The sequence below is a fragment of the Acinonyx jubatus genome, chromosome E4 (genome assembly GCF_027475565.1).
Source record: "Acinonyx jubatus isolate Ajub_Pintada_27869175 chromosome E4, VMU_Ajub_asm_v1.0, whole genome shotgun sequence".
NCBI lineage: Eukaryota > Metazoa > Chordata > Mammalia > Carnivora > Felidae > Acinonyx > Acinonyx jubatus.
This window is the reverse complement of record NC_069395.1, coordinates 28,990,156-29,128,777: the sequence shown is the minus strand read 5'-3', so window position 1 is coordinate 29,128,777 and position 138,622 is coordinate 28,990,156. Positions and strand designations below refer to the sequence as shown.

Sequence of the window (138,622 nt, the reverse complement as noted above, 5' to 3'; positions counted from 1 at the left end):
TGCTGGACGGCCTTGGGAACTCAGGGCAACTCTGCCCACCTGGGTCCCCCTCTGTGGTTCGGGGTCCCCTTTTGCTTGCCAAGACCCTTCTGAGGACCAGGAGCCTCTTGGGTGGATCTCCACCCCCCCTGCCCCCCCTCAGGGAGCCTCCCACCTCCAATCCACGATAACTTCTGCCTCCCACGGACCCACAGAACTCACCGGCTGGATCACCTGTCAACAGCCATAGGTCTAGATAAGCAGCACGGACTGTGTAGGTTGACAGGACAGACTCGGTTTTGTATTCGGAAAACACAGCAGAGAGAGACCCTATTGTCTTCACAATGCAAGACTCAGAAAGTAAAGCTTTCAGAATAGTCTTGGCTGGTGACGAAGATGCAGATCGTCCCCCAGAGGCCACCATGCCCAGGGGATGGGCCAGAATCTCCAGGAGTTGGTGGCATGATCTGTGGTTATCGAAAGGGAAGGTGACCGTTAAGCAAAGGAAAACTTCGGGGAAGGTATTTCATGACACTCCATAACTCAGCGCTCCCAAATATGCCACTTCTGCCCTTCCTTCGTTCACTGGCTCACCCACTCGTTCAAGGCCTGTTTGGCATCTGTCGCCGCGAGGCACTGACAGGGAATATGGAAGTAACCAGAATAAAATCATTAGCCTCAAACAGAAAAGAGGGTGAGTTTTATGGTGTGGGAATTATATCTCAATAAAACTTGCATTAAAAATATTTTCTTGAGAACTGAGCCTGGCAAACTGGATAATTGCACACAGAGCGAACATAGGGCCACCAGTGCCATATAATTTTAGCGAGTGAAGCACAACCTAAAATTATATGGGGGCCCTGGGCTCCTGAAAATCAGTGGTAACGGGCGAATATATGGAGTTATAAGCACGCGAGTATCTCGGGTGCACAGCAGTGACCCTGCATCTCCCGGGGGAAGAGCCCATCACAGGTTTGCTTGGCATCTTCTCACACTTCTTTTTATGTTGAAAATAATGAGGCTAATAGGCAGAGGCAGGATTTTAGGGCCTTAGGAAAAAAAGGGAATATTAGTTTTTAAAAATTGAAAAGCACTGATCTAGAAACAAAAATCAAGACCACTGTGGAGCTATTTTCTTATACGAGCTTTGAATATTTGTCTTCCCTTCGTAAGTGGCAAGGGAAGGAAAGATGTCTTGTAGGTGTCACGCACGGCAGCCTCCAGGCTCTCGGAAAGGCACTCGATGCGTGCGTGAAAGGAAAACGGGTGCTGTGGTCGGGAAGGTCTGGGTTCCAATCCTGGCGCTGTCTTTGCTAGCTCAGATCCTGGACAAGTCACTTCCTCTCGGAGACTTTCCCATTTCGGAAAATGAGAACACTACCTGTCACCCAGGGGAGCGAAGATCTAAGGAAAAATGCCCGAAATAGTGCCTGGAGTACAGCGGGTGCTCATTAAATGCTGGTGCCCCCTTTGCAGCTAATGTACCCATCCCAGGAGACAACATACGGAGTCTGCAGGCAATGCAACACTCTCAACACCATTTTTAAATTAAGCCCCACACTCACAGCCCAGGAATTCTCACCCAGAGGCCTGCCCCACCTGCCTAGCACCGACCTCCCACCCCAGAGAAGGGCCGCCAGCTAAAAGCAGGCAGTTCTCGGGGGCCACATCACGACAGATGATGGTCATTTGGGTTTTATTGAGGACAACTTCTTTGAACACACACATCCAGTCTGGGAACAGAAATGTACAGCATGAGGCTTAAATAACTTTCATACACTATGTACAGTCGTCGGCAGAGGTACAAAACATATATACATCTTGTGCTAGCCACATAACAAGGAGGGCCGGAGCCAAATGAAACCCTGCAGCCTGGGCAGGGGGTGATCACTAGAAAAGAGCTGGTGGGCAGGGCAGGGCCCTGATTCACTTCAGGGGTCTTCTCTGACCCTTGGCTCTTCTTGGAGTCGTTCCCACTTCCCTGCAAAGCTCTCGGGACAAGGGTTCAAAAAATTGGACTGGGGTACGGTAAGGGTTGGGAGCTCATCTGAGTGCCGGGGATGGGTAGGGGGTGGGGGATAGAACAAAGATGCCACAGAAAACAGAACTTTCCTTGTAGACTCTGTCCTCGCACATAAGAGGGCAGTGAGGGATCTGGGAGCCAGGAGAGGAAGGCCAGGCCCAGGGAGGCCTGTGGGGCCAGTGGCCAAGCCCTGGCTCCTGAGGCCAGGCCAGGAGGCTGTGCTAAGCTAAGAGAGCAGTAAGCAGTTTCCTGTTTGGGATGGCAAGCGGACAGATGCCACAGATTTGGGCCACTTGGCGGGAAGAGACTCACCGCTCTTGCAGGGCAGGCCCTGTCCAGACAAACACGATGGTGAACACATCGGGCACAGGCAGGCGCTGAAGAGGCCAGGGGCTGTGCCTGCACCCCGCCCAGGCTGCGTCCGAGGATGCCCCCAAGAGTCAGCATTGTCCGCGTGATGGAAGAGAGCAGGGCGTTTCTGACTTCACAGCAGCGGCCTGCCTGCGTCTCCACCACACTGGGTGGCGTGAGAAAGTCCCAGCAACAGTCTTCCCTACGGTGGTTTTGTGCTTTAAAGCTGCCCTCTGCCCAAGCGACACCGCCCCAGGCGGGCAGCAGGGCCAGACAACCAAGGGTTGTCCTCGGTTGATGCTGTCGTGATGGTGGGTGGGCACGGAGACCACTCCCAGATCCACACGTGTCCCCTCCCAAGGGGCTGAAGGTGGCGCCGTGACCACGTCAAAGGCTTGGGTGCGCCTTTCCTCTTCCTTGGCAATCTCCAAGGGCAGCTGCAGGGGCTCCCCTGGGGAATTCTGGCTGTCGTGGACGAATTGGCCACTCAGATGAAAGCAAACACCGAACTGGTTAATACTGAGAACAGAGCCCGGCGCAGGACTGTGCGGAGAAGGCCCACAGGTGGTCAGCTTTAAAAGCATTCGAGGGGGCTCGGCCTACATGACAGGCACTGTGGCTCTGGGCTCCTTAGGCTCAATAGGGCTGGCACCCAGTCCGGGCTCAGACGTTTAAAGATCTGGGGCGTGGGGTCGAGTGAGGGAGCTACGCATTCTGATGTGGCTGGGCTGGCGTTGGCCCAGACTCAGGGCTGCAGATGGGCAAAGAAAAGTAAGAAGCAGTATGATGAGCCCAGAGTCAGGACAAGCCATGGGCCGAGGTCTGGTCTGAGTGAGGGCAGGCCCCTCCAGACACAGACATACCCAGTCTACCTTTGGACAGAACCAAGCTGGAGTGAGCCTCCCGGACTCGGGTCTGCCCAGGCCACTTGCCACAAGCCTTGCTATTGTGCTCAAATCACAACCATTTTGTGCTTCCAACCTTTAGGATGTTGGGGGCCTGCCCCCTAACTATGTACCTTGGACATCCCTGAAGGAGTAGGCAGAGACTCCAATGCTCTTGGAGCACAGCTTTTGGAAGGGCTCAGGGCTCCCGGGGGACTTCTTCAAGTTTCGAATCAGTGATACTCGCCAGGACAGCAGAGCCAGCCCGCCATGAGGTAGCTGAGCCATCAGAAACAGCCGGAAACGGGCAACGACGCTGAGCACCTCTCGCAGGCTGTAAGGTTGTATCTGGCGCAAGAACGGGCCTTGCAGCTACAGTACAGTCGCCCCAGGCTGGGGCCTCCCTGGCCCATGGGGACAGTGCAGTCTTTTGTGTTTCTACAGTTTGTAAACAGTCATGCAGACAGATTCTTTCTTACAGGTTGCAAGGTTGAAGCTTTCAGATCGGGTGGAGAGAGGGTTGGGGAGGGGGAGAGGTGCTTACTTCCAAGTGGCTGAGGGAGCTGCCGGGCACCCCTGTGACGACTGGAGGAGGAGGGATTTCCGGCCATTGAAGACAGACTGTCCCCGGCTCCTCCGGGAGGCCAGTACTCAAGGGTATGTGCTTCAGCTGACCCAGACTCCACCAGTGTGTCCAGCAGGGGCCACTAACAGCAGGACAGCCTTCTTAGTCCTGGGGGCAGCTCTGAACAGGGCAGAGGCTGGGCTGGGGACTCAGGCCCCCGCAGGTGCTTTTCCCTTTCACAGCTAAGACCGCCTCCTCTGCCCAGTGCGCCGGCACACTCACATGCCGGGGACCACACAGAGAGGGCTCCGATCCCCTGGGCAAATAGGGAGAGGCACAGAGGACAAACACAGAGCTACCTCTGGAAAGTCTAAAAGTCACTGCATATCTCAGAACAGAGTTGGGGCTCCTGGCCCCCTCACTGAGGACAGGAAGCACAAGACCAGTTAAGCATTGGAAAAACACTGTGGACGGGTTGGGGCCCAGGAATGGAGGGATGTCCTGCGACTCCTTCCAAGGCCCAATCCTGTAAATTCAGAACTGCCCCAACAGGGGGCACGGGAACACGGATTTAACCACATCCTTGGAGCCTTGACTCCACAGCCCCAAGGCAAAAAGAAACTAGGAATTCCCCTCTTCGCTGCTAATCTAAAGGGGAGGACCTCTTGCCCCATGCCAGCTTTAAGGCTTGAAAATGTCTCTCTTGAATAACCAGAGAGAAAGAGGCTGGAAGGACTTCCTGCCCAGTCGGGGTGAAAATACAGGTGAGCTGGGGAAGGGGCTGGGCCATCCTCACCATCCAAGCCACTTCCTGGTAGACACAATCCTCTGAGCTGCTTCCTACGTGGCCCACAAGGGACATTGGGAACGGGGGACCCCTATGTACAGCCCTGGGCTGTAGGGTGGAGCTCCCCCGCCTTTGGGGGGCAGCGGGCATGAGACCCCGCGAGTCAAAAGACACATGTGGTGCCGCGGGCATGGCTGGTGTAAGGCTGCCCAGCATGGGTGCCAGGCCCCGGGGTGGAGGAAGGCACTGAAGCATCAGGCGGCCTAGAGGTCAGGGGTGCACTAGAATGGTCCCTGGGGGCAATGTTGGGGACAGGCCCGAGCTGCAACGCAAACAGAGGAGGTGGTCCTGGAGGGGCTGGTAGGGCGGATTCCCTTTGGGAGTCCCGACCCCCAAGAGCAGAGGGAAAGAACATGTGGGGAGAAACTTCAAGTCAGTTTCCAGGAGGCAACAGCAAAAAATAAAAATAAAAATAAAATAAATTAAATAGCTGAAGTATTTCTGACTATCTCCCCAAAGGAATTTTTTCTAGCAGCTCTAACCTTGGCCCCGTCGGAAAGGGACCCCAAGGAATTGCTGGGGTCATCTGGGAATGGCTGTTGGTGGCCAAGGGGCTAAGGGTCAGCCGCAGGGCCCAGCTGCCTCCACCTGGTTTCCATGGTTACCTGAGGACTATCATTTTGGGCTCAGAGGCAGGTGCGGTGGCTCCAGAGGCTGCATTAGGGGAGGTAGGGGGAGGCCTGTTCATCGGAGGGGGCGCAGCAGGGGCTGGAGACGCTTCACCTCCCCTACGGGGCCCCACCACTGGGCCAGAGGCTTGAGGAAGGGCATGGCCAGCTCAGCAGGAGAAAATGTGGCCAGAGGGAGGGCAAGGGGAGCCTGAGGGGCTTCAGGGAGAGAAATGAGAGGGAAAATGCCCTTTGGCTTCACAGCTTAAATTTCCCCCCCAACCTCCCTCTCTCCCCAAGAGGCAGGGGCTGGGGGAATAGTATCCCATAGGAAGGTCAAGGGAGGGGAAGGATAACAGGAGAGGGGCAACACCCGATGCCCACACCCTCTGTCCCTAGGGCAGTTGGCCCCGTCAGGCCACAGCTTCCCTTCTGTGCTGTCCAGGCTGCCGGGGGCCGAGGGTCTGGGGGCCATCCTCTGAAAGACAGCCAGGGTGAGGACTGTTGTGTGCTCCTAGGGTGGGCCACCGGGTAACCGCCGAACACTCCAGAACTTCACCGTCAGGTCACTGGGGTGGAGGACAGAGAGGGACTGGTCAGCGATCGAAGGGGGCCTGGCTGGCTACCCCCAAAGCAAAGGATGAGCCAGATTCCCCAAACTCCCCAAATGTGGCTGGGGCCAAAGGGCAAGCATTGCTTAGGATGAGGGCGGACTGCAGGGGTGGAGGGGTGGCTGCAGGGCAGAGGGAGAGGGCCTGTGCTCTCAACGTCCCCAACAGAATTCTCATCATGGGTTTTCGTTGGTGTTGTGTTGTTTTGTTTTGTCCAGGCCTGGCTGCTCCCCCCTCTGCCTGCTGCCACCTGGCACCCCTCTCCTGGGGGTCTGTCCCACTGGTCATGCTCGGAAGAGGAGGGTGGGAGGAAGAGGGGCAGGCAGGGCATTCACTCCAGGCCAGGCAGGGCGTGAAGGGAGAGTAGGGAGGAGGAGTAAAATAATCTCATACCGTTGAGAAGCAGCTCAGACCGAAGTGGAGAAAGAGAGGGAAAAGGAAAGAGGGGGGAATGAGAGAGGAGACGGGAGGGGAGTGTCAAGGCAGGGTGGTGGCTCGGCCCTTTATGGCCAGGACCCGGCGAGGAAGGCAGGGGGTGAGTCCGGGGACGTAATTCCACACCTTTACCCGGCAGTCACTGTTGGGGGAGAGAGGCAGAGAGGCAGAGAGGAGAGGCAAGAGGACATGGGGAGGGAAAGAGGGGAGAGAAGGGACATGGTCGGACGAGAAGGAAAAAGAAGAGACCCCTCTGAGGAGCTCCCCTGTGGGACAGAGGGCCTGGCCATCCCCTGGATGGGGACCAGAGCTGGGGCGGGAGAGAGGCGAGTCCAGGGGGTGGCAGGCCTGCTCTGTGGTCTGAGATTCGTGGATGGGGGAGGGGGGTGTAAAGACAGCAGGGTGGGGGCTGCTCTGTGAGGGGCAGGAAAGGCTTGCAGATAAGGGGGTGAGTCCTGACCTGGGGCCCAGCACCTTCCTGCTCCCCTGCCCCCGCTGGGCACTCTTTGAAGGCCAGCACAGGCTAGCAGGCGCTGTGGGGTCTGCTCCAAGAACCGAGCCTGTTAGGATAGCTGCAGGGGGGCCCGAGGCTCCCCAGCCTGCCCTGCCCACACCGGGGACCGGGGTGGGGAACAAAAGCAGACCTCTCTGCCCAGCACCCACCTGGAAGCAGTGAAGATGTGCTTGGCATTGGTACAGATGGCGTTGATGGGGCTGTCGTGACCCCTGATCTCTCCGATGGGCGTGAAGTTATCCACGTTCCAGACCTTGATGACGCCCGCGCGACAGGCGCTCAGCAGCATGGGGCGGCCCGGGACAAAGGCCAGGGCACACACCCAGTCCTTGTGTGCATTGGGGATTTGCTGCGGAAGGAACAGCACCAGTGAGGGCTGGGGCCAGTGCTGAGTGGGCAGAAGCCAGCAGAGGACCCTGTGCCACGAAGGACAGCTACCAGGATCCCCTCTGCCTCTGAGGTCCCCAGGTAGGCATCACTGGTCCAGGAGGCAGGCCAGGCGGGCCCATAGTAGGGATTGCAGGGGCCCAGAGATGGGTCCTTTGGTGCTTCCCCATCCCGGGACAAACCCAAGATCCTGCACTGGTGGAGAACTCTTCAGCCCTCCCAGGGTTAAATGCTCAGGAAAGGGAACATGGTGACTCAGCTTTAGAGTCAAACCTAGCGGCTGAGAGCAGCCCCCTTTCCTGAAAGCCGCTGCGTAATGGGGAAAATGGGGGGGGGGGGGGGCGGTGCTGCAGGGAGGCAGGGGAGTGGACATAAAGGGGAAGAGGGTGGACAACAGGAAAGCTGAGGAGGCTCTGGCCCAAGACCCTGGGTCCCCAAGGCCCTGCCTGGACTGGGGAACAGCCCCACCCTAGCGCCCCCCCCCCCCTTCCCTTCCACCCTCCATACCTGGATGAGCTCCTGCTGTTCCAGGTCCCATTTCTTGATGCCATTATCCCGGGAGCCACTGAAGAGGATGTCTCCCTGGATGGCAAGACATTCGATGCCATCATAGTGCGGGGGCTCAAAGTTGTGGGTGGGGCCAATGGTGCCAGTCACACACTCGCCCAACTCGAACATCTGCAGGAGGAGAGGCTGGTAGGGAGGGCCCGAGGCAGTAGAGACCGAGGGAGGAGGGCCAGGGCCAGGGCCACCCCCCTGCTATCACACAGCACTGTGGTCCCCAGGAGCCCACAGACCCAGTTTGCCCGGCCCAGGGCAGTAGCCACTGTCCTGGGGGAGAGAGGTGTCCCCAGCAGGAAAGGGGTCCCGGAGGAACACTGCTTCTTCCAAGGACAGAGGCCTCTGAAGGCTTGGGTCTTGACCCTTCCTAAGGGGACTGGGGCAAGGGGTAGGGGGAGACTGGCTGAAATTAACACAGCTCAACATGCAGCCGATCTGGAGAAAGGTGGGTTTGGAGTGTGAACCTCCTTTTAAATTCCTTTTATTTTGTAATAAATATTACTTGTACTTTAAATAGAAACATTCATCATAGCACCGACCACCCTCTGCTTCTCTACCGCTTTCCAGTTTCTGACTGTGTACATGTAGCTTTCAATGATGTAATCGGGGAGCAAACGGAATTAGTGTTGTTTTGTATCCTTTGTGTTTTGTTCTCATTTTATCATTTTAGTAGGTGCGCTGCAGCCCATTCAGCAGGTTTTCCCTAATTTATGTGACTGCTATTCGACCCTTGGACATTTAGTGGTTTTAAATTCTTCACCATTTACAAAATATCGCTGCCATCTACTTTCTGCACACACCTGCTTGCTTCTTTGGGGTGATTTCTTCAGCATAAATCCCCAGAAGTCTCATTATATTTCATGAGTATTCCCAAGGCGACGGGGTGGGGGGAGCAGGCAGAAGAAACGCAGAGAATGCCCCCCACCCCCTGCCCCAGGCCGCAGAGGGAGGTCTTCTTAGGTACCTTAACGTAGTGGTCCTTGGAGCCCGTCACCACCAGGTCGTGCTGGCTGGCGGTCTGGGTGACCGTCAGGCACATCACAGGGCCAATGTGGCCAGTCAGCTTGCCAACGGGCTGGAACCTGAGGGTGGGGAGAGGCCCGCCGGTGGGGGGAGATAGATCAGAGGGAACCCTGGGTTGTGGTGGCCGGGTCCATCCTGGAATGAATAGATCTGGCCAGGGCACTCTCCCTCCCTCAAAACAAGATGAACAATCTAGACATAAGCTGTCCTGGGTCCCAGGGATCTTGGGGAACACGGGACCTGCATCTCAGAGCAGGGACACAAGGCCGACAGCACGGGGAAGCAGAGGACCCCCGGGTCCTGCCAGCCCTGGAGTGTGGCACCCAGAGCCGCGATCAGCGTACCCACCTCCGCCATGCCAAGCCCCCTGCTGCCCCCCACGCATCTCCCTGACCTGCTGAGCTCCCAGATGCGGACGGCATTGCCCGAGGCAGCATACAGCATGGTGCCTGAAGGGCTGAGGGCGATCTGGTTGATCTGATGCTCCCCCTGAGCGCTGGTGATAGCGCGGGTGGATGTGGCAGCACAGGCGTCGCCTGAGGTCACCTGACCCGAGGACCTGCCACAAGCAAGGAAAGCAAGGTCAGAGATCAAAGCGGTCCATCCACACAGGCAGGAAACCGAGCAAACCTCACTCAGACCAGACCTGATAACCCAGTTCTTCCAAGAAGTCTTCCCTGACTGACGGAGAGGAGCCAAGCTCCTCTTAGAAGTTTCTAGTCTGACGTGGGGGAGATCAATGGTGATAGTGCCACTCCCACCCAGCAGAAAAAGACGGTAAGACTCAGTCAGGGAACTGGGTTTGAACCAGGGTCTGGTGGAAAACGCTTAATCTTTCTGAGTCTCAGTTTCCTCCTCTTTAAAAAGAGGTGATAATATGCATTCTATTTCCTGCGCTTCTTTGGTTTTTTAAAAAGACTACTCTTAGAGAAATTACAGGATCACAGCAAAATTGAGGGGAAGGTTTCTCATATCCCCTGCCCCCACGCATGCACAGCCCTCCCCCCCTTACCAACATCCCCACCAGAAGGGTGTGTTTGCTACAACTGACGGACCCAAATGGACACATCATAATCCCCCGCCGTCCACAGCTGACCTGAGGGCTCACTCATGGTGTGAGGTTTGGACAAATGTGTAATGACCCGTATCCCCCATTATAGTCTCACACAGCAGAGTTTCACTGCCCTAAAAATCCTCTGTGTTTACTCTTTTGAAAGGATCAAGTTAAATCACAGATGATAGCTTATAACGTAAACACAAGGGTGAGCAAGACTTCTGTTAGGAAACAATTTCACTTTGCTGGAGCTCTTGTCTCACTTCTGTCTCCCGCACGTCTGTCCACCTGAGACCGTCAGGGTCGGGGATCAGGACCAGCTCTGGCGGCTCATTTAGGCAGCTAGGTGGCCAGCGCGGCTTTGGAGTCTGCTGCCGTCTGCTGGGGCCACCCTGATTCCCGGCTCCCCTTTCAGACTCACAGGGGGCCGCCCAGCACACCCCAGGGCCAGGGCCCGGGAGGCTGAGATGAAGCGAGGGGGCCAAACAGTGCAAAGGCTCATTCAAGTTGCTGCCCTGGACGCTGTCCCCTAGCCCAGGGATCTCACTTTGTCCCCCAGATTCAGGTCAAATCCATGTGACTACAAGGGCCTCCGTGTCCAAGTAGCTGGACTCGGCTATACTGAGTAGGTCACCAGGGCTGAGTGCTGGCACCCAGCCCACCACCACAAGCCAACTGGGGGAGTACCTACGTGAGGGTCCGAATGCACTTGGCGGAGTCCCGGATGTCCCACACCTTGATGTAGGAGGTAGACACGGAGAACACAAGCCCAGAATGGCTGCAGTACTTGATAGACACCACGTTGTTGGGGTGGCCCTTTAGCGCCGCGATCTCCTGGCCCGTGACCAAGTTCCACATCTTACAGCTGCGGTCTGGAAGGGACAGGGAGAGAGGCGGGGGGGAGGGCAGGTGTCCGTTAGCAGGGGCCAGGTCACGCACGCTCCCCCTGCACGGGGGTTGTAGAGGATGGGGGAGACCGTCCACAGACATCCAGAGGGAGGAGCCCTAGGTCTAAGGGAGAGAAAGATGGGCTCGTGCATGCTCACGTGGTGTGTGTGCGCCCAGAAAAACCCCGGCGAGAAGTCCGTTAGAACTTTAGGCCAGGGTTTCTCAAGCAAACTCTATACAAAGACCAGAGTTCTGTGTGTGTGGCCAAGGTGCCCTGGGCTAAAATAAAATTCTTAAGCTTTTGGTGTCTATTCCTACAATGGCTAATAGCTGACACGATCAATGAACAAACGGCGAGCAAATCTTATGGAGAAAACTTGGAATCAACAGATCACACCTAGATTGACAACTCGGCCCCTTCTCGCCGTGCAAATATATATATATATATATATATGACTGTCTTTCTACTGGTAAGACTTTTCTGATTTTGTTGCTGTGATTAAGTAATCGTGACTGTGTGAGGTCCCACTGCCAAGATCATAGGGATTTCTTAGATGAAAGTGCTGGGGTAGATGTCAGGGGGTAGTAGTGTTGGGGGACTGGGATGAGGAGACAGGGTGGGGCACCTGAGAAGCTTCCTGGAATTTCTGAGGAAGCTTCAGAAGGAAATGCTGAATGGAGCCACTAGGATGAGCTATGAGGGGAGACTTGGTCAGGGGCACCCAGGCCAGGGATCCTTGAGCCAAGGCAAGAGCCATGAGACAAGGTAGCGAGCAAGCCGACCCCACATCCTCAACTCCTGGGGGCTCTGTGTTTTCATCCTTACAGCCCACTCTGGCAAAGGAAGCAGGGATGGGTGTGAGACCTAACCCCACCAGGCCAGTCTGGGTTCTACTCACCTTTGGATCCTGTGAACAGCAGCTCATCCGTGGCGTCCAGGCAGAGGATGGGCTTGGTGTGGCCCTCGGCCATGGAGACGCACTGCAGTGGGGCTGTCCTCGCACCCTTGGCTCCTCCAACGGGGGTGATGATGCCCCTTCCCAGGAGAGAGGGAGAAAAGGGGCACCTGTCAGCCGGGAAGACTGAGGCCGGGTTGAGTGAGGTACACAGATAAGAGGGGGCAGAACGGAGAGAGGACTAAGGCCTAATGAAGGAGACCCCAGAGACTCCGGCCAAATGCCCTCAGTGCCTGAGAGCTGGGAATAGGCTGTGCAGGTGGGGAGGGCCTGTCTGCACAACAGCCTGTCAGTCACCATCTTGAGCACTTCTGGGAGCAAACCGTGTGCTAGGCACAGCAGGAAGGAGACGTGGGCCCTGCCCATGGGGAGTTGCCATCTGATGCCTGCCCGACCAGATCCTGAGACGTAAATGCATGGATGCCCCAGCGAGGCAGGGCAGAGGCCCAAGGGCTGCACTGGCTCCTGCAGCAACTATGACTCCTCCCTGCTGCTGCAGTTAACCCAGGGTGAGGTGAGGGGTGCAGAGAGGGAGGATGCTCAGGCTGTCACCCCCCCAAGCACCTCGGTGTCATCTGTCAGCGACTTCTGGGGCTGATAAATGCACACGTGTGTGCAAGTGTGCACACATACACTCCCGCCCACCCATGAGCCCCTTTTGGACCTGCATGGTCAGACCTGTGACTGTCATTTACAAAGGCCTAATTTAATCCCTTTAGGGGCCCTCAGCTCAGCTCTGGGTTAGGGATGTCGAGGCCCCCTGGGGAATGAGGCCACATACACCTGGAGAAGCACCTCCTCATTTCCCACGAACATTCTGGGAAGGAGAATAAGGCTTGTCCTCAGTGAGCAAGAGGATTTTGCTACGCCGGCCTGCTGGAGGTTCTGGGGATGTTTTTTTTTTTCTCAATGAGGGTCTTTTGGAATGAGACCCTGGCCAAGTTATGTGCAAGTCTAAAAATATGTTCTAGTTCTTTTCCAAAGAGAACAATGATCCTGACAGTGATGCCGTGGCCTGTGGGCTACTGAAGTGACCAGTGTTCTTCCCACAGTTCTGGTCAGAGCCCCCATGGACTCAGCCAGGCCCCCCTGCAAGGATGGCAATCAGACAGGGCCAGGTGCCAGCTGGATGTCACACACTTGAGCCCCCAAAGATACCTGCTTCGGACACTGCTTTGGGCCCAGCTGTGTGGCTGGGAAAAAAAGCCCAAGACTGCTGTGGAAAGTGCATCACAAGGATAACCCTCTTTAAGGTTATGAGAGAGGCTGGTAGTCTGGCTAGCTTCTCGCGGTGGTAAAGCCTTGCTCCCTACAGGCAGGTTTGCAAAGACATCAATAGCCTGGGCAGCAGGTGCAGTGAGCAGTGGGCACTGGGAGAGCCGGAGGGAGCTCTCTGCCCAGCAGGAGCTCAGGCCCACCAGGTCCTAGGACATGCTCCTCGTAGTAGGGTGCTATGCTGGGGTAGCTGGAAAAACTGGCCACTGGTCATCCCAAAGCTGGGAAAGGAGGTCTCCTAGCACCCGAGGTCCACGTACCAGGAGATGTGGGCAGCAGGCACTGCCCCCCTTGCTGCTCTTCTCAGAGCCAAGGTCTGAAATGTGCACCTCACTGGCACAAGCTGAGCAAGTCACAAGGATGCTGGGGACGGCCACCAACCCCTGCCCAGCTGGGCCCTACAGGCCCCCAGGCTTTCCACAGCCTTGCCCCCTCACCCTAGCCCCTCAGCAGAGCTCGGTCCCAGCCCCAGACAACCCCGGGCTCCCATGCTCTCCCCCTCCCTGCCCAGGTGATAAGAAGAGAACAGTGCCTGTGGCAAGCAACTGTGCACCCCTCCCCAAGCCCCCAGCTCCAGCCGGGCCTGGCCAGTCTGAGGCCACGCAGCAACCCTGAGAGGGAGGAACCACGGGGGAGGGAGAGGCAGGCCAGTGGGGAGGGCGGCATGCTGAGGACTCAGGTGTGCAGGCGGGAGGGGAGGTGGAGCAAGAGGCAGAGAGGGGACAGTAGAGAGTGAGAGCTGGGAAGCCAACACGGGAGACATTCTGTGTGTACCTCAGGACCTCCGACAAAGAGGAGTCGCTGTCATCAGACCTGGGGAGGGCAGAAAATTAGCTGGATTAGGGGAGAGAGGAAAACACACGAAGGGATGGCAGAGGCAGCAGCAGCGTGGAAGGTCAGAGGGCAGGTTATTCTCTTCAAGGGCAGCGGGGAGAGGCAGAGGGCAAGGGCGCTAAGGGAAGCAGGAGAGGAGGTGGGGAGGGGCCGGCCGCCAGGGGTCCCTCAGCTAACAGGGTAGGAGTGAGGAGAGGGCCACGCTCCAGGGCGATGTTCAGCTCGTGGGTCATTTGCCGGTTCCAAGCCCCTGGCTGCCCCATCGTACAAGCTGGGAACACCCTGCCCTGCCCCAGCAACGTTCCTACATGCCTGAGGCCAAAAGCCATGCCTGATCCTATCTACCCCCCCCACCCCCCACCCCCGGGAGCTGGCTTCTTCCAGCGATTCCTCAGGGACTTATTTACAAAGCCCACTGTCCCCAGCAAGCCCGCTGGGATGGGCCTAGGAGCTGAGTCTATACCATGCCTGGGCTCCAAGATCTGGTCCACTGGACAGGGCCAAGGTCTGCAAGACAACCAGGCTGGAATGGCCAGAGTCCCACCTCCATGCTTCTGGAAAAGGGACCTGCTGACTGTAAAGGTATGGTGGGGGTGGGGGCACCCTGGTGGGTCTGGTCCAGGCTCCATATGCTCCTTCCAAAACGAAAACTGAGCCAAGGTGGGTTTGGGGAGGGAGCAGTATTTTGACCGGGCAAGAGACAGTTCTGTGGAGAAGGGCTGATGTCAGGTACCAGGTGCAAGAGCTAGCACTTTCTAGCCTGGGCTGCCCTGAACAACAGCGCTGCCGCCTTCCTCCCTGTCAGGGTAGAGATGCTTTTAGGGAGCCAAGAGAAGAGCCCTCTCAGAGGCTGCAGAGAGTTGCAGAGGGCTGGGGCAAGGTCCAGAGTGTAGGGAGCACAGAGAGGAGTACGGGGAGGACAGGGTCCCCCCTCTCCCAAGGCAGAGTCCCACTGGGAGGAACATATGCTGGAGCACGTCAGAGGCCCCAGGTTCTGGGCCCAAGTCTGTCACCTTCTAGGTAAATGTCCTTGGGCCTCTTTAAACCTCATTTCCTCTTCTGTAAAATAGGGAAGAGAGTTCTCATGGTTGATTATAGTCCACGTGAATTACATATATGAAAGCAGGGTGCACAGTGAAGGCACCTTCTGAACGCACAGGATTGCTGTTAACACCCACTCGACTATCCGTTGTCACAGCAGCCCAGTGGGAGCTGAACACATCAGTCGGGCTGATCCTGCCATGTGAAGGCAATTAGGGAGTCCCTTCCTGCTGGGACAGTGCACAAGGGCCACTGGGACCTCGCCTGAGCATGTGTGGCAGGGAGGGAGTGGCTAAAGTGCCAGGAAGGGGCTTCAGAGAAGAATCCAAGAGTCAAAGAATCAGCAGAGGATTCAAGGCACAGTTCTGGTGAGGCCCTATGGTGGGGGGGGGGGTCTGACCTGTGTGAACATCCCCACCTGACTGCCCCCTGTCCCTGTGGCTTCCTTCTTGCCCTCTCCTGAGGTCCCAGCATGCTGGGGGGTGGGGGGGGGGGTTGGGGAGGAAGGGTCCACAGTTAGAATAGAAAGAACAGAGACACCAGCAGAAGAGCTTCAGAGCCTCGTCTCTCAGAGGGGCTGGAGCAGCGTGGTCAGGGTCTGCCGGCTGCCCCAACCCTGCCTGTGTCAAGGATCAGCCCACCTCTGCAGCGCCCTCCCTGACCCGCCCTGGCTCTTACTTGTCCAGTGCTGACCCTTGGCTCTGATTACTGGTGAGACGAGAGAAGACGTTACGGTCGTTGCGGGGCCGAGTAGGAGGGGACGAAGGGGGCGTGAATCCCACATCTGTGGACCTGGCGAGTGGGGACACAGCAGCATCTGTCAGTGACCACATCCCCAGCCCACAGCCTCACACGCGCACTGTTTCCCGCACCACCTTCTGTCTTGGTTCTAAGGCCTGCAGGGCGGGGCCTGCTGTGCAATGATCCCGGCTCCGGGTTAAGCTCCTGGATGCCGTTCTGAAACAGTCCATCCTCATTATTCATGGCTTCTGTATCTGGGAGTTTACTTGCGCATTAAAACGGATTTGTGATCCCAAATTAACTCTCACAGTGCTTTGGGGTCATTCCCAGACATGGAGCAGAGCAGCCAAAAATTCAAGTCCCCAGATGCACACCTCAGCAGAGGTCAAATGAGGCGTCCCCCTGCCTTCTTGCTCTCCTACCGTAAACAAGTGGCCTTCTTGTGGTCTATTTAGGGCCATGTTTTTTGCATTTTTGTGCTTTTCATTGGTGATTTCACTGCTTAAAATACCCCCAAAGCATAGTCCTGAAGGGCTGTCTGGCACACGTCTAAGCACATGAAGGCTGAAATGTGTCTTATGGAGAAAATACATGTGTTAGAAAAGCTTCATTCAGGTGTGAGTTACAGTGCTGTTGGCTGCAAGTTCAATGTTAATGAATTGACAATATATATTAAATGGGATGTCTTTAAACAGAAACACACATAAAACAAGGTTCTATATCGACTGGCTGACAAAAATGTCATGACCGGAAGCTCTCCGGAACCTACCCCTGAATTTCCCCACAAGCAGTGGTTCAGTATTAGTTCAGTGAACTAATTCCATGTTCACAGTGACTAGATAGAACGTTAAGTACCATGAATACTGAAGATTGACTGTATCGTCAGGGAAGGGTCCAAGACTTCACTGTACCACCCCATTGCAATAGCCCAACATTTCCTCTCCTTGGAAAGCTGTCATCGGGTTTGACCTACACCCTCCCTTCCTTTGAAGGGTCTTCATGAGTTCAGCCTAAAGCCCTCAGACCGCAGCTCAAGTGTGTTCTCTCAGTTCCCGGGTGAAGTGATGATGGTCTGTGAGGCCCCTAGTATACAGATATCCATGCCACTCCTCCCCACTGAAGGCCCCCACCACAAGCCACTGGTATGGGCATCTGCCCCGGCTTTGGACTGGAGGGAGGGCTGGGAGCTTGAGCAAATCCTCCTGTCTCCCATCAGGTCGCGTGGTGGCAAGAGGTCATCTTGAGCCCCTGCTCTTCTAGTACAAAGCTGTATGACTTGGAGAAAGCATCAAAGCTCTCTGAAAACTAAGTGCATGCCAGATGACCCCAGGAGGCATCTGGTGACCAGCAGAAGTTCTGTGGGTCATAGTGCTATGAATGGCTAACCAATTAGAGACTTGGCCACCATTCTGCAATCATCTCCTGGTTTTTCTTTAAACTTCTACGCTCCTCACATGACAAGACTTTAGAAAGGGCTGAGACCTCCCAAGTACCCGTGGTTATGAAAAGGAGCTGAAGCATATCAATACAATGACTAGTTGAAGCCACGACAAAGCCACCAATGTTGAGCTCATATCAGCCAACAGTTTTGGGCAGCAGGCTTAGCCATCCAGTTCAAGGTGCTTATGGAGATGATATTTCCTGAGCCCATGCCTGACAGGATGGGGAAGGGGCCACTGGGGGAAGCTGAATGACTTAGTCAGACCAGCCCAGATTAAAGTATGCCTGATTATCTACAGAGTAGAACATCACAGCGATTCATGCATCCAAGGACGGCAGTGACTCTGGTGCAGGTTCTGGAACATGCTCTCACCTAATGGGCTGCCCTCGGTCATACGACTTCCTTCGGGTCAGCGGTGATGTCTCCGTGGCTCGAGACTGCCGGGGGCTAGAACAGAAGAGTCCAGTGAGGCCCAGACCTAACTCCCTGCCCACACTGACCCACATGGCTGGCCCTCCTCCTTACAAAGTACTGCCTCTGGTGGGCAGGCTGATGGTGCGTGAGACCTTGTCCCGGTAGTAGGGGTCTCGGATGGAGAAGCCCACTCCATCCTCTTTGATCTCGACAAGGGAGGCCAGGGACTTGGTGATGTTCTTGGTGGAGATATCCAGTGGGGGACCCAGGCACTCGGCTGACACAGCCTTCATTTGGGCAGACAGCTTGGGCTCACCCTGGGAACAGAAGGACTGGGGTGAACCAACTTGCCCAAACATAACAGGAGAGCTGGGAGAATTCTAATGAAGGAAATAGTGCCACTTGGCCGATGGTGAAACCACTAATGGAAGATCCAGGTGAACACCACCCAGAGACCATCTCTCAAGACTTGTAGAGAATCCAAAGCAACTGAAAGGGTTTTACTGCCCTTATTTAGACTCTGCACACACAGAATGCCCAGACTGACCTCTTTCCTGGTCACCAGCTAATCAGTTTATCCAAAAACTATGCACAACTCACTGTTCCCAGTCTGCAGTCCCTACCCTTCTCTCTTTAATAAATTCTTTTTCTTGGTTCAGATTAATAACTGACCCCTCACTGGTAGGTGAACTCCCCCATTGTTGACTCCCATATTATTGAATCAATAATCTGCATGCAGAATAGCTAGAGGTCTCAAGTTAGTCTTTGACTCAGAGCATGAGGCAGAGTCTGGTGGGGAACAGGGCAATTTTTGAAAGCAGGGCCTCTGGCTCTGGTGACATCATTAGGCTGTGACTCCAGCCATTTCTCCCACCTTCCACCTATCTCAAAAAGGGTTGGGTTGTAACCGGGGTTACATATCCGAGCACCTCCCAATTCCAACCCAGGGCATCTCCATCCCAGCTGGAGGCAATATTGTTGGGTCAGGGCTGGGGGGTGGGGGCAGAGCTACAGAAAGATGGGAGACCAGGCTACAGGGAGACTGGCCCTGCTGCAGCCTGTCTGCCTTCCTATAGGGCTCACCTTGAACTTGAAATCATCATGGCTGGTGGAACCCTTCATGGTGAATGACTGGGAGAAGCTAAGGAAGAAGCAGAGGGAGTTCAGGATACTGAGAGCCTGTCCTCTGGCTCTCTGAGCCTTAGACTCGTGGATTCCAAAGAGCCCCCAAATCTAGGCTTAGCCCTGGGATCCTATGGCAACCCCCACCCCCAGCCCCAGGTTCATGCTATGAGCTGTCCTCTCACTCATGACTTGGAAACTCACCTCCCCTCAGAGAACTCTGAGATCTCCTCATCTGTGCTGGCATAACCATTCTCTGTGGAAGGGAGGAGGGATGAGTAATGAGAGGCCCCAACAGAGTGAGGGGAGAAGGGATGGCTTCCCTCCCACACCTCACCCACTGGGATCAGACTGGGACTTCTGGGGGAGTTCTGGGGAGGTGAAGGTCCCCCCACCCCAGGGGTTGGAGCTAGGGAGCACTAGAAGAATCTAGGAGCTTCGAGGCCTCTGCCCACACCCACCATACCCTGCTGCACATTGTAGATGAGGGCCTGCAGTTCAGGGTGTGTCTCAGCCTTCTCTCGCAGGGCATCCAGGAGCAGGTGGTTCTGGGAGGAACCCGCTATGTCTGTCTGCCTCAGCCGTCCCTCTAGCAGCCGGATCTGGGCCTCCTTCTGTGCCACTTGTAGCCCCTGTGGGCAAGGAACCAGGCCAGGGGTTACCATTCCCAGCCTGGCTTTGTGGGCACCTTCATCACCACCCTCAGACAACCTGCTCCCAAGGCACCTTGGAGGGTGGCCCTCCCAGACATCACCCGTGTACCTGCTGTCCCAGACCTGGGCTAACTCCTAGACATCACCCTCGTACCTGCCCCAGACCAGAGATGCAACCCCACCCTTCTAACTTTCCCCGTGTACACATGTCAGGAGAGGTCGCCTTAGATACGTTCCCCTGTTATGTGCTGAGTTGTGCCCCCACCCTCCCAAATTCACATGCTGACAGTCCAACCCCCAGGACTTCAGAATGTGACGGTATTTGGAGATAGGGTCTCTAAACAGGTAATTAGGTTAAAATGGGGTTCTTAGGGTGGGCCCTAATCCAGTATCACTGGAGGCCTTCTAATAAGAAGACATTAAGACACAGGCACACACAGAGGCAAAACTGCACGAGGCGAGAAGGCACTTGCTAACAAACCAAAGAGAAAGGCCTCAGAAGCAACCAATCCTGCCGACATCTTAATCTTGGACTTTTAGCCTCCAGAACTGAGAAAATCAATCTGTGTTGTTTAGGCCACCCAGTCTGCGGCCCTTTGTCATGGCAGCACTAGGAGACTAACACAGTCCCCTAAAACACAGAGTAGAGCTAAGAGCTTAGTGCGAGCACAGCGGGTCTCCCCACCACCTTGCCAGACACTCTACATGGTGTCTGTCCCCAAAGACCACAGGCCCTAGGGGGAAGGAGGCCCATCCCCTGGCCAGCTGTCAGGGAGAGAGGACAGGAGCACAGGACAGGTTGATCTGATGTCCGAGTGTAAATCTTCCTGAGTGGAATGTGGTCTCTCTGTTTCCCGCTGCCCCTGTCCTGACATACAGATACATGCTTCTCCCAGCAGACTCGAGCCCTGCTGTGGATGGGCCTGGACCAGACACGTAGGGTCACTTCTAATGGAGGCCCTGCTATGTGCCAGGCATCATGCCAAGCCCTTTGCATGCATCATCTTGTTAAAGCCACGCAGCAAGCTAAGAGCTTGCTATTGTCATCACCCCAGCTTTACAGCTTCGGAATCAGAGGCTCGGGGGTGAGGCGGCTTGCCCTAGCCTGTAAGTGACGCAGCTCAGGAGCCAGGTCTGTGTGCTTCACTATGAGGGTAGATCACGGAGGCGCCCGTGACTGCTGGGCCCCCCGCCCGGGAGGTGAGCTGCTGGCCCACCTTGTCAATGGACGCCTTGAGGAAATTGTCCAGCAAGAGACGGGCTTCGGCCAGGGAGCAGGAACTGATGACCACCGATGTGTCCGTGGAGTCCAGCTCCTCCTACGATGGGGAGGTAGAGATCCCTTGTCACTGAGACTGTCCCCCACCCCCCTCATCCCTTCTGCCTCCGCCCAGGCCAGGCCAGGCCCTGTGGGCACCTTGGTCTCCTCCAGCTGCACGATGGTGGCCTGGCAGTCGGTGATGCTGTCGTTGATGTAGTCAATGTTGGCTGCCAGCACCTCGATCTCCTCCGCCAGCTCCTGCAGCCCCTTCTCCTCCTCCGGGCTCTCAGCCTGCAGCCGCTCCCGCTTCCTCCGCAGCGCCTCCTGCAGGAGGAACAGCTCCTCCCTTTTCTGCAGGGAGGGTGATGGAGGACAAGCCTCAGGTTGCTGCCCAGCCCTGCCCACAGCTCCCCCCAGGTGGGGTCCCTGGGTCCCCCTGCACCTCTGGATTCCAGAGCAGGCGCAAGGAGCGAGCGGAATGGGGATGAGAAGGTCTGATGAGCTGGAGGAGTCAGAAGTGGCAGAGGACAGGCGGAGGAGTGCAGACGGGAAGGAAGGGGAGACGGGAGCCCCAGGCTCCTTGTGGTCAGGCCCACCTTGATGAGCCGCTCCATGTCAGCCTCCAGGTTGACAATGGTCATCCTCTGCATGACGATGTCAATGATCCTCCGCTCCAGGGACTGCCACTTGAGCCTGGCAGCCTTACTAAAGCTCTGGCTGGCCCCCTTCTTCTGGAACTTCTTTCTGGGAGACAGAGGCAAAGGGAATTGGTTGGGAACACTCCCTTTCTACATTTCCCTCCCCCACCCCCAGGTTCTCTATAGTATTTTGTAATTAAACAATGTTAATAATATGTTCTTTTGGGGGCAAATGCATGTTTTTTATCATTTTATTTCATCATGAAAAGTGTACTCTTTAATCCCCATCCCCCCACCACCTGGAAGGGAGCACTCTCAGCCTTTGTAGCTCCGTGGTCCCCCTCAGCCCTGAGTGACGGCCAAGGGGACCCGTCACAGGACCACACTTCCCCTGAGCTTGCCTCTCTCTGCTCCTGCCCCCATATTTCTGCCCGCTCTGCCCACGGAAGCCAGGGTACTGCCCGCCCGGCTCACCTGGCAGGGCGGGTGCCATTGACGGCAGGCGCAGGGTGGTCCCCCAAGAAGTGATTGATTTTGCGGTTCCACTGGCGCACGATGCTGGAGACAGAGCGGGCCCCTGATTCGGCCTCAGATGAGGTGGTACTGGCTGACACCTCAGCCCCCGAGTCCAGCATGGGTGGCTTCGGTCCTGCACGCCCCGCCACCCTCTCAGACATGGGCTTGGCCAGGCGCCTCAGTGCAGAAACCTGTGGCCAAGAAAAGAGGAACCCAGTGAGCAGGGCACCCGGGGACCTGTGAAAAGGCCCAAATTGGGGGGGAGGGGCCGGAAGGGGAGACTACAGGAGCTGCTCCATCCAGGGTGAGCTTGGGACTGAGAAAGAGCCAAGGGCTCTCTGTTTGATATGAAATGAATACAAGAGACTTCCACCTTTTGAATTAAGGTCTCAGGCCTTTGGGACCAGAGCCTGCAGCCTGTCTTCAGGCCTCGGCCCTCTTGTTGAGCAAGGCCCTACAGCAGGCCTCGCGCAGGCTCTGCTCCATCGTGTTTGCTGAGAGAAAAGGGAGAGCCAGGGCCACTGCCAGCAGGCACTTGTTCCCTCCCGGCTCTGGAGGAACTCAGGAGAAGGGGAACTGTGTCTCGCTCACCTCCTGGGTTTTCCTCCTCAGGACCATTTCCTGCTGCCGCTTCTGGGACTCCAGAGCTCGGATCTGAAACTGTGGGTGAGAGAAGGGGGTTAGGATCCACACTTTGGCCCCGCAGCCTGGTCTGCCCACCTCTGTAGGTGACGGCCTGGCTTTCGGGCTGATTCCTGTGTAGCCAAAACTTATTGATAAAAGGGGACGCGGAGTCTGGTTCCCCTTCCCGGAGGTCATAGTGCAGACCCTTCTCTCTGTGCAGGCAATTCCCTGAGCCTCTTCTCCACCGCACAGCAAGGGATCCGGGACTAGGGGGCTCGGGGCTGGATGCTGCACAGTTCCGGCTCTGGATTGCTGGTGACCCTGGGCAGGGTCCTGCCATCTGGGGCTCGGGTCCCCCATGCCCTGCGCCCCCCACCCCCAGACACTAGAGGGGCTGGACCAGAAGCCTGCCGTGCCCTGGTCCTTCCATGCCCTGCTGTGGGAACCGAGGGGCAGCCAGGCACACAGGGAGGCTGGGGGTCCCCAAGGGCTGCCCCGCACCTCTTGTCGCCGCTGTTCCTTCTTGAGCTGAGCAATCTCCCGGTTCCTCTTAGTCTCCACCAGCCGCCGCCGCTGCTGCTCTTCACGCATCTGCTTCATCAGGGCCACCTGGGATGGGCAGGCATGGCAAGGGTGAGGGGGTCTGGGCAGTGGGGGGCCCATACCCTCCGGGGAGCAGCTGGCTCTGGGGATGCTGGGCAGGGTGGTGGCCCGGGGCTCAGGGGTCTGCCCCTCCTCTTCCATGGTAGTTGAAGCTGCCCCATGCCCAGGCAAGCTGCCAGCCCAGATGTGCAGGTGCAATGACTCTGCCAGGTCTAATCCTGGCCCCCCACTTCCAAATGTCACAGCTCTTGGTGGCTTTTACCCAAACCTGGGTCCTGGGTCTGGCCCCTGGAGACCCAGCCCAGGTTGCTGGAGGCAGGTAATCCTACCTGGGTGGGGCACATTCCTCTCTCCCACTGACAACTGAGCTGCAGACAGGGCTGAGGTGGGGGTCAAGGCCACATATCAGGGCCAGGCTCCCAGTGACAACAATAAAAGCCACCACCATTTATCGAGAACATGCAATACGCCAGGCACTGTTCTTGTGACAGTCACATGAGAGAGGCATTACCGTTCTCGTTTTATAAATAAGGAAGTGAGCCCCAGAGAGACCAATGACTGAGTCATAAAACTGGTAATAAACGGTCAGAGTTTTGGCCCCGGTCATTTTGTCCCCAAACTCCAGCTGTTACTCTAGCCCCAGGGAGGACCGCATGCCAGTTCAGAGCAAAGCCAGTGATCAAAGCTTGGAAAGCCTAGAACCTGGGGTTGTCAGAGCTGTGACAAAGGCACAGAGAGCATCATCATAGTGGCCAGAGATGGCCCAACATGATAGAGAGCTTGTGCCTGGGACCTCACAGCATCCGCCCCCTCCTGCCAAGTGCTGGTGGCCAAAGAAGGACAGGGCAATGTACACGGGGTTTTAGACACTTTCCAAGTGACAGGGTAATGAAAGTCACACAGAGCTTGATCCTTCTCTGCCACTGAGGCCTCAGACATCTCCAGGAATGTCACCAGCCTGCAGTGCCCTGAAGACAGTCTCGAGTAGAAATGGCATGGGAGGGAAGGAGGCTCCAAGGGGGCTGGGGGCTGGGAAGGTTGGCTTCTCCCACAGAGGGCAGGCCCTGCAGGGGTGAATCTGTAGAGGAGGGCTGGCAGCTGCTGGGTCTTCAAGGTCAAGAATGAGTTTTTTCCCAAAGAACTGGCATTGAGCAGACAGCCCCGGGCTGACCTGAGAACATGTTAGAAGCTGTGTGCAAACCTGAGATGGCACCTGCTGGGGTCAGGGGTCAGAGGCTTCCTGGGGAAGAACTGTGTACCCCTAGACAGAAGCCCACCCACCCAACTTCACATGTGTGGCCAAGTTGCACAGAGGGGAAGGTCTCAGAAGGGGCAGGCATATCCCAGGCACACAGCAGTGCGGACATGGGTCACAGTGCCTGAGACCAGCATTGCTCTGTACATCTGAAGTAGGAGGCATTGTCTCATCTCCCAGGAGACCCTGGGGACCGTGGACCCCACATGGGTTCAATTCTGTGAATCACACTGCAGCTGAACCGAGGCGGGAGGGTTCTTAGACACTGGCTCTCATGGCATCAGGTTAGAACCCGAGGTTGCTGCACCATCTGTCCTTCTAACAGAACCCTGGGCCCTGCTGGGGCACCCCTGGAAGGTTCTTTTCTACCTCTAGCCAGGGCTCATGAGAACACAGTTAGATGGGCAGCTGGCTGAAGGGCCCTGGCAATCCTGAGACTGAAATGCAGGAAGACTGGTGGGTCCTCGGTCCTTTGGATATCCTGGACATCATATTATTTCGCCAGACTTCCCTTACGAGGCTCTATTTAGGGTCACCCCAGCTAGGATGTGCACTGGCCAGCTCAGGCTGCAGGGGCGTTAGCCAGTGAGCCTCCAGGGAGACACAGAGTGAGGACACAGATACACCGCCCAGGAGCGCCTACACAACACAAACCTTGATGGGTGCGCTGCTTCCCCCAGGGAAAAACCAAGGCCCCCTGGTCACTCCCTTCTACACCACCAGAGGGCACTCCTTGGGACCAGGTCAGGCCAGCCAACCTGAGTAAAGCAACAGCCTGGCCAGGCTGATGGAGCCCCTGGATCTGTGGCCCAGCTGAGGCTGGAGACAGAGCGTGCCCGGGAGAGGTGGCCAGGACTACCCGATGGCTCAGAGCCCACCTCCTCTCAGAATGCATCACTAGCGCATGGCCTCCTTCCTCTGCACGCAGGTCAACACATGAGTCAGCGGTGAGGCCACAGTTACTAACAGCTCCCCAAGTCCATACTGCTGTCCCATCAGCCTGAAGCACCTTTGGTGCTCCCATTTCTGAGGCCAGCCCTCCACAGCTTGCTGGGACGGCTGCCAATGCCAGGTTTTGCGAGGGGGTCTAGCTTCAGGGCCTGGCCCAGGGCTGGGAAGAGCTGGAATGCATGAGGGGCTAAGGGCCAGGGTAGGACAGCAGGGCCAGGAAGGCCAGGGGGAGGGAGGACACGAAGGGAGTGTGGAGGTGCCGGGCCGCAGGCCAGAACAAGAACATACTCAGACATCGGAGGCAGAAGACCTGAGCCAAGAAACCAGAGCTTCAGGGGCAGACTCCAGGCCCCAGAGACTAAGTACTCTGGGTGACGGCAAAGTGGAAAAGGCACCATGCCACACAGGACTCAAGCTGGCTTAGGAGGCAGAGAAGTGAGTTTGAATCCCAGCGCTAACTTTGGGTAGCTGGAAGGGACCTCTCTGAGCCTCACTTTCCCATGCACGAAATGGGAATAATAATAGGGCCTCCTTCATGAGGTTCTCCTGAGTACTTAGTATGCTCATGCATGTGAGACCACTAGCCTAGAGCCTGACCACAGTAAGCATTCAGACAACAGTAATGATTATTATCACTGTAGGCCAAGGCCTTGGGAGGACTGGGGGCAACTGTGGCGCAGTTTCCTACCACAGGGGGCAGTGTTGAGCAGCGTCCCGCGAGTTCCTCCCCTGCCCCTCTACTGGGAGAGGTGGCTTCACCCTGGACCGTGAACCCGGCTCAGATGACAGTGTCCAGGGCCAGGACGGGCTTGAATTACGCAATGCTGTGCGTCGGGAAGATTTCCACGCTGATAGCGATGGTTATTTTTAACACAGTAAGTGGATTCTAAAAGGACGTCCCACCGCAACCCCTCAGCCCTGCTGCGCACCCCCTCGGCCCTACCTTGGCCTTCTTCATCTCAGCCACCTCGGCCTGCAGCTTCTTCAGCTCCCTCTCATAGCGGGACTGGTTTTTGAGCAGCCGCGCGTGCTCCTTCTGTGCGGCCTGCAGCTTCTGCAAGTCTCGGTTCATCTCCCGCAGCCTCTTCTCATAGTCCGCCTTGATCTTGTTGGCCTTCTCCTCCGTGTAGCACTCCATGGTGCCTGAGAGCAGCAAGAGGCGGCTGTCAGTGCTGTGTCAGCTTCGGGCTCAGATGGTGGGGGGTGGGGGGCGGGAGCCTGGGTTCTAGTCTCACTGCGGGACCCTGAGCAAGTCACACGCCTCTGTGTGCCTGTTTCTTATTTAAACACTGAAGGGATCAGACTGGAAGATGCCAAGTCCCCTTCCTGCTCTGACTTTCTACTGGACCTGGAGGGGGTGTCTGCATCTCGAGACCTCTGAGCCTCCTGGGAGGGTCCTGTGGGCCACTCCTGCTGGCTTAGCTCTGACCCATAACTAGAGGAAAGAACCAGGCCAGTGGGAAGGAAAGAGCTAGTACGAAGACAGTGATGCGGGCCAGAGCAGAAGGAATAAACTGATTTCTCTACCCTTGACCTTTGGTGCCCAGAATGCGCACAGGCGTCCCCTTGGGGATGTGCAGCAGATACTTCAAACTTAACAGGCACAAGACCAGACTCCCAATCTCTGTCCCCCTCACCCCAGCAGGCTTCCCCTTCTCAGTAGATGCCATCACCATCCTTCCAGAAGCTTGAACCCTGGAGACACTTTTGGCTCACCTTATGTCTTCTACCCAGTCAACAAAAGCTTTTTTCTCTACCTAAAAAATGGATCCAGAACTGGACCACTCCTCAAGCCCATGTTGTCTAAATCCTCTTTCACCACGGTTATTTATTTCTTCTTTGCTGTCTTTATTTATTTCTTCTTTGCTGTCTTTTTTTGCCCCAATGATTCACCAGAATCTTTTGTAACAGTTTCTAATTAATCTTAAGCTACCACTTTCATTCCCCTCCACATCAGCCAGAGTGTTCTTCTCAAAATGCTTTTAAAATCTACATCACATCGCTCTCTCCAAACTCCACACCCTCCCATCTCCCTCAGAGAATAAAGCAAGGTCCTTCCAGTGACGGACACGACCTGGTCCCGTCTTTCTTGTCTCATCTCTTGCCACTTGCCCCCTTTCACCGTGTTCCAGCTGTCTGTCCCTTGTCGTTCCACCAACACGCCAGGCACACTCCCACTTCAGGGCCTTGGCATCTTCTGTTCTCTGCCTGGAATGCTCAGCCCTGTGCTCATTCTGCGCTGGCACTCCCTCACCTCCTTCAAGTCTGCTCAGATGTCACCTCCTCCGTGAAGTCTTCCATGACCATCCTTTATAAAACTCTAACCCGCTCCCCAACACTCCCTGACCTCCTTCCCTGCTGTATATTTTTTTCTTGGTACTTATCAGCATCGGACATGTCACCCACTCTGTTTACTTATCGTATTTACGTCTGTCTCTGCCCATCAGAATGTACACTTCGTGATGCAGGGATTTTGCTCACCCCAATATCTCTAGGACCTAGAACAATGTCAGCTCTATAAGACAGAGTCAACAAATGTTTGCTGAATCAGTGGATGAATGAGTGAAACAGTAATTGAATGAATTACTGCTAAAAAGCAGTATAAAGAAGACAGAATGTGACAAGTAGATTTGTAAATAGGCTCGAAGGAAAATGCTCCAGGAACTGAATGCAGAAAAAAAGCTGAGGAGCATCAGGTCCATGTGCCTAGGGAAATAAAGGATTCTAATACCAAAGATGCCAATAAAAGAATAATAAATGTAAAATGTAGCACGAAACTAGGGTTAGACCTAAGACATTGATGACAGTGGGTCAAAGGGCCACAGTCCATGGGTCAGAAGCCCTTGCCCAGGAGACCAGGTAAATCCCACAGGTGCCAGCTGCTGGGCGGGGCTTGTGACAGTGGAGGGAGGGGCCTCAGGGGAAATCGAGGGCGGGGTGGTGGCCTCACTGAGGTTCTGCAGCACGCGGTCTCGCTCCAGCTGCGTGTCTCGGATCTTGTTCTGCAGGAGAATCAGCTTCTCCTCATACTGGTGCTTGAGAGTCTGCAGCCGCCGCTGGCTGTTCTCCAGCTCGTCGATCAGTTTCTGCTTGATCTCGATCTCACATGTCAGGTCGGCCAGGTCTGCCTGGAAGTTCACCTCTGTGGGGGCAGAGACAGGCTCAATCCAGTTCCAGGGGCTTAGGGCCAGATGGGGGCGCTGGGGCTTTCCTTTGGTCAGCCGCGCCCAGTTAGCGAGCAGAGGCTGGAGGGAGTGATAAGTCCCATGGTGGGTAGGGGCTGCCGGATGGGGTGACATATTTGAAGACCAGCCTCAGAAATTTGAGGCTGGCCCAGGAGCTGGGGGGGGGGGGTGGTCTAGGCATCCCACCACCCCTGTTGTGCCCCAGAGGCCAACGTCTACCTGTCATAGACGGCATGGGACCCAGCCGGGGTGGAGGAGGAAGGCTGTGGGTCAGGAAATGGCAGCAGGGCAGAGCTGATAGGGTGGGTGCCCCCACTTAGAGGAGTGGGTTTTAGCACCGGCCAGACCTACATTCAAGGCCTGGTTCTGCATCTGCCGCGCGGGGGGGGTGGGGGGGAACTCCTAACATCTATGCACGGGGTTGTAGTGAGAACTGAACGACCCAGGCCAAAGGTCAGCAGTTCCCGGCATATAATGAGCATTGCCATCCTTAATCACTACTATTGCCTTTGTTGATGGTGGTGGTGGTGATGGCGATATCACATCTGGGAGTTCCAGGCCCTGGACATCCACACTCTTTGAGAACTCAGTTAAGGCCTGACCCCCTTAAGAGGGGCCTGACCTCCCCTCCCCGCCACCCCCCCACCCTCCTCGGGGCATCTGGCTCAGAGACTTGAGTCTGGAAGGTCCGCGCAGTTTCTCTGGGCCCAGGGCTGATGGGCAGCCCACCCCGCGCACCTACTACTCCACGTGTCGCTTCCCCCTGCCCCAGCCCAGGCACACGCACCCTTCTCGTCAGGGTCTGAGTCCGAGTCCACCAGGCTCTCCTCACTGCCCGAGTCCTCGTCTTCATCCTCACGCCCCTCCTCCTCCTCACAGCCACTCTCGTCTCGCTCTTCCTCCTCCTGGGCACCAAGCACCATTAGGGGAGGCCCGCGGACCCTCCTCACTCAGGCTGGGCCTGGCCTCGGGGAGGGGAGTCCAGAAGCAGAGGGAGTCTGGACAATGCCCCAGGCGTGTCAAGACGGTGGGGAACGGGGCAGACCAGGCTCAGGGCCCCTTGTGCCGACCCCTAGTCCTGAAAGAGTACCACCCGACTCCCCCAGCAGCCTGAGCAGAGCCCCCCGGGGACAGCCTCCCCACCCGGCCTCACCCGTTTGGAATGAGGTGGGGGACTGAGGGATGGAGAATGCCAGGGCAACCAGTTAGCCATACAAGGAAGCTCCGGGATCAACTCAACTGGGGGCAGACCTAAGCCCCTCTCCCATCCTGCCAAGGTAGCCATGGGGACCCCTCTGCTCAGTATGGATGCAGGAGTGAGCACGTAGAGGGGAGGGGACAGGGACGGTCCCTCACCTCCTCAGCTTCATTCTCGTCGGTCTCCTCACTGTTTTCCTGTTGGAGTTTTGCCCTCTTTTTGAAGGCCTCCTTCTCTGGACTGCCCAGGAGTGAAGGGTGGGCCAGGTTAGCTTTGAGCGTGTGGTAGGGGGTGGTAGGGGTAGGATAGGGCAGGAGGATGGGGCTGGGTTCCTGTTCTGCAGAGAATGTGGCTACTCTTCTCTGCCCCCAATCTAGAATTAACCCTGCGTAATCTCCACCCTCCCTCTCCCCGGGGGAAGGTGCAGCATTAGAGAAAGGAGAGTGGCTTCTGCCCAAAAGCCTGAGCAAAAGTGCTCAGAGACTTCCCAAGTAGCCCTGGGGCAGCTCCCCGCTAAACACAGGCAGGTGGCAGGGCTCCTGCAGAGCCCGCCGGGACGTGGGGGCTCCCCACTCACCTCTTTCTCCGCTGCCTGACCTCCTTCTTCTTGAGCCGCTCCAGGTCCTGCTTGGCCCTGCGGATCACCTCAGAGGCATCCTCCATGGAGCTGGCCGGGCTGCCCCCGAAGGCGGGAGCCCCCGGAGATGCACCCAGTGAGTAGGGGCTCCGAGCTGAGGCCCGAGACAGGCTGCGGCGCAGGGACTCATTCATGGCCTCGCTCTCCAGGAGCTTCGTCCTGCATGGGGAGAGTAAGTGGTCGGGGCCAGGTAAGCTGACATCGCCCCGGGCTGTGGTCCAGCCCAGGCCCTCTGCCGTTCCCAGATATGCTGGGGCCTACTCACCGCAGCTCCTCAATCTCCCGGATGTAGTTCTGGATCAGAGTACCAATGGCCTCATTGCCATCACCTGGAGGGGGAAGGGGGCAAGGAGAGGGCAATAAAGAAGACAAGGAAGGGTAAGGACTTGCGGCTCAAAGCTGGTGGTCTTGTACCTGTGCGTCCAGTAGGACAGCACACACGGACCTTTCCCAAAAAGGAGTCCACATCAAAGAAAGATGCGTACGTGTGCACAGATATACACAAGCACTGTTGGTAAAAGCACGAAATCGGAAACAACCGAGGGCCATCCGCAGGCACTGCTGCCGATGATCGGCACATATGGAACACTGTACAGCTTAAAAGAATGAAGTAGATTTATATGTTTAATAAAAGATCTCCAAAGCATAAGGCTAAGTGAAAATGGGAAGTCGTAGGACAACACATACGATCTCACATACAGAAAAAAGGCAGTATATATTCACACACACATATGTGTGTACGTCCATATGAATACATAGCCACACTTGGAGCAAAGGTATGGGAAAATATGGGAAAATGTGCCCAGAGCTACCTCTAAGAAGTAGAGAAGACACGGAATGGAGACTTCAGTGAGAAGGGATTTTAACCTCTACTTTATGCATGCATGTTAAGCAAGGAAGACGTATTCATGTATTACTTGTGTCGTAAAAAAAGGTTTAAAATCAATTGGAGGGGCTCCTTGGTGGCTCAGTTGGTTAAACGTCTGACTTCGGCTCAGGTCATGATCTCACAGTTCGTGGGTTTGAGCCCCGCATTGGGATCTGTGCTGACAGCTCAGAGCCTGGAGCCTGCTCCGGAATCTATGTCTCCCTCTCTCTCTGCTCATGCTCTGTCTCTCTCTCAAAAATAAATAGACATTAAACAATTTTTTTAAAGTAATAGATAAAAAAATAAATAAAATCAATTGGAAAAAAAATGCTTAAATGCATCGATCTGTGTGTGGATTGGTCAGCTAGCCCAGCCTCCCTAATGTCCTGGGGTGGGTATGGGGAGAAGGAGCCCCAGCCTGTTGGTGTCCGAGCTGGCCTGGTGCACCCCAACTTACCGGCCTTGGCGAGGAGCAGATTGGCCTCCTGGCTCATGAGATGGGTGACGCGGTTGTTGATGGCATCGATGGCCTCCTGCATGGCCTTTACCCGCAGACGCAGCGCCCCATTCTCCTTCTGCAGCATGGCATTCTCCCGGAACAGGTCACTGTAGCCCTCGGCACCGTCCTCTCCGATCACCCTCTTGCCCTGGGAGGAGGGGCAGGCAGGGGGTGGTCAGGTGCCAGAGCACGTAGTGCGGGGAGGGGTTGATGATGCACATGACAGTGCTGGTGGTCTCCCCCTGCCTCACGTTTTCTAAAACATAGCTCCTGTCTCCCAATACTCTCCTTGACAACCAGAAAGTCCAAATTCTATAGCCAGCCATTCCAAGCCTCCCCTATTCTTACCTTGACTTACCTTTCCAGCACCTACCTTCATACCACCATAAGTGCTAACCCAAGGGCCAAAACCTCAAAGGGCCCAGGCAGTTGGCATATATGAGTAAATTAGTCTGGGTACAAGACAACAGAGAGTGTGGGGACTGGAGCTAACAGAGTCACAGACTCAGTCTAAAAGGGAGCAGCAATATGCTACCCCAACCAACTTAGTGCTCTGTTATTAGATGTTCAACTTTTTCAGGAAAAACTGAAATTTCCTGATTTTCAGAAAGGCAGACAACAAAGCTGTATTCTTTTAAAACAAAGGGCAAGCCAAACCAAAACCCATTCGTGTACCAGATGCAAGCCACGGGCTACTAGGCAGCCACTGATTTTGCCTCAGTCATGTGGAATTAGGCACTTCCCCAAGAAGCACCCATTTTTTCCATCTCTGTTCCTTTGCACATGGCTCGTTTGCATCCTAGAACGCCTGGTCCACTTGCTTTTGATGATATCTCATTCACTTTTCAAAATCCATATAAAAGGCCCCCGTCTCCATGCGGCCTTCCCTGACTGGCCACCTGAGCGAGTAGGGCCAGCTCTCTCCCCTGCCCTGCCCCCAGGCACACTGGACTACTCATGCGGTCCCCATCAATTCTTCTTCTGTACCAAAGTCTAGGAGTCTCATCTGGTCCAACGTAGCCTATTCAGCGGACATGAAAACACCCAGCAGGGCGTCCATCCTGTGCTTAAGAGCTATGCAACAGAAGCTGAGTTCCCTCCTTTCTCTTAGTATGCTAAAACCCTGGGGGCTCTGACCGTGCTCACTTCACCCAGGGAAACCCCTATGCACAGAGCCGATACTCAGGACGTGGTGGGGACATGGTGGGGAGGTGGTGGCGGGGTGCGAGGGACGCTGAAGAACAAGGGCCCGCCACGCCCAGGAGTGTGCTCACCGCCTTGTACTCCATTAGCTCCATCTGTAGGCGCGCGATCTCGGCCCGCAGAGCGCTGATCTGCTGGCTCGTCTTGTCCTGGTTCACCACCACCTTGTTCTTGATGTTGCGGGCCCGATTGGCATACTTGAGCGTGTTGAGCGTCTCCATGAAGTCCCGGTCTGAGGGGCTCACACAGGCAATCATGATGGTCTGGCTGGGAGGGTGCAGTAGGAGAGTGAGGTTCGAGGGGCACAGCCAGGCCCCCAGAAGCATCGCCTCAGGGCGCAGCTCCCAACCCATTCCCCTACTGCCCTAAGGCCCTAAGGCCCTGGGCATTCACCAGGGCAGAACCTGGGATGTGGGGCTCCGGACCACCTGGCCAAGGGCTTCCTTCCAACGGTGGTAACCCACAGTGAAGGCGGCTGGCAGGTTGTGATATATCACCGCCAGTCACAGCTCTGTGTCTGCCTAGTAGTTCCCATCCATTACCCCATTTGGGCTCTGTCACTTTGAGACTATCTCTCCCGGTTGCACAAAGAAGCTGAGTCTGACCATGTTGGCTAGAGGTCATACGGCATCTTGAGGCTCCTGTCTCCCAAGCCCGCAGCCTGCAGTGGGAAGGCCTCCTCATCCACAAGGTCCTCATGAAACAAACCCTCACATCGATATTCTCCAGGAGGTTCCTGCCTACCCTGCCCCTTCCCTGGATGTTGGCTGTAGGGTACCTGTTGCCTCCCAGCGAGTCCTGGAGGAGCCGGGTGAGCTTGGAGTCCCTGTAGGGCACGTGTACCACCTTCTTGCTCTGGTCCCCCAACGCGCTGATCACGTTGCCCAAGGCCAGCTGCGGGAGACAGACCCTGGCACTTGGGAGGCACTCAGGGAGAGAGGGAGTCGGGACAAGACAGCCCCGAGCCATCTGTACCTGCCTCGATGACCCAGCAGCCCTCAAGCTCCCTCAGAGGGTTTCTAGGCAGATGTGATCATTCAGTGAAATCAGGAACCGGGGCAAGAGTGAGGGTGAAGGACCAAGGGCCTCACAGTAGTGACATATGGGTGCTCTGGGCAGCAACCAACAAGAGGCCCAAGGAGGACAGGGCAGCCAGGGGCCATAGGGTCTGGAGAGGGGCTGAGACTGAGCTGTGCCAGCTGCTGGGGCTGGTGACCCGCCGCGTGTGCCTACCAGGCCGCAGTTGATGGAGATGCCCTCCTTGGCCCGCTCGCCAGTGGCCCCCGTCCGCTTCAGCCGCTCTGAGCCGGCCAGGTCCACAAAGTGAAACTTAGCAGTGAGCGTCTCATACTCACTTGTGGGAGCCGTGCCCTCAGGAAGCCCAGTCACAGCCTCATTCACCTGCAGCAGAAGTTGGCGTCTAAGTCACCTGGCCCTCGCCCCACCTTGCTGCTCCTCTGCTCTCAGCCCTTGTCCTTCAGTACTGCTGCCTGGGGCGCTGTGGGGCCGAGAGCCAGGGAGGCTGCAGGCACCTCTCCCCTTGCACAGGCAGAGCATCTGGCAATGTGCACAGTAATTGCACATGCCCGATTCTCATGCAATCCTCAAAACCATAGAGGCATGGTTACCCCATTGTACAGGTGGGTAACTGAGGCTTAAGGAAAACGAAAAAGAAAAATCAACAAGTGGCAGAGGCAAACCCAGATTTGCTAGTTTCAGATCCACAGCTCCTTCCTCATTTTGCCCTCCTGAGAAGCCCCATAATGCGCCAGCTCCTGGGCCTCTGCGGGCTCCTTACTGGGTCGGGCTGGCTGCACACTCGCATCTGGCACACGTGGATGGTGAAGATGGCGTGTGAGCGGGAGCTCTGCACGTTCATCTGGGTGCTGGCCGTGGTGCGGGACAGGGCCCCCTGCTTCAGGCACTGGATCAGCTGGGGAGGGAGGCATACGTGAGGACAGCAGACCAGCTATGCAGTCGGCCCCTGCCTGTCCCGGACCTTTAGTGAACACTCACCTCCTCCTGGGAGGTGATGAGGCGGGAAGTGACGCCCGTGGTGTAGATGCCACCGTTCCCGTCCTCGTGGATCTTGATGTTGGACCTGCGGTGGCGGGCGTCAGGGTCACGGGTGCTATCAAACAGGTCAAGGATCTCCTCGTTGTAGAGCTGGGCAGGGGCAGAAACAGCTGCTGGGTTCACGTGGCACATAGTGTGGAGCCCCAAGGGGCTTTCCCATGTTTGTAAATCAGCTCCATTTTGCAGATATAGAAACTGAGGCTCTGGGAGGTAACCTGTCAACACTGGTTCCCTCTAGGTTCTAGATTCCATGATCTTTCTCCTGAACAGGTATGAGGGGGGCAGCTGGGTCCTGGGAAGAACTATATTAAGGTTTTGTTTCCACTGCCCAAGCAACCAGCATTCAGCAGCTTTCAGTCTTGGCAAGGGACTAATGACCTAAAGGGGACAAGGGGACTCAACGTCCTAGATGTAAATGAGGAAGATATGACCGAGATTTGGGCAGATCCTATTATGTTGTTACTAGGCTAGGAAAGGGGTAGGGACGTGGTTTCAGATGAGGGAGGGAAAGGCAGAGCTCAGTAGAGACTGATGGTCCCCGGGGGTTGAGATGACAACTACCTCCCAATAGGGAAGGAATGTGGGCATGGAGAGCATGCCCTTGGGGCCTGGCATCCTGGGGAGGGCCTGCAGAGACCACTGGGAGAGGTGACCTGGCCAGGAGCAGTCACCTTATTTTACATGCTCTCAATCTTGGAGATTCCTGTGCTTGGAATCCCTGCAGGGAAAGCTTCACCTGCTGAAGGGTTGGCATATTCTCCAGGCGGGGCGGGGCTGGGGGTGGGGGCTGGGGGATGGGAAAAGGGACAGGGCAGCTTGGTCAGCGGCCAACAGAATCCTGTGGGGGAGGGGCAGACGGCAGCCCTCTGACATCCGAGGCTTTGATGCCTTAAAGAAACAGAAATACTCCACAGGAAGGGGAAGGGGAAACGGAAGGGACTGGTGCAGAGGTGGGTGCCATGGTGTCTGTCTGTCTGTTGAGACAGGCGCACCATCATTTAACCCCTTGTGGTTCCTCCTTTGGCATGAGTTTTCTAGGAACTGCCCTACTCTTTGGGGATTCCCATGGCAATAGGATAGAGGAAAGAAGAAAATAAAGAGATGGAAAAGCTTATAGAGATACACAGCCGTAGGACACACACACACACACACACACACACACAGGCAGTCAATTTATCAGAAGCAAAAAGTCCAGAAGGACAAAGAAAAACTCTCACATCTAAAATACAGGGTCCTCTAAGGGGAAAGCAGTCGCTCTGAGTGCCCAGGAGGGAGAAGCAGTGGTGCGGTGGGCAGGGTGGGCCATGGAAGACCTACAGAGGGCTGGAGCCACATCCCTCCCTCAGAGGACAACCTGGGTACAGTCAGAGCCCAGGGCAGCTCCATACCCAGCAAATGCCCCAGTGCCAGGGGTTGGTGGGGATCTATGGGTTGGAGTTTCAGATGCTGAGAACTGAAGGCACCTGGTTCAAGTGTCCTAAAGGAGGTGCCTGGTCAAGTCAGGCACCTATGAGCAGTACCCAGGTCTACCTGCTTCCTTAGAGACCCTTCTGAGAGGCCCCTTAATAGGCCGAAGATCCCTCCCTCCATCCCCAAAACCCCCAGATGCCAAAATCCTGGCCCTGACACACTGACATTCTCCCAGAGAGAGGCAGGAACTATTGCAAAGAAAAGCTCCTTCTGTTGGACCTTCCTGGCCTGGGGTCAGACAAGACTCAGAGGGTCAGGAAGGACCTCAGGCAGAAAGGGATAGGGCAGGTGCTCTGAGACTGGGGAGCAACCTGGTAGAGCCGAGGAGTTCTCACTATGTGCCAGGCATATGCTTCCGTGTCATCCTTACAAAACTCGTAAGGAAATAGACATTATAGCCACCATTGTGCAGTGGTGACATGATGTGCCCCAGGTTACACAGCTAGTAAGTGTCAGAGCTGAGAATCCGTCAGGGTTTGAAGAGACCTTAAAGGTTCTCTTTGACTCAACCCCCTTCTTCTTTTTTTTTTGTGTTCATTTATTTTTGAGAGAGAGAGAGAGAGAGAGAGAGCGAGAGAGAGAGGATAGGGGCAGAGAGAGGGGAGACACAGAAACCGAAGCAGACTCTAGGCTCTGAGCTGTCAGCACAGAGCCCAACGCAGGGCTCGAACCCACAAACTGTGACATCATGACCTGAGCTGAAGTCGGACGCTTAACTGACTGAGCCACCCAGATGCCCTGACTGAAGCCCCTTCTGACACAGGAAACCACTTAAGAGTGTCCTACCAAGTGGTCTTCTAGCTCTTGCTTGGATGTTTCCAGCAGCAGGATATTTATCAGCTATAGGTGCTGCCACAGCTTCCTAGGCTCATTCCACTGTCCTGGGGGTAAGCCCAGCTTCCATGGTCTTGCTGTCCCAAGTCTCCCTCCTGCCAACCCTACGAGGCCACAGTACCTCCAGGAACTGAGCGCTGACTTTGAACTCAGGCCCAGCCACACCCTGCTCCTGTGCCCGCCGTTTCCGCTCAGCAATGCCCCCAAAGAGGTGTGCGATGGCCCTCGGAATGATGCCTTGCTCCTCCTCCGATGTTGCCGTGTCGAAGCCAGTGCCCATAGTGTACGTCTTCCCGGCCCCTGTCTGCACCCGCAAAGATGGAAGGAGGTGTTAGACAGCACCCTCTGGGGGACATCAGCAAGCCCTGGACCCCAGGCCGGGCAGAATTCCTTACCATTCAACTCCCAGCCTGGGTCACCTGTCCCTCCTGGCCCCTCCCTCCTCCCTCAGCCACACCCTGTGGAAGTCTCCTCTGACAGCCTCCCTCCCATAGCTAGCCAGGCTGCAGCATCCTCAGACAACAGACAAAACCATGGCTCCACTGCCACTGCTCTGAGGGGGCAGGGCTCTCTCTTCCACCGGGTGGGGTGATGGGGGTCAGAGTGGCCCTTGGTGGGAGTGGAGGCGGCTTACCTGCCCATAGGCCAGCACTGTGGCATTGTAGCCCTCGAAACAGCCCTCGATGAGCTTGCTCACACAGGTCGAATAGATCTGTTCCTGCCAGGTGTCCAGGTCGAAGACAAAGTCATAGGTGAAGGCCTTGTCCTTCCCCAGAAGGACCTGGGGCTCCCCCGGGGTGACAGAAGTGCAGATGTGACAGCCCTCAATCTTCTCCTTTGACAGCTGGGGCCGAATCCTGCCGGGGACGGGGAGAGCCCCAGGTCGGACCCAGCTGGCAGGGGAGTGCTGTGGCCCCCCGCTCCCCCTCACCTGCCTGCCAAGCCTCCCCTTCCCCCAGACCCCCCCACAGCCCCCACAAACTGGAGGAGAAGGAAGGAAGCTTAGGAGCCTCCCCAGGGATGGAGGCAACTTTTGTAATAATACCACAATAGTAATAATAATATCAATATTATATCAAATATAATATCAATATCAATAAAAATATCACCCAAACATTTATTGAGCAGTAGCTAATACTTATTGAGCACTGTATATATTGGATCTGTGTTAAAAGTATTTTACCTAAATGAGTTTATGTCTTCTTCACTATAAATCTGTGAGGTGTGTATCTGCTTGATTTTACAGATGTGAAAACTGAGGCCGAGGGACTTGAAGTGACTTGCCTAAGGTTGTCCAGTGGGATATGACAGAACAAAACCCACGTCCGACATTAAAGCACACACTCCTGATTGAGCGGAGAGCCCTAGAATTAGTGTCCCGCAGATCAGGAAGAGAAGACAGCTTGCCCCCTGCTGGGGAGGTAAGGCTCAGCACCTGGCTGGGGACCGGAGGGACAGGCCTGGCTGCTCCCCTCAGGACTGAATTAAAGAGCAAACCTGAGCCTCTGCTAAGGCCTGTAGGGGCTGCAACAGTCCCCCAGCTGCAGAGCCCCCTCTCAGATGCCAGAGCCTGGCAGAACATTCTTAGGCACCAGCTCTGGTTCCTCTCCAGGAGCCAAGGGGGACAGGCCAAACACAGCCCTGACAGAGCAGGCCAAGTCAAAAGTCAAAGTCCGCTGAGAAGGGCAGAGACCTCTAGAAGGGATACTAGGCCCTGCCACAGGCCTGGATCCCAATCCCAGATCCTGCTGGGATCCCTTATAATGAGGAAAAGTGGCACCAGGGCTGGGTGGGAGCCAGCCACAGATAGGGCTATCTCCATCCAGCCACCTCTTCTCCCTCTTCCAAGCAGCCATTGCCATGGCAAGGTCCCCATGGCAACCAAGTGTGAGTCAGTGAGCATGCGCTGTAGGGACTGGCAGAAAAGCACTTCCCAAATGCCTAAAGTAAAAGGGGGGTGGGTTAGGCGCTGTCGCTCATGGGCTCACACAAGCCAGCCCTATCAGCCAGGCGCTTACAATGAGCTGCTTGTCAGGCTCCCTTTTCCAAAGCCAACATTTACCAAGAGAAGAAAAGAATGAGCGGGCCAGGCCAGCATGCATCCAGGGCCCAGGCAGGGGCGCCTAGCCACAGAGCCAGGGCCACCAAGTCGCCATCCTGTCCCTTCTAGGGCTGCCCCGGCCCCCAAGGCCCACTCAGAGCTGCAGGCCAGGGGAGATGCTCCCGTCAGCCTGTTGCCTGCACTTTGCTGCTAGAGGGTCAAAGGGCACTGGGAGGAGGCAGGGCAGCTCCCTGGAGGAGGGTTTGGGGAAGTTAGCTACACCAGGCCCAGTCCACACCACAGATGGTGGCCTGGGTTTTCTTCAGAAGTGTTTTCCCTTAGGCGTCAACAGGTTCTCATAGGCCAGCGGCTCTCCCCTCGCCGAGGCTGCCGGCAACGGGAGGTTACCACCTTCGTCCCCCCTATCCAGCTGTTCCAGGTCAAGTCGAAATTAGAACTCAGCTTCCCAGTCTCCCCACTGAACTGTTTTCTGACTGAGAAGGGAGCAGCTGATACTCGCTCATCCTGTCTAGACGTGCAGACTAGCACTTGACCCACACCAGGAGGAGGACTGGCCCAGCGATTCTACCTTGACCACTAAGGGTGGCACTTGACACACGCATTCACACTCACTCTATGCCAGGGGGTGTCTAAGCATATGGACATTTACTACCTCTTGATCCTCAAGAGAACATCTGAGGTGAATACCGCCATCCCCATTTGTAGAGGAGGAAACGACATGATGCCCGGCTAGTCACAGACAGCGAGGAGCAGAGTGGGGGTTCGAACCATGGGTGTGCTCGGCCTCTTCAACACTTCTGTGCTGCGGTGTCAGTAAGGGCAGGGCTCAGCGGGCCGGGGTGGGGGAAGAGTGGCTCAGATACACAGGGAGACAGATAGCACCTCCAGAGGAGGGGAGTGCCACTGCTCACAAGGCACCAGGTAGGTACCTGGGACTCTGGCCCTCAGACCTGGCTCTGCCTCTGGGCCCATGGGACCCAGGGCCAAACACTTACTGCCCAGGGCGTCCAGATGTTCCCCGGTGAGCCCAGGGGCTGGCCTGGGAAGGCTCCGAGGAGTTTCTAGCATTGCTGGCGAGCACTAACTCCGGAAGACACCCTCCCTACCATGTGGGCTGCTTGTGATAGGATTTCTGGATCCAATTCAAATACCATTTAATTACTCCAGGCAGATGGCACTGCTGATGATTGGAGGAAATCGAATCAGGATCCCTGGAGACAGTGAGAGCAGGGGAGGGGGAGCAGCAGCCCTGCCTGTCAGGGCCCATCAGTGTGGGGGGGAGGGGCAGTTTCTCCTTCAACGACCACTCCCCAGAACACTGGGGAGCCCACCTGCCAAGAACAAGAGAGCTAACAGAAGAGCAGTCTGGGAAAGAGGATGTCGAAGAGGCGTTCCAGAATTTGGGGTCCAGGAATTGTGGAGTCAGTTAGGCATTCCCCTTGGGGTCTTTATCCTGGGATGTGAGGCCCAGCACATCTTGATGTGGGGGTCCTCTGAGGTCGACACCAGCCAGCCCCAGGGTGGCTCCCTGTAGGCACCAGGGTGCTTTGCAGGGTGCAGATGGTGAGCAATGTTACTCAGAGAAAAGGGTACAAGCTGGGGGACAGAGGACATGGGCTCAGAAAGAGTCACTAACTCCCAAAGCAACTGACCCGGAAAAGGGAGACAGTGTTGGTCCTAGGAATGGGACTTGAATGGGTAGCTAGAGGTGGAAGCAAAAGAGAATTAAGATTTTATATATGCTAGCTGGGCCAGGCACCCGCCACAGACTAGCTCACTTGAGTGATGCAATGAACTAAGGATTTCAATGCCCATTTTCCAGAGAGGAAAGTTGAGGCTTGAAGTGGTTAGGTCACACACAGAGTAAATACAGTGAAGTTGGGTACCAATTCCTGCTCTGCTTGACTATGAAGCCTGCAGTCTGTTCTGCTTCTCCAGCTACCTCCTGCCCGGGGAAACTCTCAATCCCCAAATCAATAGATAAGCTTCCTCCCACAGCACCACCATTAGAGACAGGGAGGCACTCTGGAAGGAATCCTGCTACATCTGTCTGCTCATGCATGACCCTGGCCAGGCACCAGGCTGGCCCTGCCTTCAGGGCTTGCAATCCAGCAGGGGCAGACATTGTGTCTCAGCTGTCTGGGAGTTCACTCCTCACCACCCAGTGTAGCATTCAAACCTACATCCCACAGGTAGGAGACCAGAGGGCTGGGAGATAGAGTCCGAGGTCCTTGACAAGGCTCGGCCCCCACTCTCTTCTTATTCGTGAGCCCCTGCTTCCTCCTGTGTCACCTAGAAGATCTCTTCCCAGTTTTAACTTTCTAGGAACTCCATCACCTTCCCCTCCAGCAGCCTCCCCTCCTGGCCCCACCCTGGGTGAGGTCACTTCTATGGGCTGCCCTTAGCCAACTCCACCCTGCCCTGCCCGAGGCTTTCTAGTTACTGCAGGGTGGAAGGGATAGGAGTCTGGCACAGCCTTGTTCCTCCTGGCGGGCATGGGAGGGGGGATCGGGGATGGAAACCAATTTCTAGGGTCTTCCAAGTAAACTACAGACTCCAGGAGCTGTGGACCAGATCCAGGACTAGGATGAGGGGAGTGAGGTATTCGCCACAAGTGCAAAAGTTAAGGGGGTATGAAAAAACTCAGTAATCAAGATAAACTATAATTTAATGCAATCTTTGAGAAACTCCAATCGGCAGACAATGGCCCGCGGGGCCAGCCCTGCGTTTGTGGACCACACATCCAATGTCATTTCTGTCCGGGGACCACTAGAAGCGCACCCAGGGAGCCCCTCACCCCAGGCCCTACCCCTACAAAGCCTCGCTCCATCGCTTCTCAAGGTCCGGGCAGGGAGGGAAGGGGGCGGGCCGGACAGCCCCGCGCAGAAAGGCTCCCGGAACCTCCCGGAACAGAGCCGGGTCTATTCGCCGCTTGGCAACCCGCAGACCGAGCGGCGGTGGGAGCGGGCGCGAGAGCGAAGAGAGAGGGCCCAGGGCTTTTCAGAGGCAGGATCTGGCACGGGCGCGTGGCCGCTGGGCTTCCTCTGCTCACAATTGAGCAGGGACTGGTGTGATGTGGGAGGGTATTTTAATATCCTTCCCCCACCGCCGGAGAGATGTGCACCGGCCGAGGGACGCGCAGGCGGCTCGGGGTCGGCCCCCCACCCGTCGGTGCCCACGGCGGCGGCGGGACAAAGGCCGCGAACCCGAGCCCGGCGCTGCGGGAAGAGCTGAGGTCAGCGGTTCCTCAGCTCTTTGGGAAGCCAGGAGGACGGGGCGGAAGGGGAGGACAGAGAGGAGACGGGGGGGGGGGGGGGGGGGGGGGGGGGGGGATGCTGAGAGACTGCCAAGGAGAAAACCAAGGAGAAAAGCTCCCTCGACGAAGGGTAGCTTGCCCTGAGCCCCCACACCCTGCCCCGCGGCTTAGGAGGGGGAGGATGAGGCTAGCTCCCCTCGCCCACCCCCCCCCCACCCCCCCCCCCCCGCCCCTTCCTCAGTGACATCACACAGAGCCAGCCAGTTACCCCCAGGGGCTCCGCCCAGTGACTTGGGCTCCTAAGGGTTGGCTCCGCATCTCAGGTGAAATTAGTCCCACCCCATCAGCTGGCTAGGGCCCTTCCCTGGGCTCTTAACTTGAATTGCCCCCCAGTTAGGAGCTCAGTCCCCGGAGCTCTTAAGGGTGCTTTCTATTTGAAGAGTCTCGTCACCGAGAGGTAACAGCCTGTGATATTAAAATAACTAATCAAGAACTAACTGTTCCAGAGTGCTAGAAAATTCTTGCAATTGTGGTGTATGGTCTGTGATTCCTGACGCCTTTCTTTGCTGGCACCTGGAACCCCTTTACATCGCGGCTTACTCAACTCCTCCAGTTAGTAACAACCACCATTCTATGGGGCAAGACTGCCTCTTTGCTGGACACTGTACCCACAATGCTTTTGCACATTAGATCATTCTTCATTCTAATGCCCCTAATTTACAAATGAGACTTCAGAGGAAATTAACTGGGCTCAAGGTCACATAGCTGATAAAGAACAAGCTCTTCTAGGAAGACTACCTTTACTAGCCATCAGCCCCAAAGATTCAGTCCAGGAGGAGAGCTGGAGAGTACTAGTATGTTAGCAGCTATGCTTGTGAGTAATTTGCACTCTGGGGACTTCCAGGCTGGGAGACACCCTCCCGCCAGGCTCTGCCTCAAACGCTTGGAGAAGAACCAGGGTCTTGGACTGGAATCACCCCTCAGATGGCCGACATAACCAGCGTAAGTAGTCCCTCTGGAAGAGACCCCAGGGGGAATAAGCCTATCTGCTTTTATCTTCTATAGGACCCTTAATGGCGTTCTGGAATCCTGAAAAGCAGCCCCCAGAGGCTAGTGGAACAGCCCAGGGAGAAATGCAGAATGAGGAAGTTCATTGCCTGGTCTCTAGGTGTGCTGCCCTCAAGCCTGAGATTGGGCAGATGCCACGACCTCCCTTCTGCCCAGCCCCAAGCGGTCTGCCTGGCTCCAACCACAGGGCAGCACGGGTAAACTGGAACTGAGCTGTTGTGTGCAAGTGTGGGTGGGGGGCAGGGAGCACAGAGAAGAGCACTGGGACTCCTAGTCTGCCTGGCACACCGAGTCACTTAGCCATGCTGTGACCTGCCGGGGACCAGCTCTTCTTCAGCAGTGACAGAGCCAGATCAAAGGGGACCTCAGCTACAGCAGGAGGGATTTAGATAAGCTAGCAAAAAGAACTTCCTGCCTGCAAAGATTGTTAAGCCCTGGAAAGGGGAGCCTGGGAGTCTGTGGAATCTTTTTGCTCCGAAATCATAGTCACTGGTATCACTGTGGCTTCTTCCGTGCCGTGTCTGATAAGGACAAACAAACCCTGACATTTTTTGAGAACCTATGTGTCAAGCTCATTTACATACATGAACACATGTAATGTGTTAGGACCACCCTGTGAAGCAAGGGCCATTCCCCCCCCATTTTACTGAGGCTCAGAAGGTGAAATTTCACAAGCCCAAAGTCACACAATTCATAAGGGTGGAAATGAAATTCAAACCAAAGCTGACTCTGCCCAATCCCACTGCATCTACTGAGCAACCCGGCACCAGGGCAGGAGAGAGGTCGGACTGGAGAAAAATGATCCCCTCCGAGAATCTCCGGACTGATCCTACCAACAGCTGCCAGCAGCACCACGAGCAGTCTGTTGGGAAAGCATTTTTCCCCGTTTTGTAGTTAAGAAAGCCGAAGCCTAGAGCATGGAGAAGCACGGAGACAAGAGCCCAGGAGGCTGCTTCCCTGCCAGAGGAAGGCAGCTCCCCTCTGCAGCAGAAACAGGGCGTCTACACCCCCACTCTAATGAGCATCCTCTCCCCCTCCTCCCCGTGGCAGCCTGCCAGCTCTGGGGAAGGCGGCTGGAAGCAAAATCCTGCTCTCTCAGGGGAGTCTGGCTCCCAGACACCCGGGGGCTTTTAGCTGACTTAGCCCGGAGAAGGCGTCTTCCCCTAGAGGCCACTCCTCTCCAAAATAGGGTGGTGAGACCCAATTTAGAGTGCTGGCTCTTGTAGCTGCAGGGATACCGAGTGGGGGGCCACCAGAGCCCTGCGACTGCCAGAGGGTCTCGTCGCCCTGTCACTGGACCTTCTCCTGGCCTCTCAGACCCTCCCCCAGCACTGCCTGAGACTGCCCTCAGGGAGAAGACACGGAACCCCTAAACAAGAAGGCTTTGTACTGTGGGGTCTGAAAGCATGGGTTTATGAGGCCCTAGCAGATCTGGTGAAATGGGCCTGTCAACCCTCTGTGCTTGACCTCTGCCCCCAAATATGTTCCCAAGTGCACAGGGAGAGGGTGCCGACACTCCAAGAAAACCTATAGGAAGCCTTGGGGTGTCAATTCAGGGCACCTGGGGTTCAGCCTCCACTCCTTCCTCACATGTCCTTGACCTTTCTCTTTTAGTTCATCCAAGTCCTGGCCACTGGCTTCTGAGTAACAACCAGGGGCAGGCAGTCTGACAGGGGAGGGAACCTGGGGAGTCTTGTTCGTGGCCCCCAGGGCATCACGATCTCAGCCGTGCCCCAGCAGAAGCGGGGTGAGGTGTCAGAGGCTGGGGAGCGGAGATGCCAGGAGAAGCTGAGGGAGGGGGCCGGGCCCTGTCCTGAGCTGGAAAGATGAACAGGCTGGGCTGTGAGCAGTGGCCAGGGCTTCCTGCCAGGGGCCAGGTCTGCCCCCACCCCCTGCAGGGGCCCGGGAAGAGGGGTGAGCGCAGCGCAGGGAACATCTGCTCTTCTGCGCTCCAGCATGGCTCTCCCTGTCCACTCCCTTCTCAGGGCATCTGGCAGGGGTTTCCCATGACCTCCCAGGAGACAGGAGACTCTGCAGAGTGGGGCTGAGTGGGGAGTGCCCAGAGCTGTGATGGCATGTGCATCACATGGAGGACAGCTCAGTGTGAACTGGGCCCTGGGGACCCTCCCCTGCTGAGGAATGCGGAGTGACAGGCGGCTGGCCTCCTCCAAGCAGCTGGCTATGGAGCACAGTGAGCCTCTCCCCCAGCATGTTGTCCCTGGTCCTCGGTCCTCAGCCCTCAGTCCCTGCTGCCAGGCCCTCCTCAGTGCACCTTAACTCCAGTTTCAGGCAGGACCAGCCAGCCTAGAGAAAGGACAGGTGGCCTCCACCACTGCTCCGATGGTGGGCTTCTACCCAGCAAGGTAGAGGGATAGGAACTCAGATATTTGGGGACAGGGGACCATGGCACTGCCTCCCTTCCACAGCCCAGAACAGCCAGAGGTGAAAGAAGTATTCCAGAGGTCAGAACACGGCTACCAGCCGTGCTGTCACCTGCCGTGGGGGCTTCACAGCCCCTCCCACAGAGCTCCACAGCCCCCACGCCCATAGGGATGGAGCGGTAATTCTCTGGGACCAATGTCCACCAGTCCCAGCCTGGCTCCCCTCCCAGGGCACGGAAGCATCCTCTCCTACCCAGCCTAGCAGCCTCTCAGTGTCCCTCTGGCTTTCCTCAACAGGCCGTATGTCTAGAAGGCAAAATGAGAGAAGAGACCCAAGATACCTGAGGTTCTGCCCTGTGACTGGTGTGGGGGTGTATAGGGGTAGCAAGAGGCAATGTGGCTGCCCCCAGAACTTCCTTTCCTAGAGAGTGTCAAGATGGAACTCAGGCAGGAAAACAAATTCTAGGGACCGCTGCAGGGATCTAAGGAAAGAGAGAACGGATGGACGCATACCCAGCAGGAAGGGAGAAGCTCCCCAAACACACCAACAGCATGGACATGGAGGGAGTAAACAGCTAGGACATGGAGGGGACAGGCAGCCCCAGGCTAAGCAACCCCAGAAAGGGAAATCCAGACCATGTCCCCTTGGTGGACATCTGCATAGTACCAAATGCCTTCCTAGGTGCTTTTCTCGCATTGTGGTTATGGCAATCAGCGCGGAATGGCGTATGAAGAAATTGAGGCAAAGAGCTAATTAGAGCTGTGTTGGGAGGCAGCTTAGAGCAGTCTAAGGAGCATGTGCTTGGAAGTGAAGGTGCCCTGGGTTCAGATCCAGACTCCTCCATTCACTGGCTATGAGCGTTCGCTCATCTATAAGATGAGAAAAACATCAGTCAGCTGGTGGGGCTCCAGGTGGGGAGAGTGGGACAATGTAGGCACACTGCCTGGCACAGGGCATGTGTTCAAGAGGTACTGCTTAGCCACCTTCCAGTTCAGTCTCCTTTCCACCTTGGCATGCTTTCTGCTATAAATAAGTGGAAGGAAGGAGGGAGGAGAGGGAGGGAGGGAGGGAGGGAGGGAGGGAGGGAGGGAGGAAGGAAGGAAGGAAGGAAGGAAGGAAGGAAGGGGAGGGAGGGAGGAAGGAAGGAAGGAAGGAAGGAAGGAAGGAAGGAAGGAAGGAAGGAAGGAAGGGGAGGGAGGGAGGAAGGAAGGAAGGAAGGAAGGAAGGAAGGAAGGAAGGAAGGGGAGGGAGGGAGAGAGAGGGAGGGGGAGGAGGTTCGAGGCGAACTCTTCATTGTACCTAACACTCTCTGTAGCTCAAACCAGACACCTCATAAGTATGCTTTAAGTTAAAACTTATTTTCAAAACATTTTATTCACATAAATAATTCCTCAGGAGTCCACCCTTTATGGGCTATATGCCTTCTGCTTCATCCAAACCACTGCTCTTCACAAATGAACAAATTGTTCCTGTTCTACAGTGGGTGAAACCGAAGCCCAGAAGGACAAACAGAAAAAAAGCCCCATGACCCAGCCAATGGGTGAACTGCACTGGCCCCAGTCCTGCCTTTTGCCCCCAGAACTGGAAGGGTAAGGGTGCCAGGCTCATGTCACCTCTGCCACTTCCTTAGCCCCTGCCCCACCCCATCTTTGCTCTGAGGTTTTCAAAAGCTGAGATCCAATCAGCTTCAAGGTAGTCAGGCAGGCTGGCTGGGTGGTGGAGGGGGTCGGTTTCCGGGGCCTGTGGTTACTACACTCTACTTCCTTGTGATGACATAAGCCCTATTTCTGCAGCAGGAGGCCACCACTAAGATTCTCAGGTCTCCATGCAGAGGAGGTCCTGTCTGAGCCTGGGTTCCCCAGATCTATAACCTGGGCAGCATGGGACACAGCTGGCATTGATTGGCACTGAACAGCCTTGGGCTGTCAGAGTGGAGAAGGGGGACTCTGAAGGCACCCTCACATAGTCTTTTCGGTCTTCTCCGGTCTCTTTGTCCCAAGCCATCAATTCTTGTGATTCAACATTTATACAGACATTGACCAAGATTTCAGGGCAGCCTGAAGCTACAGGAATAACGACAGGTAGAGAACCCAAATGAGAGAGGACAGAGGTGCAATCTAACACTATTCCCTGGGTCCCTGGCTTGTGCCCCCCTCCCCCATCTGCCTCCAGCCCCTGCTCAACGCTGTAGTTTCCATGGATGGATGTAGGACCCATAGAGTCACCTCCTCTCCCCAGTCACTAAAGGAAGGAAGCTAAAGGAAGCCAGGAAAAGATAACAGGGGCACTGAGGGCTCCCCTCATGGTGGGGCTTGAAAGGGTCTTAAACGTACCATGTGACTTGGCTTCCTTCCCCAATTTCAACTTTGTCAACTTGCATTTCTTAACAGCCACCCCTTCCCCTTCTCCCCACATTAGTCAGGTCTGGGTTGCAGCCTGGGGCAGGGCACAGCTCAGCCTCACCTCTCCCAAACATCCATCCTCCCAACCCCCACCCATCCCCAGGTAGAGAGAGGCCCAGGAAGCTGAGTCCTTGTCTACAGGGGATTAATGGATAAAAGGATCACAGGGCAGGCTGGAGGGGCTGGCCTGGGAATCCCTTGGTGCAAAGGCAACTAGCCTGGGTTCAGGGGCACACAGATGGGCCAGACTCTGGGGAGGCCTGGGGTAGGGCTTATAGGGTCTGCTCACACCTAGACCTTCTGCCCTTATCTCACAGCCCCAGGTCCTGAAAGTTTCTACCTATAGCCCTTCCCCAGCCCTGGCCTGCCCTGCAGAGATCTGCAGACAGCCAGCTTTGATCCTCTTGCCAAGGAGATTATAGGGCCAAGAGCCCTGGGCCTGGCACTTCTCACCTAGTCTAAAAGGCCCCGCCAGAACCTCCCCCCTTGCCCACGCACGTGTGTGCACACACGTGCGCACATTCATGTGTGTGTGCGCGCGCACACACACACACACACACACACCAAACCAAGTCTGTCTCATTCTTGGCATCCCTGTCCCAAGAGTTGGACCCAGGGCTCACCATAATATTCTCATGGGGACTCAGAAAGCACTTTGGTTAGATACAAGAAAGGACTTCCAGGAAGTCAGAAAGACAGCAGAACACAGCACCAGGCTGGGCCCTCAGCAGTTCCAAAGCCTTGGCCTTTCGCAGCATGCCCTCCTCCAATACTCTACTCCAGCCCACCACCCAGTCCTTTAGGTGGGACAAGTGGCTTCTAGAGGTGGGGATGGGAGCTTGACGGGGATCCAAAAGTGTGGGGGACTCTCCCCTACAGCTCCTCAGTGGTTACCATCTGCTCCCTGTCCCGGCCGGAGCCCTAATCTGGTCCTCCCCTCAGCTCTCTGATTAGAAACTGGGTTCTGTCCAGGCATTGTCTGCCTTCCACGGCCGGCTGCCCATTGAGGTCTGGCGTGTGCCAGGCTGGGCGCTCACACTGGAGTGGGAGGGGAGAAGTGGACTGAGCCCCCTAAATTAGCCTGGCTCTTCTGATGTTCAAATCTCCCCACCCCTCCATCTGAGATCAGCAACTCGAGGCAAGGAGTGGGGGCCTCTGGACACTACTAGAGCAATCTGAGTGGGAAGCAGAGATGATGTCCATCACCCTAAATAAAGAACTGGGTGCAGTGGGCAGGCACACTCCCTTCTCTGGAAAGGGTCTCAGAAACCTTCCATTGGCTGTGCTAAGAAGGCAACCCCAGCTCTTCCTCTCTCCACTGCACAAAGTGCCAATCACACACTTCACCATTCCTCAGTCTGGCCCAGGGAGGCTGATGGTGGTGGCGGTACAGGGGGCTTTGTTTGGCCCTCTCCTATAAGATGAAGTCTAAAGGAAAGCCCCCATGGGAGGAGCGAGCACCCTATGTCCCTTCCTTCCCAGCCCTGGTTCACAGTGAGTGGGGTCAGGGCTTCATTTCCCTTTTATGATGTAGTCGGACTCTCCCGGTCTGCTGCAGATGTCATATTTACATTTCTCACTCCCCCCCCCCCCACCTTCCTCCCTCCCTCCCTCGACCTCCACAGGATCCTGCTGCTGCAATGTCAGCCCCAGCAGCAGCCAGGCCCCGCCCCGGCCAGCCCACCAGGCACCTGCAGGGCTCCTCTTTGTCTCTGGGGCTGCTCAGGGCCAGCAAGGCTGTGTTCAAGTGATGCTGAGGCTGCCTGATGCACGGGTGGGAGGCACCTCAATCTCCCTTCCTTGAGCCCAGAGCCGAGATCAGCAGTCCACTCCTCCTCTCTGGGCTGCGGAGGACTGGCCGGATTGCCTGGGGGGCATCTTCCCGGGGGGGAAGGAGGGGGAAGCTTTTCCATAGTCCTCTCTGGCCCTGTCTAGAGTGACTTCCATGGGCTCTTGGAATCTGGGTCACCTACAACCTAGGGAATCTAGAGATCGGTCTCAGAGACCCACCTTGGAGACTTAGCCTCCATACCCCCACCCCCATCACACAGAGCTGGGGCAGAGATGGGTGTATTTCTCCATCATCTCTGCCTTGGTGACCAGTCCCAGATTGGCACTCTCCCACCAACAGACCCCCTCTCAAAGAGAAAGACGTAAAACAAAAACAGGGAGAGGTGGTGTTGGTGCAAAGCATCTCCACCCAACACAAAGGACACAGATGGCTCAACTTTGCAGTATTCCCTGCCTTGCACCTCTGTGTACCCCTCCCAACAGAAGCTCCCTCCCCCCCCCCAGCCATGTCTTCTCCACACCTCAGTTCTGTCAGGATGTCTCGTCAAGTCCCAGATTAAGTCCATGCACCACCCTACCTCCATTTTATCTGAGTGCCTGAAGATGGGGTATCATTGTCTCACCCTCCTGCCCTCTCAGAGGTAGAACCTCAGATACACCTCTTTCTTCTCCTAGCCCCATCAGCTCTTGGGGACAGGGCCAGCACGTTTTGTCCAAAAGCCCCTGACCCCCCACGGAAGGCCAAGGCACCATCCCAGCCCTTCCATTCGTTCCTGCACTCAATCGATCTTTGTCTGCAAGCCGGTTCCCGGGGCCGGGTGTGCTGCCTTCTCAGCTGGACCAAGGGCACAGAAGTAGCCTACTAGGGTGGATGAAGGGAAATTTCCCCCCTCCAGTATCCCAGTATGAGACAGCAGCCCCAAGGGGAGGCGAAGAGGAAACACACAGACGCTCCGGCCTGGGCCAGGGCTGGGTGTGAAATACCGGATTTCCTTGTTTATTCGATTTTCTGATCATTAAGGGCTCCCAAGAGGGGCCCGAAATTACCACCCAAACAAAGCCACCTTCCAGCCTCCCGCGGGCCGCCGATCCCCTGCGGCAGCCTGTCCAGCTCCCCGCGCCCTCCAGCCCGGCTCAGGCCGACCCCTCCTCCGGCAGTGCGGGCTCCGAATCCAGTGGCGCCCACGCGAGACAAAGCCCGAGCCCCTCCGCGCACGCCCCCTCCCCCCCACCCCCCCACCCCGCCGCCGGTCCCTACCTGACGGCCACCTTGACGCAGCAGTCCCCCTGGCCGGCCATGGTCCTCTGGCTCTAGGGTCTGGGCGTGGATCAGGGGCGGGGGTCTGGGGGCCAATGCCCCAGGCAGCGGCTGCGGCTGCGGCTGAGGGAGGCGGGGGCGCGGGCACGGCTGGCGGAGTCTGCCGCGGCGGCTGGAGGTGACATGCTCGCAGGCGGCAAGCAGAGGGGCTCACCCGCGGCCAGGGGTGGCCCCACGGGGCTGGGCCTGCGCGCCTCCTCGCGCCATCGGGCGACGGCGCGCAGCTAGCTGACAGCCCGCGGCGCGACCCGCCGCTCCCCACGGCGCGGCACACGCGCGCACACACCTCCCACCCTCGCAGCCACCTCCCGCCGCAGAGCGAACAAAGGGGGCGGGGGCCGGCCCGGCCCAGGACCCGCCCCCGAGCCCCGCCGGGCCCGCACTGGGCCCCGCCCCGCCCCTCATTCACCAATCCAAGGCCCGGGCAACGGCAGGGGCGGGACTTGAGCCTTTAAAGGGACCTCTTGGCTCGCGTCCACCCGCTCGCTGGGGGGCGGGCGGGATTGGAGGGCTGGGGAGGAGGAGGGCCCAGAAGCTGACCACGCCGGAGCCTCTGCCCCCCCAGCCGCCCGAGTGGCAGAATCTCAGCCTAGATGGGACCCCGGTTTCATAAATGAGGAAACTGGAACGCAAAGAGGGGAACTACCAAGGTCACTCAGATTTGGTGGCTAAGCAAGGGGTAAGAACCCAGGTCTCCGGAGCAGAGTGCTTCACTTCAAAGCATCCCACAGCGATTAGCGGTTTATATTTTGAAAGCACCAGGAAAGCTTCCCTTCTGATTTATGACAGTGAATGTGTCAACCTTTACTGAACGAGATTCTTGCTGGTGACTAACAAAATTCCCTTCACCTCCATCCTGCAGCATTTTAAAGTTCATCTTTTGGTTGATTCCTGGCTAGGCTCCTCGCCCAGATGGGCCCCTCCCTCTGCTAGACCGAAGTGGTTCCACTGACCTTTGTGACCCACAGATGACCCGCTGAGCTCGCCTCACACTCTTTTGTGGCCGTGGGGGCAGAGGGTCGGCGTGGGAGGCCTGGGCTGCACTGGGAGAGAAGGCAACAAAGGGGGCACTCAACTCCAGGCACCTGGGTAGAGGCTGGAGGGGAGAGGTGGGTGCGGAAGGAGACAGAGCAGTGCATCTGCCTTTACATGGATATAAAGGACAAGGGGAGCCCCGGAGCCTTTAAACCTAGGGCAGAGATGGAGAAGAGCAATGCCCTGAGAAGTCACAATTCTCTTTCCACTCTACCTACCCTCCCATTGAGCCCAGACTCCCTCTCCCTGCCCCCCAACTCCCAACATGGGGGCCATTCCCAGGGCCCTCCCCAGCTGCCCTCCCTTCCCACACTTCAACCAGCTCCCTCCCCTGGAAAGAGCCCAAGAGGAGGACCCAGCTGCAGCTCCAGATGTGGATGATACTCTCTGGGGGAAGGGGGGAAGGGGAGTCAGACGCCAAGCCTCTTGCATCACCCTCCAATGATGATGAAACTATGCCAGAGATTTTGGCAAGGGTGTGGGTTAGGGTCTGAGGATGTATCTGTTGATACCATCCTCTCTCCCTTCCCTCCCCCACTCACCCCCACAGATAACTGCTCCATCCAGTAGTCCAGATCACTCTGGTTTTAATGAGTCAAACCCAAACAATGATAATTTCAAGGGCAAATTTCAAGGGCAAATCAACACCCCTCCCCCCAACCTGCTTCAAAACAGGGCACCACCAGCAGTGGCCCAACGGTGGAGGAGGAGAGGGAGGGGATGCTGGTGGGATCCTGCACCTTTTATTAGCATTTGAACCTAGAGGAAGCTCTCTCTGGGCCAGTAGGTCACCCCTTCCCGAGCAGTAGGCCTGCAGAGTGTTGAGTCAGATCCTGGACATTCTCTCCCCATCTTCCAACCAAAATAAGAGATGGGGAGGTGGCTAACAATTATGGACCATCCATGAGAACCGGGTATTTTTATGCATATTCTCATTTGAATCTCATAACCTTGTGAGCTGGGCTTTATTATTCTCTTTCAGTTTTGCAGTTGGGGGAGAATGAGTCTCACCCAGCATATAAGCAATGGAGCCAGGATTTGAACTTATGCATCTTGTTCCAAACTCTCCAGATCACCTCCAAGCAAGTGCCCAGAGGGAAGGAAGCCGGCCTGACCCAGGCTTTTGCTGGAGATTTAGCCCTCCTGGATGATAATGCTGCATTTTGCAAAGCTGCTCTCCCGCCCACTAGACCCTGGACTTCTCTGGGGCTCATCTCTGGTTTCCTGCCTCCAGGAGGTCCCCTCTGACTTCCGAGATTAGGTGACCCTTCTGACTCACAGCTTTACTGCTGGGAAATGGCGCCAGAGCCGCTGCAAGCACCCTCCCCTTCCCTCCAGGCCAAAGGATGTCAAGCCAGGAGGAGCAGGGAGGCACATGCGCTGGAAACTCTGGCTTCCTAGAGGTCAGGGCCCCACATCAGCTGTGCCAGCCACCTCAGCAGCTCCCTCCTGGACCACCAGGGCCATTAGATGTCCAGACTCTTGACTCCTGGGCACTGCTGCCCAGAGGTGAGCAGGGAAACCGGGCACAGAGGTCAGAGGGAGATCCAAGGGGCAGGAAGAGATGTGGGGAGATTTAGGTTAGATGGGTCAGAGGAGGCCGAGGACAATCCCTGCCCTCTTCAGTCTCTGTGTGCCTTCAGCACAGACTCTGCTTCCTCTCTCTGGCTTGTTCCCACCCCCACCCTTTCCCACCCCTTCTCCCTCCTCCCAGCTGCTCTTTCCTTCCCTAACCCTGAAGTTTCTCAAGGAGCTGCCTATATGCCTAGCCCTCCCAACCCCCACCCCTTTCCTCTCAGCCTGACAGAAATGGGCAAACACATATACACTACCTCCTGTTTGGTCCTTAATTCCGCTAATTGGACTGGAGTTTGAGCCCCAGCTCTTGTCCTAAGCTGAGGCCTTTCCCCGTCAGGCGTCTAGGGGCCTCCATCATTTCTCTTGACAGGAGCCGTGGGCGTCTGGGCAGACGGGAACGTGGGGGAGCTGTGGAGGACCCTCTCTGAGGCAGGAAGCTCCCACTCCTGTAGTTAAAATACTCCAGCAGCAACTTGAGGAAGCCATCTGGCCCAGATCTCTCAGGCACGGCCTAGCTTTCAATAGCAACCCTACGGTAACAAATCAATATACCTAAGAGATACCCTTCAGCTCCAGAAATGTCTCTAGAGGTGGTCTGAACCTGAGACCTGTTCCCTCTTATCTTCTTTAGGGTTAGCACTAGGCATTGGCATTTGAAGAAATGATCCGAGCACTGTCCTAAAAGTTCCGGGGGTGGAAAGTATAGAGTTCTGGACCTCCAGGCCTAACTGTCAGCCCCAGCCCAGCAGCTGGGCTTGGTTCCATGGGACAATGGGCATTAGCCCGTCCTGCCAGCCATGCCCTCCCATGTCCACCTGGATATGGAGCCCAGCTCTGCCTGCCAACAAGAGCTCAGAGCCCCTGAAAGGATCTACTTGAGTGCAGATTCAGAGGTCTTAGATCAGGCGCGGGCTCAGCCTGACTTCCTGTGTTACAGAAGGAGACGACTTAGCCTCAGAGGAAACCAGAATTTGTTATAAATAGAAGGGAGGGAGAACTGCCGTGGATTATAAACACCCCATCAGTCCTAAAAAAAAACCAAAAAAAAAAAAAACCCCAACTGTTTTTGGTTTCAAATGTTAATGACAATTTAATGAATACTCCATATCACCTCAGACATGGCTCTTCATCCACTTTCTGCTCTGCCATGTTTCCTATCAGGGCCAAAAGCAGGAAGAGCGGGTGTGGGAAATTCTCAATGTCACAGAACCTTTGTGGAGTTGAAAAGAACGCTCAGATCATCGAGTTTTACAGTTTCATTTTCAGGTGAAGACACGGAAGCCCAGACGGGTAAAGAGACTTGTCGACAGCTGAACAGTAAACTAGTGAGCAGGGACCAACAGTGTGGTCCTCATGGGTCCAGAGCAGGGCGGTTTCTGCAGCAGCATGGAAGGACCCAGAAGCTAAACATCCAAGACTGGGCCCTGTGTGAGTTTCTGGCTTGGATGAAAGTGAAGACTATACCAGATAACAAGAGACAGGTGGAAGCTGAAGTGTGGTGTTCCAAGTCAGAGATCTGGGTTGAGATTCCCACCCTGCCACGCGCTAGCTACGTAACCCTGGGCAAGTTATGGAACTACCTCAGGCGTCCATTCCCTCACCTCCGAAAGAGGATAATCACATTCCCCTCATCGCAGGACCAGGATGAGGTTAAAGGCAGTAACTTGGGCCAAGCCCCCAGTATAATGCTCAGCACAAAATAGTAATTTCCTTCACATTTCCCGTGGATTCTCTGTCCCTTCTGCGATGGGCCTCTGCCCTCTAACTGGACAGAAGGGCACATCTGTCATAAAGAAATCTGCAGGATAGGGAGTGTCTGTGGTGAGTGTGAATGAGGTGTGGACAAGGTGAGGAGGTTTGTGGGGCCCAAGTGCTCCTCGTTGATGTGGGAGGTGGGAGGAAACCAATTCGCAGAGTTATTCGGAGGCCTCTGCTGGCCACTCAGTGGTGGGGACCAGGGTGGGGGGGGGTGGGCAGGGTGAGTGTTCACAGAGGCAGGAAGGGGCCTGGGGTATGCTGGATCCCTTCTGTGCACAAACACTCCTGGTCTCAGCCTCACTGGGGGTTATCTGGAGGGCATCTCAACTTTATTTCACTCACCCCGTGTGCTACACTGTGCCAAGGACGCCACATAGGATTTCTCATTTCATCCTCACGACAATCGCTGAGGTAAACACGGTTATTGTCCCCATTTTGCAGAAGAGGAAATGGGCTCAGAGGTCACTCGGCTAGTGTAGCAGTCATTAGTGCTGTGCACCAAATATTTCCGGCTCTCCGCTGTCCGTCACAAGGCAGGACTGCGTGTCCTCTGATGTTAGCTGTGGCCACGTGACTGACTTTGACCAGTGACGTTTGGGCGGAACGGACACATTTCACTTCTAGGTGGAAGCTGTCTGAGCTACGGGCGCCCTTGCATTACGTCACGTTGTTGATTGAGTTTACGTGAGAAATAAACTTTTATTGTGTCAGGCCACCGAAATTATGGGCGGATTTGTTACCTTGGCCTAGCCTAGCCTACCCTGGTTGAGATAGTGAAGGGGCAGAGCCAGAGTTCAGAGCCCTGGTCTGTAAAGATCCCAAAGGGCCCAAGTGCCTTCGAGGACTCTACCCGCCTGTCTAAGACACAGAGGCCCCCTTTGGCTTCTGATCTGGACAACTTTTGGAGCAGGAGAAGAGGGCAGGGAGCCTGTCTTGCCTTCCCTTCTTTCTACTCCCTATGATTTGACTAAGATTTTGCCATGTTTCTGGATTGCTGGGTCCTCAATGAGCATTGTTTCCTGTCACCCCCTTGGGGGCTCCGAGTCTTCTGGTCAGCTGTGCTATCTCTCAGGGGTGTTCAGGGGCCACGCTGAGAAGTAATTAGAACAGTTCCAAGGGACTTCCAGTGCCTCTGCCCGTCGCTTGCCTAGGAAACAGCTCTCAAGTTGGGCATCAGGACACAACTGTGTTAACCCCAACCCAGAGCTCCTAGAGGAAGCCAATTGAGGATCCCACAGATCTTCTCAGAGGCACATAGAAAGTAATAAGAGCTACCCTTTTTTTAACATTGTGTCTGGCGTTGTTTAAATGCTTCAGATCCCTACGGTCATGTAATGCTCACAACAACCCTAAGAGGTAGGAACAATTATCATTCCCTTGTGAACAAAGGACACCAAGAGTTGCCCAAGGTCATGCGGCAAGTGATGGGGGTGGGGGGGGTCAAACCCACCCAAGCAAGCCGATTTCCTGTTTCATCCTGTGTCACATCATAGTGAAGAATAAGGATGGATCTAGACCTTGGCAGCTGCTGAGCTGAGAAAGAGCAGAGCACCTTGAGAATTCACCTGCTTCATAGGTCCACACAATGACCTGTACGCAAATGTTCACGGCAGCATTATTCATCGTAGCCCCAAAATGGAAATAACCCAAATTTCCATCGACAGATGAATGCATAAGCTGGTGTATATCAAATAATAGAGTACAATCAGCAATAAGAAGGATGAACTATCAATGATACAGCATGGATGAACTCCAAAATAATTATGCTGAGTATAAGAAGCCAGACCTGGGCACCGGGGGTAGTAGGGGGCCCGAGAGAAGGGAGGAAGGGGCAGTGAACAGAACTTGGAGGGGCAGAGGGGGCAGGGGGATCACTATTAGGCACCAAGAAATTTGGGGGGTGGTGGATACATCTATTATCTCGATGATGGTGTTGGTTCCACGGCTGTATACACATCTTTCAGAAATAATCAAATTGTGCACTTTGAATATTTGCAGTTTCTTATAACTCAATGAACTCTTTTAAAAAGGTAACTTGCTCCAACTTCTTTGGTCAAACAGGGATGCAGAATAGCTGGTGACTTTTCCTGCATCACTGGGACAGCAAACTGGAGTCTTGGCCACCTAAAAGGCAGCTGAGCCCCCTGCCCCGCCCCCTGTGGACTGTGCACTCATTGGGGGTCCCCTCTCCCCCAGAAGGGAAAGTGCTGGGGAATTAGCACAGAGAGGGGAAGTAGACACAAAGGGAGAAGGAGCAAGCAGGGAGTCAAGCTGGAAAAGCCAAAGAGAGGGGGAAAGAAAAGAGATGACGAGGAAGGAAGAAGGGAGGGGGCAGACCCCTCCCCTCAAACCTGGTGGTGAGGAGGGGGCCTTCGAGGCAGTCCTAGCCAGGACCCCAGGGAAGTCAGGTCCTCTCTCTTACTAGGGCCACCCTAGTAAGCCCCTTCCTTCTGATTAACAAATAAGCTCCACCCTGCCTAGGAGCTATTGATTTGCAGTCCCCAAGGATGCATCCTTTCCTTGGATTTTAATAGACATTAGCTTCAGCGAGACCCTGCAGAGCAAACTGTCAGCAAACGAACATGTAACACTTTAAAAATGGGGGTGGGGGCAGTGTTGGAGATTTGGAGAGGTGTTGGAGAGGTGGTAGTGAGAGATCACACAAGATTAACCACTGAAGTACACTTCTTTTACAACAATGTACCAGACTGGGAATGTTATGGGACCTTAATGAATGCCAGCACCCCTGGCTGTGCGTATGTGCTGAATCTCTTGGGATGATTTTAGGAGAATTTCAAAGCCCTTTGGCCACGACAGCCTGCATTGGCCTGAGGTGACATAATCTCTTGAAAAATGAATCTGTGTCCTCTCCCCCACCCCCGTACTTCCTGACACTTGTCCAGTTGACAGAAAAGACACTCTGCCTTGAGGAGAATTAGACGAGACTGGGGAGGATGCAAAGAGCGATGAAAAGAACTTTGTCTTCCTCTTTAACTCCCAAGCTAGGTTGGAGGAGCCAAAGAAGAGTTTGCAGTCATAACCCGAATTAGAAAGAACCCAGAGGGAGAGGCCATAATCTGTCTCCCATTCCTCCCTCCCCCACCACAGACTGCCCCAGCGCCCCTGGGGCTAGCCAAGGAGAGCCAGGAGATGGGAGGCCCGGGCCTCGGGGGAGGTCAAACTCCAAGACCAAAGACCAGACGTGGGGTGATCTGGAGAGATAGTCAACCTCTGATAGTGGCTGGCAGTGGGGCCGCTGGGCGCCACCTGTAGGCCACTCCTTGTGGTCACTATAATGACCCCCCCACCCCCCCCTCAGAGGGGACAGCTCACCTATGGCAAATGCAGAAAAGGCCCCCCTCAAGTCTGCACGCTGCCTGAGAACAGCCCTGCACAGGACACCTGCCCTCAGTGAGCCCTCATCCCGATTTGTATACACTAACCCAAAGCAAAAGGTGGGGTCTCTGCCCCCCCCCCCCAGAGAGGCAGTGGTGGTATTGGGGTGGCCCTGGATGGTGGGGAAACCCACCCTCATCACAGTAGGTTAAATATTATCAAACTGCCGTTTCATAGACAAAAAGGATAAAATATCTGCGATTTCAAATGATTCAATCGAATACACGTCGTTTAGCAATGAACTTGGTGTGGTCTCGTGCATTCACCCTCCCTCCCTCCCTCCCCACCTCCTTCCTTTCTCCCTTCCTTCCTCTTCTCCTAGCTTGGGATACAAACTTGATAAAGAAACTCGCTGACCTTGAGGAACTCACGGTAGAAAAAAACTTTAAACTCCTAGTCACACAGGTGACTGGTCACAGGTCACCCTAGGTGACCCTAGTCACAGGGTAATAAATGCCATAATAAAAGTTACCACACACTATGGAAGAGGCAACTGAGTGTAGCCAGGCCATCAGGGATGACCAAGGCCGAGTGCAGAGGCATTTACTGGGCATGGAAAGGCACGGCGAATGGGGGCACGAGAGCGTGGCCTGTGGGGCTGAGTTTAGTGCAGTGGGCGGTGCTTGGCAGGTTGTGGGAAGGGGATGCGGGGAGGAGGGGGGAGGCGGAGGGTCAGGGGGCGTTGCTGGGGGATGCTCACAGAGATAGGAGAAGTCAGCAGCTCAAGAATGGTGTCCAGGCTCCTGTCCTACACTGGGCTTCACTACTTCTTGGCCAAGTGACTCTGGGTAATTTAGTCTTTCTGAGGCTGTGTTTTCATCACAAAACGGGATTCACAAGGACCTTATTTTACAGGTGGCAGGGCAAACACTAAACGAGATGTTGCAGGCAAGGCACTTAAGGACCTGGGCTTGACAAATACCGGCTACTATGGTTCTACAGAGGGGGAAGCCAACGGCAGAGAGCTTTTGGAAACAATACACAACTGGAAGTTTCTCCACGTCCAGGACTTGCTGTCCCCTGCGCATTTCACTGGACGCTCTAAGTTGTGGCCCAGGGAGCCTGAGGTCTCCTCCTGGCTCCTCCCACTCACTCGGGAAGTTGGGTGTATATGGCTCTTTCCTCCTCTGGGTCTTGGTTTTCTTTCTCTGGGCGGGGAGAGTCACCTGGCACTATAAGCTGTCAGCCTCATGACAGGAGTTGACACGTCATTGGGATCAGATGCCAGAAAAATGGGGATCAAGATCAGCTCTGGGTTGGCAGTGCCTTCTCTAGTGGCTTCTACAGAGGCAGGAGCTGGCTTCTCCATCCCTGGACTGTCCTGGGAGCTGGCAGGGCTGTGGGGGATGGGGTCTGATGCAGAGCTACCTGGGTTGGCAGTCAAGTTGCCCGCTTGCTTTCTTGTCTTTTTTTTTTTTTTTAATATTTATTTATTTTGGGGAGAGCGCAAGCAGGGGAGAGGCAGAGGATTCAAAGAGGGCTCTGTGCTGACAGGCTGACAGCAGTGAGCCCGATATGGGGCTCGAACTCACGAACCGTGAGATCGTGACTTGGGCTGAAATCAGAAGCTCAAGAGACTGAGTCACCCAGGTGCCCCGCCCAGCTTTCAATAAGTGGCCTCAGGACCCCTCTGAGCTCAGTGTCCTCTCATCTAAAAGCCCAGCTCTCTCACCAGCCAGCATCAGACAGGATCAAAACAACAGCATCTTACTAAAGGCCTGCGCTTTACAGGGTCCTCTTCATACCTGTCGATAACCTGGAAGTGGGAATGGGTCCCCCATTTTACAGAAGGAGGAGCGGAAGCTTAAGAGGGCTGTAGGAACTGCCTGAGATCACAGCATGGAGGTAAATGAATGGGAGGCAGGTCCAAAGGGGTCTGGCTTCCAAGACTATGCTCTGAAACGCGTTGCAGAGAGTAACCACATGCTTCCTTTAAGAATCACTCGGCCACATCTAGAGCAGGGCCTACACGTACACCCGGACCAGAGCCAGGGAGCTCCTCCCCACTCTGCAGATAGACTGGAACTGAGCCCACCCTCCACAGTGTCCAGGGGTCCTCCATCTGAGCCTCACACCTTCCAGAGCGCGGGGCTCCTCTCGTCCCCACGGCCAGCATGAGGCTCTGTGACCAGCCCCTCCCACCAGCTGCAGCCCCACCCCTTCTGGCAGACCCGGCACCCAGCAGCTGGGCCCAAAGTCTGCAGGGAACCGCCGGCAGAAGATAGGGGTCCAGCAGACCCTGCTTCTGGCCAGTGCCCCCCAGGCGACAGAAGGTGGCCCCACCGGCCCCTATGGGTACCCGGTCTCTGTCAGATGGTCCTGCTGAGAGGAGGGGCTTGTCTCCCCCCCAGACCTGTCTGGTCCCCTTCACTCCCCGCTCAGTCCTCATCCTTCCACACTTGTTCCTTTTAGGCTTTATTGGAGTGGCCCGGCAGCTACGTGTGGGCAGGGCTGAGGTGAAGTCCAGCGTGTGGCCCCTGGAGGCAGAGCACCTCCTCCCTGTCTCCCCGGGGCCTAGACAGACAGCCAAGGTGGCTGAGGTTGCAGAACTGAGGCAGGTGACACTGGGCAGTGAGCTAGCGAAGGGCCGGGTCCACACTTCCCACCATTTTCCTGCATTTATTTAACAGTTATTGAGCCACGGGTCTGTGCTGAAGTGTTCAGCTCCAGGTAGAGTACTTGGAACAAAGTGGACCGGCTCCTGATTTTGTGAAGCTTAGCCTCTGGCTAGGGTAACAATAAACAAGCGGTTTTGATCCCCACTGCACTCGGGGAAAAGGCCCGCCATGTTTCTGGGCCAGCCTCCAGAGGGTCTGGAGGGTGTCCGGGGAAAGCTTTCTGGAGGGTGTCCGGGGAAAGCTTTCTGCAGGAAGCAAGAGCAAAGCTGAGATTTCAAAGATGACTAGGGAGGGATCCATGGAGTTTAGGGTTCATGGAGTTTTCCAGAGACAACAGCACTCTGGAAGTCAGAAGTGAGGGCAGCTCCCCCTGGTGGGGCTGGCAGGAGCCATGCGTGAGGTCCAGATCCAGGGAAGGCTTCTAAGCAGAGGGCAAGGGTTTGCACGATGTTCTGAGGGTTTGGGGGTGCCTTTAAGGGTTTTAAGCAAAAGAATGAGACAACAGGCTTCTCCTTTTAGAAAGATCAGAGACAAGCAGGGAGGAAGAGAAGAGAGGAGCTGCTGAGAGGGCAGTCCAGAAGCTGTTGCAAAGGAAGAGGCATGAAATGTTGATTGAACAGGTCAGGAAAGTCACTGTGGGCATGAAGACAGGTTGGAGAAGTACTTAGGAGGGTGAATCTGTGGGGCAAGCTGGGAGCCCAGGACAACACCCAGACTCCTGGTTTCAACAAGGGGTGGGTAGCACCCAAGAGTATACCAGAGTAGCAGCAGCCTATAGGGAAAGGACAGTGGGGTCGAATTTGGACACGATGCACTTTTGGTACAGGTAGGACATTCGTGAGGAGTTGCTGGGGAGAAGGATACAGAGATGTAGAGGTTTAGTCTAGCCACATGGAATTGGGAATTTTCAACACAGAGGCAGCTGATGTGTGAGCGGCTGAGAGCAACCAGGAAGACCTCCCGGGTTGGAAGAGGGATCAAGGACACAGAACCTGAGAGGTAGATGGGCCAGGGGAGAACTCACAGGGCAACTCTGGGTTGAGCACTTGAAAGGTAGGAGGAAATTCAGGAGAGGCAGTGGTGGAGACATGTCAGGAAGGAGGGAGAAGTCTATTGTACCTCATGCTGTCTAGAAATCAAGGAAGATAAAGATAAAAGAGGTCTCCTGAAATAAAAAAAAAAAAAGGTGGAGGGAGGGAATCTCCTGGATTTGCAACAAGGTTGTGGAGATATTGGTGAATGTGGGCACAAGGCAGGCTGCATGGGGATGAGAAATGGGAACTAAGAAATGGAAATGTGGATGAGGCGACAACCCAGGTAAGAAGTTTGCTCTTCAGTAATGGACTAGATAGATGAGAGATAGATAGATAGATGAGAGAGAGAGAGAGATAATAGATAGACCTCAGGTAGGTAGATAGGGCAGCTGTGAGGCCATGTTGTTAAGATGGAAACACCTTGAATGTGGTCCCTGCAGATGGAGGGAGCAGGGGGAGAGGGGAGGCGGGAGATGGGCTGGGGTAAAATCCGAAAAGCTGGCTGGAGGAGATGCCAGTCTTCCACTGGGTCAGGAGGAAAGGAGAGCAAGAGACAAAAGCATTGGCAAGCTCATCAGTTTGGTAACAGGAGCTGAGGGAGGGGACCTTCTGGCGGCCTCTGCTTCTCTGTGGAGGAAGACGGCAGGCTGTCGAGGGAAGGCGTGGGGGAAGCCAGTGGTGTCGAGGTTTGAGGAGCGGAGAGCTGAAACGGTCCGGGACCACACATCTGCGGCCAGGGCGAGTCTCCCTGCCCTTGCCCTTGCCCTTGCAGCCTGGGGCCCGCCCGAGGAGCCCGAGGAGCCCACCCGGGGGTTTGCCAGGAGGCTGCGGGGCGGCCCGGTGGTCACCACAGCCACCCAGCCACCAGTGCTGGGCAAGCTCGGTGAAGGGATGGCAAGGAGAGGAAAGAGTATCCAGCGAAAGGCACCGCTGGGACCTGGCGGGCCTAACTCTGCCTCTCACTGGCTGTGTGACCACAGGCACGCCACATCACCTCTCTGTGCCTCCACTGCCACATCCTTAAATCCCTTTCAACCCTTAAAAACCCTGCCTTGTGAGGGTGCAACGAGAATGAAATGGACGCTGTGTGGAAATGCTTTGTACCTAGAACGTGGAACACCCCACGGCGCGGGACAGCGTCTGGCACACAGGAGGTACTTGGTAAGTAGGAGCCACTGTGACTCATCACTGCTTGGTGTGGGTAAGAGGAGCTGTGGAAACTGCAGATCTTTGATATCCAGGGGCAAAAATACGTGAGGGACCCGAGGCCTATGTCAGTGGTGGATTCTGGCCAAAGGGACACGGTCATAGCTTCAAAGAAGGTGGGTTGTGGTGTGGCCTGGGATGTGGGGCCGTTGCTTCTAAGGCCGCCAGGCCCTCCTGCGGTGACGCGGCCCCGGTCAGTGGAACCGGCCATGCACTTCTAGGAGAATCCACATTCTCCACAATGAGCCCCTCTCTGCTGCACGCAGGATAGCTGCCCAGAGAGCCCCTCTGTTCTCCTGGGCCCAGGCTCCCGAGCCTGTGCGTGGGGTTCCTGGGAAATGGGATGGGGAAGAGGGATGAGTGAGTGTAGAAGTTTCCAAAACAGGAGACAGGCAGGGGCCAGGGGCCAATGGCATAGGCCTGGAGACTTTAATGTCCTGCTGGTGGGAGTGGCCTCATGCCAGACAGACACTGGCACTGACTGGGCCTATTTGAATGACATTAGAAGCTCCATCCAACCATGCCTCTTGCCAGTGAGGAGAAGGGCCTGTCAATCTACTTCTTCCGGACGTGTTTTCCGGTGGTTCCTGACCACCCCCACTCGGCCCATCCATTCAGCTGCTGAGAGAGAGAGGGGCTGCCGTGGTGGGCTAACCCTTCTTGGCCTCAGCCACCCCTCCCTCACCGTTGGTCATGCTAGCTCTAAGCCCATGCTGCTGCTGTGCGGAACCTCACAGCCTGCGGGGGATCAGGGTCTCCTGGGAGCCCTGATGCTGGTCAAGGCTCCCCAGCGAGGACCCGAGGCTCAAGCGTCCCTGGGCACTGGCCATGCCCTCTGGGGACTCTTGTCTTTTCAGTAGCTCTGTTGCTGCCACCTCCACATCCTCTGGTTCCATCTGGCAGGCATCTGCCAGGGCCCGGCCTGTCACCGTGACAAAGTCAGCATCAGCCGCCAAGGTGTCCAGGCCTCCTCGAACCAGAGCCTGCAGGGAAGAGAGAAGGCTGGGTGTGATCTCCTGGGGAGCTGCCTCAGGGGTCTGCCTCTGTTGGCTCTACCCTCTCTCTACCCCAGGACATCACAGGGCCACCCCCGAATGCAGCCCACTGCTCTGTCCCAGCCCCCATCTCACCTCCTGTATCAGCCTGGCTGTCGCTGGAGTCTGGCACCTGGAACTACTCCCCTTGGTCCTACCGTGGTGGGATGCTTCCTCAGGCCCCAGGGTGGGGTCCCTCCTCTCCCCAGGCAGGGGAGGCTCTGCGCCGGCACACTGTTCCAAATGCACAAAAGCAAAGACCCCAACAGGGATGCTGGAGCCCACTGGGATCCGGTGAAACCCTAGCCCTAGGGAGCCTCAGCCAAGACTCACAGAAAAGGGAGGACCCAGGAGTCCAGTCCTTTCTGTTATTAATGGACAAATTACCACCACACCCTTCCTATGCATAGAGTTTCTTCCCAGGCCTGTGCCCTATTACCTGGCAGGGGGTAGGAGACGCCTGGGCCCCGGGCATTTCTCTCTGGGCCAGCTGTCCTTTTAGCTTTTCCACACAGGATTTGCTGTGGGCTCCTGTGGGCAAGACAGGGCAAAGGCAAGAGGGGCCTGAGTCAACAGAGCTCTGCCTGGCCAGGCATCCAAACTCTGAGAGCTCTCTGAGACCCTTGGGGCTGTGGAAGGGGTCCTAGAGGGTGGACGTAGGCTGAGGCCCAACCAACTCCAGGCCAGGCAGGAACCTGTGTTGTCCCGTTGCCCTTGTACTTGTCCTGGTCTTTGTGCTTGTGGGTTTGGGAGGGGGAATCAGGGCCAGAGTTTGACCAGCTCTGGTCAAGCTGTTTCTCAGTGTGTCCATGTGTGTTTGCATGCAGAAGTGTGTGTGTGTGTGTGTGTGTGTGTGTGTGTGTGTGTGTGTTTACACGCCACGGAGCAAGGCAAGTGCCCTCATCTCCCTTGAACTCCAGCATCCTCAGGGCTCTTGCTGTCACACACAGCAGTCTAGGACCTGCTGGGAGATTGCCAGACCATCTGCTGAAGGGCCCCAGAGCCAAGGGGTCAGTCGTTCAAGAGCTGCCCTTCGGGCAAGTGGGTGTGAGTTTCCAGGCATGCCCCCTTCCCACCTCACTCGGTGACCTACATGACACCCTTGACCTCTGCCTGGATCAGGAGCTGGCCCTGACTGCTCTTCCGTCCTGGGCCCAGCTGATCCCACCGCAGCAGGCTCCCAAGCCAGCCCTCCCAGCTAGATTCCCCAAGCGTAAGGAACGAGCGAGGCTCCCCAGGCCTCTCTGGGAGAAGGCTCAGCTTCTAGGGTGCACAGAAAAGACTGACCCAGGACGCTTTGGGGCTGGCCAAAGGCTCCTCCTCTGGCAGCAGGCATCTCTGTCTCTCCAGGGAACTCCCTTTCATAGCGGATGCTGAAATGGAAGCAAGGCTGGTGATAGGGAAGCAAGGCAGGCTTCTGGTTCTCCCGCCATCCTGCCCTTGTATGGCCCCAAACATCCTTTTCCCTCAGGATCTGGACCCATCATTGTGTGCAGCTTGGACTCCAGGGCTGGTGCTCCCACTGCTCTGTGCCCAGCCAGTCCTGGCTCTCTAAGAGAAATGGGCCAAATACATTCCCCACTCCTCTCCTTCGTTCAATGGTCCCTGCTGTCAGACATGCCCTTCCCTCTATCCTTTTTCACATTCTGTTCATCTTCTGAGGCTCAGCCCAGCCTCACAACCTCCAGGACACTGGTTCTCAACCTTGGTGGTACACTGGATCACCTGGGGAACTTTAGAAACTAGTAGTGGCTGTGTCCCATCCCCAGAGTTTGCGGTGAGGCCCAGGAACTGCAATTTTGAAAGCTCCTTGGTGTTTCTGATGCTCAGTGGAGGCCGAGAAACGTTGTTTAGCTCAAATCTAGACCTTTCCAGCCCATGGTGATCAATATGCCTGCATTCTCAGGACACCTGCTCTTTGTGATTATTCGGTCACTGTCAGGTCCTGTGACACATCTCCCAAGAAGACTACAATCCTTTCAGGGCAGGGCCCAGGTCTGGTGCTTCTGTATTCCTAGAACACCTAACACCATGGTGACCCAAGGCGCAGGTGCCTCTCAAGGCTTGAGGGCTGAATTCAAAGGGTCTCTGAATGCAAGGGCGTGTAGGCAGCTCTGGCCATGGGAAACACCTGCTCATGGGGCTTCTGCCCTGTCCTGCCCATTACTGAGGGTGTGCGACTCAGCCTTTCCAGGTCTTAGGTACCTCTAATCACCCGGCCTCCTATCTATAAGGGAAGGTCTGCTTGGACCTCAGCCCGCAGGTTGTGATTTCTGAGAAGCTCCCCAACTTCATCCTGCTGTTTTTTCATGAGACTTATGTAATCACAGATTATATCTGGTGGACAGCTCAGGGTGAAAGAGAGGGGGCCCAAACAGCAGTGAGATCTCCCTGGAACCCAAATCCTACAATTAAACTTTAACTTTCCACAGTTGTAGTAAGCTCTCTTTCTAATCTAATACGTTCAGTAGGTCTCAGCTCCTAGACCTGCCGTAGATGATGGAATAAAGGAACCACGCAACATTTGTGCCAACGCTAACATGAGGCTGCCCTCTGCTGGCCAAAGGAGTCTCTGCAGTCTGGGCCTGCCTCTTGCCTTAAGGGGGAGGATGGATCCCAAAGGACACCAAGGCAAGCGGAGGACAACCTATATGTTTCAGGGTGTCCCCTCTCCGGAAAAGCCTGGAACCCACTAACCATGTCTTCCCAGTCCTACCCCAGTACCCTTACACCCAAAGCTGGCAGTGACTGCCACTACCTGGAAAATAGCTGGCTGTTGCTATGGCTGCTGTTGTCACAGGCAACATTGGCATTGGCATTATTGGTGTTGGCATGAGCAAGAGGGTTGGTGCGTGGATCTTGAGGGAAATCCTCCAAGAAGACGGGTGATTCCAGCTCTTCCATCTCTATCTCAGCAAACTGGAGGGGTCGCTGGTTGGCCATGACAGGGGGCAGGGAGTTGGTCCTTTCCATGAAGTTGTCCACTTGGCCAAACAGGCCCCCAGTCCTCTAGGGTCAAGAAGGAGAGCATAAGGGCTGAGAGCAGTGACAGGGGATTGAGAGCTGAGAGTGCATGGGGACTGCCATACTGGGATGATTTGCTGGGAACAAGTGATGGTATTAGAAGACAAATCCTATAAGGCCAAAGGGAAGTGGACTGGGCTGTAAGGCCAGAGAAGAAACCACCCACCTTCAGAGAGTTCTCAGTACAATGGGGTAGACAGAACATATCTAAGGAACGACACAGGAGACACAGATAGCCAGATAGGGAAATATGGTGTCATGGAAAGAGCACTGGATTGGGAGTCTGGAAAACTGGTTCTAGTCCCACCTCTAAAACTAACTAACTTGCTAAGGTGATACTGGATATCTCATATAATCTCCTTGGGTCACCACTTCCTCATGAATAACCCAGAAGGTTTTAACTAGGTGGTCATTAAGGACCTTTTAGTTTTGTAGCATCATAAAAAACACTAAACAGCGCTAAGAATCGAGGGCCAGTGTAACTGGAAGCAGGTGGGGCATTTGACAATGAAGGGATTCTAAGAGATGAATGTTGACTAGTGGCTGTGGGGACGTGAGGAAAGGAGTGAGGCTTGGTAGAGGAAGGGAAGAAAATACGTGTTATATTTGATAACTGACTAGGTTGAGTCACTGATTTTGAGTCCCAAGAGATGTGGGCTGTGGGTGTTTTCAGTTTCCAAATTCCCCTCCTATGTGGCTTCTCGCCCTCATTTCTATGGGATGTTGCTATTCCCTGTGCCTGGGACACACAGGGTGGTCATGGCCTTCACATACCCGGAATATCCCTTCCTCCATCGCAGCCTCCACCATGGCTCTCTCCAGCTCCTCTTCTGCTGTCAGGTCTCCTGAGATGGTACGCCGGATCTCTGGGGCTGCCTCTTCCTCAATGGTCCGCAGTCCGGCCTGGGGACAGAAGCTCCGTGACCCCTCCAGTCTAGTGGGGGAGACCAGCTCCATTTCTAGCTCCAGCTCCAGCCCCACTCTCTCCTGGACATTCAATGTCCCAGGACTCCATGAGGCCACTAGGTCTTGCTCTGACTTCTGGGATGGTCCAACCTCATGGGGTTTCATACCCTCTCCAGCTTCCAGCTGGAAAAATCTTTTTACTCAATAGAGTCTTTTAGACAAATGATCTCCTTTTACTGAATATGCCATTAATACAGTTTTTTAAGTTGATTAAAGCCATGGGACAAATCAAGATTGGTGTCATATGATAGCTTGCAGTGAGAACATGGCATCATTTCTGTGACATTGCTGTACAAGATGTATATCCCTAAATCTGTCATGAAGAAACATCACCTGAACTCAACCTGAAGGATATCCTGTAGTCTTCAAAAGCGTGAAGGTCTTGTCAAGGAAAGACCAAGGAACTGTTCTAGCTGAAAGAGTCTAAAGAGATATAACAACTAAATGCCATGTGTGATTCTAGATTGGATCCTTTTACTATAAAGGCATTCTTGGGACAGCTGGTGACATTTGCATGGGGCCTGAAGATTTGATGGTTATAATGTCTCAATGTTAATTTCCTGACTTTGGTGGTTGCATTGTGGTTGTGTGGAAGAATTATGTAGGAAAATGCCCTTATTTGCAGGAAATACATATGAAAATGTTCTGGGTTGATGGAATGTCATGTTGGGAATTACACTTAAAATGGTTCATAAAAAAGGTGTTTGTATTATACACACAACTTTCAAAATCATGACACTGTTTTAAAGTAAAAATTGGAATTGAAATAAGTTTTTGAGCACACAGCCCAAAGGCACACATATTTTTGAATTTGTAAATTGTATGCACTATAATTAACACCAAAAAATAGAAATAAAAGACAGATGATATGAAACAAAGTTCTAAATTTCTCTGCATGCCAATGGACCAGTTTAAGCACTCAAATCCCTCTTCTGAACCAATGCCATTGCCTTTGGGTCTGTCACCCAAAGATGGAGGAGCTCCTCACTCACCCTGGCGCCCTCCTTCCCTCTCTGCCTCTGTCACTGGCCTTCAAGGACATGGAGCCTGAAGACCTGGCTCAGTGGAGTCCCTTGGAGGTCAGGTTGGGCTTACCTGGATCTGTACAGTGTCCTTCTTGGGCCGATACCCATAATACTCTTCCTGGCGCTTCATGAACTTCCGGAAGTGCTCCTGGATGAGAAACGTGGCGTAGAACTTCCCTACAGTCACCTCATCATCTGCAGAAGAGTCAAAAGGGATGTCCTGAAGGTGGGTAGGAATCTGAACTGGGTTCGGAGTGGGACCCAGGTGTAGCCAGGACTGGGCGCTTCAGGACACTCCTCTCCTTGCTGACTTGGCCAGTGGGCAGTTCCACCCTAAGGTTGGTACCCACCCTGATTACCACCATGGGGTCTCTCCAAAGTATTTACGAAGGTTCTGGGCCATTCTCAGATTCCCACAGGGCTTCCTGGAGAAGTCCCTTGTCCCCTTTCCTCAGCTGCCTCTGGATGCTCGTCTCCCAAAGCAGCACCCACCTCCTATTGGAGGAATGACCTGGTCCAGGAGCTTCATGCTGGTTCTCTTCCAGATCTTCTTGATGATGGCCCTCAGCTCCTCATTGGCCTGCTCAAAGTTACCTGGGAGCAAGGGACAGGCAGGGGCGGCCCTAAAGTCACACGGCTCAAGTCAACTGCACTTGACAAAGACACCTAGAATTCTCCAAACACCTCATTCAACAAATGTTGGCCGAGATTTTGTTTGTCTATTTGGTTTTGGCAGCTGCTGTGCTGAGCACTGGCAAGAAGGGGAGGGCATCACCATCCCCCTGGGGCAACCCAACCCTTGAGTCATGTTTCCACACCCCACAAGCCTTGGCTTCCAGTGTTCAGAGTGGCTCTCTTTGAAGTCTGTCTGTCATCTCCTGGTCTTCTCCCTTTCCCCTCAAAAGCCTTTAAATCCCCATGGCCCTCTGGTCTATTCCAAGGACTCTCAGGCAACCTTCCTGTTGCCCTAACGTGATTTCTCTCACTCTTGGTCTTCTTCTCCTTGCCCTCCCAAGAAAACCTTCCCTGTGGTGGTCTCAGATCCCTGCAGTGGTCCTGATTGCCTTCGGGGACGGCTCTGATACAGCCGAGCGCTAAGTGAGGGCTCAGGAACAAAAGAGTCCCCAGCTTAAGTCCTTTCCCTGCTCCCATGATGTCTGCTTCCTGGCGGCAGGGCACTCAGCTGTGGAGCTGAGTGTGGGCTGCAAGCCCAGGGCTACCTGAGGCATCCCTCTGCTCCCCCCAGAGCCACACCACAGGCAGCCCCCACCTCTGCACGAACACTGCCATTTTTGGGGCCCCATTCAGACATAGCTGTGTGGGAAGAGATCCTTAGTGACCTTTCCCCTGCAGAGAATTTTTGAGCTCTCTCGAAGCCCTGAGAGGCACAGCCTGGGGTCCTCCTTCTGCTTTTCCTCATGGCTCTTGGTTCCAACCCTTAGCTCTGAGAATCTGTCAGAATCTGTACCAGAAAACTCATCCTCTGAGAGAAGGGAGGGGGCTGCGTGCCAGAAGGTTCTCACCTTCCGTCTTGATCTTGAGTGCTGTGCGGACCAGGGCGAAGAGAGTGGCGTTGAAGGTGACCGTGCCGTCACTGTTCAAGGGCATGTTCATGCCCACCAGCCGCTGTGAGGGGAGGGGCAGTGGCTGGCTGCTGAGCTGGGACCAGGCCAAGCTTGGCAGGTCATTCTGGCCTGGTCTGTGGACTGGGAGGGGATGGGACATGAAGGCTGGGGGTGAAGGTGATTCGGGATGCCCTTCACGAGGGGATGGAAAGATAAGTTGGGAGACACTGTTGACTGTTGGGAGACACTGATGAGTTGGGAGACACTTCAGGTCCTCAGGAAGGGACTTGGGGACCCAGGAGATGACTGCTCTAAAATGACTCATCCAATCAGGCCCTCATCAGCTTCCCTGTCCTTTGGTACCAGAGCCTCTTCCTCTCCCAGGGGGCACCCCTCCCTGGTCGCGCTGGTTACCTTACATGCTACCCGGTGTGGGCAGAACTTCCCAAAGCCCAGAGGGGGTTGGATCCGTCTCAGCAGGGTCACCACATCCAGGTGTTTGATTCTGCCCCTGCAGAAGGACACAGAGACTTGTACACCAGGCGTCTCCACCCAGGACCTCCTCCCTGCTCAGAGAACGGCCAAGGGGAAGAGAGCCAGGTGACAGGGGAGTGTTTCCTGTTTTCAGAGTGTGTTTAGGAAGTTGAAGCTGAGCTCCTGCTTTAAAGAAGAAACAATGTTTGGGTTCACTGTTACCTACCACCAGGAATGGGCTGTCCTTTTTTTGGGAAGACATCCTTTCGAGACCAGAATTCCCTGAGATGTGGGATCTCCAGACCCAGAATCTGGACCTCATTTTCCCCACAGCAGAGCCTTCCTTGGGTTCTGTTTGAGCTGACTGGGGGGCTCTTGGGTTATATTAATAGAAGTAGAGGGTATGGATCACTGGAGGTGAAAGCTCACTTCCACAGACTGGTAGAGAGCTAGAGACCTGTGTCATAGGTTGTTGTAAGGATTAAATGAGATAATATATGCAATGGTTAGCACAATGCATGACACTTGGGAAATACTCATCAAATATGAGCTTATTACTTTTTAAAGAAAGAATGTAAAGCAGAAGTTCTTCCCAAGATTTAACATAGGTATGAATGCCCTGAGGATCAGGTTAATAAGCAATGCAGGTTCTGATTCAGTCGGTCCAGAGTACGGCTCGGGGCTTTGCATTTTAATCAAGCTAGGATGCTGTTAGTGGACTAAAACTTTGGCTAGCCAGAGCCCAGAGCTGCTCAGGTACTGAGTTCCCTGCTCTCAGACGCGTCCATACAGAAGCTGAATGACCATTTCCCAATAAAGTCAAGGGGTTTTCTGTCCTGAGAGGCTGTGGGATCCCTTCTAACTCTAAGAAACTCCAATTTTCTGATCTGGGACCTCAGATAATGAAGGAAGAAGAAGTCCATTCATTCTTATTAAACTGGAGAGTGATTCCCTATAGGACACGAGGACAGGGGCTAGGATGGGGGGGGGGTGGACAGTGAAGGGAGGGGTCTGCACAGAATCTACAGACTGGACTCACTTAGCCTCCGGGTCATACTCTGCCCAAATGGCTTTGAACTCATCCAGGTGATGGGGGCCCAGGATGGACCAGTCCCGGGTGAGGTAGTCAAAGTTGTCCATGATGACAGCTACAAACAGGTTGATGATCTGCAAGAGGAGAACCAAGGGCTGCCACCACGGGAAAGCAGGTGACAATGGGGAGGGGCTGGGGGCTGGGAGATATCCACTGGGTAAGGGGGCCGGGGCTCCTTCCTACTTGGGCCCTCACTGCAATCCTTCCGAATGACCTACGTCCCAAACACTAGCGACCTATGTCACACCTCTGCGCTCCTCCATAGACAGTGTCCTCTGCCCGGGTTCTTGGTGCTGATCCTTTAAAACCCAGCTCAAGCTCCTCCATCTCAGCCTCTTGCCCCCGCCCCAGAGAGATGAGCCCCCTCCTCTGTGCCCTCACTGGACCGTGCGTCATTACTGCTCTTGCCTTTTCTGTGTCTAGTGGGCGTCCCTTTGAACTGCAAGGCTTGCTCACACATGGATTCCCCAGGTGCCCAATGAGCTCCTCCAGGGCCAGACTGGGTCTTATCATGTTTCTACCCTCTGCACTGAGCCCAGGGGCACACAGATGCTCACACAACTGTTTTGACCGAATATAGGGAAGAAAATAGAGTGAAGAGACGACAGTCCCATGGATACTGCTGGCTCTTTGCGTTCCACATGAACAGACAGCAGCCCTCGTGTCTTAGAACAATCTGTGCTCTGTTTCTAACCCCATTTGGGACCTCCTCTGGGACCTTATTTCCAGAGCCCCAGCCTCCTCACAGTGGGGCAACTTTCTCTTCAGAGGAACAGGGAGGGGCAAATGGCTTTACTGGGAGCCCCTATTTATTTAGGACAGAGCCCCACTAAATTCTTTTGATTATTCATTCGTAACCAAAAAAGGTAAAACAAAAACAAAAACAAAACAAAAAACCTCTTAGCAACCCCTCAGAAAACAAAGCCACCTGCAGGATGGCCTGAACCAGAACAATCTAACCAGAGCCTCCTGCCTCCTGTGCCCCTGAGGTCAATCCCCAAGAGACAGAAGCTGACGGGGAAGGGGTGGGCAGATTCCCTTGTGAAATCACCCTCCTCGCCATCTCACCAGGAAGGCGCAGAGCATGTAGAAGCTGACGAAGTAATAGTAGGCGAAGTTGGTGCCACACGTGTACTCCTCACCCGGGGCATAATCCGATTCGGGGTCACACAACTTGCCATAGCTGCAGGCCAGGAGGATCTCCTGCCACGCCTCACCTGTCGCACACCTGGAAGAGAAGGGCTTCTGTTGGCCTTTTCACTCTTTTTTTTTTTAATTTGTTGAATGTTTATTTTTGAGAGAGAGAGAGAGACAGAGCAAGAGTGGGGGAGGGGCAGAGAGAGACACACACACAGAATCCGAAGAGGGCTCCGGGCTCTGAGCTGTCAGCACACAGCCTGACATGGGGCTCGAACTCACGAACCACGAGATCATGATCTGAGCCGAAGTCGGACGCTTAACCTACCCAGGTGCCCTGAAGGCATGTCCACTCTTGGGCAGCCCCTCAGGAGGCCAGCAGCCTGGCAGGAGCAGGGTATGGACAGACAAGCAGACTAGGGTTGGTCCCCCAACCCAAAGGAAGCAGTTCAGAACCCTGGGTTCACCAAGTAGCTCAGTGTGAGGCAGGCCTCAGTTTCCCCTCTGTGCCGCGGCCCCACTGCTCTATCCCTTAAGGAGCACTATAGGTAGGAGCTGAACTAAAGAAAAGGGGCAAAATCAATCCATGGTTCAACTCCCTGGTGGGGGGTCACACAGGAGAGCCCTGTGCTGACCAAGGTGACATGCTCTTTTGAAGGAACATGTGATTTCTGTCTCCTGTTTCAGTGGGATGAAATCAGGGGAATATACCGTACTCTACTTAGACCAGCTACGCCATTTTTGGGGCCCAGTGCAAAACAAAGATGTGGGGCCATTTGTTCAAAAATGATTTTAAAAATGGCATTGGTTGCATAATGGTGAGCGCAGCTAACTTCTAAAAGTGATCAAACATTTCAAAACAGGGACAGGAGAGACTTAGCTCTTCTTTTTTTTTTTAAGTTTTTAAAAAGTTTATTTATTTTGAGAGAGAGAGAGAGAGATAGAGCAAGCACAAGTAGGGGAGGGGCACAGAGAGAATCCCAAGCTGTCGGCACAGAGTCCCACGGGGCTTGATCTCCTGAACTGAGATCATGACCTGAGCAGAAATCAAGAGTCAGGAGCTTAACCAACGGAGCCACCCAGGCACCCTGAGCCTTAGCTCTTCTGAATGAGGGCACTGTGTTGTGTGGCTGCTCAGGCCACAGGGTCAGGAAGCCGGCCCTGCCTGCAATGTAGAGTAGAGCAAAGCAAAGGCCAAGGTCAGAGGGTGGGGACAAGGTGGGGACAAAAGGAGACTGGTACCTGAAGAGCAGCAACACAGCTTGTGGGAAGGTCTGGAAGTTGTTGTTCCGGTTTATTTGGGTCCCGTCCACCATGGCGATCTTACCAAACATCTGCAAATCACAAAGGGCTCCAACCTTGGGACCTAAGTCACAGTTTCCCCTCAGCACAGGCCCCACTGTCCTCTCCCACCTGACCTACTCCCCTCCTCCACCCCTACCTCCTGCAAATCCCCTTTATTTTAGGCCACAGCACACCCGAGGCCAAATCAGTTAGATTATTTTCAAGGTTGGGTGAAGTTCGTCCAATCAAGCCCAAGGAAAGCCCAAGAGTGGACTGGTTTTTCCAACAGCAAGCCAACTTGGGGACTCAGTGTAGGGAATGTGGGGGAGAGGGGACACTGGAGGGTAGACTGGGACCACTTGAAGCGCCTATCAGGGCCTGGGAGAGACACAGCCTGGCCCCTGCTGTTGATCTGCATGCCGAGGCCCCTCCCGGACTGCTCCCACCTGACCAGCACTGCAGCATCGGGGAGAAGGTACAGTCTCCTTTCTCAGACTCACAGCTACGCCCCTGGTGGCCAGGATGGAAGATGCAGGGAGGGCGGAGGGTCCAACCTCCACACTAATTAGGCCTCTCCGGGGTCCACCGACGCCCCCTCCCACTTGACCAAGATCCCTCCTTTGGCCTGGGCCCACCTGCCTCTCACCTGCATGCCGATGACGGCGTAGATGAAGAAGAGCATGACGATGAGCAGGGCCACGTATGGCAGGGCCTGGGGGTGAGGAGGGAGGGTCAGTGCACAGGGCTCCACGCCCTACCCTCACCGAGCTCACTGCGGACCCTGTGGTCGCCCCAGGGCTCTCCCCTGGGCTGGACGGATGTCCCTCGCAGCCTCTCCAGGTACGTGCAGTGACCACGGCCCCCACGCAGACCTGGCTCGGACCCTGGCCAGGTAGGCTGGGCACACGCACCTGGAAGGACTTGATGAACGTCCACAGCAGAGTGCGCACTCCCTCTGCCCGGCTCAGCAGCTTGATCAGCCTCATGACCCGGAACAGGCGAAAGAAGGCGCTGGAGATCCGGGCGCTCTCGTCTGGGTCCTGCGGGCCGGCAGCCCCAGAGGTCAGTCTGGAGGTGGCATCTCACAGGGGTAGGAAGGGGCAGGCGGGGGAGGGAGGGGCAACGTGTGTGTGCTGGGAAGTCTTCCATGGATTGGGGGGGCAGCTCCACCCCCACCTCACGGCCCCTGCTGTGAACTGCCGCTGGACCACCTTAAGGCTTTGGGCTTGTTTAGCCGAGAGGAGGGAGTGGGCCAAGCAGCATGGTAAGCCCCTTCTCGGGAGAGGGCAACAGGGAGGTGAGGCTGTGGCCGGGCCTGTCCCTCTGGGGCCTCCTGCCTTATCTCACCTTCTCCTCAAGCTGCCACGGAGCAGAGGACCCTTTCAGCGCAGTTTCCCTAAAGCTTGGCTGCTCTGTCACCATCAATCAACATCGCCACCCCACTCAGCACATGGCTGTCCTAAGCCAGGCAAGCCTAGCCTTAGACACCCGGATAACTCTGGAAGGGGAGAGCCCTGCCAGGCTTCCTGTGTCCCCAGAGACCTCGTGCCAGCGAACGGTCACTAAGGTCCTGTGCCAGCTAGCAGTCACAGTCCTCTCGGGATGTTCCCATCTGGACAGAAGGAGCCAGAGAGACCCTTCGCCCCGTTTCCCGGGGCTCCGAGAAAGCCACTACATCCATGCACAGTCTACCGCAGAGCCCCGCTCCCCGCCCCCCACCCCCAACCCGATCCCTCCAGGGCGCCCTGCTCTAGGGAAGGAAGCCCTCAGTGCTGGATCCACCCCATGCAATCCACGGCCAGGCCTGAGCATGCAAGCTGCAGGGCAGAGAGCCGGCGGGCGTGCAGGGCAGGCTCATGCAGCCTGGAATTACAACGTTCCCGCAGCCTCCACCCAGGCAATACAGTCCCCCGCTGGAGGCCAGGAAAGTCTGTGGAGAGAAGAGACCGGGGGAGGGGAAGGGGAGGAGAGAGAGAGGAGGAGGGACACGGTGGGAAGGGGGGGGGGAGGTGAGGAGAGGTTGTCAGAAAGGACACACAGAAGAGTTAAAGAGAGAAAAGACAGAGCGGCAGGGGATGAAGACCCCGAGTGGCTGCCAATCAGGGGTGGGGTGGGCGGGTGTGAGGATGAAGCTGTGGGAACAGTGAGGCAACAGGCTGGGGACAAGGGAGCAAGAAGAGGAGGGAAGACCAGACACGGACAGGTCCCTTCCCATCTCCAGGATGTGCCTACAGCTGACAGGGGGCTCAGGTGCTTCCTGTGTGTCTGGGTCACATGATACTGGGGCCATCCCTGCGGGGACACCCTGGAAACACCAGCTCATCACTCTGAGGGGGCTCACACCCCTCTTTCTCCCCGGGTCCAGCAAGGCTCCCTTGTGCCACTGAGGCCCTTATGGAAGTCCCATCCTCCAGGGGCTAAGGCCCTCTGGGGGAGTCTGAGACCCCCACCGCAGCTGCTTCTCTGCCCCGGACCTGGGAGCGGGGCCGAGGCTTCCATCATAGGGGCCAGGAGTTGCATGTGTGAGAGCCGCATTTTCTCCTGTTTACTCTAAACTTCTCTCTTAGGCCACCTTTCAGGAGAAACCTTTGTCCCGCAGTTGTGGGACAGGGGAAGTCCTTGTTTCATCTTGCAATTATTTGTGGGTGGACTGGTTCCCAGTATACTGGTTTCCCCACCAAGCAACATTCTCTTGGGCAGCTTTTCCCTGGACCACTGGTTCTCAATCCTGGCTGCACATCAGAATAAGCTGGAGAACTTAAAATAATATATTCCTTTGCTGGGCTCCCCCCCGCCCCCCAGGCCAATTAAGTCTGCTTCTAGGGGATGGGCCTGGCTCCAGGGGTTTAAACTGCATCCCAGGTGATTCTAATACGCAGCCAAGGATGAGAACCAGTGTTCTAGACCCATACCACCAATATGGTAGCTACTAAGCACATGTGGCTATCTGAATTACAGTGAAAATTAAATAAAATTAGAAATTCATCTCCTCGGTTGTACTAGCCACATTTCAAGTGACCACTAGATGCACAGACACGAATGGCTAGTGGCTACTGGACTGGACAGAACAGAAGATTTCTATCGTTACAGAAAGTTCTAACAGGCAGGGTTGCCCTAGTCTGCTCCCCGGTTTGTAGGTCAAGAATGTAAATCAACATTCAAATTTGAAGTCTTAACATGACTTCAGGGAACCATTACTAGTACATCTGCTCCTAAAAATCAAATAATGACCGATGCCCTCTGGGTCCTCCACCACCAAAGAAACTGTTTTGATTTATCCAGGCTTCCTCTACACAGATCTCAGGCTGTTTATTTTGGCTGTTTGGGGTTCTCTCTTCTAATTTTGCTGGTGAGAATCAAACCATGAGGTCTTTGGGATGCTATTTCCCAGTGGAAACCCAAAATGGATGGAAATCTACAACACCCACCTACCCACCTATGCATGCACACTCACGTGCGCACGCACAAACACACACGCGCACGCGTACACACACACACACACACACTGATTTTGCCCAGGACCTATCCAGCCCTTAGTCTGCCCCACCCCCTCAGGATCTGAGTAGAGCTCTGTCATTGTCTTTCTGCACGCGGGGGTGAACAGGATTCCCAGGCCAAGCCCTCCCCCAGACAGCGAGGCAGCCAAGTCCCCAGAAAGTGCTGTTCCTGCCAGGGCTTCAGCCTAAAGGAATCTCAGGGTGAGGGCTCCTTCCTCACAGGCTCCAGACTCTTCCTCAGCTGCTCCCCCACTCCCCGCCCCCTCTCGGGTGTCTTTAGTGCCAGCCCTCTCCCCCACCTCTCCATAGGATTCACCCCTGGGCTGGCAGACCGTAAAGTGCTTATCATCAGGCAGCGGAAAGTTAAGAAGCCCTATGCATGGGTAAGGCTCCTGGCTTTGGGGCTAGTCCCCAGCTGGGCACCTCCATGGCCAAACCAGCCACCTCTGAGCAGAATCGCACTATGGCCACGGTTAGGGTGGCTCAGAAGGCCGAGTGTTCTCCACATCCTTCCTAGGATACTCCTCCGCAGGCACTCTGCCCAGAGGGAAGCCGTCTTTTGAGTTCTGTCTCTGATTCCTGGATCTCCTCTTCCCTGTCCCCTGCTCCCCTCGTTCACCCTGCAGTGACCCTCAGCCATCTGCCTCCCCACTCAGCCTGGACGTTTGTCCTGCCATTTCTATAGCGCCCTTGCTTGCGCTGAGACGCTCTACCCAATGTGCCGGCCCTCAAGACCACATCAGGGGTCCGGTCCCTTTCCTCGAGCATTACTCCAGGGTGAAACTGAGCTCACTAGGCCCACCCGAGACCCCGTCGTTCTTCCTGCAGATGGACTCATCACATTGGCTATTCCTCAAGGGTCAATTCCTGCACTCACACCCGCCGTCCTGTCCTCACTTCCAGCAGAGGATTCTGCCTGCTGCTTCGGACACGCCTGTGACTGCCCAGAATGAACGCCCTCTTCCCTCCGCCCCATCCCCCTGCTCCCTTGCACCCTTCGTGATTCTTGCCACCTCTGCTTACACTCTTCCTCTTCCAGTCTTCTGACTCGTGTCCTTTGCCGTCGCCTCCAAAACTCTAATCACTTCCTCAACAATCTCTTCTCTCACATGTTGTGAATTTCTCCTCTGCACTCGCTCTGTCTATGGTCTCCCTTTCCCTGTATTAATCAACATCCACTTTCCAGTAACTACCTCACCTAACCTCCTGGCAGAAACTGTTTCCTGTACTCATAGCTGCTTGATGTTTTTTGGGTTTTTTTTCTTCTTATCACTTTCTGGTCACTGCTGCATCCTTTTAACTGGTTTCAGCCCCACAGTGTGCCAATCTGTCACCCTGCTCATGGATGGCTTCCAATCACAAACCCTATGGCCTTGCTGGCTTCAATTCTGCAGGATCTCAACTCCTTCGCAGCTGGCTCATCCCACTCGAGGCTTGAACCATCACCTCCATGCATCTGGGACCAGCCCATGTTGATGGGGCTGTCACCATGTGCCAGATGCAGAGTGACACTTGGCTCCTCTCCTGCATTTCCAATGACTTGCTACCCATTTCCACTTGTGTACCCAGCATCCAAACCCACAGCACCAGAACAGAATCACGGTGAGCGCATCACCCCAAGTCCTTCTCTTCAGGAGGTGCTGAGCCACCTTGGGTTCCTTCCTTCCCATGGCCACAGGGTCACATTCACCAAATCCCGCTGCCTCTGAGCTTTTCTGTTCCTCTCCTGCCATCCGAGCCCTGACTCTCATTGCTTTATGCCCGTTTGCTTTGCACACCCTCTTTCTACTATGGACGAACTACAGCTTTCTGAAATTCAACTTCTCCCCTGGGACACCGGGTCTTAAGTCCTTTCATTTATTCAAAGACTTTGCTCCAGTAGTTACCTCCTTACTACCAGATATTTGCAAGCCTGAGGATATGCTCCCATTTTTCTTGTTTTTGTTTCTGTTTTCTTCCAGTTTATTTATTTTGAGAGAGACCAGGAGGCAGAGAGAGAGAGGGTGAGAGAGAATCCCAAGCAGGCTCCAGGTCATCAGCGCAGAGCCCAATGCAGGGCTCAACCCCATGAACTATGAGATTGTGACCTGAGCCAAAATCAAGAGTCAGAGGCCCAACAGACTGAGCCACCCAGATGCCCCTTCTCCCATTTTCAAGGAAACTCTCCTTGGCTCCACATTTTTCTCTAACTCCTATTTCTCTCTGTAGCAAAACACCTCAAAGGAATTGTTCCATTCTTTGCTCTCCCTTCCCAGCCCACGGCAACCAGGCATTCTTCCCCATAATTCTAGTGAAACTGCTCCTGCCAAGGTCCCCGTTGCCAAAATTCAAGTCAATGCTCAGCTCTTATCTTCCTTGACTTTTCTGTTCTCCTTGATCTCAGGACATCACTCTCTTTTGGTTCCCTTGCCTCAGAGGCCAATTCTTTCTTAGTCTGTTTGCTGGTTTCTCCTTGTCTCTCCAATCACTAAGCACGGGAGCATTCCAGGGCTCAGCCTCCGGATCCCTTCTCTCTAAATACCTTCTCCCTTCTCCACAGATCTCGTCCATCCCCACAACTTTAAATACCATCTTCAAATTTATACCTCCGACCCGCCCTAGCCTCTGAGCTCCAGACTCATAAATCCCAGCCTACTGGGTATCTCCATCCGGATGCCTCGTAAACATCCTAAATTATCGTGTCTAAAACAGAAATTTTGGCTTCTGCCCCACACCTGCTTTGCAGCCGTTTCCACATCTCAGTAAATGGAAGCTCAATTGCTTGGACAAAAATCCTGGTAGTCACCCTCGATTTGTTTCTCTCTCTCTCTCTCACTCGAAATCAAGGCCAGCTGCAAATTCTGTCAGCTCAAACTCCCAAATAAATAGGATGTGTCCAGTTCTCACCACGTCCACAGCTAGCCCCCTAGCCACCATCACCTCTCTCCTGGTTATCACAACACCCTCCTGGTGGCTCTCTCTGGGCCAGCCCTGTGTCCCCCACAGCTTTCTGTCAACACAGCAGCCAGAGGGATCCTTTAGAACTAAAGTCAGACCAGGTTTAAGCCCTCCAAAGGGCTCTCATCTCTCTTAGAATAAAACCCAGGATCATAACCATGGCCTTCAAGGGCCTAAGTGATCTGGCACCTGCCCTCTGTCTCTGACCTCATCTCTACCATTCTCCACACCCGCTACAAGGGCCTCCTCCTATTCCTCAACCTCAGGGCCTTTGCACTCACTTGTTTCTCTCCCTACAACACTCTGTGCCAATACCTGCATGGCTTACCCCCTTGCTTTGTTCAGGTTGTCACTCAGATACCATCTTGGCACCAACCCATCATTCCCTTCCAGTAAGTTTTTACCCTGGTTTATTTTTCTTTATAACACACACTGAGCATATCTGCCATGTTAGAGAATTTTTATCGTCTGTTGGCCTCCATGTTCTTGTTTATTGCTCTATCTCTAGCATGGGTAGGAGGTACTCGATAAGTATTTGCAGACTAAATAAATAACTTCCTCCATAACAGCTTTAGTCCTTCTACTGCTTTGTTCCAAACCCTCTGGTAACTTCCCATTGTCTGCTACATAAAGTTCAAGGCCCCCTCACCACTGCTTACCTCTCCAGGCATCCCTGCCCGCCCCCCCACCCCCCGCCTCGTCCCTCTTCTGTACAGTCATGTGCTTCTGCTAAACCGGATCTCTGGGTGTGCCCCGAATCTTCTATCATTCATTTCCTACTCTGTGCCTCCCCTACAGCAGCTCTGCCTGTGGTGTTTGCTCTTCTCTCCACCTCCGGTCACCAGCTCGCTTTCTTTAGGACCCACTTTCAGCTTGTACCATCTCCGCGAAGCCTTCCCTGACCACTCCACCCAGAGGAGACCTTTTCCCTTTCATAACAGCTCTTGCCTTGGACAGCCTGGTGCGTTCACGATGGCTGCCTAGAATCTGAGTTATCTGTCTGCTCTGTAGGCTGTGACTCCTGTCATTTCCATCTCTGTAGACCCCCGGGGCGCCATGCTGCACACACAGCAGGTACCCCACAAATGTCTATGGACTGCACAAGTGTTTGCACCCCACCCCGGGGATGGCTCTGTTTGCCTGATACTCACGTCGATTTCACTGAGAATGACATCGATGATGCTGCCGATGACAATCAAGAAGTCAAACACATTCCAGGGGTCTCCAAAATAGCCCTGGGAAGGACAGCCATGGGAGAACCAGAGGGTGAGCTCTAGGGGGAAGGAGTTTTGGTGGCCAGCAGAAGGTGATGGTCCCCGTCCAAGGTAATGGAGAATGGCCAAGCCAGGCCAAGGTGGGGTGCGCGTGGCCCCACTTGCCACTAGTGCTCCTGCGTGCCCACCCACTCCAGTACCCCTCTCCCTTGGGCTCTGTAGTTCCCTTCCTCCAGAGCATGAGGTGGTCAGAGAGGAGGGACAGAATGGTTGAGAACTCAGGATCTGGGATCCTGATCCGGATGGGGAACTCCTTCATCCTCCCCAGCTTTGAAGCCCTGTCTGGAGCTTGCTAGGGCAGACCTTTCAGAGTGTGGCTGGGCTTGGCTGGGCTTGGCCAGGTGGGAGTGGGACTGGGGAACCAAAGACACAGTGAGATACTCCCCCTTCAGAAGCCTAAGGGCAGGCAGGGAACATAAGGCAGGTTCAACAAAGGGCTTGGGGAAGAGGCAGCCAACATCTGTCCGGTCATCAGCCAGTTCTGGCAGCCTGAATACCTTGCATGCCTTATGCCTTGTGTCTAAAGGTGGAAGTAAGCAAAGGGGTGAGCAGGGCGGGACCAGAAGTGCTGGATGAAGGGGCTTTCAGTAGAATGACACTGGGGTGGGGGCGCACGAGAAGTGACCTGTCCTGTCAGGTGCCATCTGCTCATCTTGTCCTGTGCCCCAGCACTCACCCTGGCCTTGAACGCCATGAGCTTGAGGACCATCTCCAGGGTGAAGATGATGGTGAAGGCCACGTTGAGGATGTCTGAGATGTGGTTCATCTCCTCTGACTGGTTGTAGTGCTGTGGAGAGGCACAGGAGAGGGGGCTGGAAGGGCCCAGTGGCCCTACCCCGCAGGTTGCATCCCAGAGCCCCATTCCCTTCCCAGGCAGCTCCCAAACCTCTTCCTCAGGCTTCCTGCCCACTTTTTTGAAATCTCCAAAAACCAGGTGCCTGTTTTGGCAATCCCCACCAAGTCTAATGGATCCCCCTCTCCCCAAAGAGACAGCAAGAGGAGGAGGAGAGGTCCTGCTGAGCAGGCTGGTCTACACATGGGACTGCAAGGTCAGAGCTTATTTCCAGATCTGTTATGGGATGACCAGGGGGGGAGGCCCCTCAGCAGGACTCTGTGACAGGTTCCATCTAGTCATTTGGGCACAGAACTAGGAGAGAAGAATGCTGATGCCAGAGCTGGCATTATCACCAGCTACAGGTGTACAGGTGGGCCACCAAGCTCACCAGGCTGACACTCGTGCACACTGTCCCCTGGATGGTGAAGCAGTCAGAGCAATAACCTTAGCCCCCTTGACCCAGCACTGTGATGCTCCTTAATTCTGTTTCCTTATATAACCTGCCAGGAACCTCGTGGTCTTTTTGGAAAGTCGATGAACTCCTGCTTCTTCCATAAAACCTCCCCAGGTAGTTCAGAAGGATCTGGGGGCTGCCCCCACCCCACCCTGTCTTAGCCGGACTGCCTAATTCTGCTGCCCATCTCAGCCCAAACTTAAGCCATTGCTCACGATCCTCTGTATGACCTGGCCCTGCTGGCCCAGCGACTCACTTTCCATGTCCTCATCACCTGGCAATGCGGAGTCCTGTTGTTGGATGTGTCTGCCTAGGGCCAGGAAGCCTAGCTGTGCAATTCTATTTATACGGGGCTTAAGGGATCTGATGCTTAATTAAGGTTTGCTAACGATGCTGCTGATTGTGATATTGTCTATAAAGTATGCTCAACTCCTAAGAGACACCTGTTCTGTGAATATCAAAGCCATTTTTCTTGAGACTGCAGCCAAGATTCCAGCCAACTCAATCATGCAGATTTGCAACAGCCGAAGATAAACTGAGAAGGCACTTCCTACTTCCCACGCTGCCGTGTGCTTCTGCACAGCTATCTCCTGTTTGCAGATTTGTGCAGCTATTTGTATGTCTGAATGCCTTCTTAATAAACTACTGGGTGCCTGGCAACCAGGCCTGGGCCCAGGGAACTTCTCTCTCCCCCGCAGTACCTCACCACACAGTGCCTGGCACATAGGAGGTGCCAGGAAAAGTATATTGGGGGAAGGAGACGGGAACCTTGCCCCGCCCACCTGCCCTGCCCCTGGCCCCAGTCCATCCGGCCCTTATCTCCTGGGGGGCGCCCTTACCTGCATGCCCAGGCAGATGGTGTTGAGCATGATGAGGGCAAACATCAGGTACTCAAAGTAGGAGGAGGTGACGACATACCACACCTGGTACTGGTATGGGTTTTTGGGGATGTAGCACCTCAGCGGGCGGGCCTTCAGGGCATATTGCACACACTGGCGCTGAGACACAACACCACAGGGCAGGTCAGCACTGACGGCCCCTCCCTTGCTCTCACACTCACATGCATGGGCTGGAGGGAACCCTGCATTCTGGTCAGCCAGGAGCAGCTGTGGCCAGGAACTCGTGGCTGACGGGCTCTGCGGGACTCTTTAGGGGACGAGTCCCAGTGGGCCTGTGGGTTCCCCTTGAGTTATCCCGGCCCATTTCTAACATGGCTCTAGCCCCACCCAGGGGCTCTGAAGGACTAGCCTTCTCTGGGCATCACGAGGGTTCCACAAGAAGACTCCCACAGCACCAACTTGTATTGCTTCATGTTGGGGATGGGTTGGGAAGGGGGTAGAGTGTATGCAGGCTGGGTCTGGGCACGAAATGGAGGTTCTGGGGTCTACCCCAGGCCCAGGACTCTTCACTGGTCAGAGCCTAGGGCTCAGGCTGGCAGGAGGCTTGCTGAGTCTGCTCTCCACCTCAGCCCAGGCACCTGGTTCTTGTCCAGTTCACAGTTCTTGTACTCAGTCTCCCCCTGCTCCTGGAAGGTGACAATAACAAAGCCCACAAAGATGTTCATCATGAAGAAGGCAATGAGGATGATGTAGATGATGAAGAAGATGGCCATCTCCACTCGGTTGTTGTAGACGGGGCCTGTGTCTTCCTTGTATGAGTCTATGGCCTGGTAAAGCAGCCTTGGGGTGGACAGAGAAGAGACTGGTTGGACAGGGGTGATGAGGCAGAGAGCCAGGCCAGGAAGGACAGGCTTTCTCTCACTGGCCACAGGGACCCGAGGGAGCTTTCTGAACGATCAAGCACCAGAAGGGAAGTTAGGACCATGCCAGAAAAGACTGGGACAGGTCCTGGAAAGGGCCTGCCTTTCCGTGGGATGCCCCATCTACCCTAATCAATCAGTAGGGCGCCCCACATGGTCACAGAGGCCTACACCTGTTGGGGGACTGGGACATTCTGTCAGAGTGCCCAGGTCAGGATGTCTTTAGGGTGGCCGGTCAACACACTGGTTCCACACACCCTCCCAGCTGGTGGGTTTGTTGAGTGCTTACCGCGGGCCTGGCACGGAGTGGTGAGGGCTGCAGAAGGGCAAGATGGCTCCCTGGCACTGCCCCCACCATGCCCGCATTGGACCCAGGCCCCAGCCCTCACTCACTGAGGCCATCCCTCAAAGGTGGAGACCGTGAAGAGTGACATCATGGCCGAGAGCACGTTGTCAAAATGGAAGTCGCTGTGTATCCACTGGCGGGGGCGCAGCTCCATCTGGGTGGGGTCCCCATCCTTGTACACATAGTAATAGCCCCTGGGGTGGGGAGGCTCAGTCACTCCACCGTGCATGGCTGGGCTGCCCCCTCTCCACCCACATCCTCTGATCCCCTGTAGACTGGGGACCAGAGGGGACACTGCTGGGCACTCCCTCACCACAGTTTCCCAAGGAAGGACCCTTTAGAACACGCTTCCTGGGCCTAGGGGCTTAGGTTCCCCAGGTCCCCCTCGCACAAGGTCCCCCACGCAGTGGCTGTCCCACCTCGTGCCCTCAGCCAGCAGAGTTCAGCCCACCTGCACTCCTTCTCTGTCATCTTGGATAAGTCATTGCAGCTGAAGAACTTCCCCTGTGTCAAGAAGAGGGAGGGAGAGACACACATTGTCATGGAAACAAGATTGAAAACTGGGCTACGGAAGTGAATAGTGGCAGGGCATGTGGAAAGAGGGCCCCAGCACTGTCTTCCTCCTTCACCATCATCCCTTCCCTCAGCTGCCCTGCGGGCTTCCCTACCAGGCCCGAGGCTGTCACGGCTGAGAGGCCAGTTCCTGAACAGGCTGGGCCTGAGGGGAAGGAAATATGGATACAGCTCGGCCCTGCCCCTCCCTCAGGGAGCCCCCTGCCCCCCATTGCTACGGGAAGCCCTCTTGAGGTCTCCCCATGACAGACCAAGAAGGGCTGCCCCCCCCTTCCTTCTCCTTCCAGTGGGGCGGCCACAGGGCACACAGGGCACAGTAAGAGTTGCAGGGACGGAGCCCAACCGGGTCTTGAGGGCGCAAATCATCTCAAAGTGGAACGGGGGTCCTGCACCCCCACTCGGAGGCCTGAAGAGGCGGGCACTGTGCCCCCCTGTGCTGATTACAGTCAGAGCAGTTTCCCTTTCTGTCTACATCACAGACTGGGCACCCACAGAAGAGTCTGTGTGAAGAAAAGGAGTGATCGCCAGGCCCGAATGGAGCTACATGAAGCCTGAAGTTCACAGCATCTGGTCGAGTCCCCTCAGAGGCCCAGAGAAAGAGCTGCCTCAGCCAAGGATATGGGACTGGCTGACGGTTCAGAGGCCCTGCCCGCTGCAGGGTTTTGCTGTTCCAGCCACACCCCCCTTTACGGTTGCCAGAGCAGAGGGGTGAAGGGGAGGCAGGTGACATTGGGGGAGAAGCAGGGAGAGGACACAGCTGTCACTGGGCAGGTTTCTGGGCACTTGAAACAAAACACCCAATTTAATATAGGAAGCAAACTCTTGATGTAATGTGGAATGTATGCGAAGTTTCCACAGGGTAAAACGTGGGGTAAGATGCCACTTGTAACTGATGTCTGGGCATTATCTGAGTGGGCAGGAGCTGGGGGTCTTTTGATGAGAGACTACAGCACAGGGGTCGGGGCAGGGATCAGTGTGGGGGGGGGGGTTGAGGGACAGCTGCTCTTGCCTGGAAGGCACACAGGAGCCAGAGGAGGGGGCCGCTCATTCGTTCCTCCAGGGAACGTGTCTTGTGGGCCGCCTATATGCCAGGCCCAGGCTGGGTGCCAGGGTCAGGGAGGAGTGAGACATACACCCAGCGCCCCTGGTAGAGGAGGGGGCAGGGCTCGAGGGGAGGGGCAGCCCTCTGCTGGAACTAGGAGGGGAAGGTCACATGCCAATCATGGTAACTGAGGTTTGAAGGCTAAGCTGTCTCAGTCTGGAGGCGGTTTCCAAGGGGATGCCTCCACCCCTCCAGGACAGTAACCAACAGGACCCATCTCCCTTAAGGTCATCAGGGAACCCCACCTTGACTGCTCTCCCCCCAAACCTGCTCCCTGCCCACAGGGAGGGACTTGTGGGGTTTGCTTCATGACCCCCTCTCGGCCTTAACCGAGACGCCGGCCCGGAGAAGAATGCTCCACAAATGCTGTCGAATGAATGAATGACAGTACGATGATGTCATTGCCCAAGTCTGACTGAAGTTACGTCATTGTGTTTTCATCCTTCGGGGGACAGGAGCGGTTTGGGTCATGAAAGGAAATGTCAGGGTGTTGGAGCACTCGGATACCAATTTCTGTGTCCTGCAGATGGTATGAAAGGCAGAGGCATCCAGAAACCAGCTCGGTGGAAGGGGAGCCTTGCGGGGCTGATTCCTAGAGAGGAACTGCATAGCTGTGACCTCCCAGGAAAGTGAGGACAGAACGAGGCGGCTCCCAGGGTAGAATGATGGCCTCCCTCCCTCAGAAGCTCCTGGTAGATATGAATGATGCCAGCCACACCGGCCAGAAGCATGGGGTGCTGAAGTCCAGCTGACGGAAGAAGGTGGAGTGGATGGGGGCTAGAGCTGGGGGGCATGTTTTAGACAGGCCTGGCAGGATGGGAGGGGTGGGGGAGGTTGATAACGGGGAGGGGTGCTGACAGGGTCCGGCAGGTAGGGGAGGGGGCTTGGTCCTCAAGGAGAAGCCACGGAGAGCCAGGAAGACAGCAGGTGCAACGGTCATGGTGGCCAGCAGAGCCACTGGGGCCAGGAAGGGGCATCGCCTAGGAAACCTCATCCAGACTCCAGGTAGCTTAGCCTCACAACTCTGTGCACTCGAGGACATCTGCTTTCACAGTCTGGGGCTCCCTTTGCTTAGAGGGTGGGGAACGGGCTGGCTCTTGCCTTAGCCTCAGAGCTGGCACCAGAGCTGCGGAAGGGGGGGCAAAGCTGCCCGGGCAGGTGGGGCTCACCTTGAAAAGCTGGACGCCAATGCAGGCAAACATGAACTGCAGGAGGGTGGTGACGAGGACGATGTTCCCGATTGTGCGGATGGCCACAAACACACACTGCACCACGTGCTGGGGAGGGACACCAGGTCGGCAACATCCCGCCCTTGCTATCCCCTGCTGCCTCCCAGCTGGGTGGGGGCAGAGGGAGCTTCGTGGGGAAGCATGGCCACCCAGCCTCACCCCTACCCCCGTTTGGCAAAGGGGGTGCAACACGCGCCCCAGCAACGGCTGGGCGGAGGTTTCCAGGATCAGGCCCTTGCAGCCTCTCTTTTCCTGCTCCTGGGGTCCCACCCAGGCCCTCTCACCTTCAGCCCCTTGGCTCTGTTGATGGCCCGCAGGGGCCGGAGCACCCTCAGCACCCTCAGGATTTTCACCACGGAGATGGTGCTGGACCTGGGGGAGGCGGCGGGGGTTGGGGGGTGAGGGCAGCCTGCTCCAGCCCTCCACCTGCCCCCGGCCTCCAGTCCTCCACATCTGCCATCTTTCTGTCTGAACACACTCCCCTCGTTCCCCACCCTTCCCTTAGGCTGCGCGAGGACCCCACCCCCGGATAAAGCCGCCTCCTGCCCGGTGGTGCAGCACAGTAAGGGATTCCTCCAGGGGTGGCTACAGGCTCTGTTTCTCTCATCAGACTGGAGGCGACCCAGAGGTAGGGACTGCAGCCCCTCCTGCTAAGCACTGTCACTTCAGTCCCGTTGGTGACACCCTAGGGGACCCTGGACCCCCATCAATGGCCCTGAGAATCCCTCTCCTTGCAACTTGGTGCCCACCAACGAACAGTGGGTGGGACTCTGCTCTGAGGAGGGGTCCTCGCCCGGGGCTGGCCCCTGCCACTGCTCACTCGAGTCCCATGGAGATGAGGGACACGGCCACCACCAGCAGGTCCAGGATGTTGAAGTAGTTGCGGCAGAAGGAGCCCTTGTGCAGGAAGGCACCGTAGGTCGTCATCTGTGGGGAAAGCCAGCATCCTGGGTGGGTGGGGGCGGTGGGGAGCTTGGGGACGGGCGTGTCCCCACAAAGAAGGGCTTCCCGAGGGAAGATCTGCCTCAGTCTGCAGAGGCAGATGGCTGCCAGGAGGTCTCTACCCTTCACTCCACTCCTTGCTGTGTCCTAAGTGCTTTTTCTCCCATTCTCTGCTCCCAGTTCTGGAAACATGAGGACTTCTCATGGGCAGCTCCACCAGACTTTGCTCTCTGAGCTTGTCTCTTTGGTCAGATGCCATAGGGCGCCCCAGTCTCCTTCCCCACGGGGCCACAGAATGGGGAAGCCCTGGCCCTTCTCTCCCCTGTGGAACATGATAAAATTCCTCTTCCTCCTCTCTGGGAAGCTTCTTCAGAAGTAACCTCTGCCCTGAGGATTGCTGAGTGAGGCTGAACAGCCCCTTTAGGACTGGAAGACCTTCACCAGGCCCGGACCCCTGTCCCTTCCCCGTTGTCCCACCTTCTCGCTGTTCCTTCAGCTTCTTCCGTGTACTCTGTGATGATCTCCCAGGCCCTTTGTGCAAACATGCTATGCCCTTGAAGTCTGATGAGCCTGAAGCCTTTCCTGGCATTCAAGGTGATTTCTTCTCAACTCGCCTTCCCAGGCTCTGTTTTCTGTGCTATATCCCAGCCCAAAAGGACCACTTTCTCCTCTCTGAGCACGTCTGAACCACCTTCTCATAATGCGTTTGCCATTTTCTGTCCTCCTGGACTGCCCCTGCTATCCCTCCCTAATGAAGTCCTGGCCACCTCTAATGCCACCACCTCCAGGAAGCCCTCTTGGACCTCAGGGAAGTCACCATCCCTCTGCTCAACTGCTTTAGTAGTCAAAGGCCTTGAAATAAAGAACTGTCCTGATTTCAGGTTGCAGCCTGCTCTGGGCTATTCCTTCTGCAAAGCTCGCCTCTCCCTTCTTCATTCATGAAGGTGAAGGCTGGGGCTACTGGGCCCCCGATGGGCCCTCCCTCTGCCTCTGAGACCCTCCACGGTGATGGTGTGAACCCAGTGTACCTGCCTCGAGAATGAGAGAGCAGTGATGTGCTGTGGGTAAGGAAGGGGGAGCTACGATGGGACAGAGCTGCCAGAAACCCATCTGGGGCAAAGGTCACTTCTCTGGGGATTCCTGGGAGACGCCTTTTAGTCATCGGTAACAAAGGTCTCAGAACAAATCACGGCTCCCTGGGTCTAAGGCTAACTGTGCCTTCACTATGGAGGAGGAATGCCCGAGGCTTTATAGACGCGGACGTGCTCACTGAGCTGTGCTGAGACGTGCTCAGCTGCAGGTTGGTCGTACTTCATGTCCCCACCCATGCACCTGCTCACCTCCTTGCCCCAGCTTACGAGCAGAAACCCCATCTGCTCCTGGGTCCCGCGAGTCCCTCCCTGGTGTTCTCCACTTTCTTCTTGCTTTTCCCTCACCCCTGCCACCCAGCCTGTGAGCGAGTGCCGGGTGTGTAAGTTGGAGCCACGTGAGGTCTGCTATCCTGGCCTGGAGACACCACTCACCCAGGCTGTCCCACAAGCCTTCCCTCACCTTGAGGACAATCTCCACAGTGAAGACAGAGGTGAACGCAATGTCGAAATACCCAAGGATCTGGTGACAGGGCAGGGGAGAGAGAAGTCGGTGAGAGGAAGAACCGAACAATGACATCATCATTGTCACCACCATCACTATCATCATTAAAACTAGGCAACAAGAGCCTGTCACGCCACACGCTGAGACCGTTCAGGACCGGTCCGGGCAGTCTTACTCCTCCAGGGATTTAAACGCTAAGAAACTCTGATGCCTATGGCCACACGGAGCCTACAGCTGAGCTCTGAGCCCCAGAGTGAGGTGTCCGGGTGGCTGAGGCCTGGGGTAGGGAGGGGTGCTGAGCTGGCAGAAGGCACAGGCCTGCCATCACCTGATTCCTCACGGACTCGGCCCGGATGGGGTCCTCCGCGGCCAGTGCGGCACTGCTGAGCAGGATGAAAAGAAGGATGAAGTTGGTGAACCAGGTAGCGTTGACAATGCGATGACACAAGACACGGATCCTGGGGGAAGATGGCCAGGGGGCCAGGGGAGCTGTGAGCCCCTGGGCACTCGGGCCTCACCAGCCTCGGTCCCACACACAGACAGTGGAACCCTCCCTCTCGGCTCGGTGGAGAAGGCTAGCCCGCACCTCAACTGTCCTCTGGCTGGACACGCAGGGGCCCTGCCCCTCATTCTCTCAGCGTGGCCCTAGCCCCCTCTTCCACCACCCGTCCCCTCCCCCAGTACTCCTCCACCACCCTCTGGTTTCCCCCAAAAAGAATGGACCTGGCCGATCTCCATCCACGAAGCAGACAGATGAAACCCCCTGAAGACTACAGGCGATGTAGATTTTAAAGGTATAAAAGTGTGAAGGCAGGAAGAAATACAGCCTCACCAGGTTCTCATCCCCTCGTCCTGGCTAAAATTGCCCTCAGAAGGGAACTAAAATATACAGTCCCTCCTAGGGGGACTGTATGAGAGTCATTTTCTCATAGTGTAACTGTAGGCCCAAAGAATCAGGAAAAGGGGCCTTTTTAGAGCAGAAGCCATCCCTCTTCGAGAGCCCCATCAACCACCCTGCACAGCAGCCAAGAGACCACCCACTTGTTGGTGGGGCTGAAAATGAAGAAGGAGCTGGCTTCTGGGATGGGCACTGCCTTCTCTTTGAGCTGCAGCTCAGCCAGCGGGCGTGGTCGGGGGCTCACTGGGATCTCGGGCTCATCTTCCTCATCATCTCCTGTCGGGGAGGGAGAGAGAGACATCGGGGGCGTCTTTACAAACCTGACTGCTCCCCTAGGTCTCTGTGCTCCGAATCCAACCACGAACCCCCAGCAACCAGCAAGCGAAGGTGGTAGCAGGCCAAGGCAGGGCACGAGGACGTCAGCAGAGTCCTGTCTTCATACCTCCCTTTCCCCTCAGGGAACAGATTTGAACCGTCAGGGGAAAATAGCAGTCCCAGAACCTTCCAGAAGTGGGGCCAGGAGCAAAGTCAAGGAGCCTTGCTGTCTCATCTGCTCTCTCAGGGCTGGACTCACACCATCCCAAGTGCTCACAGCTGGGAGACTGGGGGGTTGGGGGGGGGGTGGTCTCTACTTCTGACGAGACCTGAGCTGTGGTCCAGGCTCTGCCCCTGACTTGCTGTGCATGCTAGTTACGTTTCTGTCCTTCCTGGGCTTCGGGTCCCCAATTTGTGAAATCGATGAGGGGAAGGAGGCTTGTTGAAATAAACAGGCTCTGAGCTCCTCTCCTGGGTTAGAATTCTAAAAATGATCATTTCAGAGAGAAACTGCCAGCATGGGAAAAAAGTCAATATTCCTTGAGCCTCGGCCAGTCCTCAGCACTGAGGCAGATACCGGGGTGGGTGGGATCGAAGAGGAAGACATAGGCCCTCTAGGTTCACTTGCTAGGTCCCATGGCTTCATGAGACAGCTGACTACCTGAGGTCCTCAGCTGGGCTTAGCAGGGGGAGCCAAGGTTCCAGTGATCAGACTGGGGGCACTGTCCAAAGTTGGGCTGTCCCTCTGTTGGGCTCTGTGCTGACAGCTCAGAGGCTGAAGCCCGTTTCAGATTCTGTGTCTCCCTCGTTCTCTGCCCCTCCCCTACTTGTGATCTGTCTCTGTCTCTCAAAAATAAACACTTAAAAACATTTAAAAAATGGGGCGGGGGGACCTGGGTGGCTCAGTTGGTTAAGCATCCCACTTAAGCTCAGGTCATGATCTTACGGTTCGTGAGTTTGAGCCCTGCGTCGGGCTCTGTGCTGACAGCTGGGAGCCTGGAGGCTGCTTCCGATTCTGTGTCTCCCTTGCTCCCTGCCCCTCCCCTGCTCATGCTCTGTCTCTGTCTCTCTCTCAAAAATAAATTAACATTAAAAAAAATTTTTTTTTTAAATTGGGGTGTCCCTCGATATGCAGGTCTTTCCCAGTCCCTTGTTTCCCTCACCCCATCGCCACCTCATCCTTACCCCTGCTGGCCCCTGGCAGAGCCCCTTGGGGAAGCCAAGAAAGAACCACTAGATTCTTCTCTCTCCATTGTGGCAGCCTGCACAGGCTCGCAGCTCCACCAGAAACCCCCCTTTCTCCCTTCTTATAATGAGAAAGTGTTAATTCTTAGAGCTAATATATTTGCTTTCTTTTTTCCTTTGTCTATGCCCATTTTGTTAACTTCATTTTGTCCTAAGCCCTTTCAAATCATCTTCGGAAAGAAGCAGAATAAATGTATTCAACCTCTTTGGTAAGAGCTCTCTTCCAAATGCTCACCCCACCTCCCCTCTACCGTCTACCCTCCCCCCTTCTTTCCAACCCTGTTCCCTTTCCTTAGCCTCTGATTTCCTGAGTCAGTCATCTCGCCTGCACACCAGCCACTCCCACCTGCTAGGTGATGGTTGTTAGATGAAATGGCTCAGGATGAATTATTTTAAAACCCAACTATTCACTTCTGGCAGACATTTGAAGAGATATGATTAGCCCTGTCTTGATCAGCTCCATTCTCCCCACACATCACTTAGCAAAATTCTTTCATGTGTTCACTTACTCTATTTATTGAGTGCCTACTCTGTGCCATTTGGAGCACAAAAAGTCCGCCCGGGAGCTCAGAGTCACTGGGGCAAACAGATGCTAATCAGCTGATTCCACAATTTCCTGAAACTGCACCAGTGACTCAGTGCTCCAAGGACCTGTGAGCGAGCTGAGAGAGGACCTCAGAGCTTTTGGCCTCCAGGGCTCTGCCAGGTGCCCTCTGTGAACCTATGTGTTCCCGCCTGCAGCAGCCACTGGTTACTTACGTTTGTGAGACGTTTATAGTTTGTGGCTGAGCATTACACTCCTGCCCACCCTACGCTTGCCTCCTTCATTTCAATTCTCCCCACAGTGCAAGCCATGGTTCTGTTTATTCCTGTACCAGTCCAGCCCCAGCCCTGCTGGATGCTGGGTGGGGAGTAACCTGCCCATCTCCGACACCACAGACAGACAGGTCCTCATCAATGGTCTACTCTGTGTGGCCAGAGCGGAAAACTTGAAAACGGGAGTCCTCAGTACCGAAGTATGTGACTGGCACTCAATAAATACTAGCTGAATTGAATGAAAATAGAATGTGTGGATTTTTTCCATTGTGTGCACTGGACACGAGGCAGGCGGGGCAGACGGCTTATTTGCGTGACTAGGTCAGAAGGGAGGTCTCTGTCTTGCGATCCCCTCACGGAAGGATCCAGGAAGGGGACACCCAAGAGATCGTCCCGGGGAGAAATCAACACCAGCATACACCTCCAGCAGTCCCAGGACCCTCACCTGGGAAGTCAGCTGAGGGGTAGGGATCCTTCACTTCATTGACATTAGATTCAAATTCATCGATTTTCAGCTATAGGAAGGAACACAGCAAAGATGAGAATAAAAGCAAAAGCTGCAGTTTCTGCCTACTGAGCATTTACTGGAGGGTCAGTGTAGGTTCCTGCTCGGTCCTCCTTACAGCCTGGGGGATAGGTCGTATAGGATCATTCCTTTTTTATGAATGAGAAGCCAAGCCTAGAAAGGTCACACAAGTTGCCAAGACCTCAGACTGTCTGAGCCCATGCACGGCATCCCCTGTTTCGTTCCCTGGGGCCCAATTCTCCAACCCTTGCACCTCTGCTTCCACCATTTCCAGAAAGTTTGAGCAGAGCCAGGCTGGAACAAGCAGGAAGTGATGGGAAGCCCATCTGGGTCTCTCAATGGAACAGGGGTGTCAAGTCGGGAGGGGGACGCCTTGACTGGGGTGGGAACCCGGGACTCTGAGGAAGTCTGGTTCCCAGAGTGGGGCATCTATGCCTCTCAGTATAAAGGATTCCTTGTGGGAGGGTAGCGATTTACTCTCCCCCCCCCAGTAGAGTGGAGACAGATGTCCTCACCTGGCTGATAACCAGGCAGATAGCCCCTTTCCACATTCCTACCCACCCACCAGCACCCTAAGTCATGGAGGTGAAACCAGAGGACTTGTAGAGTCCCTCCCCATCCTGCCTCTGAAGATACCCCACACGATGCTCACCTTGGCGGTGGTAGGGATGCCTTCACCCTTGGGTTTCTGTTCCAGCTTCTTGGCCATCACTGACTTCTCTTCCTCTGACTTATCTGGAAGACCCCTAAGTTAAAAAGAAAGAAAGAGAGAAAGAGAGAAAGAAAGAAAGAAAGAAAGAAAGAGAGAGAGAGAGAAAGAAAGGAAGGAAGGAAGGAAGGAAGGAAGGAAGGAAGGAAGGAAGGAAGGAAGGAAGAAAGAAAGAAAGAAAGAAAGAAAGAAAGAAAGAAAGAAAGAAAGAAAGAAAGAAAGAAAGAAATCCCACAGTGGAAGCCCAACTAGAAAGTTCTCAGGGATCTGCTTAGTCTAATGGCATCCTCAAGGGGATCCCACACCAAGGACTCAGGGGACTCTGTGGAGGATGGAACAGTGTAGACTGCCAATGGGAGGGACTATAGCCCTGGGCAAGCCCTTTCCCTGTGATGAAAGGGCATGATGCCCAGCTTGGGGCCATGACTACATACGGCTCGCTGGTCAGCTACGCTCAATGTTCATTGAAGGGTAAATGGGTGAAAAATGGTTTTGTGCCTAGTTCATAAAGAATTCACAGTGTGGGAGCATGATTTGGTTCAAGACGGGGCTCAACTCTTTGGAAGTGTCTGGATTACATTGCTCTCCTTTTCTTCCTATCCTGCCTCTCCCCAGAATATGCATACCATTCCCGAAGGCATGGGCACTGGAGGAAGCAGGACTTTTGTCTAGAACCATTAAGTATGGTTCTCCAACCAGCAGATGGAGAAAGGTGTAAAAGACCTGAGAAGCCAACCACCACTTCACATACAACAAGGCCAGGGGGCAGCAAAGGGAAATGTCTCCCTTCAAGAAGTGCAGGGACTCCGTGGCAGGACTGGTTGAGTTTCTAGAACTCTCCACCAGGGTTTCCTGGTCCCACCTGCCTGGCTCTGCCATCACATTTCCTGAGGCCTGTCTAGAAACCAACTGCCTCCAATTCTGCGCCCAGGGACACCTCATAGGACTTCAGCCATCCCTATGCACACTGGTTGCAGAAGCCTGCCCACTGGGGCAGGTGTCACTGTGGCACAGCCTCTGCTCATCGGGCTCCAAGGAGCCACCTGCCCAGAGCTAGGAGGTCACCATCAGGCATGCCAGGTCCCTCCCTTCTGAGGATGCAGCACTCACTTGGACATCTTCCTGCGTTTTTTCTCCTCAGCTTTGGCCTTCTGGGCAGAAGTCAGGCTCTCTGCCTCAGCCAGGTTGTCCACAGCGATGGCCAGGAAGACATTGAGCAGGATATCTGAGGGTGTCCGGCTAAGGAGTCTTGGGTTGTAGATGAAAGGGAAACCTGGGGGGCCGGAGTCTCACCCTGACCGTGGGTTGGCACGACAACCCTGCTTCCTTGGTGGGGTGTTGGAGTTCTTCTTGCCAGTAACCCCATGGGATGGCATGGGCCCCAGGGCACAGACAAGCATCCCCAGGGGAGCCTGACTGCAGAGGGTGCCCATGATGGGCCTTGAGTACCGTCCATTTCCTGCCCAGGACTGATCCCAGCTCTCTCGGGGGGCTTTGTGGGGCACCCGTGAGGCGCTGTAACTGAGAGTCGTGTGCTCAGTGCACATAAGCTCAAGGACCACTGGTTCCCTCCCTCCCCGCTACTCATAATATCAAATTCCACGGTGCCAGCACCAGAACCCCGGGCACTGCCGGCTCTGTCTGCCCCGTCCACCTCGCCCTCCCCACTGCCCATCTCGTTCTCGGTCTGCCTGCTCCCTGGTTCCTCCCTGCCTGCCTCCGAACCTGTGGAGGAGGCTGCCCACCAACGTCACGGCCCCTCCACCAGACCTGTTCTTGCTCCTGCCTTGTTCCAGGCTCACCAGCCTCTCCGGGATGAAATCCTCCCACCTGTAACCAGTCACCTCTGTGGTCCTTCCCCTTTCCTGGTGGAAGGAATTATCCTACAGCTCGACCTGCACTTGCCATATGCTACATCCCATCCCCCTGCCCCCTCCATGAGCCTGGGAGCTCCCCTCCAGCCAGAGGGCCCGGTGCCTGGCAAGTGGGTACCCTTGACCCGCATTGTAAGCCCCCACACGTCCCAACCCCCTCCCTCCGCTCTTTTCTGTGCCCTGCTCCCAAGGGGATACAATTGCCACAGACAAAAAGGATGATGAAATAAATGCACACGAGCACCCCAGGGTAGGACGGCCCGCCGTAGGCCATGATCCCGTTGTACATCACAGAATTCCAGTCTTCACCTGTTAGGACCTAGAGGGACAGGGAGCACTGGGGTAGAGGGACGCGGATGGACTTGAGAGTCTTCTTTCGGGACCACATTGCCTAAAAGGCCCCCTCCAACTCTGTCAGTTCCCCTAAACCTTTCCTCTCTTCATTCACGGCCAGGACGAAAGGTCCCTGCTCTTCTGGCCTCTCTCCCAGTGGTCAAAAGTGGGCCAAGGAGTTTGGCCGTGGGGTCGCCACATCCCTGTGCTCTGTCCCTACTGCCCAGGCCTACCTGTACTACACCCACCCATGCCTCCTGGCATTCCAGCCTCCCGAAACAGTGTGAAATGTCAAGTGTCTTCTAAGGCATGATACCGGACCAGCCCTCGGGTGAATGGAAGAAAGAGAGGGTGACGTCATCTTTAAGAGCAACTGATTGCCATAAGCCGACCTCCCCACTGGTACCAACGAGGTGATGTTCCTCATGAGTGCTGGCTCCGACACAGGGGAGTGATGTGGGTAGCGCGTGAGAGAGAAAGCAGACCCTGGGACTCCATTCGTTTGGTATCAGTGATCCTACGATGGGCCAGCGCTCCGCTTGGCACGGGGGACACAGGCAAATAGGACAAGCTGGGCACAGCTCCTAGCCTCGGGAAGGTGAGGGAGGCTCACAGTAGAGAGAAGACAGGGGGTGAGGGGGCCCACAGGGGGTGAGGGGGCCCGCAGAGGGACCTTGAACTCAAACCAGCAGATCGCAGAAGGCTTCCTGGAGGAGGTGATGCCCACGCCGATCCCCAAGGACAAGAAGTGGGATTCAGCACCTGCGGCACGGCCTACCTGGAAGACGCTGATGAGGGCCTGCGGGAAGTTGTCAAAGTTGCTGCGCCGCACCTCCGTGTCCTCGAAGTCGTACCTGCCCCCGAAGAGCTGCATGCCCAGCAGGGCGAAGATGACGATGAAGAGGAAAAGCAGCAGCAGCAGGGAGGCGATGGAGCGGATGGAGTTGAGCAGGGATGCCACCAGGTTGCTCAGCGAGGTCCAGTACCTGAAGGCAGACGGTCACCGGTGGAGACGAGCGGCGCCCCCCCTCCCCCCCCCCCGTGCCCCGTCCCCCCGGAGGTGCCCCCGCCAGCCCCGCGCTCACTTGGTGATCTTGAAGATCCGCAGGAGGCGGATGCAGCGCAGCACGGAGATGCCCAGGGGCGTCATGGCACCTGACTCCACCAGCAGCAGCTCCAGGACGCCGCTGCACACCACGAAGCAGTCGAAGCGGTTGAAGATGGACATGAAGTACTGGCGCAGGCCCAGCCCGCACATCTTCAGCAGCATCTCGACGGCGAAAAGGGCCAGCAGCACGCGGTTGGCAACGTCTGCGGGGTGGGCGGCCGGGCCTCAGCGCCCCTCTTGCCCGCCCCCTGCCGCGGGGACTTTGCCTTGGCCACGCCCCCCCCGGGACCCCCCCCCCCGCCTCACGCGCTTCCAAAGCACCGTCCCTGTTCTGCTCCCCAACCCCCCAGCCCAGGAGAACCCGGGGAATGTTTGCCCATCGGAGGAACGCCGAGGCAGACGCCCGAGAAGCGCAACCGGTCCGTGTTTTCACAAAACCGAATCCTGTTGCTTTTGATTTCACTCAAGTTAATGGGGCTCTGCCCCACTCTGCTTACCGTACACATCCCTTCTCCTGCGGGAGGAGGGGTCCCCCCACCTTGCCAGAGCCGGCCCGTCCACCTAGGCTTTGCCTCCTGACCCCCACCTGGCGAAACCCACCGTCAACCATCTCTTTTCTCTCCCGTGTGCTTCACGTCTCCTTTCAAGTGGATTCTCCCATCCCCGTTTTAAAAAACGCAGAAGCCTCTCCCATTTCCACCCACCCCACCCCCCAAGCAGCTCCTGCTCTGGCTCTCTCCTCCCTATCACGGCCACACACAGCAAAAGGTTATCCTCTTGGATCTCCTCACCTCTTCACACCCTGCCCTGCCCCGTTTACCCTTTAACTCATACCTAACTGGGTCCACCTGGTCGCTCCACCAACAAACTCTCTCAGGGGCACGACTTTCAGGTCACCAAATCCAATGGGTGGTTTAACCTGCAATTTTCCTGAGCTCCTGGAAGCCCGGGGCACGGTTGACCAGCCTGGCTTTTTTTCAAATATTCTCTTTCCTTAGCTTCTGTGACACCATATCCTTCTGGATTTCTTCTACTTCGCCTGCTTCTCCCAAGCCTCCTCTGCAGATGCAATTCTTTACCTAATCACTGAATGCTGACCTTGAGCTCTACATTTAGTATATACCATCCTCTGGTGACCTGGTGATGTCTTCTAAGGCCATAGCTTCTATTGCCATCCCTGCCAGTGACGCCCAGATTTTAATTCTTGCACTCTTAGCTTAGGATCCCTACATCCTGTGGGAGATGCCCGAGCATCTCCCCCCCCGTAATCCTTCTCTTGCTATCTTACAGTTGCTTCTACTGTTGCCCTCCCTATATGGACTTGGCATTACTCATTAGCACCTGTCTTCTCCTCTGGCCAAGTAAGTTTCCTGGAAGGCAAGAACAGCATATTGATTCTCTCTGCATCCTGGGTTCTTTCTCTGTGCCTTACCTATGTAGTATGCACGCAATAAATAGTTGGTGAAAGATTGCTGTTTGGGGAGGAGAATTCGAACCCGGATGTTTGCAGTTTCAGATTGCCGGTAATCCTCATGTTCGGTGTCTGAAATTGTAATAATTTAACCAGACACCTGGGTGCGCGGTTGGAGGCTTTCCAGTGAGCTGCTGTTACTGCCCCCGGTAATGCCAGGAGGAAAAATACTACCAGCCTATAATTTCCAGAAAACAACGTCAATATCTGCTTGACGTCTTTTGCAAAACCTGAGGTGCTACCGCCTGGCTTTGGCCATCGGCCACATCTGTCCCCTTCCTGGCTTCACTCTGTTCTGTCTCACCTTGCAAATGGGTCAACCAGAGAGGCTGGTTGTGGTGCTCTGAGGCGATAGACAGGGTGTTGAGGGCAACGACCAGGATCACCAGCCAATAGAAGACTCTGGACTTGATCACATCGTGGCACTTCCAGCGGAAGATGCGGTTCCACTGCCTCCAGTGGCGGCTGGGAGAGGAGAAAGAGGAGGACGGAGTCAAAGAGCTGCTTGACTCCAAGCTCCCTCCTTCCTGCGGTTGCTTTGGGCCAAACCGCAGCCGTACTTAGCCTGATCGCCCACTCTCTGGCCACACGGGAGGCGCTCAGGGCAAGAACTGCAGAGGCAGACTGATTTAAAATCTTGCCTCTTACTAGCGAAGCTCTTCCTCTTTTCAAAGGAGAATAATAACGATGCCAGCCTCAGAGGGGATTAGAGATTATGCGAGTACAATGCTTAGTTGGCACTGTGCCCAGTATACTATAGGGGCTCCACATACGTTAATTTCAGCTAGAGCACACTGGGAGGCCTCACTTTGCTCATTATAAAAGCAAATTCTGTAACAGATGAATCATATCTGGTGTTGGTGAGGGTGTGGAAAGGGCACTGTCACAGCCACGGCAACCGCTTCGGAGAACCATTTGGCAGCGCCGACCAAGCTTTTCAAATCTACATACTCTTCGACCCAGCAATTCCGTTTCTAGGAATCGGCCCAGCAGAAATGTTCATACTGAGGGACAACTGTTCCTGTGGCGCGTTTGTGTTGTCAAAAATTGCAAAGATTAAATATCTTAGGGTATATTCATACTGTGAAATACTTCACATCCAAAGACATACCAAATGAAGGTGTGTGGACCATCAAGCCACAAAGACACAGAGGAAACTTAATTGCCCATCGCTAAGTGAAAGAAGCCAGTCTGAAAGTCCTACGTACTGTACGATTCTAACTATGTGACATTCTGGAAAAGGCAGAGCTATGGAGACAGTAAAAAGATCAGTGGTTAGTGGCTGGGGGGGGGGGTCGGTGGGGGAACGATGAGTACAGAGGACTTTTAGGGCAGTGAAGATACCATGTATGATTTTATAATGATGGATGGGTCCCTGTCATTTCATATTTGCCCAAGCCCACGGGATGAAGGCACGGCACCAAGAGTGAGCCCCAGAGTAAACCAGGTGCATCAGGTGTAACAACTGTCCCATTCTGGTGGGGGCTGGTGATGAGTGAGCTGGGCCCGTGTGGTGGCGGGGGGGATATGAGACAACTCTGTGCCTTCTGCTCAATTTGCCGTGAACCTTAAAAAAATTAAAGTCTTAAAAACACCAAGATGGGTGTGTATGTATGAAGCTGCCCTAAATAGACGATTTTAAGTTAAAAGTGTTCATAGATGCTATGTGTATCATATTCATTTATTTATCAAATATTTGGCAGTACGTAGTCTATGTTGGGCACTGTTCTGGGTTCTGTTGGGACAGTAGTTAACGCAAAGGCCCCTGTCATGTAAAAAGGCAAGCAAAACAAAAAGCCTGGCGTGTGTGTGTGTGTGTGTGTGTGTGTGTGTGTGTGTGTGTAAGAGAGATAAAAGCATAGCAAAGGTCTTGGAGGGATAGCCATCTGTTACCATGGTTACCTCTTTGCAGGGCAGTGGGACCTTCATCTTTTCTTTGATGTATTTCTCTACCACTGGGCTTTCAAAATCACGGTTATGTATGGATTTGTAAAAGGAAGCAGCCAACCAAACAAATACATCTTCCTCTTGAGACAAAGGCACTTGAGCCTGGAGTGTCCCCCTGTCTCCAGATCCCTGGCCGGCCAGCCTCCTGCCTGCAAAGCTCTCCATGTCACCTCTTTGCAACGCACACCTTCCCTCTTCCCGAGAAGAGGTTTCCGGGACTAATTAGCCCACCGACTCCACTCTCATCAGAGGGCAGCAGCCAAATCCTCTCCTTGCCTCCTGGCAAGCTCCCAGCCCCTTCCCTGTGCGCTGTATAAGCAGGTGATCTGCTGAGTGCCCTCTGATGGCGCTGAGGGATGGGGCATGTGACTCTAAAGCTAGTAAGTGGGTTCTAACAGTACATGGGGAACAGCACATGGGTTCTAACTCCATGTCTCGGGGAGTTCTGAGTCTGGGAAGACCCTGGGGAGAAGGGCAGATACTTACACAAACTGGATGATTTTGTTCAAGCCCTCGATTTCATACAGGCTCTCTGTGTCGGAGCCTCCTTCATCCAGAGACAGCTTCCCTGGGAATGAGAGAGAAAAGGTGGGCCAGTCTTTGGGGCCCCTCCGGGCTGGACACACCTAGGCCGGGCACACCTGGAAAAGGGGCCATTGTCTGGAGGCACCTAGTGGGCCTGGATGGCTCTGTGTTTTCCCGAGCCGCCCAAGGAAGAGCCCACACTTGCTGGGGAGGGGCGGCTGTGGGCAGGCAGCATGGCACTCTGTACTTCAGGAGGAGCCCCGGGCACACCCGGATGCCATCATTTCGAGCCGTAAGGCTTAAGGTGGGTCACTCACCCTCTAAGGGCCTGAGTTTTCTCACCTGCAAAATGGCAACAGTCTACCTGCCGGAAGGGCGACGTGACGCAGTGCCGTCTCTGGGACCCGACCGCGAGGGGCCGCTCAGGGGTGGGGAGGGCATGCTGACTATGCCTTTGGGCCCGAACCTTCTCTCAAGTCCTCAACGTCCATGACCTCGCCCTGCGTGATCCAGCTCATGTAGCCCCGGAGGTCCTCTTCCAGCTGCTGCTTCTCCCGGAGCTTTTGGAAGGTTCCCCTGGACTTGGCCTTCTCCCGCTCCTTAGTGAATTCCCTGAAGGAACAGAGAGATGGGGAAGGGCGGAGAAAAAAGAGAGGGTGTGGAGAAGGATTGGGCTTCCCAAGGACAGAGAGAGCATGTTCTGTGGCTGGATGCGCCCCTGCCTTCGGGCCCAGGGTGTCGCCTAGGGTCCAGGTGCCCTTCCAGGTGACAGAGGGGCAGCTCCTCTCTTGCCCCCTCGCCATCCACACCCTCAGGAGCACCTTGGAGTGCCCAGCCTGCCTTTCTCATTGCCATCTTCTCATCTCGTCTGGTATTTTATCCTCCCTCGTCTTGGGGTCACCTTGGACACTAGGGGTTAATGACATGACCATTTCCCTAACAGAATCAGCCACGGATCCTCAAATTTTCCAGGCTTCCCTGACCCTTGAAGCTACCTTAGGAATTTAGTTCTGCTTACAGACCTAAGGTCTGGAGGAAATTCCCCTGAGTCTAGAAGAAACCAGGTGGCCACACTGGAAGGAAAGGACCGGAGGGTCAGCAAAGGATCTTCAGACCAGCAGAGACAACCCACTAAGCAGGGTGGAGAGAGAGGGAGGAGAGAGGGAGACGCAGGCACAGTCATTGGCTTGTCACATCAGCGCCTCAGCCCTCAGCACCATCCCCAGGGACAGGGCCCGGGCAGGGGGGCTCTGACCCTTTCCTGCTGTGGATCCTTTGGTAGTTCCAGGAAAACTGAGGCTACCTCCTCAGGATAATGTTGCAAAATGCACAAAATAAAACCATCTCATTACAAAGGAGTCGATTGTATTGCAATATAGTTATGGACATATAAAGAAATTGTGATAAGTACGCATATGCTTCTTTGTTAGCTCATTCCCTAGCAAAGCCGAGTTGTAGATCTAACAACTCTCATAGTTTCAAAGTAGTAATGCGTGTGGTGTGGGTTCTATTGGGACAAGTCACAGGGAGTGCTAAATACCACTGTGGCGCACTGCCTCCATGCCTAGTGAAAGGAGACGCTAGATTTCAATCAGAGCTAGCAGAAAAGAAAGACAAGTTTTTCTCATTCAAGTTCACAGACCCCCTGAGTTCTTTCTACAGAGTGCTTGGAGGGAAGCTTCTGGGGTGGGGTGATGGCCATGGGGAAGGGGGCTGATGGTCACTTCTAGATTCTCCACTGTGGCTGCCTTGGAGCCGTCGCAGAGAGAACAGCTCTCATTAATAATGACCATTAGTAGTTAGTGCTCATTATGTGCTGGACTCTGTTCTAAGGACTTTCTACGTATTAACTCATTTAATGCTCCCAACACCCCTATGGGATTATTCCCATTTGACAGATGAGGCACAGAGAGGTTAGGTGACGAGGCAAAGGTCACACAGCCACCAAGCAGTAGTGTAAAGATTTAAACTTGGACAGTCTAGCCCCAGTCTGTGTGCTTCACTGAAGGCCACACAGACTCCTAACATGAAGCATCAGCTCCTGCACATCCGGGGGCAGGAGGCTGGGATCTCAGGGGCTTCAACCAGAGGGAGTGCAGGCGTAGAGGGACAGAAGAAGAAAGGATGCGAGAAGGCTTGGGGAGAAGGGAGAAAAATTAAAAATCGAGGGGCTCCTACCTGTATCTTCTACACCTCCTTTGCTAACCCGGGAGTGTGCTCTTGGCAAAAGGGGAGCCAGGGGTAAGCGGAGGTTCTAATCCACATCTCCCTGCCCTGCTTCTCCCCTTCCTCCTCCTCCTCCTCCTCCCACACCTCTTCCTCCTTTACTGCCTACTCTCTTTCTCCCTCTTGCTCTTTTCCTGCTCTCCCCATCCCACCCCCAACCTCTCTGCCCCTTCTCCCTTCCACCCTCCATCCTTCTCCTCTCCTTTTCTTCCCTCTCCCTGCAGCTGCTTGTGAACTTCCTTACCCGCTCAGGACACCCAGCACCAGGTTGAGAATGAAGAAGGATCCCAGCAGAATGAGGGTGACAAAATAGATCCAGGGCCACTCGTTCCCGATGGCATCATTGACCTGGTCCAGACAAAAGCATGAGTCCCATTCACTGACCTGAGAGGGCTTAGGTCCCCTTCTGGACTCAATGCTCCACCTGACCCTGGGGACAAGGAGAGAGGCCATCTGGGCCCAGTGAGAGGACCGTCCTCGCCCAAAGATCTAGGACCCGGAATTAGAAGGACATCTCAAAAGTAGCCTTGCTGGCTGTCCACTTGGCCAGACAAGTCCGACACATTTCTTCCCCCAGCCATTCACCTCCCTGACTCAACTCTTTCATTTACTTTTTTTTTTTTAATTGTTTTTGAGTGTTTATTTATTTTTGTAAGAGAGAGAGAGAGACAGTGTGAGCAGGGGAGGAGCAGAGAGAAAGGGAGACACAGAATCTGAATCAGGCTTCAGGCTCCCAGCTGTCAGCACAGAGCCCGATGCAGGGCTCGAACTCACAAATCGTGAGATCATGACCAAAGCTGAAGTCAGATGCTTAACCATCGGAGCCACCCAGGCACCCCTGGGCTCAACTCTCTCATATACTCTCTCTCCAGTTGGTTTCCTTACAGCCAAGATTTTTCAAAGTAGAAGAAACACTAAAAAGTCTCGGCGTGAGCTTGGCCAGCTCCTTCATAAACAAGCTCTGTGACCCTAGACAAGTCACCTAACATCTCTGAGCATTATCCCATCTGTCCATGGGGATAATGATATACGCTTGCCCCTCACAGACCCATAATAGAGGTGAAATAACACGTGACAGTCCTTTGACATGTTTGATAACTCGCTCCCAAAATATGAGCTGACGAGAACTACCCATACTAATCCTCTATGTTTGCAAAGCATCTGACTGTTTGACAATCTTTTCCCCAACAGGCAGTATCATGTTGTGGTTACGTGTCCTGGGATCAGAGCCCGAGGGATTAGAGTTTGCTCACCAGCGCCATAACTGTGGGCAAGTTACTGGACCTCCTTGAGCCTCAGTTTCCTCATCTGTAAAGTGGGAACCATGCCTTCCATTGTTGGAAGATTAAGAAACGCAACCTAGCTCCTGATAACACCAAATAAATAATATACTCCAACAAGAAAACTTATATAGCATTGACCACATTACTGTTGTAATTCAGTTAATCTTCCTGGTAGTAACCATCAGAACTACCCTATGATGTAGGCAGTGTTTTTATTTTATAGACAAGGAAACTCATACCTAAAAATATTTATATGGGAAAGCAGTCTTGCCCTGGGGCAAAAAAAAAAAAAAAAAGACTCAAAGGGTCCTTTATCCCTCAAGAAATCTGAGATTCTAGGTCACAGGAATGAGTTGCTCACAGCCAGGCTTAGGGAAAAGTTAGAAGTTGAGACCAGAACCCATGGAGCTCCTGGTTTCCATTCCTCTCCCACCTCTTAGGTTCTGCACAGACAGCTTGTGCCTTGGGGATTGTCCAAAGGATGGTGGGACACACACCTGGGGACAGGAAGGGGGCCATGCACCCCGTGTAGGTTTCCCAGGGAGGGGTGAGAAGCAGCCACGGACACTGGAGTCAGTGACTGTCGAGCCCCTCCCCCTCCCCGACGAGCCTGCGGATGAAGGCAGAAGGTTCTGCAGGCACAGGGCCAGACCCACCCAGTAGAGGACATCGGTCCACCCCTCCATGGTGATGCACTGGTACACGGTGAGCATGGAGAAGCCAAAGTTGTCAAAGTGCGTGATGCCGTGGTTGGGCCCCGGCCAGCCGCCCCGACACTCGCTGCCGTTGATGGTGCACGGGCGTCCTGAGCCCGTCCTGGCGCAGGGTGAGGGCTTCTCGTTCTCTACCGTGGCCACGATATCTGGGGGCGGAAGGCAGCATGAGCATCAGATGAGAGGAGCAGGTGGACAGGAATGAGAGAAGGTAGTTTGCAATCGTTGAGCAATAGGTCTAAAACACACTCAGCTGAAAACACAAAGGACTGCGCCCCCTGGAGCATATGGCGATGGAGGAGGAGGGCTGCTTGGGACGGGGGGGCCCAGCCGTGGATGTCTACAGGCAGCAGTGGTCATATCTTAGGCCCCAGGGCCTCATCAGAGGGCCCGCTTCGAGGATTACTTTCCTATGAGGACGTAACCTACGTAGCAGGTGTAATGTGAATGCCAGGTATATCCACAGAGCTTTAAAGCAGGAGGCAGCTATCCCACTGGGGCGGAGGTGAGGGGCGAGGTCACACGTGTTCTGACTCAAGAGTTCCTTCTGGGAGATGACGTGGAGACACCCCAATGGTACTGAGATGAGCTGCACAAGACACGACGCTTCAGGGGTGCGGGTCTACAGGCATTCCCAGCAGTCCCCGCTGTGTCCCTGGATGGTGCTCTTATTCTCTCTAAAATCCTTCCGTTTGGATTCCATCCTGGATCCCTTCTTATCGGGGGATGTTTTAGTCCTCTATTGTGTTCAGAGATTAAATTAGCTCATCAGAGTTGGAATGCCCTACCTTACCCGTATTTACCATGTTGCCTCCATCTTCTGGAGAAGGGAGAGGAGAACATCAATAGTTCTGGGCTCTGAGTGGGTCCCTGACCCCTCAAGGCAAGGGGGGCCCATCCCAGAAAGGTTTTTGAGCACGGCTGGCCAGCACTGGTCAAGAACGCATGAGAACACTGGATGAGACCACCAAATTTGGTCTGAAGGTTGTGATAGAAAGTCTCCTCCTCTCCCTCTGGATAACGCGTATCACAGGACATAGACTGTTACAGGAACAGGACGAGGCTTAACTAGGAGGGGACTAGGAGTGAAACCACTGAAAGTTCTATGAGAGCTCACTGTTTTGGGTTGGGCTTGGACCTTGCGTTGCCCGTCCCCTTGTCAGTGGGCCTGGGGAAGTAAGGCGTCTCCCAAGACACTGCAGGTATTGTAGTCTTGGCCATCCTGGGTTACTCTGGTGAGTTAGGTTCTGGGCTTTCGGTGGGAGGGGTTCTCCTAACAGAAGTCACCTCTTCCTCATGCCATCACCAATTCCTGTCGACCCTGATAGAATCAACCCTCCAACCGAGACAGATCGATACCTGCCATCTCGGCAGCAATGAGTCTCAGAGTACAGGGTGGGACCCACACCCTTTCAGGGCACCCAATCGGTCACAATTACTCTTATAATAACGCCAAGACATTATTTCATCTCCCGATCCTTCAACAAACGCAGGGTGGAGTTTTCTAGAGACTACATGACGTGTGATTTCACAACAGACTGAGCACAGAGGTAGCTGTGGGTATCCAGCAGATTCTATTAAGCCAGGCATTAAAGAGATTTAGACAAAAAGTAAGACAGTACCATTCTTGCGTTAAATGTTTTGGGTTTGGGAAAATACAGTAATTTTTTAATAAAATAAATGATTTACGTTCATAATGGCCTTATTAGTGTCCTTTTAAAATGAATTAATAAATTAATATTGTGACATTGTTTTCTCAGTTTTCGTACCTAATGCCATAAACGTCAATGAATAAAATCCATACCAACAAAAGCTCTTTGGGGTCCTTAATAATTTTTAAGAGTGCCAAGAGTCCTGAGGCAAACAGTTTGAGAACTACTGGCTTAGAAGGCTGGGGTCAGGCTCGGCTGGGCCTCAAGACGTATTATCTCTGAGAACCCTACAAATAACCCTTTGGCTCCTAGGTGCTTTCTTGAGATCCCCTTTCAAACACTGCTCTGTGGGTCCCGGCTCTGAGGGCCTGCTCAGACTAAAGCTAAAATGACGGCTGTAAAGAAAAGTACAAGTGGAAATTTGGGCTTGTCCTGACCTGCAGCTCAAGCCACAGCAGGCTCAGAAAGCCCAAAGATACCACATTTATTTATTTGGGGTGGGAGTGCTCCATTCAGAGCAAGCTGTGGCCTGGGCCCCTGTCCACGTGCCTCCATCACTGACCCTGGCAGACCTGTGCTTCCTTCAAGGGAGACTTTGTCCAAGAGAGAACCATTCCTCAGGTCAACAGGTGTGGGAAGCAATGACCTTCTCCACGGCTGAGGTGGCTGTCCCTTTTGAGTTGTCTTAGGACTACGGCCACCACTGCCACCACCACCCCAACCCCGCCCCAGTGCCCTGGGAGCTCACCTGTCCCAATGAAGTAGCAGGTCTTGTGCATTTTGCCCTTGAAGAGCTCCAGCCCGATGATGGCATAGATGATGACCATAAAGAGGACGAGCAGGGCGATGTGGAACAGGGGCAGCATGGCCTTGAAGATGGAGTTGAGGACCACCTGCAGGCCTGCAGAGGGCGAGCAGGGAGGAGAAAGGAGGAGTCACTTCCCCTCTTGGTCTCCTGGCCCTCCCACTCTCTATGTCCTGGGAAGCCTCTGGGTTGGAAGGGGACCCAGAACTGGGCCGGGGAACGAGTTGGGGGAGGAGGAAGGGCATCTGCAGGAGCACCGGCACCCACTCGGCACCCCCGACACAAGCCGGAGGGGTCTGAGCACACGGAAGGCTCTCAGGGCCTTGACGTCCAGGCCAGCCCCTTTGCTGCTCATCGGGGCGGTGTTGCTTTGGATGACGTTAACCTGTTCCAGAATCACGGTGAAAACCCTAGAGGGGAGAAGAGGGAGAGAAGAGGGCCCCGTGGTCAGACAAGCGACTGGTCCGGTGGTCTGGGACCCTGTGTCTCATCTGTGCTCAAGGGGCCCGTGGACAGGCCTAGGGGACAGGAAGCAACTCTCATCAATCACTAACTCGGGTTTGGTCATGCCGGTCTGGAAAATTTTATTAGAAGATTCTGAGGCCAAGTTCAGACTCTGCACAAAGAGGATTGGATCCATCTGAGATGTCCAATCTGGGCACCGAAGGGGGGTGTTGAGGGACACGTGCCACAGGCACTCACAGGCCGTGGCCTGGGAGCTGAGTGTACCCCGTGGGGGGGCTGAAGGTCACCAGTGGCGCTGCACTCAGTGGGGACCCAGAGGAGAAAGCCCAGAGCTGTGTCTCCCTGTGCAGCACTTTCTGACAATGCCCTCTTATTTCCTTTCCTGCTCATTTGCCCCTCCTCTCAATTCACTCGAATTCCCATTATCCTCTGAAGACCATCTCAAACCCTTCTTTATGAATCCTGCCTTTGATAAGGAACCCCTGGGACAAGTCGCTGAGTCCAACAATGGTGCGCTGTGTGCTATTGTTTTCCCACACTCTATTATTCTGTCATCATTTGTCTTGGCCTCCCCCCCAGGCTGGTTCATCAAGAGTAGAGGCCGATTCACAGAATTCTGCCTTCCCCAGTGTGCCTAAAGCCGCATGGGATAATTAGTAAATCATCAACATCATGTTTATTGAGTCGAGGGGCAGCCTAATGGTTAAATACCAGGTTCTGGAGCCAAGATCGCCTTGGTGCGAATCCTGGCACAGCCACTGGCTAGCTATGCGACCTCGGGCAAGTTGCTTGACCTCTCTGAGCCGTAGCCTCCTTAAGTGGAAAAAATGAGATTGTTGAAAAAGCTAAATGAGATGTTACATGTAAAACACATAGTAAGTGCTTGACAAATGCTGCTGTTGTAATTAGGGGGTGGTTATTAAAAGTTATATTATGGACTGAATTGTGTACCCCTCAAATTCAGATGTTGAAGCCCCAAACCTCAGTACCCCAGACAGTGGCTGTATTTGGAGACAGGGCCTTTTTACTTTATTTTTTACATTTTTTAACATTTATTTATTTTTGAGAGACAGAGCACAAGCAGGGAAGGGGCAGAGAAAAAGGGAGACACAGAATCTGAAGTAGGCTCCAGGCTCTGGGCTGTCAGCACAAAGCCCGACTCAGGGCTTGAACCCACGAACCCATGAGATCATGACCTGAGCCAAAGTCAGATGCTTAACTGGCTGAGCCACTCAGGTGCCCTGACAAGGCCTCTTAAAAAAAAATTTTTTTTTAATGTTTATTTATTATTGAGAGGCAGAGAGAGACAGAGCATGAGCAGGGGAGGGGCAGAGAGAGGAGGAGACACAGAATCCCAAACAGGCTCCAGGCTCTGAGCTGTTAGCACAGAGCCCGATGTGGGGCTCGAACCCACAAGCCACAAGATCACGACCTGAGGTGAAGTTGGGTGCCTAACCGACTGAGCCACCCAGGCGCCCCTGACAAGTTCTTTTTAAAGAGTTAAGTTAAGTGAGGCTGTTAGGGTCGACCCTAATCCAATCTGGCTGGTGTCGTTAGAAGAGGAGGAAATTCAGACACATGAAGAGGCACCCGGGTGTCCACAGAGGAAGGACCACGTGGTCGCAGGGAGGAGGTGGCCACCCACAATCCCAGGAGAGAGGCTGCAGGAAAAACCAAACCTGGGAACACCTTGACCTTGGCTTTCCAGCCTCCAGAGCTGCGAGGAAATGAGTTTCTGTTGTTTAAGCCCCCCAGTCTGTGGGATTTGGTTATGGTCCCCCCGGGGCAGACAAATACAGGTTTCTAAATATCCACCTCTGTGAGCCCAAATAACAGGTTCCCCCTATACCCCATGTAGGTCCAGGGAATAAAGGCGGAGACATTTATAAATGTCCAGAAAGTGCTGGCCATTGAAACCACACCCATCATTTCCCATTTTGTGTGAGGTGAAAAGAAGAAAGGAGCCCGTGGTGCCTCGCTGGGGGAGGGGCGGGACCTGCCAGGGCAGTGTGTCACTCTCGACAGGCAGGGGCCAGCCCCTAACAGAGGCTGCTCCATGGCAGGGCGTGCATGGTGCTGGGGGCCCCGCCTGCCTCTGGGATGCTGGTGGCGGCGGTGGGCACAGCGTCCTCAGAGAGCCCCTCTGACCTCAAACCCCACTCCCCACATGTGGGCCTCACCCCAGGAAGACGATGATGAAGTCTAGCACATTCCAGCCGCTGCGCAGGTAGGCATCCTGGTGGAACAGGAAGCCATAGGCAATGATCTTCATGGCGGCTTCGATTGAGAAGACGATGAGGAAGAAATACTCCAGTTTCTCCTGTGGAGGCAAACAGTCACACCACTCCTCTGTGTATTCCGGGTGTGCCCTTGATCCTCCCGTTCTCTTCTCCTCCAGGCACACTGTTCCTCAGACGTGCCTGCCCCAGGACATTTGCACTGGCTGTTCCCTCCGCCTGGAATTCCCACCCCCCACCCCCACCCCCACCTCACCACCACACATCCCCACATTGCCAGCTCCCTCCTTTCCTACAGGTCTTTACTCAAAAGTCATCCCTCACCCAGGCCTTCCCTGGCCCCACAAGTACAACTGGAGTGACCTCTGACTTTTTCTGTTCCTCTTCTCTGCTTTAGTTTATCTCCTTAGCACTTATCCCTAGCTAAAAATACCATATATATTTTTATCTTGTTCGTTTTCTGTCTCACCCACTTGAATGTAAACTCCATGAAGTATGTGGATTTTTGTTCATTTCTTTTATCACTCTACTTCCGTGGCCTAGAATTGGATGAATAAATGAATGGTCTGGGCAGCCCCCAAAGTGAAGGTGGTTTCTGGTTTGGGCATCTTTCTTCTCGCGCCGTCTTGAGGACCGACAGTGGGGCATGACTGCAGAGAGGGGGTGCATTTCTCAGGACCCCAGATGGCCCTCTCTGGCTGGTCGGGGGTCCCACCTTTAACCCATCTTTCTGTAACCTCCCCCTGCTCGCCCTACCAGCCCGCCCACACCAGCTGCCTTCGGGGAGCCCTCTGGAGCCCACAAACAGGATGATTCAGGGGGAGGGGAATCGGGCACACTGTGTCTGGAGGAGGGCCCGCAGGTACCAGGTAGGGGGGGTGGGGGTTTCAGCTCAGCCTCTGCCCTGCAGGAGGCCTTGCTGACCCTTCCACGTTCTGGCCCTGCAGCCCGATTCTCTGATTCTCTCAGTTACCCCGTCCTGGACCCAGTCACCCTTCCCCCACCTCTGGGCCCAGGAGAGCTATTTCTAACTGAGAAGGCAGCATCCCCTGTGCCAGGACTCCAGGCTGAAACTGCTCTCCTTGCAGCCATCTGAACCCTGGTTGGTGGCTTCCAAGAGCCCTGCACCCCACCCCACCCCCACCAACCTCCGCGGACAAGCCCAGTCTCCCGAGAGGGTGTCGCCCAGCCTGCAGGCAGGACAGAGCTACAGCACTACACAACTCCGGGAGGGGTTGACTGCCCTCTGGAGCTGACCAACGAGGGTGTCTGTGCCCCAACCAGCTCCCTCCCTTACCATTAGTCACCAACACCCCCAGGAAAGCCGTCCCCCGGCCAGGGCCTCTCCATCAGCACACTCCTGAGGTATAACTCAGATTATGAATTCATAATATGAATTCTTTATTCTGGATGGAGCCAGATCAGGAAACGAGCCACCCCATTAATGATTTGGAAGAGAATTTGTTTTTACTTCCAAGTAGTAGCTGTAGGAAGCAAGGGAAGAGGTTGCCAAATGGCCCGTTGACATGGATGCGGTCCGAGAAACCTCCCAGCTCGTCATTCAGAGAACATTCCCGAGAGCATAGTTTTCCCTTCTATATGGAGGGGGAAACTGAGGCACATGTGGACTGAGACTACTTTCCTTAACCTCACCCCTAGTTCCTCCCACCAGTTGTAATCCCAAAGCTTGCTTTTTCTTCCAGATAATGTATGGTTAAAATGCAAAACATACCAGTCTACTAATGGGCCTATTTACAGGGATTGTGCCTAACTGAAGGTGAAACGGGAATCGTGGGGCACCTGGCTCCATGGGGAGATGCACAGGGCAGTCGGGGCACCTCCCCGCTGAGGTGGAGTGGGGGCAGCCATGGAAGGCCTCCTTGGAATGGGCTGGGTGCTTTCGTTCCTGGGCAGGGTCGGCTTCCGGGGAGTCAGGCTCACCAGTAAGGGAAAAGCATAGGGAGGAGAGTGAAGTCAAGTCAGCATTTTAAGTTTTAAGTTGCTGCAACCCCAGGGGCAAGACAGTTGAAGTGGGAGTGAGTGGAGGGAAAACAGGGCCCAAAATAGTTGTGGTGCTCAGAGGCTGGGCGGTCAGCCATGTCCACGGGAGCGCTGCCCACACCTGCCACTGCCTGTCCTACGGCCGCCAGACCCTGAGTGAGCTTGTCGAGGCCCGTAGGCCTCAGATGGGGTCACTCAGGTTCCACAGCCTGTTGGCTCCCAGGCCCATCTCTCCCCACCACACTCCCCTGACCCGATCACGGAGCACCTGGAACTCTACGGATCTGCCATAGGAGCCCCGTGTGTGCACGTAACACGGGCCCTCGCCCAGGAGGACATGGGAGCAGGATATGTCCCTTCTTGAGTTTTGGGACAGTGTTGTCAATGCCACATTGGGTTGCCCCATGGCCCCTCCAGCCTGGGCTCAGTCTTTGACAGAGGAACAAGGGACATCCATTCCACAGATATTTATTCAATGTTGGACTGGAGGCAGCAGGCAAGACCCTGCTATCTCTCCCCAAGATCGAAGTTATCAACTTTCCCCCAAACATCCCAGTTCCCCTCAGCACCCCCTTCAGAGGCTGGCATCAGCAGGTGGGAGGCAGTAGGTATGTGGCGTAAAGGTTCCCATCCGCTCTGTTTCTTTGGACAAGTTCCTGACCTTTGTGACCCTCCGTTTCTTCATTGGGAAAGCTGAGATAACGACAACTACCTACCTGAAAGAGTCATTCTGAGGAATAAATGGCCTCCTGTAGGGAAGTGCCCACAACTTCCTGGCACATTCCAAATGCTCAGAAAGCCACAGCTTTTCTTATTAGATGCCTGGGCCCAGTTGTGAAGGTCTGATTTCTGCTTGCACCGTGTTCTACCAGTTTCCACAGAGCTGTTGTCTCAGGTCACTTCTGCGGGTAGCTCACCAGGAAGGACTTGGCTCTGTCCTACCTTCAATTCAACATGCTTAAAACTGATCTCCTCTTACTCCTGAACCTGCTCCCTTCCTCGATTGTCCCTGTCTCAGTCAATGACACCGAGCGGCCCAAGCTAGGAATCCAGGGTCTTTCCTGGCTCTTCCCATCACTCTTCCCTGGGCCGAGGGGCCTTGACTGTGTTCCCTGCTGTGTCACCTGCATCTAGAACAGTGCCCGCCACACCAGTGTTTGTGATCAAAGGAATGAGCCAGTGTCCTTACTGTGCTGCTTCTCAACGTACAGACTGGAGGCTGGTGCTGTCCACAAACTGCTGCTATCAGTCTGAGACAAGCATAGGCAGTGAGAATAAGCATTTGGAAATTGTTGCAACAACTCGCCACAACTTCCGAGCACATGGGTGGAGCATAGCCTCCGGTGGGGCTTGACGAGTCTCAGAGAGCACAGCTGTGATGTGATCCCTTGAAGTAGGACCACCTACCAGTCCGCAGTGGATTGCAAATTGAAAGAAGCCACAGGCCGATTTTTTCCCCACATAGTTGTCTCCGAGCCTCTGCTCTGGAGCGCATCGTACTTCCTGACACATGGCAAGTGCCCAAGAAATGTTTGTTGAATGAATTAAAAAAGCAGTCAACAATCATCATCTCTCCTACGACGTAATTTAAAGGGAGGTTGTGATATTGCATTCATAACATGAAATGTATATGTCTTCTTCAAGGTCTTTGGCACAGAGCTCCTAAAACATTTGGAATTTCGTAAGCGATGAGAGTTGACAAAGATGTCTTTGTTATGTTAACGGAGTAACGACTTGAGGAACTCACCTAAGGTTGGGGACGCATCACCAGAGGAACCAACCCTATCACTAAAAGGTTGGAACTTTCAGTCCAACCCCCTTAACCTCCCGGGAGGGGAAAGGAGTTAAAGGCTGAATCAATCACCAACAGCCAGTGATGTAATCAACTGTGCCTATCTAAAAAGCCCCATGAAAACCCAGAAGGACAGGTTCAGAGAGTTTCTGGGTTGGTGAACAATGGAGACGCAGGGAAGGAGAGTGGTGCATTCAGAAAGCATGGAAGTTTCATGCCCTTTTCCCCCATACCTTGAGGTCAAGGTGTGCACCTCTTCCATCTGGCTGTACCTGAGTTATATTCTTTTACAATGAACCAGTGATCTAGTAAGTAGAATGTTTCTCTGCATGAGCCACGCTAGCAAATTAATCAGACCCAAGGGGAAGGTCGTTGGAACCTGCCATCCACAGCCCGTCCGTCAGAAGCACAGATAACAACCCGAACTTGCTATGGGTATCTGAAGTTGGGGATGGTGGTGGCAATCTTGTAGGACCGAGCCCTTCATCTGTGAGATCTGATGTTCCATCCAGGTAGACAGTGTGAGAATTTTTTTGAATTGTAGGTTCACCCGGCTGGTCAGAGTGTTGCCCGGTGGTGTGGGAAAAAACCCCCATGTACACACTGGAAATGGGTGCCGAATCAATACGGGTGCAGCCTCGGGATCTCTATTCCTGAGGAGGGACGCTACACCCCAGGCTCTGAAACCAGAGTAGGGGAGACAGCGCTGATCCCCTGACCCTCCTGACCTCACGGGAGGACCGTGAACCAGTCTGGCTTTGCGAGACGAACTTTGTTGCCAGCTTCCTACAAGTGCCTTCACTGCCGCAATCCCCTTCAAGAGAATTCTCGTCTCTCCACAGACAGACCTCTAACTGGGCTTCCCCGGAGTATGGCCCCGACCACAGCCCTTGCACCTGTTCCTGGGGGCGTTGGAGCTGGCCACTCCCAAAGTCCTGGGCTGGAAAAGGCAGGGGTTAGACTGCAGTCCCCTCGCCCTCCTACTGCCTCTATTTCCAGGCTATCCTCCATCTATGAGGGGCAGCCAGTCCTGCCACGGAACTGCTCCCCCCACTGGCATGTGCTAGGCGTTGACGGAAGAGGGTGGGAGCTGGCCGGACCCTGTCTGGGACCACAGAAGCAACTGTTAGCATACCGTCTCCCTCCATATCCCTGCCCCAACACTGTAGCCTGCAGGAAGGCTGGACTGGACTCCAGTCTCCCGGGCCCCCTGCACCCCCCTTGGAGGGCTCAGAAAGAACCATAGCCTAGAGCAGGGCTGACAAAAGAGCCAGAGGCCTCCTGCCACTGCCGGGCCTCATCTCCTGTGCCTGAGTCTCCTTCCTGAGGCTCAACCCATGGTGATCCCTTAGGACACAAATCCTCCTGGTGGGAGGCCATTCATTCATAGTTGTTGTTAACTCTTTAAGGTACACTTGCTTCAAGGAGCCAAAGTGGGTTTGGCGGAGGGAGAGGGAACCCGGTGTGTGTGTAGGGAGCACAGGCTGGGTGAGGCGGGGCTCCGTGCGGGCATCCTCGCACATGCCTTCATGCCTGGGGGCCTCACAGTAAGTGTTCCCAGCAGGCTGGTGGGTGCTGCGGTTATGAGTTACTTTCATGACATTAATGATTGTTTTCCTCCTGGGTTCATCCCCTTTCTTGCTCCCTGAAGCAGACAGCAGTGCTGGGCCTCCTGCCCCAGGAGACGTTTGGGCCAGGGCCCCAGGCCTTTGTTTTCTAAGCCTGAACCCACCATGTGGAAAAAGGGGTTGAAGAGAGAGGGCTGACTCACAAGTGAAGCAGAGACTCACCCCAGGGCCGAGAGGCCCCAGTGGTAGATCTGGTCTGGGGTCTGCGTCCTCGTAGTGCCCTAAAGGTGTGGCAGGGTCTGGGAAGAGGCCCCAGGGAGCCCCAGGAAAGCAGGTCTCACCTTGCCAAGGATTCCTGCCCCTTAAACTTGTCATGGAGACAGTGGAGGGTGGACCTGAAGGGAACGTGGGACTGGAACAATAGGTCTCCCCCAGGGCGGACAGAGCACTGGTGACCCCAGGCCCTTAGCACTGCCTGAGACACAGGCCTGGCTCCAGGCCAGGGCAGGCAGGCCGACTAACCCTAGCCCAAGAATAACTACAGGTGAAGCTCTCCCCATCCAGAGGGACACGGGCTCAGAATCTAGATTACAGTCGATTTCTAGGAAAAAGGATGACATTTCCTGAGCACCTTAGTTGTGGACGAAGGTTCAGTCCTGCTACGCTGTTTTTCCTACTTCCCAGATGAAGAGAGTTGGGCTCAGAGAGGGAAGCCGGGTGTCCGAGGCCCAAAGGGCTAGTCCCACCTGCTGGGACTGAGTCAACGGCTTTTCTGCTAAGCCAGCCTGGTGTCCGGTGGCCACACCATTCAAGGGGTATCCAGGGTCCTGGCATGTGTCTCCATGACCACCTCAGCCTCCAGGTTTGGAAAATGACCCATTGAGGAGTGAGGAACGTGGCTATATTTAGGCCGATGGAGTCTTACCCAACTAGATGTGATCTGAGTGGGTCTCTCCTGCCATCATACTTCCCCCCTCCCTTCCCACAGGGGAGAACCGGGCTCCCCCCGGGTCTAGGGGGGTCAGCCATGCCAGGGCTTTCTACCCTAGCAAGACCGTGGAGCTGAGGGTAGCAGGAGGAGCCGCACGCTTGTAGTGGAGGTGACGGAGGGGGACGAGGGGAAAGCCCACCATGTGAGAGGGTAGGAGACCAGTACTGTCTCGGGTAATCATGATAATATTAGCTATTCGCTGAGGTTTATTAAGTACCCATGTATGTGCCAGGCTATATCCTAGCCACATACATACATTTAAATCTCATGGGAACCGTGCAAGGGAGGTACTCCTACCCTCATTTTACAGATAAGGAAACTGAAGCACAGAGAGGTTATGTGATTTCTCTGGGGTCACACAGCTGCTATGTGGCAGAGCCATAATGTGAATCCAGACAGGTTAATTCCAGGGTCAGTGGTCCCAACCACTAGGCCATGCTGGTCTCAGATCCTGCCTGCCCCTGCCTCCCCCGCCCCGGCCCAGGTCTGCCCTTGCCCCTTGGCTGTGGTCTGGGAGTGCTGGTCAGGCAGGGAAGGAAAAGAATGACAACTGAACAACTCCCGTGTTGTGTGGGACATGATGCCCTTGCCCTCATCAATGTAAGAGTTCTGAAAGGACCCATCATGGTCCCTGGTGAGGTGACTGAGGCTCAGAGAGCTTAGGAAGCTGCCAGCCAAAGTCCAGGGTGGAGGCAGGTTTGTCTGACTTGAAACCTCACGTTCCCCATGACTCCCCCACAGGGTGCCCAAGTTTCCTTCAAAGCTTTCATTGTTCACTACTACCTCCCGGTCCTCAGCCCTGCCCTCATGTGAGGGGTGCAGACGAGGGGTGGGGAGTGCTAACGCCCCGGAAGGGGAGCAGAGTCCCTGCAGTGGGACAGGGCAGGCTCCGAGGTGAGGCTGAAAGGCAGGCTTTGATTGTACTTTGCCAGACCCTCATACGGTGACCCAGGCTCAGTCACCGGTGCCCAACAGGTCCCGGATCTCTGAAGGGCAAGGCCAGAGCCGGGGTCCATCTGAGGCCGGAGCCTCCCCAGATGGTGCGTAGAGTGGGCTGCTGGCCGCGGGAGTTGGCGGGCACATTCCAAACCCTATAAAAAAACAACTGCCCTGCTTGCCAGAGGCTTAGGCTGCAGCCTTGTGCATAAGACCGCACGGCAACCGGAACCCCAGGAATGTACCAGGGGCCTGGCCGAGTCTGCTGACACGGGAGGGGTGGCCGGGGTGGGCGCAGTGCTCTCAAAGGTCCAGGGACAGGGAGGCCGGGGGTGCCGACGCCAGGGACAGGCTGAAAGGCCGAATCCCGCTGGCCTGGCCCTGTGCTGGGCAGCACCAAGGCCTACCCGACTGGTGCTACCAAAAATCATCCAGAACTTAGAAATCAGGCAAAGGGAGGTCACCGCGTCCTTGTAATGCCATGTTGGAGCATTTCATAACAGGCCTGGCCAAGGATTATTTAATTATCTAGGACAAAGTTTATCAGCCCCAGCCTTATTCATATTTCAAGCTGGATAACTCTTTTTTGGTGGGAGGGGGCCCTCCTGTGCTTTGCAGGATGCTTAGCAGCATCCCTGGCCTCTACTAGTAGATGCCAGTAGTGTGGGCACAGTCCCCACCAAACTGTCCCTCCTTTCCCTCGCCCTTGGAAACCATTGACCTGGGAGAATATACTGGTTCCCCTCTCACTGTTCTGTCCTGTAGAGCTGCAAATGATTTCTGCCTGCTAGAAAAGATAACCCCAATATGTTACTATGTTACTGCCCGGTGGACGTCAGCTAGCTTGATAACCAACCTGGCAATTTTATTCCATCATTTCTTTCTCCACTATCATATACTTCTGTTCCGCTAATTCTCTTTGAATCAGCTTTACCCTCCTGTTTGTTCTGAGGGGAACTAATCTTTAACGTGTGTTCCTTCTTTATTGTAATCAGTCATGTTTGCACTGTTTGAAAAGTCTCCTTGGACGCAGGATTGCTCTGTGGACGAAGTGAGATAATGTAGCGAGAGCAATCAGTTTCCAGTCTGTGCCCAGTAATTAGTAACTGTGACTCTGGTTGCTTTTCCATGTGGGTCCCCTTGGGCTGGTCAAGGTTGGAATGGTGACCCTCCCAAAGTCCCCTTTAACTCAGGCAGGGGGACCTCCTAGGATCAGCGTTGCTTCAGACCTCAGGGAGCAAGTGGGGCTTCAAGGGGCAGAGCTGGCTTTAGAAGGTCTTGGTTTGGGTTCAGGGTCTAGGGCCCTGCACTCTGGTCTTGGCTTCCAACTGCCCTTGGACATCTCACTGCCCTTTTGCTGGCCCCAGTGGTGACTCTGTGTCTCTTCTCTCCTCCCGCTTCGCTGACAAGCAGTGCCCCTCTGTGACCCACATCCCCAGGCTTTTACTCTCCAGGGAGAATTCCGGGACAGGGCTGTGTTAGACACAGGCTTCCCAAGCCTAAGGCAGGCTTCTCTCTTGGGCAAGAGGAGTTCAGCCCAGGTAGAGGCTCGGGCTGGATGCTCTGTGTGTCCATTCTGGCTGGGCAGGCAACAGCTTCACAATCAGGAGAAAGCAGACTTACAGTGAGGGGCTGGGGGCTGCTCTCGTGGGACGCCTTCCTGTACCAGTCCCCAGGGGAGCAGGGATGATCATCATCCTCTGTCCTCCGCTGTCCAGAAGGCCACATCAAGATGCCCCACAAAGGGTACGGGCCCGCCCAGGTAGCCGGGTGGGTATGTGCACCCAGTCTCTGTGCCTCAGTTTATTTTTCTGTAAAAAGGAGAAAAGTAATACTACCTGCCTTGTGGGGCTGTTGTGGGCAATACATGAGATAATGCATATAAAGCATTAGAACAGAACCTGTACGAAGCAAATGTTCAACAAATGCCAGATGTTGCTGTCTAGGAAGAGGAGGAGGAGGAGGAGGAGGAGGAGGAGGAGGAGGAGGAGGAGGAGGAGGAGGACAGTTTGCTGCAGGATGGGGTTGGGGGTGGCCAGGAAAGCCATTCAGATAAGCTGGATGTTTCAAGGAGTGAAAATGAAGCATTAAAGAGACATCAGGGACAGACAGTGGGTGGAGGAAAGGGGAATTTTTTTTTATCTGAAATACTCCTTTGGTCATACCCTAGAACAACCCAAGGGTCTCTGGGATCAGGGCTTGGTGACTGGGGAGCCCACTCTGAGGCACAGTGGTGCCTCTTCTAGTAACTTCTCTGAAGTGTACGATGTCATCCCCATCTTACAAATGAGGGGACCTAGGGTGCAAAGAAGTTAAATAACATGTCCAAGATCACACAGCTAGTATATCAATGGTTCTGGACTAGAAAACATACATTGTAGGGGCTCCTGGGTGGCTCAGTCGGTTAAGCGTCCGACTTCGGCTCAGCTCATGATCTCTCAGTTTGTGGGTTAGAGCCCCGCATCGGGCTCTGTGCTGACAGCTCAGAGCCTGGAGCCTGCTTCGGATTCTGTGTCTCCCTCTCTCTGCCCCTCCCCTGCTCATGCTCTGTCTCTCTCTCTGTCTCAAAAATAAATAAAAACATTAAGAAAATTTTTTATAAAAAAAAGAAAACATACATTGTAGCCCTAGGACCCATTCTTAACCACCACGCTGCTTCCCCAACCTGGCTGATTTCAGAGACCATTTCCCCCTCCGCTATGATGCTACATAGCTGGCCAAGACATGAGCATCCTGGATCTTCTTCTTGCCATCCTCTGACCCACTGTGTCTCCCCAGAACTCCCCTGCCCTCTCTGGGCAAGGGCCTCAGTTTCCCCTTCTGTTCAGGGAGGACCCAGGTTTCCCCACTGACACAGAACAGGCAGAGTCGGGGGGGGGTACCTCAGCACCAGTCCATCACCTGCAGCGAAAGCAGGGGGGAAGGAGATGGAGAGTAGGAGAAAGCTCCTGGAGAAGCACCCAGACCTTCCACGGGAGCCTGCTTCACAGACAAGTGTCAGGATTTCTTTCCCACAATCGGGGGTGCCAGCTGCCCCCTGACTCTGTTTGCACACAAGTCAACCGTGGGAAGCCCTTCTTGCCCCCTGACCAGCCCTGCCCCCCACCTCTCACCCATCAAATGCTCAGACCTGCAAAGCCCATTGCCCGGTGAACGTGGGCACCTGTATCTCCACGTGGCGGAAATTAAAATCACTGTGGCCCTCCCTCCCACCTCAGCCTGCTCCTCCCCCGGTGTTGCCTGTCTTGGTAAGTGATACCGCCATCTGCTCTGGCACTCACTCTGAAACCCAAGTGTCATCCTTGTCTTCTTCCCCTCCCCCATGCATCCGTCCCTACATCCAGCAGTCACCAGGTCCCACTGAGCCGACTCCTGTCTCTCAACGTCACCCTCTTATGCATCATGCCTCAATTCTAGTCTCCCCTGTTTCCTGCCTGGACAACTTCATGACCTCTTCCTCCCTCTCCCTGCTTCCCACATCGCACCGCGCTCCAGTCTACCCTCTACACGGTAGCTTGAGAGATTGTTCTAAGTCCCAAACTCCTCTCTCAATCTCTTGCCTCCAACCCTTTGCTCATGGGGCTTCCCTGCTGAGGCTTCTATAACCTCTCTCCGCTGCCCCGACCCCTCCTCCAGGACCAGCTACATGATCGACAGGCCCAGTACGAAATGAAAAACTGTAGGGCCCTTTGTCCAAAAGGTCGGAAATAAATGCCATTGAAGGTATCAAAATGCAAAGCTTTTTCCTTCCGTCCATGGTTTCTTTTTCAATCTGTCATGGTGGTTTTTGGTTTTTGGTTTTTGATTGCCTATTTAATGTTGTAAGGCTCAAGGGCAGACCCTCACAGGCACTCCCGTCCTCCTCCATGACCTCCTCCAGGCTCCTCCCACCAGCTGCCAGGTTCCCCCCCACACACACCATCCAGCAGCCAGACATCCTGTGTCTCAGCCAGAGGTGGGGAAGTGGAGACAGGCATCTCCCTTCCCACGGGCTTGCTGCCTCCACCCAAGGTGGACGGGAAGGAAGCACACAAGGGTAGATGTGGCCACCTCTGCTCCAAGAGACACAGGGGATGTCTGTGTGGTTGATGTGGTTGAGGGATCAGCCACAGGCTCCACCCGGCGATCATTCACTGAATGGGCCGTGGAACCGTCAGCCCAGGGTGGGGACAGCCATTGCCATGCCCTGTCTTGAGACACCAAAGACAGACCGCATGTATCCAACCCTGACCCTGGCCCAGGGCACCAGCAGGGAGAGAATGAGCGGTGTCTGTGTTTTGAGGTGGGAAGGTGATAGGAGGTGGCAGAGGGCGAAATGTGAGTGAGCCGTGGCTCCAAGCTACTCGTGCACATACCATGATCTCACTGGTCTTTGCTCACAAAATATGGATTTAGAGATGAAATTATTTAAATTTTCAGTGCTATACCCACGGATCATTAAACCCCAACCATGGGGCCCTTCTGAATGCAGGCCCCGGAGGGACTGCACAAGTCACATGCACATGAAAGTTGGCCCTGTCCTCGTCCTTCACATCTCAGGGAAAACATCCCATCCTCTGGGAGGGAATAGGTTTTCCTCCAGTGCAATATCATAGTGTCCCAAACCTTATAGATTTCCCTTTTCAATTCAGATACTTGTGTAACTGGTTTAATTATCATCATTTTAATTGGTTGAATTAATTAAGGCCTGTAAAGACAGAAACTAGGTCTACTTGGTTCCCAATCTTATCCCCAGTATGTACCAGGGATATAATGGGCACAAAATAAATATTTGTAAAATGAGTGAGAATGCTAATGAAGAATTGGTCCTTGGGACTCCCTTCTTTAAAAATATGGGTTATCTTGGATGACTGGGAAGTCCCTAACCTTCCTCAGATACCTACAAAAGCAGCCAATAGGGTAAGAGAGAGATAAATGTCTGATTTCCCTTCCTTCTGGTCTAACTCCTCTCATTTCCCTCCTGCTGGATTGTGTGGAGATGAACATATAATTGACAAGTAGGAGTGAGGAATCCACCGCTAGAAGCTGGCTGTGTGACTTTGAGTATCATCTACCCTCTCTGGGCTTTACCCCAAAGGGATCAGATCAGGATCCCTCACTGACTATTAATAGCCTGTCCAACTTTGACAGTTGAGGGGTATTCACTGCTTTGGAAAAGTTTCTGGTTAGTTCTTCCTCCTCCAGGTAATTTATCATCCTGTGTTTATGCACTCTAGACCTTACCCGAAGGCGTTGTAACTCCAGCCCACAAGCTAAAGGAAAAGCACACAGGACTGCGTGAAATTTTTAGGACAGCCATTTTGTTTCAAGATGGAAGAGGACAGACCCAGTGAGGCGTAATTTAATAACCTCCAGAGGGCAATTTCTTTTGAAAGTAACCAACTTCTTAAGGAGTTGAAATAAAACTAAGGCCCCCAGATATGAAGTCCTGAAGAGTGGGGTGGACCCAGAGCCCTCCTAGATTCAGGAACACTGAATACTGGGCCTGCCTCGTGGAAGGCCCCTCCCAGCCTCAGTTGCAGTCCTGCCCACATTTTGTCTCACTTTCCTTCCACACGCAGGAGCTCAGAGTTTTTTCTGTTTATAGCCAAGCACACACTTAAAATCCCAGCTTCTCGCCAGCTCAAGATAGATTCCCATGGAAACCGGCATAAAGGAGAGGCAAAGAGAAATACCTTTGTTTCAGGCCCTGGATGCATGTTAATTGCCCCCCCCCCGCCCCCCCGTGGTATAAACGCAGGAAAAAAACCTGTTGAAATGGCGGGTCCATTGTCCTGTCCCCTCGTGGGGCTGAGAGCACTGTTTCTGTGAGGGATTCCCCTAGAAGTCTTCATGCTGTTACCACATTAGCAACACAGCTGCCACAAAGCCAGGCCCTCAAGTCAGAGAGGCCTGAGTTTGAGACCCTATGGGCAGGACCTGCATGTGGGGTGGTCCCAAGCAAGGTACCCAAACTCTCTGCCTCAGTTGCCTTGTCTTTTACATGGCTTTAATGTTGTTACCTCACAGGGATACTTCTGCGGATTAGTAAGACAATAATGTAAAATATTTAGCATAGAACCTGGCATCTAGTAAGCACACGACAAATGGTAACCATGCTTACTATTATCTAGCTGTTGAGTAAAATCAGCCCTTTTACTCCCTAGGGCTCCATTTTCTCATCCATAAACCAGTGAGGCAGGGAGAAGATAGGACAAATCCCTCCTAGATCTGGCATTTTATGGTTCTGTGTCCGTGTTACTGGTGAAGGGGTGAGGAGAAAAGTGGTATAGAGGTCTAAAACGTGGTCTCTTGGGATTCCTAGACCCCACTCTCCCAGGAAGCAAGTTTCTTCTGGCTTATATCCAGGAAAGGGAAACTAGCCTTCTGCCTCCATTGCTCAGGAGCTGACCTTACTAAGCCTCAGTTTCCACATCTGTCAAGTGGGACTACTTTATGGGGTTGCCGGGAGGATTTCAGAAGCTTACTCTCATCAGATGCCCAGCACAGTGCCTGGGCCCTTGCTCAGGGCTGGATGGTAATATTACAGAATCCAGAATTAGCAGATGTACCCTGCAAAGCTCTTGAGCCACTCAGCCAGCCTGCAGGTGGCTGGGAGCTAGACTGAGGCTCTGGCATCATCCACCAGCATGCCATCCACCAGGGGGGCCTCCCTGAGCCTGGGGCTGCAGGCCCACAGGAGGGGGGTGGGAAGACCTGTCTTACCAGACCAAGGTTGAGAGTGTTGTTGTCATCTTCTGGCATGGGCAGGTACACAGCCAGGGCCACACAGTTGGCAAAGATGGTGAGCAAGATGATTGTCTCGAAGGGTCTGGTGCCAGGGTTAAGGAGAGCCCTCGAGTGAGGCGTGGGATTGGTGCAGTCAAGGGGACGAGAGCTCTGAAGGTCTGTCTGGACTAGGAATGTAAAGCCAGGCTGATGGGCCCATGTTGCCCCTTCCCTGCTCTCCTGTGGGTTGTACGTTCTCCTCTAGAACAGGTGACTTCCATTTAGACCTGTTGGGACCTCGAAGCTCTGGTTCCTGGCTGGGGTCTTAATGCTCCGCTGTAAGTGCCTGCCCATCCCCCAACCCTACCTGCCCTGCTCCTGAGGAGCCATGACCTTCTGAGATTCTGGCCAGACAACCTGGGGGGCCCACTCGGAGAACTGGCAAGGGAGGCTGGGGGCTGAGTATCCACAGGGCAGGACAGGGAAAGGAGAGGCTGCTGAGATAGCACCCGAGCCTTGCAGCCAGAGGAAGGACTAGATAACTCAACTGAGCAGCCCACCCCTGGGCAGCCGTGCTCATACTCGCACTCACTCACCCCTCCCTTCCAGGCTCACCCACCGCTTCACGGGCCGGTTTCCAGGGGGCACCCCACGCCCATTCCTTGTGGGTGAGCCGTACAGCCAACCGGATAGGCTGAGCAGTTGGAAAGCGGGTGTGGAAGGCGAGGAGGGAAAGGGAAGGAGGGGCGTGGTCAGGGGTGGAGGTGGGGACAGGTTGTGGGGTGGGAGGCACGCTTGTGGAGAAGGTCTGGACTGACAACCCCACTCTCTTCCCTCCAGTGTTTGAGAAGAGGCTGGCCACAGGGGCAGAGGCCAGCAGAGGAGGAGGCATGGAGGACCGGAGGTTGGAGGAGAGAGAACCCACCCGGGGAAACCCGATCTCACGGGAGACGGGCCACAGGGAGAGGCAGCGAGAGGTTCCACGTCACCAGGTGCAGCTGTGGGGAGCAGAGCCGACGCCGACCCCAACTATTCCAACCGGCCCCATGTTTTTCTTATCTTTCCAATTATCCCTTATTCTCCTTCCTTCTAGGGAACAGCTGGTGGGAGCCTAGTCTTCCAGAACCCTACAGAAATATTTCAAATATTCCTGACCTCTCTCTGAGAAGGCACTTGACATAGCCCCTCCCCCCAACCTCCTTCCTCCCTTCCCCAAATAACCCAGATATTTTCACCGGTCTTCCCCTCAGAGCTACTGCAAACATAGAAAGGGATCGCAAGTCCCTGGCCCCAGGCTGGTATGTCTGAGCTAAAACTGCCAGGCCTCTTAGCCACTGCCGGGAGCCCCTCACAGCAGCCCTTTGTTCAAGGCCATTTCTCCCCCAACTCCAGCCCCAGCCAGCTTCCCCTCGCCCAGCAATCTCTTTGCTTTCACACTCTCCCACCAAGGGGGAGAATTTTCTTACAGAGGCCGCCACTTTTTTCTCTCCTAGCCTGTATCAAAATGAGACTGTTGCTTCAAACCTCGCAGGGGAGCCCCATGACAATGTGACTTGGGCACACCTGTGAACCGCCCCTCCCCCAACCCTGGCTCCTGTTGTAGATGGTCCTAGGGCTGTCACTGGGCCTTGGGCAGTGCACTCAGGCCTCAGGAGCCTTGAGAGTTCTGCCGCTCCCTTCCCCCTCAACTGAAGGCTTCCTTCCCAAAGACTCCTTATGTCATTCCGTGGAGTTTGCCCCATCTCCAAGCCCCCAGTCTCCCCGGCCCCCAATCTCATGATCTGTGCCCATACCCGGTCTCCCTCTCCCACATTACACGCGCTCTCCCTGATACCCTGGGGACCCTAAAGGATACTTCCATTCCACGATGTTGATGCAGGCCTTCCTCAGGGGGTTCTGGAGGGTCAAGCAGAACAAGGCCCGGGGTGGCCTTGGCAGAATCTCGGGAACGGGCTTCTTGGGCTGTTTCTTCCTCAGGCCCTCATCCTGGGGTGAGGATGGCTCCATGGCTCCCCTGGCAGTCTCGCCGTCTCCAGTTCCCCCACCCCGCTGCCCGCTCCTCCCTATGTCCCCAGCGCCCCAGCCTTGGGGACTGGACCGGCTGAGCCTGCTGGGCCAAGCGTGCCCTGCTGAGCCAGCCGTGGGCGTGGGCAGGAGGATTACTCCCCCTGCTCCCAGCAAGTAAAATTAGCCTCCGCTCGGCTCCCCGCTGCCTGGCCTGAGCTCCTGAGGCCAGGCAGCTGTCATTCCTTCCCAGCCCAGCCAGTGACATCCCAATACGTCCCTGAGGAGGTTGGTAGGGGGGTGGCGGAAGGAACTTTCACACGGGCCTGGGATGGGGGCGGCGGGCGACAGGATGGAGGGCTTCGAGGCTGGGGCAATCGAGGGTTCAAGAAGGGGATGGCCTATGATGGGGAGCCCCGAACTTCAGACTGGCTCCCTGCTGCCAAGATTAGTACCCCACCCCCCACCTCGCTCCCTAGCCCCTTGACACCGTCCAGAAAAGGTGCTGGGTGGCCTAGTTCGGCACGACTACACCGCACCCCCTCCCATCTCAGTCCCTGCAGCTAGAGGTCAGTCCCCCCCCACCCCATGCACACCCCATGTCAGGGAAAGCTAACGCCTCCACACTGGCGTGGAAGGCTCCCCGGAAGAACCTTGAACATGAACGCTTCAGGCACAGCCCCTGCGGCACTGTGCAGAGACTGTGCACCTCATCCGCTTCTCCCCCAAGCCCTCAGCGCCTAACTGCACAAGGGTTGTGTCTCATGCCTGGGACTCTGGCCCCGCCCAGATACCGTCCCTGGTATACACAAAGCTCTGTCAATGTTAGTTGAATGCAGGAGCTAACAGAACACCCCACACCGCCCACAGGAAGTGCTCTGAGCTGCCAATGGGAATGCGAGAGGGGCACCAAGGCACGTGGGGGTAGACAATGAGCTGGAATCACAAAACCCAACAAATCTTTTATTTAGCCTCTTGGTACAAACACTGTGCCATATGGTCTCCCTGCCCACAGAGGGATACAGGCTGAAGGGAAAAAACACAGTCCTCACACAACCTCGGGGGGGGGGGGGGGGGGGGGGGCGCGGTGGGAAGTATGAAAAGGCTACACCAGGAGGTTAGGGCTAGGGGTGGATCCTAGCCCTCCATCAGGGAAGCCAGAGGGCGCCACCAAGGCCCCCTCTGGGCTTCTTCCCAAGTCTGATCTCGATCTCGGCCGAGGGCAAGCAGTAGTCTTGCCTCCGCCGCGGCCTCTGGGTTCCTCTCGGGGTGGGGTGGGAGGCGGGGGTGGCAAGCCAGCTCCCAAAGTGGACGCTAGTGTTTGAGGCCATCTCGTGGACGGCAAGGGCACGGCTCATCCAAACCAAAGACCGGCTGGCCTCCTAGGGAGTCGTAGACACGGGGTTGCGCCTGTGGCGACAGAGGACGGGGCAGGGCCACCACGGCGGGTTGTGCACCACCCCGCCGCGGGCTGAAGCAGAGACGGAGACCCATCCAGGGACGGCCGTCCCGGGCTGCCCTCCTGAGGCCTGGAGCGGGCGCGGCGCGCACCCGCAACTTCCCTGGGCCCGGCGCCCTCACTGCTCCGACGGGGCTCCTCCGGTCTCTGTGGTGCCCCCTCTATCCCGGATCAGTGGCTGGATTCCTCCGACTCAAAGAAAGGCGAGGAGGAGAAGCAGGAAGACTCGGACGACTCGGGCACCAGGGAGGCGGGCCCCCGGGCCTCGCCGTCGCCCGGGCAGTCGGACGGGGAGCCCGCGGGCTGCGCGCCGTCGGGGGCCGAGCTCAGCAGCTCCTGCAGGTACTTGATGTAGCGGATGGCGGCGCGCAGGGTCTCCACCTTGCTGAGCCGCTTCTCCGCCAGGGCGCCCGGAAGGTGGCCGCGGAGGCGCGCGTAGCCCTCGTTGACGCACTTGACCCGCTGCCGCTCGCGCTCGTTGCGCTTCTGGATGAAGGCGGGCTCGAAGGGGTAATCGTACACCCCGAAAGCACCGGGGAAGGGCACGTAGGGGAACACGCCCGCGTAGGCGTCGTAATACTGCGGCTCGGCCGGGCCTGGGTACAGCAGCAAGGGCACGTTGCCCAGGGGCTCGGCGGGGGGCAGGGGCGCCCGGCGCGGAGGGGGCACGACGCCCAACTGCATGCAGCTGGGGGGCGCCAGGGACCGCCGGTCCACCAGGGTCCGGCAGAAGTTATTGTTCATGGTGCCGCGTGGAGCTGGACCCAGAGTGAGACCCTCCCCGGGAATCGCCCCCGCCTGGGGTCTGCACCGTCCTGACCACGGGGACGAGTCACATCGCCAGCCACGGCCCTGGGGTACGAGGATTGGTTAGGGCTTCTCTTTGCCCTGTGGGATGGCCTCCGAGGTGTCCCAAACACCAGTCATCGTTGCGGCCTAGCGGGGCTCCTCGCAGGGACTCAGCAAGCACCCTCTCCAGTCCAGTAGTGGCGCTGCACAACTCTGGGGACCCCTGCCCTCTTCCGGGGCGCCCATGTGGGCAGGACGGCAGGCCTCTGCACCCCGCCCCCTCCTGAGCCCAGCATGCGCACCTCCCGCGGGCACTAACCCTGGGGCTCCATTCTGGTTCTTGTTCCTCACGGCCTTGGGGATCCCCCGGCTGCCTGGGCTGCAAACCGCCGGCTGCTGTTAGGAGTGTGCCCGCTCAGCTCAGGGACATGTTTCTAAAGAAGAGGAGAGTGAACACATCAGTTAGGAAAGGCTTTCTATGATGGGCTTCTTTGTGTTACCCCCATCCTCAAAGGGGATGTAAGCACTATGAGCGGAGGCAGTGTGGCTGCTGAAGACGATATACGGAGAGCAGGGTTCAGCCCTGCGTTCATCCCTTCATGGTTGGGGGCCTCTCTGGGTCATGGTTTCCACATGTGGAAATTTAAATATCCCTCACTGGAGGTTAATAATATGGGGGAATCAAATGAGAAAAAATATACCAAAAAACCCCACAAAACAAACAACCCTGGGCCTGGCTTATAAAAAGTGCCCAATGACCCTACAATCCAGCAATCACACTAGTAGATATTTACCTAAAGAACACAAAAATACAATTCAGAGGGATAGGTGCACCAGATATATATATCAGTATTATATACAATAGTCAAATTATGGGGAAAGCCCAAGTGTCCATTGATAGATGCATGGATAAAGAAGATACACACACACACACACACACACACACACACTGGAATATTACTTGGGCACAAAAAAGAACGACATCTTGCCATTTGCAACAACATGGATGGATCTAGGGAGTATAATGCTAAATGAAATCAGTCAGAGAAAGACAGATGCCATATGGTTTCACTCATGTATGGAATTTAAGAAACAAAACAAACAAAGGGAAAGAGAGAGAGAGGAGCAAAGTAAGAAAGAGACTCTTAGCTATAGAGACAACACTGACAGTTACCACAGGGGGGTGGTTGGGGGATGGGTGAAATAGGTGATGGGGATTAAGGAGGGCACTTGTGATGAGCACCGGGTGTAGTATGTTAACTCACTGGAATTTAAATAGAAACTTTTTTATTTGTTTATTTTTAATGTTTTTATTTATTTTTGAGAGAGAGAGACAGAGAATGAGCTGGGGAGGGGCAGAGAGAGGGAGACACAGAATCCCAAGCAGGCTCCAGGCTCTGAGCTGTCAGCACAGAGCCCGACACGGGGCTCAAACCCACAGACTGTGAGATCACGACCTGAGCCGAAGTCGGATGCTTAACCGACTGAGCCACCCAGGTGGCCCACACTTGCTCATCTTTGTCCTTCATTGGGTCCCAACTCTGTCCCCAGTGAGCTCTGCCCTCCATGCTGAATGAAAACCAGGAAAACTCAACAGCGATTCCAAGCGCCATGGAGACTTGCATCTGCTCTCAAAAGCGGAAGCAACTGTGTCAGACATCAGGACAAATTCACATATTCCTTCCCTGCCCACCAGCCTTTCAGGGCTTCCCCCTCCTTTGTTCTAGAAAACCTCTCTCAAACAGACTCCCAGCTTTATCAGGACCACTCTCTGCTCATTCCTGACCTCACTCCTTGGCTTCTACTGACTGATCTTGGGACCCATCTCACACCTTTCTTGATTTTCCCCATCCCCGCCGTACTTTTGAGGGAGCTCCTGCCCCCGCTGACGGCCGGAGCTTAGCAGCCCCCAGCGCGGACTTTCGGGGCTGTGCCTTCTGAGTCTTCAAGCAGACTGTAAGCCAGCAGAGGGCAAGGGCTTGGCCTTTCATTCTTACATAATGAAAGCATATACAACAGCTTCTTGCCCAGTGTTGGGTACATAACGGAGCTGACAATCATTTGCTAGCGGTGCCCTTTTTTGGTAAAACCATGGGATCCAGACTAGACTCTCCCACGTGACCCCCGTCTCTTCGTATTTGATTTAATTCATTCAAGTTTCATTTTGATAGAGGTCAGTTTCTGTACCTCGAATGACAATTTCCGTAAATAGAACTTCGTATCTATTTGTGTTGACTCGATATCCGATAACTTACTTTCCTCACACACTGTTTACGTTCTTCGTAAAACTCTGCAGAGAAGTGACTCAAACAAGAAACCTCCCAGCTTGATGATCTGGAGCCAGTTCTGTCTTTACCGCGAGGAAAGAGCGGAGAGCCTGGGAGGGAGTCTGGGCGAGAACACGCCTGCCTGCACGTGCGCTGTGCTCCACCCCTTCCGCCATCGGACTCCGCCCCCCCCCCCCCCCCCCCCCCCCCCCCCCCCCCGGCACAGGGCAACACAGAAATATCACTGAGAGGCAAGACCGTCATGCGGGCAGCGCCGCTTTACCCAGGGCCTCGTGTACGCTAGGGGCTGCTCTAGGCGCTGGAATAGGGCGGCGAACACGTGAACACGGCAGTGACGTAATGGTAATGATAGTTCTAGCTGGTGTTTATTATTTATGATGTGCAAGGCACCATGCTAGGCGCTTTCCATGAATCATCCCCTTTAACTCCTACACCATTCTCATGCGGTCTGTGCTAGAATCGACCAGTATTACGGGGGGGGGGGGGGGGGGGGGGGGACGGAGGCTCATAAACGTTAAGGTACTGCCCGAGTTTCCACAGTGAGTAATTTCATAAACTAACAAGTGCTAAATGACCGTACCCTTCTTCATGCTTCTTCCCTCACTCCTTCCCCCAGGATTTCCCCCAGTGGCTTCACATTTGAACCAAAAGATCTCAGAGAGGCTTGCTCTAACCTAACACAAGTGTCTTTTTTTTTTTTAAGTAGGTTTCACGCCCCGTGCAGAGCCCAGCGTGGGGCTTGAACTCATGACCCTGAGACCAAGACCTGAGCTGAGATCAAGCGTCGGACGCTGAACCGACTGAGCCATCCAGGCAATCCCGAGTATCTTATTAAATTATGATTCCTGTTGGAGGAGATGTCCCACTGCAGATTTGAATAATCCTGCTGTGACTGAACTTCTGCTCTGGTGACAGAGGTTCCTCAGGTCACCTTGGGAAGGTAACTCCCCCTTGAGGATATTCTGGAAGGATAGCCATGAAGCTCTGTTGGGAAGGCAAGAATTGGGATGTAATCAGGCTGAGTCAAGCATCAGGAGCTGTACTCCAGGAAACCTGATAAAGACCCTTGCCTGAGCTTAGACAACCTGGATAGTGAGTGGGATGGTCCTCACTCAAAGGTCTGCAGCCTGGGCAGGACGCGGTCAGCAGCGGGAGAGGGAACTAACCCTTCCTCTTAGTTCTCTCGGCGGGGCAGAACCGTGTGTTAACAGTGCCCCCGTGTGGCGAGGAGAAGCAATGGCAGTGGTTGATTGATGAAATTCCAGGTCAGGACCTCCTGAGCTTTTTAAGGAACTGCCTGCTCTAAGTCTCTGTTGGGAACTGTGTTTCCAGGTCTTTTGGAAATTTAAGGAGGAGGGAAGACCCCCCACCCCCATGAAGACTCACTCAGTTTTCTGTTAAGATATACTAAATTCTCTTCCTGAGTTTGTGGATCAATTCGCATCACTTAAACTTCTGTTATGTACAATATGTATATCGAGCCCCGCATCGGGCTCTGTGCTTACAGCTCAGAGCCTGGAGCCTGCTTAGGATTCTGTGTCTTCCTCTTTCCCTGCCCCTCCCCTGCTCATGCTCTGTCTCTCTCTGTCTCAAAAATAAATAAAAACATTAAAAAAAGATTTTTAAGTATATATAATTAAACATGTTATTTGTTTTGAACAGAAACTTGCACATTGTGTCAGTATTAGACAACTCTCTAGATACAAGTGTGGTTCTGAAGTCACGTAGAGGCACTCCCCCCCCCCCCCATGTTAGCTGTAGTGGTGACTACTGGATGGGTTAAGTTCAACCAACCCATAGATTGCTTTAAGCAGCCACAAAACAGCCCCCGTGGGCAACGCTGTCCACTTTCCAAAGGGGTGCTGGCTCCTGTCTGGGACTGAGGGCACTCCTCGCCCCTGGCACCCCCACTCCTCACAGTTCTGCCCCACTCTGGTTTATTTTCACCCCGGCACAGCGGGGCAGATGTGCAGGGCAAGAGGTACCTGATATTTTTCCATGAAGCTTACCTCATGATGCGAGCACACCGAGCTTCCCCCTTTAGGACCACGATACGTTCACATCGTACCCTGCACGGCTGCTTTATTAAGGGCCAGCGGGACTCCAAACCCTCAAATCCAACTTGCAGTAGAGGAAGTTGCCAATGGGGGTGTCCTGGGCTTCCCTCCCAAAGTCTTGCTGTTCCAACTGTGCAGCGTGCAGCGTTTGCCCCTCCGGTAGCACCTCCTTGTTGTCACATGCTTCCAGAGGCTCTAATGTCACAAGTCCCAGGGATGACACATCGTTATAGCATGTTGCTGATGGCTTCATGAGCATCGCCTGCCGACCCCTGTCCCAGCCCCCTCCCAAGCCACTGAGTCTAGTAGCTACTCAGTCTCATTCTCCCACTTTCCCTCATGCTGGACTCTTGGTGGCCCACGGACAGCCAGCGGGCTCTCTCCCTGGAGCACATCCCGACGCCACCTCCTGACCAGGTTGTAAACTATAAGTGAAGGAACTCCTGTCTTATACTTCATTTAAAAAAAAAAAAAAAAGTTTATTTTTGAGAGACAGTGCGAGTGGGGGAGGGGCAGAGAGAGAGAGAGGAGGACAGAGGACCCGAAGCAGGCTCCGCGCTGACAGCAGAGATCCCGATGCGGGGCTCGAACTCACAAACCGTGAGATCATGCCCTGAGCTGAAGTGAGCCACCCAGGCGCCCCTTATACTTCATTTTTAAGACAATAGCATATGCTCAACAAATGTTTGTTGATCGACACTGGGAATCCCCAGGGAGGGCCAAGCCATCATTTATCAAACAAAGGGAGATGTGAACTTCCAAAAAGACCAGTTAAAGGACAGCTTCTCTCACTGTCTTCACTGGGACTGGAGCCGGAGGTGGGAGTCGGAGGTCAGAAATTGGCTGAACGTAGAACCCATGGCTGCAGCGGCAGCTTTGGGGACAGAGTTCACGATCCTCAGCTTCTCCTACCACTCTCAGAGATTCCTACAGTTGATAAACCCACCATGGTGCCTTTGAGCCCCTGAGCCAAGACTTCTTCCAGAGCCTGCCACCCTCTGCGGCCAAAACCTGGGAGAATTTGTAAGGAAACCAAGCACTTAAAATGACAGAGGGAGGACCTGGCTGACTCAGTCGGTGGAACATGTGACTCTCAGTCTCAGGGTCGTGAGTTCGAGCCCCACGTCGGGCATAGAGATTAGTTAATTGAAAAAAAAAAAACACATTTTAAGTGACGGAACTGTTTGGCCTTGTGCTGTCATCTCGCACATCTCCTGGCCGCCAGCAAGGTGGTCACTAAAACTTTTCCCCAAAGGGCTCCGTGGTCAAATACTTGCAGAAATGCAGCCCCCTTTATTCCCTTTCTTGGAGATTCTCAAGATGCATTGACATCCCAGAGAAAGCCCTACAGCAAAGAAAGCCATTTTTGGTTAACGCAGAAATTCCCAAATGACCTCAGAGAACTTTTTCCCTCATTTCAGGGAATTCAACGATAAAATCTCCAGAATAAATATGTACTTTTTTCTTTTTGGATAAGAAATTTCATAATATCCCTTGGGAGTCTGTCTTATAGACTGTAAGTCTTTTTTTTTTTTTTAATTTATTTATTTTTGAGGGAGAGAGAGAGAGAAGAAGAGAGTGGGGGAGGCGCAGAGAGAGAGGGAGACACAGAATCCGAAGCAGGCTCCAGGCTCTGAGCTGTCAGCACAGAACCTGACGTGGGGCTCGAACTGTGAGTTCATGACCTGAGCCGAAGTCGGACACTTAACTGACTGAGCCACCCAGGTGCCCTTGGCCTGTAACTCATTCTAGAAAGATAACCTCACCACTCCCACCATATGCATATGCAACACCCCCAAATACATGTGTAACATACATAATCATTTCAGCATCTCACTGCTGTCACACTGGGTCTGACCAAAGAGGAGGGGGACAGCCAGCCCGGTGATCACATGCCCACATGGTGTCTTTGGAGGGTTAGACACTCTGGTGCCTTATGCTCTAAGCAGATACAGAGTGCGTGCAGGCTGATTTCAGCCCCTCTGGCCCCTCGGCCTGCACTGGACGAGGCAGGGCCACGGTGGCCTCAGCCCCAGAGCTGCCTAGCCTCACACTGCCCGCCACGCCATCCTTCCTGCCTCCCATTTTGGAAAGCTCTGTTTGCCCCCGAGCAAACTGTCTGCACCACTTTCAGCAAATAGAACAGCACTGCAGAGCTTTGGCATGGGCTGACGGAGCCCCGTGCTCCAGCATGGCATCACTCTGCTGAGAATCTCAAAGAAGAGGAAAGGAGTGGAGAAGGGAAGCCTAATGTGGGGTAGGTGCCTTCTGATGTCTGATACTTTGCCTGCTGGTCTGCTCTCCCTGTCTTGGGTGACCCTCATGCCAGAGAAGAGGTAGGTATTATTGTTTCCATTTACAGAAGAGGAAACTGAGGCTCAGAGAGGCTAAGAGAGCGCCTCAGTGGCACACAGCTTGCGTGCAACTTACCGGGGTCTGGTCAGGTTGATGCATGAGGACCTTCTTGGCTAGGCAGGGGTCCCCAACTTTGTTGGAGGAGGACGATCATTATAGGATCTCCTGGGGGCCAGAGTCAAGTGAGGGGCTCGGTCCTTCCTACTTCCCTGGACTGCAACCCGGTATTTGCTTGGGGGTCACAGGAAGATGCTGTTGGAGGCACCTGCTTCGACTTCCTAGGAGTATCAGGCTCCGAGCCTCCTGCTGGGAGGAAAACCCCAGAGCACCCCAACTCCAGGAGTTCCCAAGAGAGGTGGCCAGACACGTGGGAGAGCACAGACTTTCACCCTGGACTGAATCCTGGCTCTACACTCACCGGTTGAGCAGCCTTAGGCCAGATAGTGATTTCTAG

At 54.8% G+C, this 138,622-nt stretch overlaps 3 protein-coding genes and 1 long non-coding RNA gene across 9 annotated transcripts; 1 reads left to right on the top strand and 3 right to left on the bottom strand.

Annotated features, from left to right (window-relative positions):
* Nucleotides 1-1,658: 1,658 nt before the first annotated feature.
* On the bottom strand, nt 1,659-51,636 carry KIF21B (kinesin family member 21B). 6 transcript variants are annotated; one of them, XR_008292993.1, is made up of 37 exons: nt 51,245-51,636; nt 37,660-37,882; nt 37,147-37,329; nt 34,662-34,811; nt 34,444-34,578; nt 33,879-34,046; nt 33,424-33,539; nt 32,717-32,912; nt 31,401-31,590; nt 30,341-30,404; nt 30,016-30,234; nt 29,597-29,678; nt 29,028-29,145; nt 28,006-28,197; nt 25,999-26,198; nt 22,748-22,855; nt 22,214-22,282; nt 21,581-21,813; nt 21,065-21,212; nt 20,625-20,819; nt 20,425-20,526; nt 19,021-19,186; nt 18,759-18,810; nt 18,516-18,573; nt 17,544-17,749; nt 17,391-17,465; nt 15,515-15,628; nt 13,736-13,774; nt 11,630-11,766; nt 10,534-10,714; nt 9,183-9,347; nt 8,730-8,847; nt 7,712-7,882; nt 6,967-7,166; nt 6,262-6,445; nt 3,372-5,826; nt 1,659-3,104 (listed from the first exon to the last, which is right to left on the bottom strand). XR_008292993.1 is itself a non-coding variant. In XM_053208917.1 (35 exons), the coding sequence occupies exons 1-35, from the start codon at nt 51,283-51,285 to the stop codon at nt 5,772-5,774; spliced, it is 4,869 nt and encodes a 1,622-aa protein (XP_053064892.1). In that variant the 5' UTR covers nt 51,286-51,635; the 3' UTR covers nt 1,659-5,771. The 6 variants fall into 6 exon arrangements, 2 of the variants coding, with proteins under 2 accessions (XP_053064892.1, XP_053064893.1); XR_008292995.1 differs by adding an exon at nt 49,887-50,171 and having other exon boundaries at nt 1,659-5,826; nt 51,245-51,635; XR_008292992.1 differs by having other exon boundaries at nt 1,659-5,826.
* Nucleotides 42,585-43,969, top strand: LOC113603879 (uncharacterized). The gene is made up of 2 exons (XR_003425646.2): nt 42,585-42,800; nt 43,409-43,969. It is a non-coding gene; the product is annotated as an uncharacterized LOC113603879 (long non-coding RNA).
* A 12,692-nt stretch (nt 51,637-64,328) lies between the features above and the next one.
* CACNA1S (calcium voltage-gated channel subunit alpha1 S) lies at nt 64,329-129,339 on the bottom strand. The gene is made up of 44 exons (XM_027074648.2): nt 129,072-129,339; nt 127,214-127,319; nt 113,164-113,303; nt 110,786-110,928; nt 110,462-110,614; nt 108,005-108,210; nt 106,310-106,413; nt 104,306-104,451; nt 103,801-103,882; nt 101,672-101,832; nt 99,874-100,099; nt 99,567-99,774; nt 98,654-98,774; nt 97,692-97,806; nt 96,525-96,618; nt 95,792-95,861; nt 93,114-93,246; nt 92,401-92,530; nt 92,031-92,090; nt 90,358-90,464; nt 89,822-89,909; nt 89,478-89,585; nt 87,085-87,137; nt 86,681-86,827; nt 86,006-86,207; nt 85,368-85,526; nt 83,916-84,026; nt 83,117-83,200; nt 77,405-77,461; nt 76,443-76,571; nt 76,178-76,243; nt 75,490-75,581; nt 74,179-74,338; nt 73,057-73,184; nt 71,958-72,054; nt 71,502-71,604; nt 70,471-70,572; nt 70,049-70,173; nt 68,762-68,890; nt 67,722-67,972; nt 66,251-66,336; nt 65,403-65,494; nt 65,060-65,197; nt 64,329-64,912 (listed from the first exon to the last, which is right to left on the bottom strand). Exons 1-44 carry the CDS (start codon nt 129,221-129,223, stop codon nt 64,661-64,663), a joined length of 5,616 nt encoding a protein of 1,871 aa, XP_026930449.1. The 5' UTR covers nt 129,224-129,339; the 3' UTR covers nt 64,329-64,660.
* Nucleotides 129,340-130,298: 959 nt separating this feature from the next.
* On the bottom strand, nt 130,299-133,915 carry ASCL5 (achaete-scute family bHLH transcription factor 5). The gene is made up of 2 exons (XM_027074651.2): nt 133,724-133,915; nt 130,299-131,902 (listed from the first exon to the last, which is right to left on the bottom strand). Exon 2 carries the CDS (start codon nt 131,421-131,423, stop codon nt 130,851-130,853), a length of 573 nt encoding a protein of 190 aa, XP_026930452.1. The 5' UTR covers nt 131,424-131,902; nt 133,724-133,915; the 3' UTR covers nt 130,299-130,850.
* Between the last annotated feature and the right edge of the window lie 4,707 nt (nt 133,916-138,622).

Coding starts and splice junctions, on each gene's coding strand:
- ASCL5 (XM_027074651.2), bottom strand. CDS start 131,423: ATGAACAATAACTTCTGCCGGACCCTGGTGGACCGGCGGTCCCTGGCG.
- KIF21B (XM_053208917.1), bottom strand. CDS start 51,285: ATGGCCGGCCAGGGGGACTGCTGCGTCAAGGTGGCCGTCAG. Junction 29,679..30,015: donor GTCAGGCAGCGGAGAAAGAG/GTGAGTGGGGAG, acceptor ACTCCTGGGCAG/TCCAGAGAAGGAGGCCTTCA. Junction 20,527..20,624: donor TGCAGCTGGAGGAGACCAAG/GTGCCCACAGGG, acceptor TCCCCATCGTAG/GAGGAGCTGGACTCCACGGA.
- CACNA1S (XM_027074648.2), bottom strand. CDS start 129,223: ATGGAGCCATCCTCACCCCAGGATGAGGGCCTGAGGAAGAAACAGCCC. Junction 85,527..86,005: donor GTGAACTGGACAAGAACCAG/GTGCCTGGGCTG, acceptor GTTGTGTCTCAG/CGCCAGTGTGTGCAATATGC. Junction 83,201..83,915: donor TCATGGCGTTCAAGGCCAGG/GTGAGTGCTGGG, acceptor TGTCCTTCCCAG/GGCTATTTTGGAGACCCCTG.